This window comes from Bactrocera oleae, chromosome 4 (assembly GCF_042242935.1).
Source record: "Bactrocera oleae isolate idBacOlea1 chromosome 4, idBacOlea1, whole genome shotgun sequence".
NCBI lineage: Eukaryota > Metazoa > Arthropoda > Insecta > Diptera > Tephritidae > Bactrocera > Bactrocera oleae.
In genome coordinates this window covers 19,245,962-19,390,140 of record NC_091538.1, presented here as the reverse complement: position 1 = coordinate 19,390,140, position 144,179 = coordinate 19,245,962, and the positions used below count along the sequence as shown (strand labels likewise).

At 35.7% G+C, this 144,179-nt stretch overlaps 2 long non-coding RNA genes across 3 annotated transcripts; one reads left to right on the top strand and one right to left on the bottom strand.

Annotated features, from left to right (window-relative positions):
• The first annotated feature begins 52,724 nt into the window (after nt 1–52,724).
• LOC118683104 (uncharacterized) lies at nt 52,725–126,296 on the top strand. Of its 2 annotated transcripts, none has more exons than XR_004978934.2 (2): nt 52,725–53,922; nt 126,050–126,296. It is a non-coding gene; the product is annotated as an uncharacterized lncRNA (long non-coding RNA). The 2 variants fall into 2 exon arrangements; XR_004978933.2 differs by lacking the exon at nt 126,050–126,296 and adding an exon at nt 53,993–55,338.
• LOC138856975 (uncharacterized) lies at nt 111,993–112,546 on the bottom strand. The gene is made up of 2 exons (XR_011395948.1): nt 112,365–112,546; nt 111,993–112,309 (listed from the first exon to the last, which is right to left on the bottom strand). It is a non-coding gene; the product is annotated as an uncharacterized lncRNA (long non-coding RNA).
• Nucleotides 126,297–144,179: the final 17,883 nt, after the last annotated feature.

Genomic DNA, 144,179 nt, shown 5'->3' with positions numbered 1-144,179 from the left:
TCGACTAATGCAAAGCAGGTGAAATAAGAAGGCGCTGCAGCGGTTTAAATTTATACGGTATGTGTGTGTAGCCACATATACACACACTATAATCGCAGATACAAACACATATACAATTACATATGGACGTAGTATAAACTATATGAACGTGAGTGTGTGTTGAGTGTTAAAATGTGCACTTTTCATATGCATAATGATATTTTAGCATCATCTTCTGCTCACACAATGGTTTATGATATTTCGGTGTTGCCATTGCATGCTATTGCCGCATTCCTTTTGAACTTTTCATTTCTGTTAGCTTAATTTATGTGCCTTCTTTCCTCGCATGCGGTGCTAATGTCTTATGAATATGTGCATAGTAAATGTTCTTTGGTGTGATAAAAATTTTGAAACTGTGAATGGCAATCACGCAAATCGAATATTTATGTTGTGGAAACGCAGAGGTGTGTAGAGTTTTTGGGTCATATATTTGATATAAAATTTTCAGTTTTATTTCCATTAATCTCACTTGTAAATTTGTAAGTGCTGATATTCTAAAGGTGTGAGAGTCGCTTTAACAATAAATGTTTAGTGTTATGGAAGCGCTGCTCCACATATTCTCCTTCAACCTCTTGATTGATGAGATTGATTGGATCTGAAGTAGCTCCATTCCTGTCATAAGTGATCTGAAAATCTTTCGCTACTGCAATTCTTCCTATAACAGTTAATAGAACCATTAGACCACCAATCTTCGTTGGTTGGATAAGAATCCAGCAACGTTTCAAGAATGACTGGCACTCACATTGAGCTTATTAATTTTTAAAAGCTAAAAGAAGCGCAATTTCCATACTATGCTGTCGGCCAATGCCGCGGGTAGAACTAGAGCCTGTTTGTTGGTTCGAAATGAATTAAAGGTATTTACCTAATTTCAGCAATGCTGATGTGGTGACGTGAAACTGGAATGTAACGCCGCAGAATTCTAGCTTATCTCAGAATATATGCCACACGACGATGAGGTGGAACTACCTTTCTTATTGCCAAGGAAGACCTCGGTTGAGGCGTCACGAAGAAGAACCTGCGTAATAATTAGTGCCGACGCTAATGCACCACAGCCAATCTGGGGAAGCTGGGATATTAATCATAGAAGTGAATTCATTTTTAGCACAAACTAGAATTTCTCCTACTTTTGTAGGCTAGAGGGAAACCTCTCTGCATGTGCTCTGCGAAATGTGAATAGGGGCATTCTACAAGGTGGAGTTCTTTTTCCTCTTCTCTAGATCATTAACACAAAAAAAACTCAGATGGTATTATTTAATAGGAGATACAATATCAAGGAGACATAATTGCAGCGGATGGAAAGCAACCGTTTGCAGCCAGCTGATATGGTGAACTATTTATTGCTCATTTTATATGGGAAACTTTCATGTTTTTTGCTGCTGCAGATAAGTCATTGGCACAAGGTGGGATCTCTTACCGAAAGTACTTCTATGGCTTTACGACACTCTATTCAAACCCATTATCTACTATGGGGTCTTTGTGTGGTGCAGGGCTCTAAATAGAAAATACCACAATTGCAAGAAAGCATTCAACGGAAATCCCCGCACGCTTTGACTTCATACCGGAACTTTTTGATCATGAAGTCAACAAACCAAACTCTGGTTGCAGTTTCTCTACCTACATATCAGCGAGAGAGTTGTGGGTGCGTAGAAGCCGCTGAAAGAGGGTGAGAATGAGCTTCTTTACGAATGTAACAGCAACTCTTTATTAACTTCAGTTTCTGACTACTGTAGCGTTTTTCCAGCAAAGGTTGCTGTTATTACGGTAGCGGTAGATTTACTGCTTCGGAATGTAGTATTCTGTAGTATCCGTGCATGCGAGATAAAGGCTTAAACACTTGGGAGCTCACATTATCACACATCTCATTAAATTAATGGAAAAGAAGATTAATGCCAAACAAATTTGTATTGACCTCAAGGCACTTTTTTGACTTATATAAGTAAGATCGGATACAGGAGTTCTATTTTTATGGATTCATAAAGGACTACATATAATAACGCAAGGGCGATCCCGATCTTGAGGATCAGCCATCGAACCTAACCGAACCTGACCTAATACCGAATTCAGTCTTGGTAATGAAATATTTTCCTTTGTCCTTATGAAGCAAAAGCTTAACGAAAGAAGTCCTGCCCTATTTCTAATTAGACTGCTCAAGATTTCTTAAGATAGAGGTAAAAAAATTATATACGCTTTCTTTGAGCATAGGATTATACAGACCTACGTTTTTGGTCGAGTTATTATCACATACTTGTCCGTACTTGGTACAACTATTTCATTTTTAAGCAATCGTAGGATAGACGTGGATGTCTTATTTACTATTATATGCCCTGCCGAATTTATTGCCTTAAGAACTAATGGCTTGAAGCAAAGCGAAACCGGTTTAAAAACAAAAAGTAACAGTTTCATAAGAAAAAAATAGGTTATGGCAAGTTTAGAGAGTTTAAACTTTAGACACTTGCGATCAGGTACATCTTTCTACTCCGCTGTCTGATAAGAACAGAATTGCTACCTTGCTCAAATTCGTATGATATTGATTGATATGATTAATCTTCGGCATAATTTGGTCGTACTAAAAGTACAAAAGAGATTTTTTCATCTCATCTATCAGAAGTGTTTTTTCAATTTGCTAGGCATAACTTGCATTGATTCGGCAAGCACTTTTGAAGAGAAAAGTTGTCTGTTTTCTGACAATATTTTACTTTCTACGACCATTCGCAGAGCTACAGTTCTATTTTTCAGAGGAAAAGAGTACTTAAGTAGATATTTTTTTAAATAGGTTGCAAAGAGATCGTTTTCAAAATGATTTTTATAGTTAAAGTATCTTCAATCCGAATTAGTTTATCCAAGCCAAATCTAAATGATATAGAAGTAGTGATTTTTTTTAACCTATGTTTGTAAGTTTTTGACAATAAAACTTAAAATACAAATCCACCACCAGCACAAAGACCCTCATTGCCATACAGGCTATTATTGCATATTTATCTTTCTCCCCTCCAAAGCTTTCTCATAATACGCACATACATCACTACTTTTTTTTATTAATGCCGCCAATTAATTTATTTTCCCCTCGAGGCAGATTGACAACAACAAAAACGCTGAGAGTAACTTGCTGCTCTGATATGTTTATATGTATAAAAGTATTAATATATACGTATGTTTCAATGTGTATTATGTCCCTAGCTAAAATACATACTCAAGCAACCAGCGTTAGCCACTACCAAACTACTTTGTCACCAACTATATTACAGTGAATCCCGAACACGTGCCGGCAAGTTAAAACTACCCGCCATGAAGCACAACACGACAGGATATGCGGCCAGAAGCGGTGCAAAGCTTGAAAATGGAAGAATGACAACAAAAGGTTGATAGATGTTAAAGTAAGTAACACATAACAGCAATTCACCTGTAATAGACACGTTTCGAAGTGGAGCTGTAAAGGCGAGGAAGAATAAAATGTCCTGTCGGCGAACAACACACCCACACGCACACACACGCCGAGACAGACACTTGCTCAGACAATGTAATGGAGGAAAAACGTTGTGGGAAAATATACTTGCAATTCATTGAGTAAATCCGCTGCACAATGTGCAATATTGTGTAAATAAAGGAAGTTAGTGAAAAAAAAAACGAAAACGGCTTGTACAAGAGAGAAGTGAAGCAGGACAAAGGTCACAGGAAGCAGCAGCAAGGTGATAACAAGCGCTGAATGCCCTACAAACTAATACATACGCGTACATATTTGCAAATAAAATATAAAAAAATGGATAGGAGGCGGACAGTGTGATTGTTGATTATTTAGTTTGCTGTTAGGCGCAACTTTTTTGTCTGCGTACATTTATATGTGATTAAACAAGGTATTAAGGCATAAAGGGGTATTCTACGCAAGGCCGCTGGCTTAAGTGACATACATCAGTTCAAATATACGCATGTGTGCCAATATACACGCAAAAAAAAAACAACACAAATAGCAAACACCCCTAAAAGTATCTAACTAGAACATAATTTGAGCATAAGATAAGCTTATAGAAGTATAATAGGTATGTAAATATGTTGTAGAAAGGCAGAATGAAATTATTTTGTGTTACCACATACAAATCACTGCTACCCGCTAACTTCACCGCGCCATCAGGGGTCGAGCGGAAGCGCAGTTCAATTGCTTAAGATACACATATACAGATATAAGTATGTATGTATGTATTCAAAACTACTCTTGAACGCACTCACCGTCAATCAGTCGTCGTCTGACACGTGCCACACGGAGTGTTGTTTTTGTGCATCGTACCGTTATTTTCTTTGTCGCACACACACACGCGCTGTTCGTGCGAATTTCAAAAGTGAGTGACATGTAGTTAAGCAAAACTAAATGACTGTTGAAGCGTCCATTTATTGCATGTCAACAATAAGTGTGGGTGCATTTGTGTGCGTATGTGTGTGCCTGTGTACTCTAATGCTAGGTGTTAGTTTAATAGTGCGAACGCTGGCTATTTGATTTCATTACGATGTCGTTCCACAATATTTAGTGTATAAACACGGTATACACTTGTGGGTATACTAAATGTGGCTTCTTCTATGTTTTTGCCATAAAAGTAAATGAGTAAAACGGATATAAAGAAAAAAAATAAAATAATGAACTTAAGAGTTTAAAAATAAAATACAGTCGTTTCAAATTCACCACGCTATTATTTGGTTCCGCTTTTAACACTCTCATTCTCACTTGAAGGGCAGTATAACAGTTAGCAATGGCAATGCATACAACTAAAAGCTTATATATTGTTACAAAAGCTATGAGAAGCTATAATTTCATGGATATCTATCTGTTATACTGTTATAAAAACTGTTGTGCCACAGAAATACTGCATATTTTTTACGAAAAATTAGTTATAACACTTTGTATGATATTTTATTTGTCATATTGTCATTGTCAGAAACTGTTACACGATGAACATATTTATAAAAAATTTAATAATATTTTTAATATTATAACTATAGTTTTAGTTTAGTGTTCTACACATAAAAAATATGTAGTAAATTATTAATACCGGGTGTTTCTATGGACGAGTGGTTTTCCAATTTCGAAGTTAATCTTTTGACAGATGTAATTTGATGTGTGCTCGATTTGGTTTGAATATTTTTCGGAAGGATCTTAGTTAAGAGCTTATAAAATCCAACTCGTGTAAGAACTGAGGCCGAAAGACCATCAAGCGTGACGCACGGGCGGTGAATGGGCCCAAAACGAGATGACCACCGATCCTGATTTTCAAAAGAAAATTTTGTTCAGCGGTTAAGCTCACTTTTGGTTGAATGGGTACGTTAATATACAAAATTGTTGCATTTGGAGTCATGATAATCCACAAGCTATTGTTGAGACGCCCATACATTCTCAAAAAGTCACTGTTTGGTGTACTCCACAGGCAGAGGGAATCATTGGTCCATAATTATTGAAAAACGAAAGCAGTCAATTCTAAACGCTATAAAGCCATGAATTATGACTTTTTCATGCTTGAATTGGAGACTGATGGTGTGGACGACCTTTGGTCACAACGAAACGGCGCTACGGCGGAAACTTGAGACGAGCGCATTATCACGCGTGACCTCCATGATCGTGCAATTTAACACAGCAGTATATCAATAGAGCTTTTAGACATTTAGTTTTTGAGGAATGAATTGGAATGTTTTGTAACTGAGTTAGTTCAAGACTTATGAATTATGAAGAAGACACTGAATTAAAGCGACTGATTGAAACCGCTGTTATTTCCTTTCATAATTACAAATATACCTAAAGCAGAGGGACCTACTCTATTACTACATTACCCAGCAGGATAGTAATTTCCTTTTGCCAGAAAAATTCTGGGTTAATAATTGTTAATTTATTTACAAGTATACAGCGCGGACCTAGATTCCGATTTCTAAGATTTCCAAGGCGTATTTAATTATAAACACTGGTAATATAACAGTAAATATTAAAATATAATAGTAACATGTCGGAGAGTCAACTGATATAAAAACAGTCTCTGCATTGAATGTAAAGAAACACTGAGTGCCATAAAACGCACTATACACGGCTGCGCTCTCAGGAAAATTGAGTACTTCCGCATGCCGGTCAAATTCATTTCGCATAAGTGACAAGGCGTTCTATCATTTACTTAAAACAGTCAAAATATATGCAAGATATTCTTTAATATTTTATTTTTATGCAATCTGATAACTTTGTTTAGTCAGACAACTAATACTTTAAAAATTCATCTGTTTTTTAGTCGCAAAATAGGCTTGTATAATAATTTACCCTTTTACCACAATCCCATACCGGATAATTGCGTTGATGGCCTGCTCTCGCGAGTTTATGTCTCTTTCAGAGAGTTGGCGACAAAACTACAAGACGCTGAAGACCGCGAGAATAATGAGAGATCTGGAGAAATGTCGTGCTTAAGAATGCCAGTGAAAGAGTACGCGCCACAGCTGTTCTCGGTCATCGGCTATGGCTGGGTGTCGCCAACTTTCGAACAGTTTGCCAGCGCTGGTGGTGTGCAAAGGACACACAGGCGGAAGATTATGTAAATTTTTGTCGCTTCTATGTCGTCGTCATCCGCTCGTCGACGTTGGCGTCGCGCTTTTTGCATGTTTTTCTTGGCGTTTCTCAATTTTTTCCTTTGACTACATTCACTGTGCATTGGCATCTGCGGGCCAAGTGACCATAAATTATGCGAGTGGCATAACAGTATGTATGTTTGTATGTATGCGCGTGTGCGTGTTATAAAATATTTGTTGCATACTTTCAAGCGACAAATGAATTATAAAAACGTAGAAAAAATGCTACAACTTGTAGATATGAAAAAATAATCGCCTGACCCTCTCTATTCTGCCTTTTGCGTTTGTTTGAGTGTGCGTTGCCCATCTGTAGGCGGAAGTAATTTTAAAATATCCGGTAACTGACAGCTTGTTGCGTGTCGCTTGCACACCCTCGCCGCGAAAACCGACTATAGCAGCGGGCAGTATTAGTACAACAACAGCTACGCTCAGCTGTCCGCTAGTTTGCGCGCTTGATTGGCAGAAGGCTATTTGAGCGGTGTCAAAAATGAAAGAAATAATTGCTTGGGTGTCAATGCACACGAGGGAGCCTTTAATTTGTTGCCTCCTTGGCGGCTGCGTTTTATTGTGTGTGTGTTAAGCAGAATTTTTTCACGCTTTAATGTAATACCAGAAAAATAATGCCGGTAAGTGGAACAATTTTATTGGTTATCAGAATATTATGAGTCTTTCATTGTAATTTGATATTTTCTTTGCATAATTTTTGGCGCTAAAAATGAAGTGTTAAAGTATAAGGATTCAAACCTTACGTAAGGTTTTTTTGAAAGTAGATTTGTAACTTTATATTGATTTCCGAATATTTATTGAAAATGTTAAATGTTGCATACTTTCGGGATTTGTTAAATAAAGTACTAATTATTTTAAATAAAATACTAATTCAATACTTCACTAATAAGAGTGGTATCTGCGTTTCAAGCTTTAAGCTCGCTTATGAAAAGATTTTCGACGTCTATTTTATTAAAATATTATTTCGAGCTTACAGTAGATTAAGATACTGTCAATGCATACTTTTGGGGCTTGGGATTTTAATGAAAGAAGAAGCAATTTAATTCGTAAATAAAGTCGTGTGAGCTTTCAACTCGTTTTTGATATAACTTTCGAAATACAAGGTGATTCCTTTGTGCTTAGATTGGATGAAGATTATGTTAATCACCCAATCTATCAGCGAAAATTAATGTCACATCATGTATTTAAGTTAAGAATGTATAATGATATTCCACGTCTTCCATAAATCTTATACTCTACACTGAGGCACTTCTTCGAAACTCAAGCGAACATTAATTAAAAATTTTTGATTCGTAAATTACTGAATGGGTTAGTGGTCTCTTCTCAGTAGGTCTTGGAACTTTCATTATTCATAAAGAGCTTTCACAATTTTCATATTTCTCATCTTTTCCTCTATACTCGTACGTATATAAATAATACTTCATACCTTTTATACGGGCTCTAAAAGATCCACAAATATTGTCCAAGTACACAATCTAATCCAACCTTTGCTCATTTCTTACACCAAATATTCTGGAAAAGATACCGTTTCTGTGTTTTAGAAAATCAAAGAATTTGGTTTTCCCCATAAGATCTTTCAACGGAATCACTAGTTTTACATATGTGTTGTAGATGCCGGAATGTTAGACAACGCTGACTTCATTTGTCGAAAATGCAAACCATCAGCTTGCACTATGTTTCCTGCTTCCACTGAGAGCCTTACCACAAGTTCCGAAATCTTTAAAATAAGGCAAAAGCTTCTGAAAGCATAATAATCTTGTAATAATGGTTTGCAAAATAATTTTTCGAGCCCCTTATTGATTACAGCGATGTTCAAGAGAATCAGTAGTTTATTTATCAGTGGATGTTCTACAAGGATACAATTTGAGTTTTTATAAAAACAAAAATAATAGAGTATTGGCATGAAAAAGTATATTGTAAAAAAAATATGAGTTGTAGCGATGGTAAAGAACCTGTAAAAGTTTGAATATTGCTTTACTTTTACGAAAGTCGGAAGTGATTTCCTTTCACAGATATTGTTTTATCATTGACTTTACTCTCCTAAAAACAACTAGTCTTCTTGGTGTACTCTTAATAGCAAAGCACCTGCCTGCATTCACGTCCTCCGAAAGGCATATTAATTTACTCATCTAATATTATGAGCATACTTTTTGGCGCGCAAATTAAGATATTGCGCAATTAATACTTAATAATTAGCACAGGTATTGCTGCATATTTCCGAAGCTATGTGAAAGCTATTTTAAAGCATTCATTGAAATTAGCAGACATAAATATAAACAAAGTCAGCAAAGAGTTATTATTAAGGGAAAATGCGATTTTCATATAGTACACTTAACATTCAGGCAGCCGGTAAAGTGTTGGTTATTTAAAATGCGATTGGCACGCAGCGCGAAAGCTCATTAGCATTTCGTATAAACAAACAAGCGACAATGAACAAACGACGGCGTTGAGCCGCTCAAATTAATGCACACATACATAAATAAATGAACGGCGCGCGAAAGTATGCAACGCCGATGAGTTGGTAGGTGAGTGAGTGGATGAGAGCGTGAATGGGCGCGCTGAGTGTTTGGGTGTGTGAGAGAGGGAGAGCGTGAGTGGAGACTTGAAATTAATTGCATTTGAAGTATTTTTAAATACAATCAACACATTTTTGTCATTAAGCCAGTCAGGCAAATAGCAAACTGCAAACACGCAGTCAACGAGCCGCTTAACCGACAAAAGTCGACGAGATGAGCTGGCTGTTATATTATATATGCACGTGTGAATGTGTTGTGCTGATTGGATGACTGTATGATTTTTCAATAAGCATTTGCTTGGGTTGGTGTGTACGTGTTTGCTTCTGTGTGTGTGTGTGGGCTCAAGTAAATAGCGCACATTTATTTGCGGTTTTAATTGTATGCCAACAAAGCTATACAAACACACGCACACATTCATACCTAGTCACATGTATACAGGAAATCAAGCAATCATTGTCATTACATGGCGCACAGCAACAACAAAAAATATATAAAAATAAAATCGCAAAATTATTGAATGTTACAAAAGTTAAGAAAAAATGTCGGAAAATCAAATGAATTTAAATATAAAGTTTGCAATGTGAGTAAATAAAAAAATTAACGCCTGAAAAATAAATATAAATAGCAAATAAAAAATACTTTGAGTGAAAAATTAAATCAACTTAATTTTAATGCGCTTTTCAAGCGTTGTTTGTACATTTTAAGCGCGCAATGTATTTTTTTCCACAAATAACTTTGTAGAATATAAAAATAAGAACAGAAACTAAAGAAAGACGCTTAAAAATGGAATGTTAAATGCGGAATCTCTTAATTTACACAACACTCAAAGCGCAACTAGCAGCAGACTGGGCGAAAAAAATGACAAAAGGAAAAGTAACAAAATAAAAAGGGAAGCGCACTTAAATCAATACCTGTGTCCTTGCCCTGACGGTCTTTAATTAAAAATGCCGGCCGAAAAATGTAAAGAAGAACTCCAAAAAGCAAGTGTAAGCGCAAGGTGACAACATATAGCGACAGTCCACCAAAATGAATACAAGGGTACATAAGTAAAAAAGCATATAGGGATACGTATTTGTTGTCGCAGCGCGCAAAAGGGCACATATGTACTATACACAACGAAGCGCAGCCCAGATGGGCAAAGCGAGTGAACGCGCCAACCAACCAACTGCCGTTTTGCCCAATTTCTCGCTCTTTGAAGGGCAATTTCAGCCAAGGATATGACCGTTTAAGTCGCGAAGATAGGTTAGTCTTGTATTAAATGGCGTATATTGCACGAAGTCTGGCTGAGTGGCGCGTCCATACACATATACATACAAAGGCAGTACGGCATCTTAAAAGACCATTCAGGCGTTATATTGCAAAGCCAAAGTCAGACTGTTTTTTAAATATGTTTGTGTATACATGTGTGTGTGCTTTCTTTGCGCCAGAAAGAGTTAAACTTAAGGATTTAATAATATTGCATACTTTACTACAAACTTATTAACATCTAATCTAAATGTATACTAGATTTAGACTATCATATTGAACATATTAATTATACTCCTGCCAAATATTGAAACTTGGTATTATATGGTACATATGTATATTCCTTGGCACCCAAACCAGGTTGGTATTCATAGAAGCGGTATCAGACTATTGTTACGCCCACAAAAGCCGTTAATAGGAAACCGTTAAAATGCCATTACTAAGTCACAAACTATACACAAAACTATCATTTAGTACAGGCCACTGTAGTATGAATTTACATCTGCGACTTAAAGCTTATGAAAGAAGTGGGCATGGCCCCACCCTATAATGGTTTTAATGTGCACATCTTACAAACCACAAAAGCTACTTCAATCAAACTTGCTGAGAAGAAGTCTTCTAGTATTTCTTCAAAAACTGTGAAAATAGGTGAAATTAGATGCTAACCACGCCCACTAACCATAAAACGGTTATGTTTGAAAACTACTAAAAGAGCAATAACTCAACAAGTAAATACGTTAGACACGTTAAATTTTACACCCAGCAGTGTACGGACTGGCTTCATGGGAGCCAATGCAAAAATTGAAATATGGGTGTACCCCCGCCCACATTCGGCGGAAACCCTATATCTCTGGAGTTATTTGTTAAATTTGAACCAAATTTTGTGCATAACAGTTTATTTAAATTTTTACTGTCACAATTGTGAAGCAAATGTGCGAAGTCAAGTTGCTCTATTAAAATTCCAAATAAAACTTTTTACATAATGTGTATTTGGAGATAAAGCCGGTATGGGCGGATAGTGGATATTCTCCAGATTAAGAATATAATAAGAATAGCCGCAGGAGACTTAAAGTTTTCGAGATATTCACGCTTAAAGTCCGAAAATTCACAAATTAAAGTATGTAATTTTTCTATGTTTAATGAATTTTTCACTTATATCGTTTAATATTATATCCACTAACAAATCACTATATAGTTTTTACACATTTACTTAATCATAATTACTACACAAATAGTTTTAAATCGTAATTAAAGTTTTCTTGAATTTTACTTATTTACACAATATAGCAAGTGTTACCATACCCATATTTTGTAAATTTTCTTCTATCCGCCCATACCCATTCAATCCCCGAATTCGGGGGATGCTGTACTCAAGCTCAACCCTTTTCTAGTTTCCAGTGCCTACGGCTGACTTTTTACCAAAATACCAATCTCAACCTCAATGAAATCAGAGAACATCTTTTTCTAGTAAAAATGTGTCGTGATGCCAAAAATGGAAAACATCGGCAATATTGCAATGCAAGATAACTACAAAAAAAGTATTGCATAATTTTGGCATATTATCTAGAAAGAATACAATGTAGATCTAAAACATATCGATAGGCTTACATGCTTTTGTTAGATGCTTAAGTCAACCTCTTATAACAAATTGTGACTTTAGCTATTATAGAGTATACCGCTATTATAGAAAAAACCAAGCCATTGACAATTTAAACTATAAAAATGCCGGAGAGCTTGTGTTTATCAGAAAGCGGCCATCACTTTGTAAAAATATCGATAACTAATGTGATTCCTATCTATAGAGACAGCCAATACGATAGACCTTTGTACCACTGGAGAATGCTTCAAACGTACTAAATATCAATTCTTTTATAAAAAAGTTTCAGTTGTAAAAGAAATAACCAATATTTAAACAAAAACTTACTTATGTGTCATAAAAGCGAAAACACTTTAAGGCTGTAACGAAGTTTAAAAAAAATGTCGTAGCATACTTTTAGGGTCTGAAGTATTCTCGCTCTTTAGAAATCCTTTTAATGCACAGAAACGCTCATAAGCCGTTGCTATGTTGGCATATGAAGTTCTTTCCAAACTTATGCGAGCACGCCCAAGCACATACATATATAAGTAGTTGCATGCATCTTTGAGCCGTCAATGCACAAAAGTATGCAATAACTTTTTATTTAACTTGACTTGACGCTTGGCAAACGTCAGTTATTTAACGACCACTTTATTATTATGATTATTATTATTATTACAGTGCGCTTGCATTTCGCTCCACTGCATTGTTGAGCCATACATTTTGCATTCTTATCTCGGAAGACTCCACAATTTCGACGGTACTCACCCTGCACTCAACTCCACTCAGCTTCAGTGCTTTTTCAACATATTAAACGCGCTTTTTAACAACAGAATGCTTGTTTGTTTACGTTTGTAGTGGTACTAGTCAGTCACTCTGCTCATTCATGCAGTGAGTAAGTCAGCGTGTATGTGTCGTGCACCGCTTTGTATGCTATGTATGTCTTTATGAATGTATGATATTTGGCGCCTTTTAATTTTCTGTTGTGTGCGCTTTATATGCTTCCATTCGAGTTTCATTATATTTTCCCTTTTCTTTCGCACTTCTTGCATGTTTTTCGAAACCAGTGAGGTACTTACTTAACTACGTAAGGCATGTTTAGTGGCGCTTAAATGTATGTCGTACATATGTTTGGTTTATTTTACAATCGTTCGGCCTTTTTCAACTTCCTTTCCAAATTGGGCTGCAATAAATGTTAAGCGATGCGCCAAAAATTATGTAAAGTTTTCGGCACACAATTTTAGTGGCGAGACTTGTTAGTTATCCTACCTAGTAGTAGTGCCATTATAGAGTTGTAATCATGATATCACTGAATACAAAAAGTCTCGCTAAACGTTCTATTGCATTATGAACTGCTACTAAGAGCTGCATGCATTTAGACTCACCACTTTTTGTTGTAAATAATCTGCTTAAGCGCAATTGCTTTGCTTTTGGCTACGTTTTACTCTGTTGGAATTTGAATTTGCATGTTTTTTACGCGCAGAAGCTTCAACCACATATTACATACGTATATCTTTTATAAGACTGGCGTAAGTTTCCACATGCCCGCAGCACATTTTAATACGCTTTGCGGCCTCTAAAGTGTCTGCGCTTGACTGCTTCTTACTTAAACTAACTCAACTCAAACACTCACACGCTTCTTTATTTCTTTGGCAGGGCATGCATACATTTAGGCGCATTTGTTTCGCACTAAAGTTCCAGCTGAGTTTATAAGGTGGCAAAAATCCGCAGACAATTGGCAACACTCAAAAAACATGTGCGAAGAAATAAAAACAAAAAAAACATAACGCAACTGCCATTTAGTGCACCGTTTACACTTTTGTTTCTGTATAGTGCGCGCTCTTAGGCGCACAATGCTCGCTGTCTTTTGTAAGCCAGCCTATGTAACGGACTCTGCTGGTTTGTCTGCTGCCTTATATGCGCTTTTGTTGGCCAACATTCAGCAGCGCGCTTTTCTGTGCTGTTGCATACTTGCAGGCGTGCAGGTGTGTTTCTCTCGCTATACTTGTAGGCGTAAAATTTTAAGCACATCTGTATTCATATACCAAGAGATATGCTAGGCGTGTGCAGGTGTCCATGTGGAAGGTACAATTTAAATTCGTAGCATAATTCGTTGTGGAAGTAAAAGGGCTCTTGGTGGTTGCTTTATAACTGAAGAACTAGTTTTAAATTCTGAAGGGCTGATTTAAAGATATTATTACTTTAAGTTTGGCGCATTAATTACAATAGTTTTTAGTTTTTATATGTGGTATTTTTCAGATGCAAGATTATGATTACCACCACATCGGAGTTTCTAATGGTGTAAAAAGGGGGAGTACACATTAAATAACCGTGAAAAATGTTATTTTAGTTTTTTATATTTATAATATGTTTGGAACACTACGTCACATTTTTATTATACCTTGAATCGGGTATATTAAGTTTACCACGAAGTTTGTAATATCCAGAAGGAAATGTCCTTAACCTAAAAAATATATATGTATGTCGACTTTGCTTGGTCCGTCTGCCCATCTGTATATATGCGAACTAGTCGCTCAGTTTTTGAGATACCGATTTGCAATTTGGCATCCCTCGTTTTCTCACTAAGAATCTGCTCATTTGTCGGAATAGCCGATATCGTTACTATAGTCGATACTATATTTAATAGCTGCCATACGAACTGAACGATATGAAACAAGTGTATCTATGAAAAACTTTTTCATTTTTGAAGTTTATTATAGCTACGGGGCAACCGAAATGAACGTTTTACTTGTTTTTAATAATTTTATTTTATATTTTCTGTTTTATAATTTATATTTTATTTGTTTCCTTTTTTGTAGGTAAATATTATCCTGTAATGTTATTATTGCTTTTATACATTACTAAATATCTTGGCAGCATTTATTGGCTTTAATAAAACTTTCTCAAATTTCAAAACTATGCGTTATGCCTGACACTTACAAAAGGTCCCTTACCCAAACAAATTCCACCGTTAACTGTTGTGCCAAACACCTGCCGCTCGATGTCAGTGTAGTGATGTGTGAATACAGACCTATTACTATGCATGTATGTGTAAGTAACTCTTTATTTTGTTATTTAGCTTTGTTGTTGTTGTTGGTGAGGGTGCTGGGCACCTAGTTAGCAAAATTTCGGGTTAAAAGTCAACATGGCAACGGCCATGATTTGGCATAAATGTTTGCATAGACATGGTAACAGCCGAAGCAGACAATAAACATGACGTACAAACACATATAAACACAAACTTCACACAAACACATAATATATGCACATGTGTGTGGGTATGACCTTAGTTGATGTTTTTTCCAGGATTACTTGCGTATTTGTGCGCCTTATTGTAGGCAAATATTTTGACAATAACTTAATATTTTGTTTGGAAACAATGCTGGTGGCTTAGGAGAAGAGAGTAGGATTGTTAGAGAGAGAGAGATAGAGATCTATGCAGTATAAAGAAAAGTGGAAATTTTTCACTTCCACGCCAACACTTCGCTCAAAAGAAACGAAAATTTGATCTAGTTTGCCAAGAACCTTCGATGGCGGATATACATGTATATATATACATAATATATGTGTATGTGCTTGAGTAAATATATACATAAATGTGTTTCCTTTAGAATAAACGTCGGCTTCAAAGCAAACATATGCCATTGTTGTTGTTGTTATTTGAATTTATGTTTACAGGTATGCATTTGTCAGCAAATATTTACCGAAAATCATGTGTAGCGGTATATACATAAATTATATACCAGGCAACATGCATACATATTTATAACACATTATTTAGGTCGTGGGCTCTTGCATTAGATTCCCAGTTTGACGCAAGTGCAGATTTATTGTGTTGACTGTGATTTATAGCATTTTTGTAAATAGGCCAAGATTGTTTGCTGTAAAATATTTCGATTCAAGCAGCAAATTTGCATAAAATATAATACTTAAACATATATAGAATATAAAATAAGCTTATGTGTGTGTGTCGGTAAAAAGTTATATTTATGAGCATTCAGCTGTTGATTAAGTAAATTTTTAGGTGCATTAGTAATTAAAAGTTGACTAATTTATGCCTTAAATAAAAAATTAAGAACAATTTCGAAAATTTTTGTTCCCTACTGATTAACAAAATTTTTTCTCTCGGAGAGTAATCGTAATATTCCGTGATTTCGTAGAATAATGGTCTTCTTTTTATACTCTTGCAACATGTTGCTACAAAGTATAATAGTTTTGTTCATCTAACGGTTATTTATATCACATAAAATTAATCGAGTATGATATTTTTTTATGTATATATAAGTGATCAGGATGACGAAACGGTTTGAAATTCTGGTGACTGTCTGTCCATTCGATCGCCCGTCTGCCGTGTAGAGATAACTAAGCACTTAATTATGATATACCTATAACTGCGACACCTGTGGGTAAAATTTTTTTTTAAGTGAGTTTGGCCACGCCTCCTAAATGATTTAATGTACATATCTTCGAAACCGCCAGAGCTAAATTAACCAATTTGGCTGACAGGAAGTTATTTTAGTACCTATTCATATACCGTGAAAATGGGTAAAATCAGATTATAACCATGCCCACTTCCCATATAACAGTTATGTTAAAAAGTGCTAAAAGTGCGATAACTTACTGAATAAATGCGCCACAAGTCTTAGATTTTTCAAATAAGATAGCAGGAGAAGACTTTAGAGAAGCCGGTGTAAAAATTAGACATTTACAACACAGTTGCAATTTAGTGTCTTATAAGTTCAAGTATATGCGTTTGATTTTGACTTTTTAACGGATTTGAAACACGTTCATACGGTATTCAGATGCGGAAGTATTCCGACTTTCTAAAAATTGTCTATTTTATTTAAGTTAGATTTTTAAATTTAAGGATTTTTGAGCACAAGTTTTTTGCAAGCTACAAAAGAACGGCTGCATGATAATATCTGAGATAGAAAAGTCTAAATATAGAAAAGCTAAGTAAACGTTATATCACAATTTCTCGAACCGTAACTTTTAGCAGGTATGCCCAATAATAGTTTCAGCTCTTAATTTATTGAAGTAGTAAAGTTCGTCTGAATGACTTGCTTCAAACTCAAGAAAACTGCGACTGAACTAAAATGTATTGCGTGTTTCTTTGGGGGTAAATCTCTAATATACCTATGATCAAATCAAACATAATACATACATAAGTGACTCCTCCACTTTGGTTTTACTTCTGCTTTGCTCTTACTTTGATAATTCTTAAGATATCACAGAGCTCATATATGCAAAACTAAGACCAACTAGTTGTTAAACTTGCATAAGCTTATGGAAATTTTCTGAAAGAGCTCTAAGTTATAACTTTAAGAACCTCAACTGTTATACCCTCAAATTATTTAAAACCGGAAAAATACGATCTATTCTAGAGAGTCTAAACTATAGCTTATTGATATTTATGCGCCGTTTTGTTGTTATATTCATTTCTACTTTTCTGGATTGTTTAAAAAAATCCTGATTCCTACATTATACTTCTGTTTATATAATTCTCGCATTTTTAGTTTTTTTCACGAATTTACTCCTTGCTTGTTTTGTTTTGTGGAATTCAATTTATTTTAATTTTTATCACTAACACGTAGCGAACAACTTACGCACACACACATATATACAAACATATTAACAATTCAATTTTACGTCTTTATAAGCAAAGAATAAACGGTAAGCTCAACTACACTCATACACTGGGTAAACCAGCATTTTTGGCTAAAGAACTTTGCATCCACTTTAGAGCTAAATAAGACGCTGACAGAGTTCGAGAAGTTTACAACAGCGCGAAAAGAAGAAAAGCTAGCAATGAAAAAAACAGGAAAAACAAATAATAAACAAAAGAAAAAGTCACAGCAAAGAAGGTGTAAAGCAGTAGCACAATGCGGCTTATAAATGTACCAGAGCAGCAGTGAGAAAATATGTAAATAGCAAGGGAAAAATAAACAGAAATAGATTAAAAGCACGAAACAGGCGAGCGCTGAGAAGGCAGTGGCCAAAGGGGCGTATCGCAGTTGCTACACCACTTCAAATGCAAATTAGTTGAGCTGCTGCAATAACAGCTCGCAAGGGAATGTCTTTTTGCTAGCACAAAAGTCCAAAAATCGAAAAAAGTTGCAGAAAAACTACATAACCTTGTTGAGCGCCTAAAAATATGCTATCGAAGCAAACGCTACTGCAAGCAGCGGCATTGACATCTCATGTATATAATACCGAAGGAGCATAGCCACGCAACACAAAGCGTATTGAGTAGCCAGGCAATGTGTGTATGTGTGTGCGTAAGCGTGTATTTGCGAAAACCGATAAAGATGGCGTAGATAAACTTGAACAATGATTGAAACTGAAATTGAATGCTATTTTAACAGAGCTGCCTCTTCGACCAGAGGGAAGCATACTTTCAGGCACGTGGAGCTTTAGCGCCTTATGCTATTTGTTTATGTAGTGTGTATTGGTTTTTCGAGGCATCCTCTGCATGGTGTGACTTACGTAATACACGTACACCGCGAAAAAGCAAAGAATTATAGCTGAATGCGCGAAAAATTTACATTTGTTTTCTTTGCCCCAACAGCGTTGTCCGTCCGCAATATATAGCGACTACGTGTTGTTGACACATCGCTTTTACTATGCAAAATGGGTTCTACGTGAACAAAACAAAGATGTATATATGTATGTGTATAGTGCTCGTTGGATCGCAGTTGCTGATAAGAGTAGAGAGTTTGATGGGACAGCACGTATTTACAACACCTTGATGAAGCAATCTTAGTTTAAATTTTATTTTGTATTCGCATTCCTTCCTCTGTTGCAAATATGCATTTAAATTCTCTAGGTTTCATTCTTCACAAGCAAGCACTTCAGTGCGGTACTTAAATGCTGAGGATTAAATGCTCTTTGGAGATTGCTGATCTCGCAAATGAGATGAGTAAGCTCTAAACGCTTTTGTGTGGCTCAAACCCCTCGTGAGTGTGTGGGCGTTTGATTTTCGATTTACTTTAGGCAAATGTGTTCATTTTGAAAGACAAAATTAAATTGGATAGAAAATTAAGCGATTGAGCGATTGAAGTACACGTGTAGCTATTTTGTAGTATGTGATTGAAAAAAAGCTTAGCGTGTGTTCAGGCGCAAGCATATAACAAAAGAGACTGACATTTATTTTTGTTTAGTTTTATAAACGAAACCATTTTCGGAGATAAGGAGAAAGGGAATAGGTTCTTAAAGTGCAGGCTATTTAAAAAAGTTGTTCCTTGCGCTGAATTTCCCTGAAAAGCTTACAAAAGGCTGAAGTACTTTTAAACGAGATAAAGATTGCGAAAATAATTTAAAAATAAAAATAACTTGTGCGCTGGATACCATTAGAGGGTGCTGAATTACTCACCGATGCACTATTTAAGAAGTACAGAAAGCGAAAGTTTATTTCTTTAGCAAATATAATAAGTCAGTTCCGCTGAATTGTGCTGAATATAATGAAATTGCAATGAATTGCTTTTTGAGTTGATTATTCGTTAAGTAAAATGTAGTATCTAGGCAAATACCGAATTCAATTAAAAATCACTAAAAAAGAAAACTTTTACTACTTTTCTGATTAACTTTTAAATGACAGCGATTATTTCAAATAATAAAACAATTTTTACTGGATTTTATATTAGTTGTGTATTTTAAATATATATTAGCGAAATTACAATAAGCTGTATTAATACATAACTCACCGCAATAATGAAAAATTATTTATTACATTAGCAACAATTTTTTAAAAAGTTTATGTACAATTGTAAAAATCTGTTTAGCATAATTCAAAAGGAGTAAATTTCTAAATCAAGAAAAACCTGCTAGAAACTAGATTTGTGGTGTTCAACTAAATAAATGCTCATTCAACGCAATTTAGCACATATGAAAAGGCATTTAAAGTGCGATTATTAACAATAAAGATCTTAAAAATCTTAAGTTAATTACGAAACAAAACATTTTATTTTTATTAAGAGTCTAATAGTTTGTTTCAGTTTCAGAAGAGTTATTCTCTATTCTGCTGAAAGGAAACAATTTTTGATAATATTTATTAAATATCTGATATTAATGACAAGTAATAGAGTAAATTTTATTGATCCCAAAAATTTATTAATCAGCAGCTTTTTTATAGCACATTTTAAATAGTATTTAATATTACGTACATTTTTCTCTCTATTGGCCATTAACTACCATATATTAAGCTTGCCTAAAAGTATAATATACGTTTTTATGTCAGCATACTCATATTAATAATAATTTGGCACAAAAAGGAGTATTATAATTCAAACGAGGTTTGCGAAGTTCTCATATTCAAGGCCAAAGGCGTTAAGTTGCAAAATACCGTTACGTGCGAAAGCAGACGCACGTAAATGTGTTCTATTAAGTGCTAATATTGCCACGCGCTAAACAAATACGCATAACAACTAAGAGTGCATGTACGATAAGTAAGTGTATATGCATATGTGCGTGCAGGTGCATGTGTATGTATCTGAAATCCAACGTTGGCATCAAATGCTTCGAAAAGAAATATCATATAACACATACATATTTGAGCGAATGTATCGGTATGGTGAATTTTTAGGTTCACTTCACATATACATAGATATAGATATGCATCTACATATGCCATTTGGAGGCCTAAGCACGTCTGGCAAAAATGTGCTCCTTGAGCAGGACATGTACGCCACAGTACAAGCGCATGTGTTATTTCTGCGTTTGGGTGTCTTTAATTTTCAAGTGTCAAAAGGAGAGGTGGAGAAAAGTAATAAAAATGCTGACGCGCCGACAGTTTTGTAAATATGCAGGCAAATAAATGAGTTCAACAGAAACAGTGTTGGCTGTGTGTGTATGCGTGTGTATTGTTAGTGTCTATGCAACGACTTAAGTAGACGCACGAACGTCATGTGATAAACATTCAATGTCTTTTGTTTTTGTTTATAGCATGAAAGTCTCATGTGTGACAGACCTATGGCATTTTATTGTAGAGCAAACGCCTCTAAGTATGCTTCGTTATGTAATTTTTTGCACTCAGGCTTTTACATTTATTGCTAGCACTCATTTTTTGGCATACATTCACATGTATTTATATATACGTACGATATGTGTTTGTGTAGTATTTGCTCACACGCATGTTAACCTCTTGCTATCTGCGCCACTTTCTACTTTCCGCTTCTTTCTTACCAACACTTCCGATTTCCGTCTGGCGTTTTAGCATCCGTATGCGTTGACTTTCTTCCGTTTCATTCAGTTATACTTTCCAGCTAGACTTTTCGCTATGGTTAGCTATGAGTGTGTGCTTCATATTTTGGGTTAAATCCTACAAAAGATAAAATGAAATAAGTAAGGAAGGGCCAAGCTCGAATACACCGAACATTTCATATTCTTGCAACTCGCTAAAATCAAATCTGGTTAAATACTATCGGTTATTGGCAAACATTTATATTAAAAGATGCAGCCAAAGGATTCAGCTTCATTGTTTGAAGAAATCGCGAATGGATTACAATCAAATTTGGTATCGTATTAACTTATCTTGAAGGACATAGCCTCACTAAGGCTTATTACTATATTTTACTTCCCGTCAGCAAATATTATACTAAAATCATCCTCAAATGAGATATATGTGATATAAACTCAACCACCGAGACTAAATTTATTATATTTAGTTGATATAAAAACGTCAACCAAAGGATCGCAATTCATTATATTAGGGATATGAGGTTAGACCAAGATCAATTTTATTTATCTTGAGCGTCAAATTATTAACTTAATATAATAACTTAATTTTATTATAATATCGCACATTTTGACCAACCTAAAAGGTTTAAAGTCAGGTGGTAAGTCGGAAATCATTATATAGGATATATTGGTGGCAGAAGAGGTCTGGGTTGATTGCATTAATTTTTATCGTTACTCGGGTATACTTCTTTTCAAGCAATTTTATAAATACTTATATAAATATAAACCGAACATACAGGGTTGCTCACAAATCGTGCTACAAAAACGGCACCATGCTTTGCACACCATCATTTCCATCCAAAGAGAATTCAGACGGGATTTTGGCTGCACTCCCCCAAGTAGATGGACCATTATGAGGTTGGTAAACATGATTGCCGAAACTGGAAGTATCGCAAGAACACCGTACCATCGACATCCGTATGTTCGTGTTCAAGAAACAATCGCGGCTGTTGCATCGTCAACTCAGGAAAATTCAAGAGTTTCGACTCGCTTTTATGGAAGCAACGTGGAGTTAGCAGACGGTCATTACAACGGATTATTCATGATGACTTAAACTCGTTTCCATACAAAGTTCAAACAACAAGCCGGTTAAACTCTCTAGATTTGTCTATTCGCCTAGAATTTTGCCATAAAATGATTGAATTGGCCGAAGAAGACAATAACTTGATAAATTGCCTGATTATGTCTGACGAGGCCCATTTTGATCTAAGCGGAAACTTAAACAAGCAAAATTGCTGTATATGGAGTGAATCAAATCTAGAAATAAGCCACGAGTCACTACGTGGTGCGCAGTTTCATCAAGGTGTATTGTCGGGCCGTACTTATTTGAAGAAAACAGTGTAACAATAACTGTCAATGGACACCGTTATTTAAAACGAGAATTTTTAATTTTAAAATTGATTTCAAGAAACTACACTATCCACTGGCCCCCAAGGTCACCTGACCTGACTAAACCAGATTTTTTTTGTGGGCCTATGTCAAGCAAGGTGTATCACAAGAGAAAATACAGGTATCTGACTGAATTACATCAATTTTAATCCTTCAGGCGGCAATGAATAATTTCCATTTACAGTCAATAAATTTTAAAAGTAATTAATTATATAAAATAAAATAAAGTCTTCTAAAGAATAAAAAAAATAAATGTAATGCATTGATTAAAAAAAGTTATTACGGTTTGTTTTGGTAGCACGAATCGTGGGCCACCCTGTATATGAAGTACAGTCAGCCCGATGTTTCAAAAACGTGAATATCAGTTACATATCTGGGAGCTAAGGCGAAATTTCGCCCGATTTTATTAATTTTGATTAGAAAGATACACTACTATTAGAAAATCGCGATCTCTTAATTTCATTAACTCCCACATTGCCGAAATATGCGGTATTATGTCATCCGGAATACCAAAAAGCTTTATATTGGGTATATGGATGCCAAGGGAATTATTAACCCAAATCAATCCATTTTTGACCTAAGAATGTATTATTATCAACAAAATATTTTCCCTGAACTTCAATTACATATCTCACAGATTTACCTATATTTTCGGCAAAAAGTAAGCCATACCCGCTGGGGTCCACATATGCGGTATGTGGAGCTTGAACAGTTATGGTCCGATTTTGACAAATTTTTTCCTATATACCTAATGTAAGATTTTCAAATTTCCGGTTGGCCTTATACCGTAAACTACAGTCAATATGTAAGATATCTTCTATATAATACCTTAATAAATACGAATTTGATTGTAATCCATTGACGATTTCGTCGAATAATGAATGTTGAATTGTTTCGCAATATTTTTTATTTAAAGTTTTCCTAACACTTGAAGGTATTTCCCCGGCTTTGATCTTTGCATATTGCAAGAGTACCAAATGTTCGGTTGCACCCGAACTTAGCCCTTCCTTACATGTTTTATGATGAAAATGAAAGCTGAACTTCTATTGACTATCATTTTCACGTTTTGAAAGTTTATATATTTGGAAATAGAAATTTATAAAAGATGATAGCAAAACCAAATTCTTGGATATATTTTAATACAACAGCAGCTTATAGTGTAAAAGAAATATAATATAATAATTGTTAAAATTTTAAAACATTTTTATTTTAATTAAAATCGTAAAAGGCGATTTAGCCCTTCTTGGAATATACAAATTTTTCGTGAAATGTATGCAAAATGTCATAAAAAAGATTTAGATTTAAATATAACAACGTAATATAGGTTGGTTGAAAAGTTTCTGCACTCCAAATGAAAAAATACTGTTTTTGGTACGAAATATATCTAACGATCATCCAATAATAACAAAAATCTGACAGATAGAAATAAGTCTCATCCATAATTATAAAATGACGCAAGAAATGCTGAGAAATTTGTTTTCGATCCAGTTTTTGTTGAATTGCACAAGCTTTCCAAGCAGCTTTGTATATATAATTCTCTATGTAAAATATAAAGTACTCATTCTGGGCCTGAACTGCCTGTGGCTTTAGAAATTTAACGCTTATTCAAACTTGTATCTTCCCTAATAATATTATAAACTTGCTCAACGATTTCTGGTGTGGTTGCGATTATTGCTCGTACTTCATGTGGATCGTCTTCAAGCCTAGTGCGACCACGTATAAATTCACCAGCCCAAAATTCAACGGTGCGTTTTGAAGGTGCGGAGTCCTTATACACTTCTTACAATTATTCATCATTTTCCTTTGCCATATTAAAAAAATACTCTGACACGTCAACTTTATATTGCTTGTAAACAAAGAAATTATTGACAGACCAACCAACCTGTAAATTATAACTCTCTCGTTTCATTAAAATCACTGAGAGCCTTGTTATCGTAACTGACCTTTGAGGTATTTATTAAATCTTTTTTACAAGTTAGATCAAATTTTCTCTACATCCTTGGTGATCAGTCAATATTACTCAGTCTTGCCTTAAGTTCTGTTACAATGACCATAGCGAAGAAAAAATCGCAGAAAAAAGTCCCGTTAGCGGAAAGAGCGCTGTTGAAATTTTTGCTCTTCTCAAAACACTCAATATTTCGAGAATGTTTGTTTTCCACACTATTGTGAAGAAGAGGAAGTGGTCGCACTCGCGGGATTCGTCCTAATTCAATTTTCACTTCTGAATATATTTTTAATAAGCAAAAAATCTACATAGAAACTTCTAAAAACGTAAAAAATCTGTTAAGGCGACTTCTGCGAAAAAGGGGTTAAAACTGGGCCAAAAGTATAAAAAAACATGTTTAAAAAAGCGTAGTAAAGTAGATAAGCTGATTCTGCTGCTAAATAAAATAAGTTCTATCAAAATATGTATAATAGTTTAATTTTAAAACGGTCTGAACTTGGAACAGAACTGAGGACAGCACTAAGTTAATATGTCTCATAAGCTATGACCTTGAATAATGGTATGTGCAAGAGGATGGTCAGACCCATTTCAAACTAAAAAAATTTCAGATTCAGTGGCATTTTGTGTTTGTAAAATTTAGCTATTTATTCATATTATTGTGTGCTGCTAGAACAATCAGAGTACATAGTGTTAATAACTGTTCTCTATTGTTAATAACTGAAATATATTGAAGAGCAAACAGAATATGCCCTAAGAAGTAGAAATTTAATTTAATTCCACCAAAGTTTAAAATATTGATATACATTCTGAAATACCCAGAACTTCCTAGCGTAAAGAAATCACCAATATATTATTGCTCCCCTTTAAACGAACAGGTATTCCTTTTAAGTGTGTGCAAACCCAGTAGGAAATAAAACTGGAGTGCATATGAAACAATAGGACAAAGAGAGAGGACAAAAGCTTTACTTTCAGTAATAAACTACTTTCTGATAATAAGTCTCTACTCGGCAAAATAATTTTCTAATTTGTATACCATATATTTTGCCTTTTTTAATTTAGTTTTGTTATCCTTTTATAATTTTTTGCTTAGATTTTTGTTCATAAATTGTTTGAAGCTCTTCTTACATGAGATTATTATGTATTTATATTGACAGAAGAGTTAATTCATTCGATCCCGCAACATTATTTACCTAATGTTGTTGCATATTTTACCTTACTCCGTGCAAACTTTCGGGTATAGGACTAATGTGGACCTAATGTAAGCTTCAAAAGACCATAAACTGTCGAGCAATTTGATATAAGAAACGTGCTTTGAGATTCAAAAAGTGCCTTGTGTTCGTTTGCATAAGATATCTTCAAAATCTATCAGAATAAACTTGTTACTGACTCTTTAATTTGCGACTAGCTGCAAACTAGACCTTATTAAACCAGGTCTAGCATTTTTAGTCAAAAATTTGTGAGTGTATATATCAACGTATATATGTACATATATATCTATATATTTATAAGGTGGACTTGTTTATTATAATTTTTTTGTTTTTTTTTTGTTTTTGCTTTGCTGCTGCATTCATCTATCCAAAGTATATTTCATGTACTTCGTTAACTTTTTATTGTATTTTTCATGACACTTGCCAAAAGAAATCACCCGGCACATTTATCCAATGTAACAACAGCAAACATATAGTATAACAAAAATATATATCAACCTCACAACAACAATCACTACTACAACAAAAAGTAGGGTGTGGGCTGAAGGCGGCTAGAAGGTATATAGTGGACAGAAGAGTGAATAGAAAACTTTAAGCAACACTGTCATGGTCACTGTTATGTTTACGTGTGTAAATGTTTTGTATGTACATTTATATGTATGCATTTTACGATACTTTATATGAGCATAACTTCGTTTCGACGCGTTTGCCACCCACCAGCTCGGCTATTTGATTTGTTTTGTTTGCTATTGTGTTTGTATCCTGCTGTCTGCCTGTCGGCTTATGTACCAAATAAAATTAAATCAAAATAAAGAAACCCTACCGCGCAATCGATTTCACTCAATCTCCTCTCACCACTTTCGGCAATTTATATTTTGTTTTATTTTATTTTATTTGATTTGATTTGCTTTTTATGCGTGCTTCCCTCGAAAATTGATGATGATTGAGTGTATAATAAATAAATAAAATTCGTAAAAAATCGTTGCTTCAGCCCCACTTCACCTCCTTACTTACTTAAGACTACTTTTAGTTAGTTTGTTATGCCTTTCGTCTAAAAGAGCGCTTTAGTCGTCAACTATTGTGGGTCAGCAGCGGCGTATGCCTAGTTAACTCTTTTGAAGACCAATATTGTTTCTGTGTTTGTTTGTTTGTGTATTGTTCTTAAGTTTGTTGATATTATTCAACCTTGAAGCAGGCATAATGAAGCGAGTTGTAGTTTAAATAGGGAAGCGCCTGCTGCTATGCAATGTTTTTTAGTAAATGCAATTTTCTCCTTGCTGTGTACCAGAATGTTGTTAAGAATTGAAGGAATGCATATAAGAGTCACAGTTCAGGAGTTCCTTCGTGGGTACTTTTAAATAATTAATCTGTGGTTGAAAAACTAAGCCTAATTTTAATATCAGTTGCTTTCAATCGACATTATCAGCAAGATATATATTAATTGTCTTCGATTCGCCAAGCGTCGGAGTGTAGCGAATCGAATAAACTATAGCAAGTGTTCAAGTAAACGGGCTGCACTTGCAGAAATGCCTTTTTCCGCGCCTAAAAATGTCTTAGTTACCCCTTTCCTAGATATTATATATCGTCAAAAAAAGAGTTTTCCATACAAGCACGATTACGAACGTTCAGTTTGCATTGCAGCTACATATATGCTATAATGGTCTGATAACAGCGGTTTCGACAAATGTGAAAAATTTCTGTTTTAATGTAAATGTTTTTAACGCCTTTAAAGCAGTCTCCTTTTGAGCCAGTTTTGTTTACACTTGTCATAAGCCTCAGCTTTGTTGCCAATCATCTATTTTGTGATCTCCACTAGACGTCGTTTTTGGAAAAGATTCAGATCTTTGGCTAGCATTGACATAATTCACACCCAAAAAATTAACCAAAATATGTTGAGTCTATCCATAAGAGAATAAGTTGTGCCAATCTAGGATACATTTTTTTCGGTTTGATTTTAATGTGTCTCCTTATTGAAATGAGAGCGGTTCTCTGAAGCATATTATTTTTATCACTTGCAGAACATAGCTCCAAATTGCTGAGCCCTTCGTTTAAGAACTGTATATATTTTTAAAGTAACATTTTACATAATTCTATCTTTTAAATATATTTAAATTTGTTATCGTCCCTATATTGGGTTTTCCGTCTCTTTTCTGTCTATTTTGCCAAAGAGAAACTTAAGCTGCAACAACACTATTTTTGTTAAAAGAATATGCGGTTAATTCAGATTAGATCCATTACAGTTCACTCTCATGCTTGTGAAGGTCTTCTTATTCACAGAACCTTTTGAACCTTTCTCTGTGGTAATGCATCTATCTTTGTTCAACGTACATTTTTAGATGAACTTTGTAACTGTCAGTCAATACCTTAGACCTTATTATGTTTCTATGTTTCGCGTCTCACGCTTTCGCGTGGAGGTCCGCTATACTGAGCTTCAGAGCAAAATGCTTTCCATGGCTAGAATTTTACACGCAAAATGTAAGTATCTTTCGTGCCTTCAGCCAAAGTATGAACCTTCAGTCTTCATTACCTTCCGTTAGTACTTAAGGTCATTTAGAAGGATTCCGTTTGATTAGAGAAAAGCTTTCGTAGGCTTAAGTGTACAATTATCACAGGAAGGTTATGGACTCAGTTCAAGTGCTTTCAAGGTCCACATTTTTATACTCTCGCAACCTGTTGCTACAGAGTATAATAGTTTTGTTCTCATAACGGTTGTTTGTATCACCTAAAACTAATCGAGTTAGATATAGGGTTATGTATATATAAATGATCAGGATGAAGAGACGAGTTGAAATCCGGGTGACTGTCTGTCCGTCCGTCCGTCTGTCCGTCCGTGCAAGCTCTAACTTGAGTAAAAATTGATATATTTATGAAACTTGGTAGATATGTTTCTTGATACCGTGAGACGGTTGGTATTGCAGATGGGCGTAATCGGACCGCTGCCACGCCCACAAAACGCTATTATTCAAAAACAAATAAATTGCCATAACTAAGCTCCACAACAAGATACAAGACTCTTGTTTGGTATACAGGATTACAATAGGGAGGGGCATTTGCAGTTAAAATTTTTGTACCTAGAGTGTGAAAATGGGTGAAATGGGGTGGCAACTCCGCCCACTTTCCATATAACGGTACTGTTAAAAACTACTAAAAGCGCGATAAATCAAGCACTAAACACGCCAGAGACATTAAATTTTATCTGCTTAACCGATTTCAACCAAATTCGTTGCATGACGTTCTTTTCATATTTCTATGTCATAGTGCGAAAATGGGCGAAATCGGACTACAACCACGCCTATTTCCCATATAACACCATTTTCAATTCCATCTGATTCTTTCACTTTCCACTATGCAAATCAGGCAACAATGACTGTATCGGGATAAAACTTTGCGTGAATAATGCGATTAAAGTATGCCCCCTTGTGGCCAAAAATTGTCTAGATCGAACCAAAACTGTTCAAGCCCCTAAGTATGTATATATATATATCAGTCAATCCACAAAGAAATCTCAAACGAGTATACTATTTGACTTTGCGAGAGTATGAAATGTTCGGTTACATTCGAACTTAGCCCTTACTTACTTGTTATTATATAATTTAATGATAACAACCACATTTTACTAAGATATTAGAAATATATTTGTAAGCGGTCAATTTTCCCCGCTCCTTCAAGTATTTATGCGAGTAACTGTACATTGGCACGCAGCCGCAAATATATTTTACGCATACAATATTACAATATTTTGTTGGCGTTGTCATTTTTATCAGCGTTCTGGCAAATAATGACTGTGTCCTTGCTTCGGTGCTGCCATACCACATAAATTTGCCATTTTTGTTCTTAACACATATCACCGAGACGAAATTTATTGTATGCGATGCACTTAAGAGCAACAAGATAACAGCGGCAAGCATAGAAAAGGAACACAAAATTGTGGATACACTCGACTTGGCTGTGGCTCTATGACTTAAGCGTGCAAGTAATGCTTTGAATGTGGTTAGTGGCCAGTAATATGGTTGTGGTATATGTGTGTGTGTTTTATATGCGACGCATATAGTTGTTTACTGACATACTTATGTACTTGCAACCAACACTCCTATGTAATTGAGCATGCGTGTGTGAGCGGATGTGAGTGTTTGTATTTGTGTGAGCATTAGTAGTATTTGTGAAGGCCGGTAATTTGTACCACTTTTGTTTACATACTCGCCGACATTGCCTCATATTATAGCTTTAGAGCACAGGCACATATTTACCAACAAGGATAAACACACACATGCATATGTATATACATATATGTATGTATATATCCATGTAAAACGTCATTATTCCTAATTTTTTTTTTATAAATTTCGCTTTACAACATGACTGCTATTTGTTGTTAGTGCCCATTCTATTAATTTCTTTAAAATTTTTTCTCGCATGCAACATTTTTTTACTGCGCTTGCCATGCCTGAATTGCAGTTTTATGTTAATTTTAATACATTTTAGTTATTTATTGAGAAAAGTGTGTGCGAAAAATTGAACACAAAATTGTTATGCTGGAATTTATTGCAAATGCTCTCTTCTTCCCTCACGCTCTCGCCCCCGTAGCGCTGTCATGTAGGCGTATGTGTTATCCTGTGGGTTTCGCTCTCGGGTATTCTTATATCCAACAATGGTGATAGTCATTCATTTTGAGTTCATTGTATGCGTAGAAAATATACGCATTTATTAAGCAATATCTGTGAATTCATTGCCTTTACTGTGGAGAACAATAAATTTATTGGATATGCTTGAGCCGCCAGTGCTAGTTTCCCCCCTTACTTAATAAAGATTAAATGCATAAATTTCGTAAATTTATGACATAATTTGTTGTGTTAATATTTTTCGGTTATATTTGCATTTTTATAATAAAACTAAATTTGCCTGGGTTTTCTCTAACTGAGACTAGGAAATGCATGACATGAAATTTTTTGAAGTTTCTTTATATTTGCTTGGCTTTTCTGCTGAATTGCTGAAATTACTGAAATTGGAGAGAATAAAAAAATTTTAACATGGCAACCCTGCTAAGAAATAAATTTCAACATTGCACAACAATTTAATAGAAAATATAATGAAACGCATTGCAACATCTCTTTAAATATGTGTATGTAAACATTCAACTGGCAGCATTCTTTACTTTTTTAACTTAATAACAATTGCTTTCATTTGGTACATTTGACTAATTTGCGAAAATAAAAATTTCGATTATTTGGCAACTATTTTCGAGAACTACTTTAACAAAAGCTGTTTGTTAACCTGTTTATTTGTATGCCTCTTTTCTAATATTTTATTTCCTATATCAATTTAATTAAAAACATATTTTAACACACGGCAACTCTTTTCTTAATATTTTCAAGCAAGCCTTTTTAACCTTTCATGGCTTTGGTTTACCATACATGCATTTGATCTGGTTATATCTTTTTGTTTTGGTACTTTATATTGTTAATATTGTTTTTTTGTATTGTAATTGAGATCAGCATTTTTAGTGATGTTTGCATTAAGTATTTTGGTTTCGTACTGGTATTAATTGGCTTTATTACCGCTATGTGTATTGTCGTTTTAAAATATGACAGTTTAATATTTTATATTAGACTGCGTGGCAACTGTAAGGCACGCTAAAGTATACAATTTTAGCACACAAATTGTCTATTAAAATAATTTTTATGAATTACTATCTATTTGTAGTATAATTTAATAAAACAAAATCCATTAAAAGATTCACATGTGTGTCCAACATTTCCACATCTGAATTTACGTTATTTGCCTCATAAACAACTCAGAATCTTCAGTTATTTGCGACTTTATATATTTTGATATTTCTTTGTGTGCAAAATTACTGACGTTGAGCCATTTAAAACGAAATCTTCAATCACATTTAAGCCACTTAAGTACTTCTTCTTCTTCGTCTTCTAACACAACGAATGTTCCGAAAAAAATGGCAAAAGTACCGAAATTGTCTTAGATAAATACTATTACGTTTCTGCTACATGTACACACACAAATACACACACTTATATAAAGAAACAAAGGCGAATTGTAATCTAATTTTGTGGCTACTTTTGTTCGGAGCATTACATAGATGTGGGTCAGCAGTGACAAGCGAGGTATGGAAAAAATCGCAGAGCTTGCGTTGAATGTAGCTAATGCAAAATGCTCACATACACACGTGCAAAGGATTGTACTTATATAAAAAATGAGCATAGTTTATTCTAACTTATTTTAAAAGTGTATGAAACTATATACAGTAAGTATTCTGTCGGAGTTAGCACATTACATAGATATTTGTTTTTTGGACAAAAGTAAAATGTGCAATAAAAACAAAAGAAATTTTCGGCAGAAAATCCAACCAATTTGTTCGACAGACTTGTGTCCTTTCGGGCTTAACAAAAGATTGTATGCGTTTTTCCTGCTATGCGGATAGAAATGTGCGTGTGTGTGTGGGTATTTATTGTAAGGGATTTTTGTTTGCTTTCGGGAATGACCTCGAGTGTAGTATGACCTCCATTGAAAATAAATTACTTCAGTTATCTAAATACAATTTAGCGTTATGCACATTTACGTCCTTTTACTGCTTAAAGGATAGCTTTAAGTATATACATGAATACACAAATATATATATATAAATTTGATGAACTATTGATAATTAGATTCGACCCATCTGAAGTTTTATTATCAATCTTAATATTATTTTTTACCATGAACCACTTTTATACTCTTGTAACATGTTGCTACGAAGTATCACAGTTTTTTTCACCAAAACGTTCTTTGTTTCATATAAAACTGATCTAGATAGTTATGGATGTATATATGAATGTTACATATATTAGAGTAGGTCAAAAAACCGAATACATTTTGTTCGTTTGGTAGATTAATTGTAACGGGAAGGTCGTCCACCTTACGGTTTTCTATTTTATCTATTTTATTCAAATCTTGCTTCCAACTGCTTGTAAGAATATTTCGATCCAATGGAAATTTAATGCTCTACAAAACGGTCTCTTGCAATATTTTCGTAAACCCAACCATTTAAAAGATATTAACGGTTGAATTTTAATTATTTTCAGACAAATTTGTTTATTTTGTTCTTTTGATTTTTATAACTCAATGATAAAAAGTCATCATAAATCGAAAAGCTCATGGTTTTAAAGGAAATTAAATGCTCTACCAAAAATAGTTTCTTTTTCAAGCTGTTGCAAATTGTTTGGAAAGATATTCGCGAGTATACTTGAGTAATCCATTAACCACAAGTTAATGTAATCAGTCCAGATCTTCCCCTATTTAATAATTTACGTCCATTGTGAGTTTCTATCTGGCTTCAAACTGTTTATATTGATCGCCTTTTATTATGTACATAAGTTAATGAGATGACTTCAATACACTTTTTTTAAAAATAAAATTTGGCCAACGCCTGAAGGTATTTCCCCGACTTTTATCCTTGGGAATTGCATGAATATAAAATGCTCGGTTAAATACGACTGAGACATTTCTTATTTGTTTATTCTTTATTTTATATTTGACCTTGAATTTTTCTTTGAATTTTATCTCATTTTTAACCTACTTGGTAATGTTATTGTTATTAATAATTAATATTGGTATTGCAATTTATCTAGATTCTAACCCTGATTCTGATCTCGGCCTTCGCTTTTAGTATTAATGTTGGTTTTGTTACTGGTATATTTATATATATATATATTTTTTTTTTGCTTTTGATTTAGGGATTGTCTTGCTCTTTTTGCTATGGCAATAGCCCTTTAATTATTTTTTCTAATACTTCTATGATCGTGGCTTAGGTTGGAATAGTATTTTCGTTTTTTTTTTATTACAAGGTTTAGCGATACTGACAACGGTTTTAGTTTCGGGCACTGATTTAAAGTTTTGCATGAAATGTGGTAATGCATTCATTGAGCCATTTTTTGATTTTAATTGCGTATCAAGAAGGCAAGTAATTTTTTCCTACCCTTTCCGTGACTCAATTTCATTTTCAATTTAATGCAAAGTAGAGAGCTCTCTGATTTATATTACTTTTGGTTGTTGATATTTCCCTTTCGACGTTTGCTATTAAAGTTTAGCCGCTGAGTCAGTATTTAAATCCTTGTATTACAGTTTTTCAAGTTTCATTAAAAGATAAACTTCTCCAATCATTAATATCTCTCATATCAGATAACATAAAGGTTATTAATATAATGGAAATTATAATGGAATGGATTGAATGCGGGGCACAAAACTAAAGATAGGAAAACAAAAATTCATAACCAAAAGATGAGTTAAACAAAAACTACACTAAATATACTGAAAAATAAAATTTGAAAATATTCCAGAAATAATTCAAACAATCTCTGTCTGAGCTGCTTACAGTAGCTCAAATGTAAGGAAATTTGTATATATACCCACAGACATGAATACATGACATTTGGTAGATGTGATTCTACTCAACTGAGCACAGCTGAAATGAGGCGTACTGAAGCATACTTTATGTATGTAGTGTAATGCGAAAGGATGGTCTAATCTGAAAGAACTTCACTGATTTTGCTGGGTGCTGAAGTCTAAAGAATATGCAAGGTTGATTGCTGGCAGGATATATAAATTGTGGAAAAAATAATGGCAATGCATAGCAAAGTGTGATATTTTATTACTTGTTTGAAGAAATCAAACAAGCTTCTTTAGAGCATGAATACATATTGCTCTTTTTTCGGTGTAGTATAGATAACTTAGGACTGTATTTTCGGCTAATGATTCTAAATGTAGGCAGATGCTTAGCATCGAAATAATTTTCAAGCGAAGTTTTGTATCAAAAATGAGAGTTGTAATCAAAATTTGTATCCTATTTTCATTTGGCGGACTTCGAGAATCTATACTTCTTTTAAGGTGAACATATTCCAGTGAGTTGAGGTATTTTTTAGTACTTAGGTGTTTTAAGTACCAGCTCAGAGTACTAAAAAAAAGTGTCTTACATTGCGATTCGGTTATTTTAGTTGGAATTTCGGGATCGCGAAATAGGCGGATGATTATTTCGTTTTACTTCCATCCCGTGAATAACTAACCTTACGATAATCGTGTCAATAAAATATAGTTGCATATGTGTGACCTCTAAAACTATGCATTTCCTTAACAATCGCATGAAAAAGTGAATACAAAGTTATCATCCGTGTGTGATAATATGTGTGTAAAACGGTGTGACTTAAATTTTCGCTTCATTTGCCGGCAAATTCGCCGGGGCATATGTGTGCCTTGGCATGTGGTTATGCTGCAGCGCCGAAAAGTAGACTACTGCGCTAACAAAATATTGGTTATATTTTCATATTTTACATTGAAAGTAAGTGAGCAAGTATTGTAAGTGTGTGCGAGTGCACACTATTTTGTTTTCTTTCCACTTAATTTTCGTACTTTGCTACATATTGTTCAATATGCTTTTCGTTTTGTTGCCATACTAGCGAAGTTTGCACTGAATCAACACTTTATCGCCGTCGCCGCCGCCGCCAGCAGAGTGAAATCGATCGTACCAACGAAGAACTGGGTCGTTGCGGAAACTATTTGAGTAACAACAAAAACAAAAAAAAAACCGTAACAACAATAAAATACAAATCGCTGAAAATTACGATACGTGTAAAATGTTGCTGAGCATGCGGTGTGTGCTTTGTTGTTTTTGCTGTTGCAGATACCGCTGCCAGTGACACGCCACGGCGGGGCGCCAATGTGTTGATGTCATCGCAATGGGAAAAACGCTTTTGTTTCTAACAACAGCTGCATGCAGCAGGCGACAGGCGGCAGACGGGAGCAACAGCAGCTTCTGTAGCATATCCTGTGGCGCACAAGGCCACACAACAATACACAAAAGTGCTCACAATGCATTTTTCGTTTCCTGTGAAATTTGCGTCGAACAAGACGAAGATGTAAGAAATTGCAAGAACAATAAAAACACACCGAAAATTGCAGTCTATTGGCGGCGGGCTGCCGGCAAGCGTTGAGCGAAAGTTGCTGATAAAGCTGCCAACATCAGCAACATAAATTCGATTTTACCTTGATTTTCGCACAAACACAAACATACACCAACAAATTGCATATAAGTATTATATGAAACTCACACCCACAGGACACATACTAACAATCGCACTGCCTTTCATATTACTTGCATTGCCGCCTTTTAGGTGCTCATGGCTTATTGCAATTGTAATCGATTTGAGTTGTTGACAAGCGACAAAGCTCAATAGGGTTATGAAAGTGGAAAATTGTACAAATCCATTGGTATTGCGCCAGTGTCGCAGGCGTCTACTCCGTAAGCGTTTTGCCTCATTCAGCGCCGCTGGGGCCATAGGAAATGTGTTAAGAAAAATATTGTTGCAGCTTTCTAGGCGCTAGTGCTCTCTGTTGGGATATACTTCTTTATATACATGTGTATATACCCAAATATATATACATTCGTACATTATACATGACCTAGTGCGCAAATATTGAAGAATTTATGGGAAATGCCAGTTAATATGGCAGCTATATGCTATAGTCATCGGATCTAAGCAAGTTCGTCAAATATTGTTGATTTAGGAAATAACCCATGCCAAATTTCGTGAAGATATAAGTTAAATATAATATATATATAGTGATAAATAAGTTTCTCATACAATCACTTGATTCCGATCGTTCAGTTTGTAGGGCAGCTATACGCTATATTGATTCGATATCGGCCGTTCCGACAAATGATTTCAGATCGATAGCTTAAAAACTGAGGAACTAAATCAACTCAGCTTATCATGCTGACCATTTATGTATATATTTTATAGGGTCTCTGCCGTTTTCTGGGTGTTACAAACTTCGTGACAAACTTAATATACCCTGTTTATGGTAAAATAAAAAATAGTTAAAGCACACGAAAACTTTGTTTCAATAAGTAAATAAACTTTCACCATTTATAAAAAAAGTTAAAAAAAAAATATATTTTAAAAGTAACAAGAAGTACACATTATATTTATAGAAAATTCATTTGAAAACATGTTTTTATAAAATAGAACTATAGAAAGTATTGTAGAATTTTACTAACTGCTAATGAAAATATTGTTGTTTCTCTAAAAAATATAAAATAAAATTTAAAGTGTATTTAATATAAAGTACAAAAATAAAATCTATGATAAAACGAAATTATATAATCCATTCGAAAATATATTTTCCTAAGTTTTTTAAATATTTTTGCTCTAATAAGCATTTACAAAAATTAGCAGTAAATCCATTCAAATTCTTTCTAGGTTTTCAAAGCAATCAAAATATTAAATAAAAATAAAATATCAAGAATTATATGAGTCGTAATTCGCAAATTCCTGAAGTCGTGAAATCATTTTGTGCGAGGGAAATGTCAAATCGAAAATTGTTGCACAAGTATGTTGCTACGCAGCGTCAGCGAGCAATAAGAGAAATATGAAATGTGATTTCTGCCACTGCGAGGGCACAAATCGTATATGTATGTGTGTGTAGCGGCAACGCCAACAACAGCAATGTAGGGATGGTGACATTGTCAATTGTGTGGAAATATCAATTGCATGCTTTTGGGTATTTTACAAGTATTGCAACCTTGCCGTGCGATTTTTTCACGCAATTCCTCATTGCTATCTGTACACACACATTGTATATGAGAAGGTCCTGCCAAACAGTAACACGAGGTAATTGTCGTGTAGTGCCAGCTTTTGGTGCTGACAAGCTTTTTTAAATCGCGCTGACTTGTATTATATATCTTTGCTGTCGCACGCTGAATTGTGTTATTAAAGTAAATGGAATTTATATATGTGTGAGAGAGAAAATGGTTGGGAAGTTGAGTGGCTTAGTTGGGAGAAGGAAATTGTAGTTTAAAAGGTTAGAATCTAGTTTAGAGAAAATAAGTTATTAAATTTTTCTATAAGTTTTTTTTTATTTATATAAAAACTTAACCAAAGAATTTATTAAAGAAGTGGATATTTATTATAAAACATTGACATTTTTCAAACACTAATTTTTTTTTATTATTTTCGAAAAAAGTAAAAATTCTACCTTCTATGAATATTTAAGAATTTATAACAATTTATTATTAATTATTTTTATAACAGACGTTTTTCTCAAGTTAATTGAATTTTATGTATATGTGGTATAATTTCTTTAATTCAATTTAATAAAAAGTTCAAACCGGAGTCAGTGTTTTTAAAAAATATCCGTGCTATAATACTTCAACTCCCTTAGCTTAATACCCATATTATAATAATTAGTTTATCTGCTTCATACATTCCAAGTGCAGATATATTCCTATGCACTTGGTCTTTTCATTGAATGCCTGCGCGCTTTTGCTTCCGTTGCCCACCTATTTCGAATCGAAGAAGTTTTTCGCTGGAGCATCCTTCCGTGCGTTAGGCCATGTCCTAACCAGCGTATTCGTTGGATTTTTAAGAGTTTAACTATATCCATGACACTCTTGATCTCATTCAGTTATTGCTCTCTTCTTCGATATTCATCGCTCTCATTAATGGCTCCAAGAACCTTGCGAAAAACAGTTCTCTTTAATAGCCTAAGTGTTTTCTCATCTCTTTATAATTGAACGGGAATGATAAGAGCCTTATTGAGAGTAACTTTTGTTCATCGAGAGAAGGAGATCAATCTCTTCTTAAATGCCTTCCAATCCTAAAGTAACACCTGCAAGACTTATTCAGCAGTTGATCCCGAGGCTTGGATTATTGGTTCCGAGAGCTGATGGTTGTGCTCAACGACATTCTGCATAACCGTATGAGTTTCGCTGCGATACCAAATTTAGGCATGTTGTCGAATAGCAACTTCTTTCCGTGCTGTCGAAAGCGGATTTTCAATGAACCGAAATGCGATGATGTATATCGATCTGTTTGTCGAGGATCTTCTCTAATATTTGACATATTGAAAAATCTGGTTTATGGTGGATTTGTTAGCTCCAAAGCCTTATTGAAAATGTCCAATCGGTTTATTTACAATGGGCTTTAGGCTTCTACATAATACAGACGAAAGGATCTTATACGCAATGTTAAAAAGACTCATCCTGCAACAATTAGTAAAGACTGCGGGATCTCCATTCTTGTAGATAAGGAACAGTACACTCATATTCCAATCATTGGGCATGTATTCAAGCTTACCAGCTGGAACAAGCGCCTTTACAGCTCAGCCGGTAATTCATCGGCCCTTGGGGCTTTGTTTTTCTTAAGCCGCTTGAAAACAGTTTCACCTCGACTTGGTGGAGTGGTGGGACTATAAGTTTGGCGCTGTAAATTGTTGGTGATAGTTCTTCTTCATCTGTCTCTTGCTTTCGCGGCTTCGAAGTGTCGAAAAGTGATCCGTCTAAATTTCGAATGTACACTGGATGTGGGTTATCGGGTAGCGGGCTGGCTCCGGATATAAAACGAGTTAATTTCTGATAAAATTTTAGGATCGAATCTTTCTGCCTCTCTTTGTTTTTTTGTTCAAATTATTAATATTATTATCAAATCATTATATATAAATGAAAGAATGATGAAATCTTTTTCGGAGGGCTTTTTAAATCAGAAAAATTTGATTAAACATATAACGAGGATTTCTGACTGCTTCGGCAATTTTCGGCAGCACGAAAAGAGTTCATTTTACACCGTTATAGCTGAACTCGGTAACGTAATATCACCAGCACAATGAAGAAAAACTGCTATTTACAGACAAAACGTGTAATATATTTAAGCTGAATTACTAAATAATTAGTTTATGGAGTTGCAATCCGATTTATTGTAAGAACTATTAAATTATAAAAGATATTGAAGCAAGCTAAATTACTAAAATATTATTTTATCCATAATATTATTTTTGCCATTTGATTTTAAGTAGCAATCGATTAAATGTTTAAGGTGAAACTGCATGAGAATGAAACTTCAGGTGAATTAAATCACGAGTTTAAGCAAAAGTTAGTACAGGTTTGCCGTCCATAAAATTATGCTTACAATTCGCTACCTTCGCTGTCCAATATTCAATGCATTTCAAATGAATCCACACACTGTACGATTTTGGTTACTCATACGCCCCGGCAAACCAAATTTCTAACATCAAAATATGTTGAAATATCGGCATGTAGTCGATGTATAACAACAAAAATAAAATCAAAATCGCAAAATGTATGCTATCCTTGCTGCATTTTATGGATATGTACATTGTATTCATGCCGCTATTTGCATAACACAAAAATTGTGCCACAAAAGCTTTCGCAACTTTTTACTCTCCCAACTTACTGTTTGTCTATTTACTTTTAGCTTCAGTTCATTCAACAATTTTTAAGTACCATCACTTTGTTATACTCATATGTTCGGTAAAAAATTATCCATTAGTGCCATGAATATATGTGTGCGTTGAAGTTTTAGAAGAAGACAAATGCATAAAAAAGCAAAAAAAAAAAACCAGAAACAAAAAAAAATGTTAGTATGCTGGAGTTTATTTGCTGTCGAAGCGCATAAATTGCATACATATGCATGCATACATTGGCCAATCGCATTTATAGTCAACAACAAATGCGTAAAGCCAAATTTTTTCAAGTTGCACAAACTTACATATGGTATACTCATAAATATGTGCATAAAAAACAGACTTTCGTGCGATTGGCATGCCTCCACATTTTATTCATGGTGTTTTTTGTGCGCACGCATACATAAAACATATTTATATATGGGAATGTTCGTGTGCGACGCTCGCTCATCGCTCAACAATGTCGCACTAAAATATTTGCTTGCGATTTATCTTACTTCGACAAACTAATGGAAATTTTTTGTTCGCTATTTATTTTGCTGTTTGTCTGCTGCGACATGACATGTACACGGATATACTTATACGCATACGTACATACCACATATGTACTTACATACTCTCATATATGTATACACATACTTATTTACAGTATCAAATGGCTTGTTTTAAAAAATGTAGCATATTTTTAGGTCAGTAGCGTGTAATTTTAAAAATGGCTGCTAGAACATAGCAAAGCAAAGTTTAAGCAACGTAAATAGTTGATAAAAAAATCGAAAAGGGTTGGAAAGCAGTTTCGCGTATATAAATAATGATACAAAAGCAATTTGGACGCTTACACGCATAAATAAAGTTATAAATACATTTATATATTTATTTATATTGAATTTTTTCTCAAATTACTAATATGTATATAAGCTTTTAAATATAGCTCAGCAACGGCTGTATGACCAAAAACCAGTTTTGAATGGTCTCCGAAAATTTCTAGCGTATATTTAGGCTGCATTTTAATTCGGAGTATTCGACTCTTGCAAAAAGTTTTTTGGGAATGTTTTTTGGTGACATAAACAACGTTTTGTAATATTTATTAAATGATATATAATCGTGCATACCTGTTCTCTATATTGCATAACAAAACAATATAATATACAAACATGCACGGATACAGATACAATTTGTAAGATAAGATAAATTTAAAAGTTGTATATAAAAACAAGAAAAACCAAATAAAATATAAATGAATAAATTCACACTCAATGCAAGTCTTTACTTTCCCGCACCAGTGGTAAGATTTTACAGAAAATACATTGAGTTTAAACACTTAATGTTCAAAAGAATAATTTTCCAATTTTGAGATTTCCTACTCTATACAGTTAACGAGATTCCTTTACAGCCTTTGGTAGGTAATCTTTTTTGTTTTACAATTCCGCTCCAACTCTTGCCACACCTCTCCAGCTAAATCGCATAACTAGAAATTGTATATATAACTGTAGTTAGTATACACTAGTATGTTAATACCTATATGGTATATTACTTGTATACATACATACGTATACATACGTAAAATTTTGACTGCAATCGGGTAGTTAATGGGTTCAGTTGATTGCCACAATTCTGATTGCAAACGTATTATTATTGTTATTACTATTACTTGTTGTTGTTATTTGTATTTGAAAACTCACACACACACACATACACACGAACGCTGTGTGCAGTGCGCATATTTTGAGCGTAAAATCAAAATCAATTTAATTAGTTTTCTTGTTTATTTGCATGAAATATCGAAGTTGGCAATAACAGGCTTAAATAAATAAAATTTCGAAATTGCTTGTAACAACAGCAATAAAAACAAGACGTGCAAACATATGTGCTTACTAGAAGTTTCTATATAACTAGGTGTATGCGTGTATGTGTGTGGTCAATGCAATTTCGCTAAAACTTTTTACCAGTTACTTTTGGCATTGTTGTTGTTATTGTGCGCACAAATTCAGTTTGCTTAGATTTCATTTGCAATATTATGTTGCAAATAGCGGCGCATAAATAAATGCAACACACACACGCGCGCATTTGCAATAAGCATTTGCCTCACTTGCTATTATCACAGAGATTTTTATCAAATTTTGCCTTTAAATAAATTGCACACAAGCTTTGAATGCATTTTTATTATGCACAATCATGCAGAAACATGTAAATATGCAATGGCTTGCATACATTTGGGCGCTCAAGCTATGCAAAGTTATGCATTTAATGTTTATGCAATGCAAATTTTTCTATGTATTTGTGTGTGTGTGTATGCATTATTTATGGCGCCTTTTGGCAAATCAATTGAATTTGCACTCTCGCACTTGCTCTTTCCTATTGAATTTCTGTCGTTTTATTGGCATTAAATTGAGTTAAAATTGCCGTAGCATAATTTTAGGCGCCAGCTGCAGTTTATGGAACTTTTAATTGGCCTTTGCACGTTATGAATTGTTATTTGCATTCATTTTTTAGGCTGCCAACTTGTATGCTTTTAATATTTTTATTTAGAAATTATATAACGTTCACACTAAATCAAAATTTCACAATCACTCTCTCTTTTAAATGTCAGATTGTGTTTTTATCAACTTTTTTCTTTATCTCTTTTAGTTATTATAAAAAAATATCTGAATTTCAGTAAGTTTTAAGTGTTATCTATATCAATTCATAGTTTTGCGTTTTATCAATATTAAAATACTATGCATTTATAAATAAATAATTATTATAGGTTATACTGGCACGCCATACATAGATCCACTGGTCCTTAGTTATGTCAGACCGAGTCGAAGTATTCATCATACAGGACGTCAATGGTTTTTGCGAACTTAAATGAGCGACTTGATATCTAGTTCTGATACTTCATCTAGTTCCTTGACCTCGAAGCTCTAAGTTAGCTATATAAGATATCCTGCAGTTTCTGATTGTGTGAGTTCAAAGCATGAAAATTTTCACATGATCTGGGCAACATTGCATGTCCTCAATGCAAAATTTCATTGTGTATCGTTTTTAGTGACTTCCGTATTTCCTGTACTGGCTCGCTAGGCAGACGGACTTTTGGCAATCTCATCAGCTATTTTCCCGGAATTCATTTGTGACCTGTAACCCAGCATATATGTAGCCGCTTTCCGGCAGCCACTACATCTTCTGCCTTCCTGCTGCAAAGGAAATTCTCTGACGTAATACGACGTGAATTAAGTGTCTTGATTGTCACCTGGCTATAGACGTGTACCATATATTAATCTCCTTTATGTTATTTCCTGCGTAGATAGCCACTTTCCTCGTCGCAGAAAACGCCTATTTTATTCAAGAAGCCAGCATCTATGAAACCAGGAGCTGCATGGTGACCGCCTTGAACCCAACGGTCATGGCCGTTGATCGCGTGCCGCTGAAATAGCCACTTGCAACTGTTGAGCTGATTTTGCTTCAAGCTTCTCGAGCATTATTACGGATGAAGCAGTTCGAACCACGCCAGGACGGCCACTTTTCTTCATATCATGAACTGTAGATCTTTACACGATTTTTCTTCCTTTCATTTGGTGGTTAAAATGATTTCTACTCTATTTTTCAGAAAGCTTTGCTCTCTTGCCGTGCCTTTAACTCTATAGTGGGTATTTTGTATCAGAACTCCTACTCTCTGTCTTTCTCTGAAAAGGAGTGTGTCTGAGCACGGACTCTGTCATCGCTAGTTGAATCGATGTTGCTCACATATGTTTGTTAGATTGAACTGCTGCATTGAGGGTTACAGATGCCGCCTTTGTGGCTAAATCTACTCTCTCCCTCAATGAAAGTAAATAGAAAAGGAAATTCGCTGGTCCTATTATTTAGTAGGTGAAGGGTTCATAAAAAGTACGCGTTATAAGTTAGTGCTCAATATCGATGTTTAGCCTCTTATAAAGTTCACAGACAGGCAGCTCTAGCTCCTCACCCTTTTCACCCGAAATGTTCCTTATTAATAATAAATATTCAAGTACTTGCCATTAAATCTGCATTCTTAGCTTACCTTAGGGCGCACAAAATACTAAGGTGATTGAAATCAAATAATAATAACATTTTTTCTAGCATATTTAAGATGTAACGGGCTTGGCGCCTTAGGTACTAACTCTCTGCTTCACAACAACTTGGCAATATTTCCGCAATTTCCTTTCCATTCTTTTTCAATTTAAGTGGGTTTTTATTTGCTTTGGCTTGACTTTGATTTCGCACACTATTTATGTTTAGACTGGTTGGCCAATTTTTTACACCATTCATATGTTTGCGCTACACAAACATATATTTTCCCACCGTCTTTTCAATTGTTGTTGTGTTTTCTGTTTGGTTTTCGCTTGACACGCGAGCACTTTTCGGCCTGTTTCCGTTTATTTCGGCGTGTTTTTTTTCGCTCTACACAGTTTACTTACCTCTCACACACTTCCTAGCTGACCGTCTAGCCACCTTTTTAGCTGGCTGACTGACTGCTTTGCTCCTTGCTCTTTCGGAAGCTTGTTGCCTTTGTATTTTCCTGTTATTGCCGGTGTTTGCGTCGCCACAAGTGTATCGTTTTGAGGTTGCCTACTGTCGGCACTTATGTATATTGCTCTCTCTTTCCTCTTTTCCTTCTCCCTCTTTATAGCTCTTAAATCGAAAGTCATGTTTCCATTCCGTTTCGTGTTTCAAGCTCTGCTGGCCCTAAAATTGATTCGCACAACGTTTTCTGCCTTTGCGCCGGCTTTCTTAGCTGTTTGTCTTAAAGTTGACTTGCTTTTTTATTTTTGTGCCTTTCTTTGGCAACCTGCTGCTTGCTAACTTGGCTTAAAGCGTGTGTTGCCAACATAAATGCTCTGGTAAGCGAAATTTATTATGACACTGATTTTTATGATTATTTGGCATGTTCGCTGGAATGGAATGAAATGTTTTACTTGTGTAGGTGAAAATATGACTGAAGTGTGAGTTTTCAGTGGTTTGACCCAATTGAAATTGCACCTTTTGGCGCCAGTTAAGTGTTTAAATTGCATTTTATCGAATTTAGCGAATAATTTAAGGTCTACTCTTAGGCACCACAAAAAATTTAAAAAATTGCAAGCGTCGATTTCAGGTAATTAATGTCGCTATAGCTTATGTACAAGCATTTTTACTTTCACTTTCACTTAGTAATAGCGAAAATTTTGTCAATTTGTTTGGTGAAATTTAAATAAATGTAATTGTGGGGTTAAATATTTAGAGAAAACTAACTTATTCTTTCAATATATAAAATATATGGCATATTTTTAAGCGTTGGCATAATTTTTACATTGTAACATCTACAAACAGTTCCTAGTGTGTGCTTGGTGAGTACAGTCGCAGGTACTAAGCTTACTGAACCAAGTGTATATTTAACGCGTGTGAATTAAAACAGAAAAAAAAACGCAATACAATGATTTAATGATCGATGATATTGCAGTCAACGGATCAGCGAAGGCTGACAAACCACATACCAACCTAAAGCAACAAAGCGAATGGGCAGTGATTCTCCAGAAGCAACTTAAAAAAACGAAAGGATGAATAAAGCGCCAAACAACGCAAACTGGATTTCGTCACTAGATTTGGACGCGGAAAGTGAGGAACACAGCTCTAAGCAAAAAGTAGACTCAACATCAACTGCTGTAGTTTCTCACAAACCACCACCAATTTTTGTATTTCAAGTGGGTACTATTAATAAAATTTTTTTTGTTAATTATTATTGGCAGAAAAGATTTCACCTACAAATCAGGCAGGGACGGACAAGCGATAGTAATGACTTGAAAGAGTGAATGTTACAGACAACTTTCGAGCTATATTGATACCAATAACATTGTTTGCATTACATACCAATTAAAAAAAGATAAACCATATCGAATAGTTATAAAATTCATATTCATTTTTCAACTCCTATCGATGACAATGACCATACTATCGAAATATTGTGAATGCAAAAAGCAAAATTTCAAAGTTGCCGATGTTAATATTTTTTGTTGACCTTGAATCTGGAGTAAACAATAAAACAGTGTTCGACGTAACTCACTTATCTAATGCCATAGTATCGATTGAGCCATCTAGAATTTTTAATATATAAAAAATTTTTAATATATAAAAAAATATATAATTATTTTAAAATTTAACGATTTGGTACAATGCCATCTCTGTCAAGAGTTCGGCCATACCAAGCAATATTTTAAGAAAACATATAGATGGGTTAAAAAAATATAGAAATTACACCGAAATGTAGCCATTGCTTTCAAACTCACAATGCTAATTATAAAGATTGTGGAATTTATCAGGAGTTAGTATGTAAAAGAGACTGGGCTTATAGTTATAAGACTAGACCCTCCCTAGCCAATCGTACGAATGCAGAATAACAATTTCACAACAAAAACGATAGCTATGCGGATGTAGCAAGAGGACAACTTAATTCTATTACAATCAGCATAAGTCGCGGAAAAATTGAAAAACTCGAAGAATTGATTTCCGAGGTGAGTTAACCACAATATTAATAAATATGATGTCTTTTATTTTAACCAAGCAATGCAGTTAAGTCTTGAAATAGCGATTTGGCACACCAATGGACTAATTAGCTATAGACTGGAAGTTTAAACGGATTCGATATCATTACCTCAAACCATCCCGACGGTAAGCCACACGGTGGTTCGGCTATTCTTATAAAGTTCACACTAAAACACATTGTTTTAGAGTCAGTTTCAGTACCATCAATTCAAGCAGCTTCTTTGAAAATCCAGACCGACAGTTGTGCGGTTGTTATAACTTTTTTATATCTTCCTACTCGATTTAACGTAACCAAACAAACTTTTAAAATACTTTTCGACAAAATGCGTCCCAGATTTTTAGACGGAGGTGGTTTCTATGTCAAACATCCATGGTGGGGTTCACTCCTTACGAATTCCAAAGGTCGCGAATTATACAAGCGCGTATCTCAATATAACTTAAACGTTTTGTCCGCTGGTAGTGCCACATACTGGTTGACCGATCTTAACAAAACTCCGGTTCTAACTAATTTCGCAATTTATTCCGGCATAAACCCGAATCATCTACAAATTTCTAATAATGAAGATATGAGCCCAGATCACTCTGCTCTCGTTATCAATATGACAGTAATGGTCACATCTCGTAGTAGTTTCTCCAATCTTGGATATAGTCCTACGTTAACCTAAACATGGAAATAATGACAAACCGAGACTTAAATGACGCTGTGGAGAACTTCACCTATATAATATGGTACATCAAGCCACTTCGTTAGCTTCTCCTCTTGATTATTTCAAACCACACTGTACGAATAATGTGCCGTATTCAGATGAAGTAGCACAGATGTGCAAAATAAATGACGACTTCAAGGATTTGGGAGAATAGCAAAAATCCAGTTGACAAATCCAGACTGAATAAAGCAATCAAAGAATTAAAATATAAGTTGGCAGAGCTGAAAGAAGAATCTACAAGTATAGTAGAATTTCTGAAGAATGTCGATCCAAATAGAAATGATGATTGTAATCTACAAGTATGTTGTATGGCGAGCTACCAAATATCTAAAACGTAAAAGATGTAGACAACTCATGGTGTAGATCTAACAAAAGTGAAGACGACCCTTAACAATACTTTTAAGCTTTTCGCCCTTAAAAGTGACAATCAGCGTCAGAATGTTCAGTCTTTTCTCGACTGTCTATTTCAAGTGGATAAACCAATATCTTACGTAAAATTATCTGAAGTACTACGAGCAGAAGCGTCGCAGTTGAAAATTTCTATATCGTCGGATCCAAATTCTATTGATACATGGACAATCAAACAATTGCCTAAAAAATGTCTCCTATTTGTAGTGCTAATCTTTAATTGTAGTTTTAGACTAAGCCAATTTCCTACACAATGGAAATGCGCCGAAATTTTAATGATTCCGAAGCCCAGTAAGCTCGAAAACGAAATATCCTCTTACAGACCAGTTAGTTTGCTGACAATATTCTCCAAAATATTTGAAAGAATATTCCATCGATGATTACTGCTAATTCTGGAATCCCTAGCCTTCATCCCGAACCATCAAATTGGATTCAGACAACTACATGCAAACCCTGAACAGTGCCTCAGAATCGTTCAAACCATCGTAAAATACCTTGAAGAGGAACAGTACTGTTCGGCAATTTTTTTAGACATTCTAATAGCTTTTGACACAGTCCGGCACGCCGGGCTATTAATTAAAATAAAAATGATACTGCCAGCTCCACTCTCTCTAATTCTTAGGTCATACCTAGATTCTAGACATTTCTATGTTAGAATTAATGATGACACATCTGACATAAACGAAGTCAGAGCAGGTGTTTCTCATGGCAGTGTGCTTGACCAAACACTATATACGATTTTCACTGCCGACATGCCAATAATAAATGATTAAATACAGACGACACCGCCATTCTTACATCTGCCCATCCGCAAATGAAGCTTCTGAAACTATTCAAAAATAACTCCTAAGCTGCCACCCCAACATACACGCCATCAATCTACTGGACAACAGTGAAAATACTTGCCGGCTGGAAAGTCTGCATCACTTAGGCTTACCATTTAAAGTGATATTTTACTTATAACTTAAAGCAAATTGTGATATATAGTACAAGTCTTAAGCTACAAATGCCTAGTCAATGTATTTAATGGACAAATAGCAATTTCAGCATCAGTGCCAATCTTGAGATATAATTGTATTTGCTCATTGTCACACGAAAAAAAAAGATCTTCATCTACCGAAGAATACGTTTAGCCAATAAACTTTATCTAAGTCTTAACTTTATCTTTAAACTGTATTTACACAGTATATATATTTTTGGCAAGCATGATTAAAATTTCGACTTTTTAATGAACACCTGAGTCTGAACTCTCACAGCGGTTTTTTTGTATAATCAACCCACTCAGTCGCCATGCGCTTCGATTAAAAGCAATTTTCGCCATTCTACGCTGGCTTTGTGCGCATCTAAATTAAACCCCGAAACCCGCAAAGTGAATGCGTCACTTCATTCGAATGAATGACAGGGGTAAAAAAGTTCAACAAAAAGCAACAACAATAAACAATATTGGCCAAAAAATGCTAAACTAGAGCGCGCGTCATTCAAAACTCGCCATGTTTTGTGTGCTATGGTCACAACAACAACACACAATAGCGGCGACAACAACATGCGCGAAATATGCAAACAAATAAATCCGCAAAATCGGTCGAAAATGGCCACCGAAGCAACAATTACAACAACCATTGGCAATAGTGCATTGTTTTATGCGGAGGCATGCATAGCGCCGGACGGACAGACGTTCACGTCGCATGCCTCAATTGTCGCCTTCACTTTCATTCCGGACTAAGCTGTGAACGCCGCGTCGTGAAGCTCTACGGCGCTTACCACGCGCCTGACGGCCGGTGCTTCGGTCATTTTCATTACGAACTGGTTCAATGCGAAAAATTCGCTGAAATAACTGGGGACAGTCGAAACAAAAATCGAAATACATAACTGTAACAGTAGAGTGCAAAATATTTGCGACAAGTGTAGTTTCTATTCCCCGAAAAATGGTTTAATTTGCTCGCAGGCAGGCATTTGGCGGCCAGTAAGTGTTCGAAATGCCAGCAAATCTACTGCAATTCACTGATTGGGCACACTGCATGCCCGCCGGCACGTCGCTTGCATTAAGTTACTCTTCGCGCTTCATGGTGTTCCGCAAAAGCCTCAGTCACCCCATCGAGGTTTCCAATTTCGGCTGAAATGCTGGTTGTTGCCGGCTATTCTTTGTGGTTGTTGTTGCTGTAATTTTTGTTGTTTTTTAGTTGTCAACCGTTGTTGTGGCATTCGTTGGCTTTGTATTTGAATTGGTTTTCAACGGTGTGTCTGTGTGTGAATACTGCGTTTAGGTGAAAACTTGTCTGTGTGTGCCGAAATTTGTGTTTATGTGTATTCTCCTATTTCCAAGCACGCTTGAAAGTTGGTGGTAATGGAGTGACATCGAACTGAATGAAATTGCAAGCAATTTTACAAAAATTCCGTTTTTTCTGGTGTACATTTAGGCGCAACAGTTAGAATATGCTAAGAGCCCGATAACGTGGGAAGCAAAATTATTCGAAGCTTTACTAAGAGTTTTACTAAAAATCGATTATTAATTAAGTTCAGCTGCTGGTGGATAGCACTATCAAATATCTTACTTTATATTTGTCGTAGCAGTGTTTGAGTGCAAACTTGTGCGTCTAAAAGGCTGCAATGATTCGTATGAAGATTACTTTTGCAAGCTTTCTAGGGTTTACGGGGTTTAATTAATGGTTGAGCTTAAGATTTAAAGGTAAGCATTTTTTTCAAGGAAGCGGTTATGTTAGAAATAAACAGGTCGGTGAAGGCTAGTAAGGTTTTTAAATCGAAACGACAAAGGCAGGACTTCACATGTGAACGAGGTAGAGTCAGTATTCTTTTCAGCCTCAAATACATATTGAGGAATGTAGAACTTTTCTAAAATACACAGAGTTTCTTGTACAATAATTTACTGTATAAAACAATGCAGAATGATACTTGCAAGTAATTTCCAAATGAATGTTAGTATGTTTTCATTGCGAGGCTGTTCAGAGTGCATGATTTAAATTGAAGGATTAATGAGGTATACACCAACAATCTTGATGAAATAAATTTTTGGGCCATGAACTTATTTTATTTTTATTATTTAAATGAATGTACATGAGGACTAGATACATGACATTTAGTTTCGGCAGTCATGTGTGCTGAAATACGATGGTTTGTCTTCTTCCCTCGCATACTTTTAGGCAAATTATAATAAATTAGGTTTTTTCAGACTTCGTTATGAATTTGTGATCTGATTTTGGAATATTTTTTGGCTTTGTAAAAGTTTCTGCCGTGTTTCGTAATTGGTTCCTAAAAGTAGATACAAATATTGAGTTCGGGTAGATTGATGTAGATTTTATTACTTAAATTTGGCTATTAAGAAGTTAACTGGAAGCTTTATTGAGGAATAATACCATACAAGATTAATCCAGAAAAAAGATTAAACCAAAAAAAAGTTGCCTAAAATATACTAAAAGGAAAGTTGGACTAAGCCTCCGAATATATCCATATTTAGCAAATACAAACTTTAACCAGAAAGAGCTTGAAGATATGCGCAGAAAATAACTACAAAAACATTCAATGCTCACTCCTAAAATTTAAGCCAAACGAGAAACTTTTAAGTACATCGCATTCCATTTTTTACACGAGGTCTGTACGAAGTAGCCTAGTTTTTGTGTGAGCGCAGTATTATGTCTAAAAATATGACATGACGTTACGAAAAATGTGCGAAAAAATGCAAATAGGAAAAACAAAATAATACCAATTTTTCTGTCATGCCGTTAAGCTTTCAACGTGTGGCTTTAATATTTTTTTCGACTATGCTTTCTGCTTCCACACCGCAGCTTGCAATTTTGTTGCACTTTCAGCAGTGGCGACCACACAGGCGGTAAGGCCTAACTGTAGGCGCTAGGCGGGTTCGGTTAATCGCAATGCAATTTTCGTTGCTGCACGTGACATCAATAGACCGTGGTGTATGCAAATGCACCAATATCAAAAAATACGACCTTAAACGCAAGTAAAGTGCGCCTAAAAAGAGGCAAACAAGTATTAAATCAAATGCATGTCATGATAAATAAACGTCTGTTGACACGGTGTTATATCGAATTTTCGAGTGAAGTAATATTTTTTATTGCAAAAAATAAAAGTGTTGAGTACCATAATAGGCGCTGAAGAGTGTGCTGCAAGAAGCTGTTGATAAAAGTGCATTAAATGGCGTTTTTGTGGGCGCCGTAACAATAGTTCCACGAAAATGAAATAATTGCTTGACAAAAAGTGACATGCAATCCCATTAAATGGATTTTTTTATGAGTTATTGAAGTGGCGTTAAACCCACGCCGTGCAAATTTAACAATAAGGTGTGATAAAATGGACCACACAGTAACCAAAATTGAACAATGCATGAAAGTGTTTTTCGTTTTTCGGTATTTTCGCGATTAAACATTGGATTGTAATTTGTTTGTAACGTGAAAAGCATTTCCTATAGTATCTATATGTAATATGTAACTGGTGAAATATGTAGTGGTACATTTTTCGGTAGCCTTTTTTTGTCAGATCACGCATGATACTTCAAACAGTGACCGACACAAAGCCGTATACCAAATCAGCTGATACGCCCTATCTTATGAGAGCGCAATGTTAATGAACACTCACCCCCGCTTCTATCGTCTAAAGAAAGTAAAAAGTGAATACAAACTTACAATATTTTAAATAGAATAATACAAATTTATTTCAAAATATGGACGACGAAAAATGTATATATTTAGTAGAAGCTCAAAAGAAGGTTCATGACAAAAGTAGACCCTACTATAGATTTTGGTCAAAGAAGGATAGGTTGTGGGAACAAATTGGGAAGGAGATGCTCACAAGTAGTAAGTTTGGATTTGTTATTTATGGGTTGGCATAATATAAAAAATAAATAATAACATTATTATTATTATATAGGAGAGTTTGCCGTGGAAAATGGCTAGCGCTTTGCGATCGATTCAGCAGAGAAGTTAGGAAGGCTATAGCACCATCAGACAGCGGGGCGCAGTTTTATAAGCAGTGGCACTTAATGGAAGCGGGGCAGTTTTTAAAGCCGCATTTCGTAACGACCGTAAACTTTTTTAACTTACAAAATTTATATTTACAGAATAAGATGTTCGCAAAATATTTGCGCTAGCGTTTTTACATCGCGATCACCTGTGGAAGCAGTAAAAGTGCCAACACCGTCACCCCCTTTCACATTAAGCCCTGTTTTAGTATCATTTCCCTCACCATCGCCTGCTCTCACAGTGTCGCAACCCTTACAAAATAATTTTAACGAGTCACCACCTCCAGCCTCACTGACTTCGCCATCGGGTTCTGCGCTAGTGCCCTCACTAACCCAAACGGTTGGTAAATGTCGAGAAAACAACAGCGAAGTGGACAAAACAATTATTGAAGCAATCGAATAATTTAAAAATAGTTGGTCCAGAAATGAAGAAGAAATTTTGATGGTTTCCATACTATCAAAAATGAGTGGCGAAAACCATTGACGGGCTATGCAAAAAATATTTGAAGTAGCTGTCGAGGTCCAACAGGAGCCAGAGTAGAATGTAACACTTTTTTTAAAGTTAATTTTGATATTTTTTGTATTAGTATACACTTTTATGTAATAGTTGATGTGATATTTATGTTTTGTATTTATATCATGAGTGTTACTTTTTATGGAATAGTCAATGTGTTTGTTTTAAAGTTAATTAATTTAATTGATTGTTTTTAATATTTGTTAATAACGATTAAGTTAATTTAATTATTTATGTCTTCATTATTACTTTTTATTTAATAGTGTTTCTGTATACATGTGTGATATTTATGTTTTAAAATTAATTTAAAACAAAAAATTCAAGAAGTCATGAAAATTAGTAGTAATTTTTTAATAATATTATATGGTCCACCTATGACAATGCCTATGTTGTTCTGGTAAGTTAAACGCATTTGAAGGACCTCTACGCACTGAAGTTCGCGTTGGTTGTAAATAGTCGTAATTTTTATAGTCGCTACGGCAATCGCCGACATGATCTATTCTATCTCCTTCTAATCGATCTACATAGTTTGTGATCATTTAACATTATAAAATTATCTAAAGTTCTGCAAGCCAACACTATTTTTTTAGAATTTTCTGGATTACATTTAATCGTCGTTCTCAAATTCTCCATCGAGCAGTCAATATTTCAAACGAATTTTCTACATTTCAGAGCGCATTAAATTACTTCGTAGCGGGAATGCAGCATCTCGAACGAAAAATTGTGGAAAAGGTTCGGGTGACACGTCAGAAAATGGCATAGCAGGTGGCAAAGGCGACGAGTATTCCATTAACGCATGGCCAAATGTAGTAAGTTGAAAAATTCCTTTATAAATATTAATGGAACTTCATTATACTCATATATTACACAATTTTATAGACTTTCACTTTGACTTCCATAACTGCCACTACTAATACTGATGTGAACGTATATTTCGCATCACATGCAGCCATCAAAACGATTATAGAACTATATACGAGCTATAGAACTTTTTATAATAGTCAAACATCGCATTGGTCGGGCACTTAATAGCAACGTGCTTGCCATCAATTGCATCGACACAAATCGGAATGTTCAACATATATAAAAAAATCTTTAGCGATGTCTTTGCATTGAGACTAATGTAATAGACTGAGAAAAGCAATCGCCAGATTACCTCACACGTCTCTAATATGATTTTCCGCACTATTGTCTTCCCTAATTTATAACTCCATGCATTATTTTACAACGATACGCCTTGTGATAAAAAGCTAACAATTATAAGAAAAGCACATCTATGCATATACATATATACATACATATTAGTTTACAATACACTACCAATCAACTTACAGCAACACCAACGAAAGCTTTTCCTCGGGACCAATCCGCTGTATCGCCTCTGTAATGATTTCCTTACTAAGTTCATAAGCAAGTTAAATAAGTCGGACTGAGCAACGATTAAAAGTCGTTCAACTTTAATACGAAAATTTACGTTCTGTAAGAATGTGTTTCGGGCGCTTCACTCAACTTATGGTCACCATCACTCATCTTGAGACCCAGCTTTCATTATAGGATAATATTCGACCGAATAGACCACGTCCAGCATGCAGTGAAGAAAATATAGCTGTCGTAGCTGGGAGTGTATACACAATTTTGTTCAGCGATGAGGCCCATTTCTGCAGCAAGAGCTGCCATTTCATCTAGAAAAAAACGGTTTGGTGTGGTTTGTGAGCCGGTGGAATCATCGGTCCACATTTCTTCAAAAGGGATGCCGGTGAGAACCTAACCGTCAATGGCTGCCGTTATTGCGCCATGATAACCGAATATTGGATATCTCGGGGACATTTCGTTTCAAAAATACAGCGCCACTTCCCACACATCGCATCAATCAATGAATTTATTGAGAGAACACTTCGGTGAGCAGATAATTTCAAGTTATGGGCCGTTTGATTGGCCACCAAGATCGTGTGATATCACACCGTTAGACTCTTTCCTGTGGGAATATGTAAAGTCTAAAGTCTATGCGGACAATCTTACTTCGATTCAGGCCTTGGAGCAAAACATCACGCGTGTCATTCCCCAGTTACCAGTCGAAATGCTCGAACAAGTCATCGAAAATTGGATTCACCGAATGGACCATCTGAGATGTAGCCGCAACCAACATTTGAAAGAGATAATCTTCATAAAATAAATGCCAAAGAATGTTCTTCCAAATGATATTAAACATTCCTCATTAAATTTGAGTTTTCTGTATTTTTTTCTTTAAAAAATAGGGACCCTTAAAATGGATCACCCTATATAACTAAACCTAAATTTGAAGTCATAACCGGCTAACGGTTTACATTCAACGGAAAACATTTTGCTAGTTCTTTCCAGCGAGGTTTGTTGGTATACACAAGCTTCAAGTCGATTAAGGTCACTTAATGGGGAAAACAAATTCGTTTGGGAATATCTTTATGTAGAGACAGATAGATTGGCATGGCTAAATCGACTAAGTTCGTCATGCTGATCATTTAACTATTGTATATCTCCAAATTTTCCCTCTTGGTGTTACAAACTTCTTGGCAAACTTAGGGTATATTAAGCTCCGGGTGTAAAAATTATATGGTCGTCTAAAGCTAGGCTAAAGTTGATTGTGTAATGTGTGATTACATGTTGTATAATAATATATGCAAATTCTTCTTTTTTTTTCTGAGGAGGTTGAGAAAAATGTCTGCTGCATCATCATTTTGTTGTCACAGCGGCTTAAAAGTCACTAAAAAACTGTCCTTAGGGTGCCTGCGTCCAGGTCTCGGTGTTCTAACTGTAGCACATTTTATATAAATGAAATGATGTTTTCCATATCCAGGGGACCGATCAAAGATTTCAGCCTATTTCGCCCTATTTGCCAGCATAGGTAGCGGATAACAACTGTGTAGTGTAATAATCCACCTCACTATGTCCTGTTGGACCACTCTTCTATGTTTATGATTAGCACAACCGTCCCTGCTTCCAAAGAGTTGTTCATTGTTGCAAGGTATCGCTCTTTATTTCCTGTTGTTGTTGTTGTTGTAACGGTTACCTAATCCCCGTTTGGGTGATCAATTCTGGATTCGTTGTCGTCGAGGTCATCTAACGGAAGGCCCAGGAAACGAGCTGTTTCGACGGGGTCGGAAGATGGTCGCTGTGGATTTGGTGGGGGAGAGTGTAAGGTTCCTTGCAGAAAAGAAGCGAGAAAGATCGGAGAGGTAGCCGTTTACTTTTGAAGACATGCCATCGATTCCATTGCCCGACGTCAATATCGTACAGTCATCAGCGTATGAGGTCATTGAAATTCCCGCTGGTGGCTGGGGGAGTTTTGAAATATAGCAATTAAACAGTAGCGGGGAGAGGACACCGTCCTGCGGAACCCCCTGTTAAATTTTCCTGAGTTTGGAGTTTTGACCTCGAAACAGTACGGATGAATGCCGACCGCTCAGGTAGTTCATAGTCCACCGCTTCAGCCCTGGAGGTAGCGTTGATTGTTCCAGGTCCTCAAGTAGCGTTGCGTGGTTGACTGTGTCAAAAGCTTTTAACAAGTCCAACGCTACGAGGATCGTCCTCTCGCAGGGTGGCTTCTGGTTCAGGCCATGAACTATCTGGGCGTTTATGACGCTAAGTGCTGTGGTGGTACTGTGCACTTTACGGAAGCCATGCTGATGGTCTGCTAGGCTCAGGTGGTGGGTGAATGACGGGAGTAACAAGGCCTCAAGTGTCTTCACTACTGGAGAAAGGAGAGTTATCGGACGATAAGACTCCCCTTTGTTGGCGGGTTTCCCAGGTTTCAGCAGTGGGACCACTCTTCCGACTTTCCACACATCGGGTATTTGAAGAGTGGATATCGACAGGTTGAGGACCTTGGTGAGGTAGTTTACTCCCGTTGGGCCTAGGTGTTTTAACATCAGCATGCTTATTCCATCAGGGCCGATGGATTTAGACGATTTCGCCTTTTTGATGACACTCTGAACCTCCCCATCGGTGAAAGTAAGTGGTGCGCAGTCTTTTGGCATTTTGCGCAGCCGTCGGGTAACACATCGTTTGGCCTTGTCGGTCGAAGGGTGCAGTATAAACTGCCGGCTAAAGTAGCTCGCGCACTTCTTCGAGTTCGAGGAGGCATGTCCATCGAATTGAATTTCAACCCGATCGTCATGTCTCCTCGGATTTGACAGGGCTTTGACAGTAGTCCAAAGCTTACTCACACCGGTGGAGAGGTTGCAGGACTTCAGGTGCTCTATCCATTTTGTCCGCTTATGATGATTTACCATTTGCCGAATCTCCAAATTTAGATCCCTTATTCGGGGATCACAGGGATCGGCATGGCGTAAGGTGTCGCGCTCATTTGCTAATACAGCTGCTTCGGCTGGGAAATTGGGGCGGAGTTCCGCGATTCTTCCAGCCGGTATGAAGCGAGCAATAGCAGCAGCGATCACCTTGCGGAATTGACGCTCGCCAACGATGACGTTCGTAGAAATGGATAGTGCGTTGAAGGTGCTCTCAGTAAATTCTGTGAAGCCGACCCAGTTAGTTTTGTTAAAGTTAACATAAGTGCGGTTGTCCACAGAAATAAAGTCAGGAGGTTTCTCGATCGAGATAATTATGGGCAGATGGTCTGATGCAAGAGTTAGCATAGGTCGCCAGGTTATACTATTTATCAGACCACCGATAGCGATGGTAATATCTGGCGAGCTATTACAGGTGCCCATGATTCTGGTGGGGCCTTCGTCATTCATTGTGCAGAATGTCGAATCGTCTATCTGTTTCGCCAGCTCCATCCCCCTGCGATCGTTTGACAGGCAGGAATGCCAAAGATCGTGATGCGCGTTAAAGTCGCCTAGCACCAGACGGTTTTCACCACGAAGTAGCGCATCTATATTCGGGTGATATCCTGTTGGGCAACATGTAACTGGGAGGATGTATATATTGAATATTTCGAGCTCGACATCGCCTGACCGGACAGCTATACCCTGACATTCTAGGGTGGTGTCCCTGCGGTCGATGTCAACATCGATTAGACGATATTGCACGGTGTTGTGCAATATGAAGGCTAGGCCTCCACTATTATCCCGCTCGCGATCCTTACGTAAAACGTTGAAACCTGCACAACTCAGAAGATCTGAGTGGAGAAGATCAGATTGGGAGTTATGCTGTCTGTGTGAGCTCCTTGGGACCGTGGAGGTCCTATCTTGGCCACTCGACTGGAGTGGCAGCGCAGAGCGTGAACATGGTGCAGGTTGCACAGCCGTTGAGGCAGATGTCGCATTATTGCGTTGACAGCATGGGGCCACGTAACTCGTGGTCCACTCCCTGTGTGTCCTAAGGCCTGAGCAGGTCTTAAGATGGCTCCATCCATTGCATGTATTGCACCTAACCGAGGTGGAATTTGGATGGAGCCTTTTTGCGCATACGCAGCAGTAGAATTCCTCGGGGCCCGGGTTGGACTCGATGCTAGCACGGGTCAGGAGGATACCGTGCAACCCTGCTGCTAGGCGTTGCTCCAATGACGACAAACTTAATCTAAAATTTACCGATCCAAACAGGGTTAGATCGCCGAAATAACAGCCCTTGGCCGGATAAAATCCGGGTCAATTCCGGTATCGCAGAACCGGCTGTTGTGGGAATTGTCTTTATTATTGTCTCTTTATTTCTTCTTTTGTGACGGTGACATATGTCCCGGGCGTGCGGCGTACTAAGTTGGAAAGTTATTTTAGACGCCATTTCTTCAGAGTGGTGGCTTTGTATCAATTGTGTAAGCCTGGACCTTATGTTACACACAGGTAGTTGGCAACCTTGCAGTCTCTGTTGTTTTCCGCATGTCTATTATAGTCGGTTCTTTTTTATTATACCAGCTCGGTTTCAGCGGCAAGCCACATTTGGCTCTGGCCTCGTTTAACTTCCTGAGCGCATCTTCAATGGTAAAGGGCGATGCGTCGGTGAGGGATTCAATCGGTATTGTTTCCATGACTCTTGTGTAGGAAACAAAACATCAACAATTTTAGAATATATGAAATAATTTGTGTTGGAAAGATTTTATTATTTTTTAGCGAAGGTAATGTTTCACAATTCCTGGGAAGTTAGCAAGAAAAATTATAAAAAAATATTATATATATTCAAAGTCAAGTTCTGGAACGTTTAGTGCTGCTTAGTACTTACTACATTTAATCACATATTATTTAGTGCCCTGAAATTCATTCGACGCCATATGCCACTTTTTAAAATTTTTAACGTAGAAAAATTTTATATATACAACATCTGTCAAAAGGTATGACGTAGTTTTGACAGCTCATGGCGGCCATGTTTGTTTACAGATTTGTGTAAAATTTTGTCAGTGTGTTCAGTACGGCTAAATGGTATGCAAATCATGTCACTATTAATTTTGGTAGAACGCTTAGAAATTGCCTAAGATTATTACGCGAATTTACACTCTCTGGTGACTAGTGTAAGAGCTCTTCATCGAAAAATGAGGCCCATGTCTGGTTTACTGGCTTTGTCAACAAACAAAATTGTTACTATTGGGTTGGGCCAATCAACAGGCAACGCTTGAGACGCTCGCGGGCAACATTCAGCGCACTATAGCCGAAATGCTGCACCGGGTCATTGAAAATTGGCGTGAAAGGGTGGAAATATGCAAACCCAGCCGTGGTGGCCATTCCCGACATTTGGTGAAATCCATCCCATTTTGACATAATTTAAGTGTTTTATTACATTTTAACATGACGTCTTTTGGTTGGTAGACCCTTTACAATTTAAACTATATTTTGTTTTCATATAATATTAGTAATGCTTTCTTGCTTACCAAAAGTAAGTGATAAAGAATTTTTAATTTTCTTTATATAATATAAAAGGAAATTGCAATGGATTTAAAATAATCATTTAATATAACGTACTTTTCTTTCTATTCAAAACAATTACACACAAAAGTTTAAATATTTTTAGTTTGAAAATGGTTTAAAATCCAAAAATGTTAATGACGCTAAATTTCAAAGTAAAAAAGTTACCTGAAAGCATGCAAGCATATATTTAATTATTTAGCTAACATTTCTTCCAAAAAAATTAAATATTTTTCGGAGCCTAAAGTTATGCTGCCTCCATATATCTTGCAATTTTATAAAAAGGGTTTAAATACTAAACAATGCCTGTCTTAATGAAAATTTACTCCTACAACGTAGAAGCATACTATAATATATTCAGTTTTTAAATGTACGAGTGTTAGATTAGTATATTTATATGATGTGCAATTGCATCAACTAAGTCGAAGCATGTCGCCTATGCTACGAATAGGAACATACATTATAAGAAAACAATTTCAAGTAAATCATTGTTTTAGGCACTTGAAATGTTTTTATTGCAGCACTGGGCAACAATATATAAAATAAAACAATTTAAATGAAAGAAGTTTTTATTTTTCATTTATATATTTTCATAATTCTAACAATTTCAAAATATTTAGCTTCACAAATCAGTAAATATATTTCATTAGAAAACTGCCAAACCAAACTATTCGGTGTATATGTGAGAATTGAACAACAAAACTTGTACAGCAATGCGTCTCATTTAATGTTGTTATTTTATTTAGAGCTTTGAAAGTTTTAATATGTAGCAAATCACAGGTGTTTCGAAAATGTAGTTTGCAAAATATTAAATATAAAGTTCCACAAATATTAGAAAGAGACTTGGAGTTATTTTGAAAAAGTTGTATGATTTTAGGCGCAAATGCATAAAGTGGAAGATTTTAATTATTTCTATTGCAGCGCATGAGTTTGATTTGTTTTTATTGCTATTTGGAAAGCTAAGAGGCAAATTAGACATAAACTACAACGAATTTAACAATTTAATAATTGAGCATATAAAAGCATACTCTTAAAAGCAAAACGTTATTTGGAAACGTTTGATTAAAACAACCCTGTTTTTCAAAATGGAAATGAAAGAAGCTTTAGTAGCTAATGGCAAATATTAGCTACAGACATAGTTTAGTGTACAGTTTACGCTGTGGAGCTATTTGTATATTTTTTTAGCTAGAAAGCTATAATAAGGTGACAAACATATTTTGGTGAACTTATATTGTCCCACTACTTGCCTACAAATTACACTATAGTTAATTTAAAATAATAAAAACAAAATGAATTAGCAATTTTCCTGGAAAAAGTTCTAAATTTTTCAAGGCCAGTAACTTTATTAACTCATTTAATTTGCATACCAGCAGGCGCAAAACACTTAAATATTCATGCTTTCTCCACCCAAAATGCCTGCCTTGCACTAAAACTCAAATGACAGTGGTGAAACATACTGTAAGTCAAATGTTATGCATTCTTATTTCGCTTTTTACATATTTCTTGTTCCATTTATCGTTTTTTCACTCTTCAGCCTTAAGCAAAGTCATAAATTGTGAGTTAATTGCCCAGTGGGATAACGGTACTTCATTATTTAGCCATATTCACAGCACTACAAGCCATATATATGTACATATATATGCATATATGCCGTCGGCCCAGTGTAACAAGCTCCGATATCTGCTTTTGGTTTTTCGGTGCTTCTTTCATATACGTGTGTTTCATGTATTTTGCTGGCCTTTTGAAAAGTATTTATGTACATATGTATGTATAAGTATCGACCAATTTTTCATTGAGTCAAAGATATTGAGTGGTCGACGATAGACGCAAACGCAGTTGAAGAGCGCTTCTTTCTGTTGTATTCTTTATTTCCTGTTTCAACGCTAATACTGTTTTATAAGAGCAATGGCAATGCATGAATAATGATTCCACTCACACACACTCTTACATATGAGTATTTCGAGAGTGGTAGTCCAATATGTGAGTTCAGTTAACACAACGAACTTTTAATGCATGTATTTTTGATTAGACGTTTGTGGAAGAACATACAGTCTTTGTCATATATCTAGAGATAGATATTGAGATAGAAATTGCCCTTCCCCTCTCGTTCGGTTGGCGTGTTATAAAACATTCACTCTCGGAAACTTTTAGCGATTCTACGACTATCTTTATTTCTTTACAATTATGAGACCACTTTTAACTTCGAAATATACCAAATTGATTCTTTTTACCGAAGGAAGATTGATGAGGGCGAAGGTACCCCATCCGTATCATCTAATAGGACGAAGTATTTTTATCTCTTGCCGTTTACGAGACCTATTTTAGCTTCGAAGTAGACCGGGTAGGTTTTTTTAACCGAAGGCAGATTGATGGGAGCGAAGGTACCCTATCTGCATCGTCTATAGGCAGATTGACGAGAGCGGTATCTCCATCTACGGCAAGGGGACGAGTGTTAAGTTTTAGGGTTTGTTCGGAAAAGCTCTCTTATCGATATTGTTGTAATGGTGGGGAGTGCGTCAGTCCTGTCCTGAAGTTTGTTCCGAGTGGATTCCTCTCGATAATATTATCCCTTACAGATGTTTAAAAAATTTGTGATATCTGAAATTGGGGCGGATAGAAGCAAGATTTATAGCAACATTTCGAATTCCAGTATTAAAAGAGAGTTCAGGGCTAACTAAGGGTGTACTTAATTGCGTTGGTTTTGGAAGTAATTAGGTAGACTCTATTGATTCAACTTCATTTCGTACTGAGAAAAGGTATGAAGTTTTATAACCTGACGTATTTTAAAGAGCTTATGATTAAAGTTACTCTATTTATATCATATTACATTGAAGGAGGTCTTCTTATCACATGCTCTGACAAATTTTGAATTTTTTGAGGCAAGAGTTAGAAAATTACACTCTCGAGGCCGTCACGATCCTTGCGCTAATTTGGTTTAGACGTCTCAAAATCATTGATCAGGATCTCGAAACTATTAAGATATAATATAAAAGGTTTCTTCCTCTTAAGTGAAGTAAAGTAGATAAATTTAAACATTGAAAGAGGTCACCAAAACTATTGGATATTGGAAAGGAGCTCATGTTTTTGTTAGCTCGACGAATGTCTAAATTATTTTGGGAATATTAAGTAAATCTTTGGCTAATGGGAAGAATCTGTCATTATCCAGAAAGAGCAGCACCCATCAACTTTATACCAAGATTGTTATTCCTGTTTATATGACCACTGCTATATTTGAAGTCATACGTAGTATTTGTACTTATTCCATTGAGTTTTTTGGTTGTTTCTCGCTGCCATTTTCATGCCATCAAAATGCGATAAATTATGAGATTCACATACTGAAGACCACACGTGGGTGAGTATGTGTGTGTGTGATGTATTGAATAGGAGTAGCAAGAGCAAAGGTATAAATGACATATTTTATAGGCATATTCGCAAATCTGTGCATAGAATTAATGATATTGAATGTTTTTTTATTGTCCTGACGCATAGCTTCGCATTATGAGTTTTTGGCACATGTCGAAAAGTCTATTATATATATATATTTACAAACACATATATTATATCTACCGTCCCCCATTCGATTTTCTGCTGCACTCTTATCTTTCTAACACCCATGCCGGCTATTGTTCTTCCAGCTGTATTGCTGCTGTTGTTGTGGTTGAATAAATGTTTGTAGCGTGATAATATTTATTGCGTAGAACACATACTTTTAGGACAATTGATTTGAGATAAATTTCAGATAATTGATTGATTTTACAGCAACGCATCGATTTTGCTATAATAAATTGTATGGGAGTCAAAAATTCACTTATTGACAATAAATTTTGGTTGGCTTGGTCGGTGGGATGGCAGTAGCTGGGTATGTGAGGAGTCTAATCTTAACCTGCTTTAACGGCACTTTATTTTACCTCGCTTAAGCTGTTAATTGCTGCTTAAAGGAAAGCAAGCTGCTTAATTTTTTTTTTATTTCTCAAATTTTTTTTTTACAAATTTTCGAAAGTCCAAAGGGGCTTCAAAATATATGTTGATATTGTATCTGTAAGCTAAACGCTCTCTGTTATGTCAGAGGAACCTTAAGTTACGATAAGGAATCTCAATAACTCCATTGCTACAGTGAAAAGAACGTAAAACTAACCTGTAGATCTCTGTATCTTGTTTCGAGATTTCGAGAGGTTATGGTTGAAATTGGTAAATATAGTTTAACGTCTTTCCGAGATTCGTAGAACTTCGTTTTTTACGATTTTTACATCATTTGATCAAAAAATTAAAGACAATAGCTCTACACTCTAAGTTTTAGGGAAACGTATTTCATACATAGCCAGTGTGGGTTCTCTAAATGCAGCAGGACTACATTGGATCGACCTGTAGTGATCAGATTGATGAACACGTAGAAAAAGAACGATCGGTGGGATATGAATACCTTCGATTGATTATTGTTTGTATTTGGAGGCGCTCGAGAATACGAATTTCTCAGGATTTGCGCACGGAACTGCCTTTAGATAGCAGGTGCTAATACCAAAGATCTGACAACCTTAGAAGCTAGAATTAGAAACATTGAGAATTGGGCAAAATTTCCGCTTCTCTAAGCTTCAATGGAATATTTAAATCAGAAAATTCTGCAAATAAATTAAGCTTCTAGAGAACTTGAGAATGATTGAAGGGTATAGGTAGAGAAAAATATGAGGATATTGTGTCTGCTGAATAAAAATATGAGAAAAATTGGAAGAAGACATTGAGATTCAGACCACATTAACTTTGTTTTGGTTGGGAATGAAAGAAATTTCAGATCTTTAAATTGTGTAGTTATTTAGGGGAGACACGTGATATGGTTGTCTAAAAGTATGAAATTCGAATGGTTTTCGCCTTGATCAGAAAAAGGCTGGACATTCCAAGAGGAAATGTGGATATTATTCTATCTCATCTTCTTGCAACTGCACAGCTACGGGTAGTTGACCAACACTTGCTGACTTGGCCTGCGGCCCAACGGTCCAGTGGCAAACAACAAGAAGCCAACGAGGCTCTACCCGTTCCCATTTCGCAATTATGGAGACTGAATTACCTCTTATAGCGTTATTATATAGTATACTGCAATTCCGCTGTGGCCACGCAGCCAAGACAATCTAATCCTAAAATAGCTCGATGCTAGAGATAATCAGTCTAGACATCCCTTCACTAGTCTTGAGTCCATAATCAGAGAACTCAGAAGCTTGTCTCCCGTGCTGCCCTCGATGGTATTTGAGCAGAGAAACGACAGCCAGGGCTAGGCTCGGCGAACTGATAATCCAAGTATTTTGGAATGAAATGAAAGTGGGCGAGACTAGATCTAATTACTAAAACTACATTTTTAAATTAAAACGCTGACATGATATTTGTAAAATAAAAAGACAAAAAAGAAGACGAAGCTTATGACAACTGAAATGAGTTGGTACGCATGTAAAACTGAATGACAAAAAATTAAGAGAAAATGCAACTGCAATTGTGAGAGGGACGAAGTAGTGACTTCCAACCGGTAAGCGACGGGCAACAGGAGAAAGGCGTTAGCACGCAAATGACAAACTGAGCGGATGAAGAGAGTTTTGCAGAGGAACAATTGCGGTACAGGAAAGCGAAGTTATGCGGAAGGATAAGGAGTCCGCTGGTGAGACATGTGAAAGCAACGTGTGACAACGCAATAGACAGGTGGTCGTGGCCGAGTGACAAACAAGCGTCGAGATAACGGCAGAAACTTTCACACTTGCGGCACAGGCAGCTTTCAAGCGGGGTGTGAAGAATTTACCAGAAAGAGCCGTAGAAACTTTGGTTTCACCATTTTTTTGTATTTTTTCTTTGCTTTTTGCACAGACACACGTAGATAACGCGTAGCTGAATGACATGTCAAGCGATAAATGCACGGAAATGCAAATGCGCAAGAACGCGCAAGTCAAATGATAAAACTTCGAGGAAGACACTACCAAAAATATAATAAAATTAAATTAAAAGAATAGAGAGCAGAAGAGAACTGTATTTAAACCCACAAAAGCTATATATAGTGTGCCATAAAAGTATGCGCCACACATGCTGGATGTCGCATGAAGATGATGCGCCTTAAAGGCAATCAGCAGGCATCTTGTAGCGTGACTTGACGAGCAACAGCAGCGGCAGCAGCCGTATTTGCATGACAAATACCGGCACGTCGCAAGCGGAGAACGAAAGATAAGAAAGCAAAAAGAAGGTAAACATTTTTGTGACGCATTCAAAGGAAATGCTCACGCGGAAAAACTGTGAAATGCAGCAGAAATTTAAAACTTTGCATTTATTTTGTGGTCGCATTCCATGGCATACTGAAAACGCATAGCTCTACCTTCATTTATGGTATTATGTGTATGACCGCGTACCTTTGCTTGGTCACGATGTGGCATATTTCGCATGTCCTAGCGGCTCTTTTTAATAACGGAAATAAAATTAGAGAGGTTTGCTTTTTTAGGCTTCTGCAAACTGTTATTTTTGAATTCTTAGATTTTATATGTACTTATAATGTGACTTGTTCGAAGTAGCCCAACTAAAATGAGGCATACCTTCTCGGTGAGTAAGTAAATATTAATCACAGAACCATAATAGACGGCTCGAGTCCTAGACTAGGCAGACGATATATGATTATTGACACACACCTTTACCGACATGGTAAAAAAACTAGGTATGGCGCAAAGATTTGCGAAGAAAGTTGGTCTTCGAATAAATTCGGAAAAACCAAAGAAGAACCTTCCAGGACGTGGTGCACTCTCAAGATTGCAATTACCGGAACGAAATTTTGCAAACCAATTTTGGCCATGGGGTTCAGTCAACACATCTTCTCCGTATATACAAGGTGCGTTCTAAAGTAAACAGGACATTAAAAAAAAAGACAGAACAAATAGTTTTATCGGCAAAATCAATTAATTTTATTCAAAATAGTCTCCTTCTGCTTTAATACAGCTTTTTGCACGGTCCAAAAGCATGTCGAACGAGTGTTTTAGATCGTTGCCCGGTATGGCCGCCAGTATGCCGGTGCAAGCCTTTTGAATGGCCTACACGTCTGCATAACGCTTTCCTTTCATCGGCAAATGCATTTTTCCGAAAAGGTAGAAGTCGCACGGTGCCATATCAAGTGGTTGATTGTTAAAATGTGATTTATGGTCAAGTAATCGGCCACAAGCGTCGATCGATGAGACGGCGCATTATCGTGCAACAAACGCCAAGTTCCATCTTCGCGATATTCGGGCCGAATACGGCGCACCAAACGCTTCAAAACTCCAAGGTAGAATACCGCATTAACGTTTTGGCCGGGTGGCACAAATTCTTTGTGGACAATACCCTTGGAATCATAAAAACTAATCAGCATTGTCTTCACTTTTGACTTCTCCAGTCGCGATTTTTTGGGTTTCGGCTCATCCGGCGCCTTCTATTCAGCACTCTGGCGTTTCGTTTCGGGATCATATTGAAAACACCACGTTTCGTCACCAGTCACAATCTTGTAAAGGAAGTTCGGGTATATTTTTGTTTCTTTGATGATGTTCTTCGAATGTTGAATTCTGCGCAATTTTTAGTCGTCAATCAATTTGTGCTGAACAAACCGTGCACACACCTTTTGTAAGCCCAAATGTTCGTTCAAAATGCGATAAATCGATGTTTTGGAGATGTTCAATTCTATTTCCATGACTTTCAATGATGATTTCGGCTGGTTTTTTATGAATTCACGCACAGTTTCGATGGAATTTTCGGTGATCACGGATTTTGGTTGGCCCACATGTTCATCGTCATTTATGTCCTCACGACCACTTTGAAAACGTTGAGACCACTCGTGCACTCTGCTACGGGATAGGCAATCATCGCCATAAACTTGTTTCATCAATTGTAACGTTTCGGTAAAAGGTTTAACAATTTTAAAGCAAAATCTAATGTTGACTCTTTGTTCGAAGCTCATTTTCGCTCCGATGACAAAAACATACTGACACTTAAAATGCAATAACTTCACTTCCAATAGATGAAATGTCATGAAATTTTTACTGGAAGTCGATAAAGGATAGCAGATTCTAACGCACTGCTCGACATATAGATGGCGTCACTGGAGTTTACTTTATTACTGTTTACTTTAAAACGTTTTACTTTTTTACTGTTTACTTTGGAACGCACCTTGTATTACATAATTTTCGCCTTACTATATCTGCATTTTTACCCTTTTGATAGTAAAACAGTAAAATATGCTGGAAATGCTGTTCCTTCTTCCATCTTCGATAGGGCACCAAACAAAAAATGTAAGAAAATTTTTTAAAACCAAGCCTTACTGTTCAAGCTGTTTAAATATATAACGGTAAAGCGGTTAAGAATGAAATTGGCTGCAAAAAAATTCAATAGATCAGCTTTGGCATCAGACGAAATTACTTGGTGAACGACCCAATATCTGTAAATGGAGGATCAATCGATCCTTACGCGGCCAAATAATAAAAAATTTAACTAAATACAAAACTTGAAATTTAGAGAGCGTGTAAAATTGGGTGAAAACTTGATCTAGTCCCCATATAACATGTTCTGAAACGAGATTCAGACACAATAACCCGAAACGATATCGACTAGAATCTACAAGGGAGCAGAAGGAAAGACCGACCCTCTCTAACTTGGAGAAGGGACTTAAATATCGATATATCTAAAGTCTAAAAAAGGTCGAGTCACATCAAGAGGCGAGCACAAGACCGAAATAAAGGGAAGAGTCTCAATGTGGCTCTTTGCTCTCCGCGGAGCAAATATACATTGTATTCAGAACCATGATTATTGTATTCAGAACCATAAAGTGTTCATAGATTTTTTCAATGTGTGTTAGGTGACATGGAAAGCTGCTGAATCAATAATTCTGTCAAACTTGGACGGAGCAAAATCGGTTGAGCAAGTTAGGTTTCCGAAATACAGTAAATACTAGTATTAGAAATTAGGTGAGCTTGTAAGAAGTTTAAAATGAATACAAAAAAAGAGAGAGAGAGATAGAGAGGGGGAAAGGAGAGAGGAAGATAGAGGAGAAGAGGGATATAGAAGTAGAATATAGAGGTAAGAGTAAAACCGATATACAAGTATGTAGGTGGCAAAAATGGCGCGGTTGAGAGATTTATTATAAAATCGATAAAAAACTACATTTATTACTTAAACGCTCATGATATAGCAAACTCCTAAAACACATTTATTTTTTTAAGCTCATGTGCTGCTGTTGCTGTATGATCCTTCCATATTTGGTATTTTCAACGCAGTGCAGGCAGATATGTTTCTGGTTGCTTCTGGTATGATCTTCTGAGCATACTCTTGTTCTTGTTATTGTAAGGCTGTCAGATTTCTCCAAATTGAGTATTTTCAACGGGGGATCTCTCTTGTCCTCTGTTATCATGAGCAGTGGTTTCGTTTTAGTATTTGGTTTTTGAAAACTCATGAAACTGGATTCATAGGAAGTGAAATTATTTTTTCTGAGTAAATTATTACTGCAATACCAGTAAAAAATATTCTTTTAAAATCTTTTTGGTGCACTAAAATGTCAATCTTCCTGTCTTCCAACCGAATCACGCAAAATTAAAATGAAAAGCACAATTGTAAAACAACTTGAAGAAAAGTACAAAATAATACCAAATAAGCAACAACAACAACTAAAAAAAGCAACAAAAATAAAAACACTTTTGAGTAAAAAGTGGTAAACTTTTGCCACAAAAGTTTTCAGTTGTAAAATAAACTTTTGTAACTTGTGCTTTGCTTACGACAACTACACCTCTGCGTGGAAACACACACATACAAATGCAACTATTCGTACTCTTTACACACACACACAAGTAAACCTAGCAGGTTTGGGCGCCTGTCACGCCGGCAACGCAGACAATATAATGCATTGCAATGCAACTCTGCTGCAAGAGCAAAATAATAGAAAAAAAACTAAAAATAAATAACGGTGAAGCAACGAAAAGGTTATAAAAGTGAAAAATAAATAAAAATGTATAAAGTAGAATTATTGCTTTTTTAACACTGCTTACTATTTACAACCAGCGGCGACAAGTTGCTGGTTGCAGCCATATCAACACAACGTTGATTAACGGTAAAACTATTGCCCTGACAACGGTGCAACACTTGGAAGGAGAAGGAGGAGGGGGAAAATTTACAGCATCTACTAAACAAACAACAACAAATCTGTGGTAACTAGAGCCGGTTTAGGCTTTTGACTGCTTGTGGCAGCTGGTGAGATGACTGGCCGGTTAACAGTCAAGTGATGGACAGGTCGGCACTGAGGCATAGGTCAGGAATCCAAATGAGTGTAGAAAAATTTTAAGAAAAAGTAAAAAAGTCAGAATCAAAGAAGTAAAGCAAAGCCCTTGGGATGGCTAAGGCTTAGTTGCACTTAACCATACGTAACCACGCCCATTTGTTAACGCCATTCTGTTGGTTTGGAATAATTCTGAATTTAAACTAGACAAAAGTCCTCAGAGTTACAAAGGCTTAACTAAAAAGCCAAAGAGAGAAGCAGGCTTTACTTTCATACCTTAGGGAATGTGTTAGACAATGAATTTTTCGGCCGAAAGAAATTTAATTTCAGTGATCCTAAAACCCAACGGTCACAAACAATATATAAAGGGTTTTCCAATAAGAGTAAAATGATTAAAAAAAAAATACACTAATTGCTAAGGAAATTCAAATGTCTTTTATTTAATTGGAAGTACAATCGATACAATTAAGTTCTGAATATAACATCATTCAAATGGTCTCCACGACTACTTTTGCAAGAAAGAATTCGATGACCTCAAGTTTTGAGTACTTTTTCCACTAAATCAAGTCGTGCGTCATGAATAGCACGTTCAATATTTACTTATACAGTTGAAGAGAGTCTGGTTAATTGCTAAAGACCAATGACTTTAAATAACTCCATAAGAAGTAGTCTTATGGTGTTAAATCACAACATCTTGGAGGATATTCAATGGCACGACTTTTTTAAAATTAGCGAATCTCCAAACATTTCTCGCAATAATTCGGTTGTTGCACTTGCTGTGTGGCACGTAGCCACGTCTTGTTGGAACCAGATGTTATCAAGATCAACTCATCGATCTATATCGCTCTCCGTTGATAGTAACGGTGTTACCAAAAACCACACCAAACTGTCAATTTAGATTAATGTAACAGTTCTTCATGAATAATGTGTGGATTTTCTTCGCACCAGAATCGACAGTTTTGTTTATTTACCGCGTCACTCGGATGAGAGTGACCCTCAACGGAGAAGATTATTTTCTTAAAAAAATTGCAATTGGAGTACGATGGTTTTGACAATAAAATTGAATAATTTTTTCACGTTGTTCTTGCATATATCTTTCCATGATGAAATTGAAAACAATACTGAATCCAAAGAAAAAAAAAATACAGATTATGACACATTAAAAACAGCCGAAACATTCTAAGTGTCAAATCATCCATATCGGAAAACCGTAAAAGTGTAAAAGTGTTCTTTAGAGGTTGTTTTCCTAATTAGCAGGGATGTCGTTGTTGTTAATGTAGATTCAAATCGCGACATAAATCCTTCGGGTTTAAGAATGACGTTAAACTCTACATGGCAAAAATAATTTCACGTTAGCTCCCGAGGCTCCCCCTATGAGGAGCATAGGAGCAAGTTAGCTCCCGAGGTTAAAGACCTTAAGGGAGGAGTTGTTATGGAAACGGATATTTGTACTCCCAGGTACCTTTTTTGCGCTTGCTCGGACGTTAGAGAAGCTCAGAGCTGATATGACAGATGGGCTTAAATTTTTAGTTAACGATGGTTCGAGTTCGTCAAGAAGGTTCGATAATGAGCTTGAAGTGAAATCTGAAATCTTCTCTCGGAGCAAAGAAAAAATCTAATGAGTCCCAACGGGAACAACGAAACTTAAAGCTGACACAATTTAAAAGCCTTGAAAATTTTTTATTCATTGAACGCTATAAAGAAATAAGAACGAAAATTATAAAAAAAAAAACCAGAAAAAGCTATAACTTCGATCCCTTCGCAAACACAAAAGATTCCATACAACAACATGATTTTGATCGGTCAGTTTCTATGGTAGATATACAAGTATGCTGATCTGAATAATTTCTTTAAAGATTACACCATTGCTTCGGACAACATTACTTGCCAAATTTTGTGAAGATACTATTTCTTGTAAAAAAGATTCTCTTATAAGGACATGATTCCGATTGTTCAGTTCGAATGAGAGCTATATATATATACCTGTTCAGGGTATAAAAAACATTTTAATTGCTGAAAACTCTGTCCACATTCCCTTGAACTCGAACGTTTTGAATGTTACTTTAATTTTGGTTAAGTAAGCAGAGCTTAAGTGTGCTGATAGCTTACTCAGAGATCTTGGCCGTGTAGAGAGTAGCAATTTCGTGTGCAGTGCCAGAAAGAAGTAGTTGCAATAAGCCGCGTAAAGTAGAGTAAAGTGAAAGAAATGCCATGAGCAGCAGCCAAAGTCACTTTGAAGATGTGGTAATAAAATTTGTTAAAACTTTTTACTCTACTTCGGTAGTAATGCGCGCTCACAAGCGCTTATACAAGTGTATACGGAGGGTATTAATTTCATAGTGACGCTTTATTGCTCTACAAGCGGATTTGTTGGTGTCGACTCCTTGAAAAAATCATTTACTTTGACTGCATTCGACTTGCGAGTGTAAGTTTGGAGGAGCTAAAATCTTAAAGCTTAAGAAGTTGCTTCCGAAAAATCTTTTTGCCAGCAGGTAAGCTAGTTTATTGAATCCGATTGATAGATTATTGAATGTGATTACTTGATAGCAAATTAAATTGCCGTTTTGCTATATGAAGAGGGAGTTCTTGTTAATATGCCTTTGAGAGTTCGCAAAAGTTTGTAATATCAATCGAAGAAAATACACTGAGTCAAAAACTATTTTAGAGCTATGTTCCAAAAGTACAGAGTTTGTGACTTATATCCGATCAGATGTTCGCTCTTTTAGTCATATACTTTATAATAATTTAATTTATAAGTCGACATGGTGAGTATTTTCGAAACCAGATAGACTTTAGAGATAGAAGTGAGAGTCAAATTACTTTGAATTTATTTAAAAAAGACTGTCTGTATGTTTACTGCCACTTTAATGTCAGCTACCTCTGTTTGAAAAGTACCGCAGTGTTCTCGAAGCTTGAACCTATACTTAACGGAAAGTGCTTTGCAGAAAACTAGCCTCCTAACCTGAGCTTAGCTGCATCCGTGCGCTTTTTCTTAATCGTCTTCGCTCTGTCCACATCTCGTTAGTTAGTTGTCAAAGGGCCGCGAGGAGTACACTCCACGACGCAGTGGTCCAAGTTTTCTGGAATGCAGTCGGAAAAAAAGAGAATTTCCCAATGCCCCATTTGATCAATTTATGTAACCGCCCTCCACCAGACATATACTTCATAAAAGAAATAATTGGTTTGACTACGGATTCGTGTAGCAACCGATGCCTTCCTTACTCTCTCCTCGTTGTTTGGTCTCTATAAAATCTTTTCATAAAAGATAAGCCTTTAAAGCACCTATCCAGTTGTTGACGACGAGAACCACCTTGAGGTGAGCATGGCATCTCGGATTTATATCTCCTGGTAAATCAAACCATTTCTGTCTTACTTCTGTATAGAAATCTTGGGTTATGTTGTGCATCTAAGAGGTGCTTGATGTTCGATTCGACATAAAAATTCGCCTCGATATTGAAAAAAATCGTAAATGCTTCGTACATAAGTTCTCCTTTTAGCCATGCAGTAACAGCGTGCTAAGCGGTGTCGACCGACCTCTCTCTGCTGTAGCCATGCTGGGTCCCTATTAGTAATTTCTCGATATTCTTAGCAAAACGAGGACAGATAGATAAGTGAAGTAAAAATACGTCGTGTACGAGTATTATCCAGAGCCTCTCCTAAGCAGATGATTCTAGCCTCTTGCAAATTTTACTCGCTTTTAACTCGGATAGACAAAACATGTTCTAAAACAATTTATGTTTCGACACCTTTTATTTCCACATGCTTAGAGTTAGTACATAGTCAAATTAGATGTTTTGTCGGGAGTTTTCATCGTTTAGAAATACGAGGAGAGCTAAAAATGCTTTCGGTGGACACTAAATTTAATTTTAGTCCAAATCTTACTCTAAATTCCATTGGCTACTAAAATGTTTGCTTTGGTATCATAAATTGGTTTAAACTTAGATCTAGTTTAAGTCAGCCAAGCGGCATTTAAGGCTATCCGTAGCGCCTATACTAAGTCTCACTGCGTTAGGTTATACAAGCAGGCAAGAACTAGATTATCAGTAGGTAAATTGGTTAATATCATCTGTGTATCCAGTTAGATAGGAATATAATGAAGCAAAAATGGTTGCTCTAGACCATTCATTTCAGGGTTGTTTGAAACAATGTACGCCAGAAGAACACCTTATGTTTTGGAACACTAGCAACACATGGCATATCACAAAGTTACTTTAGGCCCTTTGAACAATCCAATCAATCAACTAAGTAAGTACAGAGTAAAGACAAAATTATAATATCTAATAAATAAATAAGAAGCCTAAAGTCTATTTGAATAAAAAATAAATATTTCGACTTAATTCCTCAATTTATACATTTATCTATTAACAGCTGCAGGATAAAGGATAACACTTAACACTAAAAACTCGAATAGCTCAAAAGCCTTTTGGGTATATTTCTCTTACATTTACCGTTATTGGCATATAGTCTCAGCTGTTAAAGGCGGCACATATGTTTATGCTCAACAAATAATATTTATGCCACGTCCCGACGGCATTTATATTTACCTATGTACATATTTAAGGCGCAATGAGCAGAAGAAATGGAAATGTAAGTGGTGAATCGTGATGACGGACGCATTTTTATTTTCTGCTCCCACTTGGTCACTTCCATTTTCTTTGCTGGAGAATATTCGTTCACACTTACTATTTTTTGCTTTATTTTTATATTGAACAGTTGTGGGTAGTTTTCGTGATTCGCCGATAAGTTTGCATAAAATTGAGGTGTATATGTAGGTATATGCATAACGGTAAATTGAAAGTGAAAGCATGTACAGATTTTGTTTGGACCTTCACTTATTCATATTTACCATACTTTAAATCCACACAATATCTAAACGACAACGTAAGCATCTAAATAAACTTAAAGACGTTCGGCTCAAAACGAGCTGTGCTTCGAGGAGTAGGCGTCGCATAGCTTAAATGTACACATATTAAGAGTGTCAAGGATATTAGTAAACATTGACAACCCATGCACATAAATAGTTTGGTAGATGGTGCGAGTGTATTTTCCGTCCTTTTACCAGGACAATTTAAGAACACTTAACAAGAGAATGAGAGGCACAATAAAAACATTTCGATACCAATATACGAGGGGAGTTCGGAGAGTTGGCAACCGTTGGAATTTCTCACCTTCTTAATTGAAGCAAATAGCTTTTCTACGGACCCACTCCTTTGAAAAATATAGAGTAAGGTTTAAGGCATGGATTGCCCGAAGGTCAACGTTCTTTTTATTACATTTTTAGACTACTAAATCCCTTGCACTGATTCCATCCTGTAACAACATATATTCAAGAATCGAAGCGATGAATCCATAAGCGATCTCAGTAAAAGAAAAATTTTAACCAATCAACTATCACAAGTTATAGTTGTACCAACCCGCTTCAGTGGTACGAAGTTAAGTGATGTATTTTCGTATTCTATAGGAACATATAAGAACCGATTTTTTTTGGGTCGGAACTAGAAGAGGACTGTTATATGAATAAGTATAAAAAAAGTGCCAAGGTTTAGTTATATAAAAGTAGTGTGTGATATTCGACTGGAACTCGGAGGAAAAAGAAACAGAACCTTTCTCTGCGAGCAACTAAAAAATGTGTTCCTTTGACAATTTTCGCTAATCTTCTTTTCGATTGGTTGCGATTCGATGATCTTCTTTTAAAATAGCGAAATTTGTAGGAGTTACACAAGACACCAAAAAAATAGAGCTCTTTCCGGAGAATGATTTACCAATACAGTCAAAAGATGGTACGTTTTCGACTAGATCTCCCGTTGGAATATCTCAAATTATCAATATCGGACCACTATAGCATATAGCTGCCATACAAACGGAACGATTGGAATTAATTAAATTTGGCAGGGAAATGATCGTTCAAAATCAAAATCTTATAAGAAATCTTTTTTATTTGTGAAGGATATTGTAGTTTCAGTGCAACAGAAGTTAACGTTTTTTCTTGTATATATGAATTAGCCCAGTGGCAAGAGTTTGCTATAGAATGAGCAGATCGCCGTTTGAAAAACTTAACTCGACTAACTACCCTCGTATATTGAATATCTTGAAATTAAACTAATAAACAAATAAAAATGAAAGCTGGCCTTGTCCTTATAGCTTGGGTGGGTCAAAACGCTTTTGAGATATTTTACGCTTGCTAGACACGTCGCCCGGCAACAATACAACAACATTGTATATGTAGATAAAGGATGTTCACGGGCACGCACAAAGCCGGAGAAGAATGAAAAAATAAATATATAAACCGGTAACATCCTTCAGTATGTGTGCAAAGCACACCACTTTCTTTAATATGTGAAGTAAAAAAAATAAACTTTGGGGCCACTGCGCGCACTTACGAGTTTGAAAGGACATTGATGACGATGATAAGATGTCCTTGCGTTAAGAAAGACGAATACAAATGTGCTGAAATAAATAGTTCTAATGTTTTGTATATACAGTTATGTTGGTTTGCTTGTCTGGGCACGGGTCTTTAAACGTTTTAGTTTTATTATCGCTATGTATATTTCCCTCTTTTTATTTATTTTTTTATTCTACTACTTTGCCTGACTGGGATGCAGATTTTTGTGCACTCCACACATCCGGCATGCGAAATTCTTTTAATGCCTTGGGTTCTTTTCATTTTCATTACCCTCACGTTCGCATATATCAACAACACGAAGGACTGGAACAGCTGTGTCCTTACCCTATCCCAAGCGACTGCTTCGGTGGGCAAGTTGACTGTGACCACATTTTATCTATTCACCTTTTATGTAGTTTGAGGCATATGTATATGTACGATTATATGTATATTAGATGCCAGAATGCTAGTTTGGCGTCTGAACCGATACTTAAAACCTTGAAAGAAACGTTAGTGGGTGAAGCGGTAACACAGTTAAACCAAAATAAACGAGGATTTCCATAGTGAGGAAGTTGAAAAGTAACCAGAAACTATGAACATGGATCTAGTAATAAACTACTAATATCTAAACCCAACTTTGTACGAATTATACACTCACAACAGTTGTGCCCGTCATATACCAGGCTCAGAACAACTTTGTTTTAATAAGTGTCTCACAGAGGTTCAGTCTGTATGAAAGTATTAAAAAGAACTTTTTATGCAAATCTGAGATCGATGAGATAGATATTACTCTCTGTTTGGAAAATATTGAGTAAAGAAAGATTAAGGAAAATCCTGATTCGTTCTTGGTACTTAGTTTGAGTTCGATAGGACTTCGATGAACGGCCGAAGTGCTGAGATGATTACATCTTGTCATCATCCACAAAATTTCGTTAGTGGCGCTCAGGCAATATTTTAAGCTTCCCCTATCTGTTCCAATCGAACAATGACTCAGTTACTAATTATTAAATAATTATAAATCTTACAGATCGAAACAATAAGGTCTTTAGATCTGTTATGACCAAGAAAGGCTTTCATACAACTGTTTTCGATTAGGTTGGAGAGTTTTGGCCACAGCAAGGTCTTAACTAATTTTAGACTCCAAGTAAATATCAAGACTTATACCTAACTATTTTTCCTAATTTAAAGTCTGGGGATAAATGACAAAGACTTGGGGAAGCGTGACTTATTTATGTTTAGTGAAGAAAGGTTTCTAGAGACAAGTACCTGAGCTAGAAAGAATTTTTGGATAATTTTGTGTACCCAACTTTTTTTTCATAGTATAATACAAAATCTTATCATCACTTTAACCCAAATATGTTCGCCAATTGCCACATCCGCAAAGCAAATATTTTACCGTCATTCACATACCGACATTCGTACTAGCAGAAATTCGGCTACACGGCCGACTGAGCACTTTCATCTTAACAACCGTGACTGTTGGACTTGCCGCTGGCCGAAATCTATTTCTTTTTTTGTTGCTGCTCCTTTTTCTGGTTACCAGTAGGTCGGCAACCCTGGGGCACTCAACACTTCCTTTAAATTTCCTTAAAGGAAATTAATAAAATCAGCTTACAAACGCCGACAAGCCAAGCAAGTAGAGCACCTCTTTCGCACACAACTAGGCCAAAGAAATATTAGTCCTTCATGCAACTAAGGGAATCGCCGGCGACCGTTAAAAATGAAAGAAGAAGAGCAAAAAATTTTAAAAATTCGTAAAATCAAAAAAGCGCACAGAGTTCGCATCCGTTTGCTTGCTGTTGTTGCTTTTGTACACAGCAAATGGTTTAACCCATTCGACCATAACGCGACCATTGACCAAAAGTGCTTGCATCATCGCCCAAGCAATTCAAGCGAACACAAAACGTTTTTCTTCATCTGCTACCACTGCTTAACCATTAGTCGGTTCGAGCGCCCGTAGTCTGGAGAAGAAAGTCAGCAGAAGACGTCAGAGCGCGTTGCAATGAAATTAATGTAGGTAACGGTAAAACAAGCAACAAATACAACAGAAGTAAGTAGTTTTTTATTGCTGCGGCCGCTGGCGTGCTAACGGGCCACCACCAGACAATTCGAACGTCCAAACATTCTGACCAACGCAAATAATAGCGTTGCGGTAGCAAAGCTCTTAAACGCCCGTCATCTAGGCGGTATTGACCCATGGCATTGCGGCCTACTCGCACTACGCTCTTGTTCAACAACTTCTCACTCACTCTCTGTTTTCAACCCTACGGCCAGTTTCTTTGCACCCGCTTGCTCTTTCTCTCCCTTCTTCTTCGAGACTGTGGCTGCCGCTTGGTCGACTGGCGTGTTGCGGCAATCTGCTGCTCACCGGGTTATGTACTAAATTACACACCTGAGAATTAATGTTTTGGTACTTGAAAATCGTTAAGAAAAATGTTGGCTTGCGGAATTCGCCATTCCCTTCCGGTTGTTTGTACTTTGTATATTCGCTCAGTCCACCTACGACCATTTGGTTATTCGAATATTTGCTTTATTATTGTTTTCCTTATTATTATTTGTTCTTTCATTCGCCAGTCGTTTCATTCGTCGCTTCCTTGTCCGTTGCCACTTTCGGTTGGTTGATTGTTTATTTGTTTGCTGGTATCTTTTATGGTTTGTTTACTTTTTTGTGGCTTGTGCCGGTCATTTATTCCTTTCTGACGGTTGAATTTTTATTTTATGGCCCTTGGGTAACCAAACCAGAAGAAGGACAAGAAGAAAGTGAAAAAGAATAATAAGAAGGACATACATCTCCATTTATCCTTAATAATGAGCGGGTGGTAAAAAAGTGAAGAAACACCAAGAATAATAAAAGACCTTTTCAAGAGGGCAATGCATACGAAGCCTAAAGATTAAGACATGGAAGTAAGCAATAAGAGCAATCAGACAGACGACGAATGGAAGAAGTATAGTTGATATATGAATTTACGATATATATTTGAAATTGTCTACCAATTTCGATTCTTAAGAATTTTTTTTCAGTGATCAGTTTATTGATTTAACGACTAAAAGTCCATATCTTTACATAACCATAACAGCTAGACTTTCGGATGGCTGAGGCTTCGTCCAACTTCGTATTTGATTATTTCTGAGTGCATTGTGCCTAATGCCAAAGTGTTTTTGAAATTAGAAAAAAAATTTTGTTTAATGCCACAATTTTGATAACAATTTCTTTGCGTGGCCAAGTTTAATTAAAATTTAGCCAAATTTGCTTAGTTTTTCCTAAATGTGGATGCCCTTGAATCTTTTTTAGACCACCATAGTTCTTTTATGACTGTTTAGAATGAATGCAGTATTTCTGTAGTATGAGTTTTTATTAGAGAGAAAAGCAGTGTGTTATGAAAAACAATGTATACTCTCAAAGACATAAACGGAAGAGGAAAAAGATGGTTGTAGGACGTAAGCCCTTTTTAGTTGCATTAAGATGTAATCGCTAACTCTAATCTAATCAAGCTTTCAAATATTTGGCAGAATCTCGTGGGCACGCGTAATAGCGTTCTCATATTTATAAACTCGTATGACAACGAGAAGAAAAATCGACTTTAATCGACGAGATGGCACGTCAGACACATCCCAAGGTTTTACCATTCAAAGGGTTACTATTCATTAGAGATCAACGTGTGCTTTTGGCGAGCAGCTAAATTTATCAACATAAGGAGAACTTGCTCTCTGCTGAATAGTAAATAATGGAACAGTCGGCGGCTTCGAGATGGGTTAGATTGGTGAGTTAAAGCTGGATAGATAGGTAAGCATAGCAATAGCATTACAAGTATATGCAACTAGTAATATAATTTTAGCGCTATTAAATTATTTTTGTAAACTGTTTGGAAATCGAGCAACATAACACAATGTTTAATTCATAGCAGTATTTAGTTTACTAAATTTTACTTCGCTCCAGACCCATCCATTGATGAAGTCATTAAGAGTAACAGATAATAGATTAGATAAATGATGAAGAGACGTGAAAACAGGAAGTTAAAGTGCGGAAAGCAAGTACAAAAATTCTTACGCGTCTACCTCTCCTTCACCAAGACGTCACTCACGACCTGCCTTAAAACGGTTCCCCCAACCCCCAGCCTCCGCACAATAATGACGGACTCTGTTGTTTGCTAACGTGACTTTTGGCCTATTTAAGTACAAAATAAAAACAATGGCGCTTACACGAAGATAGTAGGTTGGCGAAAATGTGTATATACATACAACAACGATGAGCGAGTGCGCAAGTAACTTGAAAGCTTTCCGCGCCAGTGCCGTTGCCATCAATGGGCTTCCTGCGATATTTGTACCACGTTCCAGTTGATGTTCTTTCACTTTTATGCTATCCTCAGGCTTGCTTTTTTATTTTTTGGGTTAAAGTAGTTTGTTGTTGTAGTTCTAAAGCTTCACTTACAGCTCCGACGCGGTTACTCTTGATGCGATTGCTGCTGCTGCTGCCTGTCTACGAGCACACAAAACGTCGTCATGAAAGGTTAATGACGGCAGTGCATGCCTGCTGACAGGTAGTCATCATAAGCCAACGGAGCGCAAGTGTAACAACAATGCCAAAAACAACGTAGAACGTTGTGATGAGCACCAGTAAAGAAGAAAAATTAACAGACGGTAAGGAGCGTAGAAGAAGAACAAGCAGAAAAAACAAAGGCATACTGAGGCTCTTGCAAAGAGTGAAAGTGAGTTGAGGTTATATGTGTGCTGAGTACTTTGTGGACGAAACGTCAAATATGATGAGTCGGCAATGGCAAAACAGCTTGACTGTAGCAAAGTTTTGCCTTTGTTGTGCGCAGTCAACTGTAACTCTTCGGCCATGCCTTGTATTGGCAGGTGTGTTGGCGTAAAAAGCATCAATGTAGTGGGGAAAATATTTCTGTAGGGAAAAACTTTGGCCGTAGTGAAGCTAAGACGCCGTACAGTTAAAATCGGAGGAGGCTGGTATTCCTTCAGATATCGGAGCAAATATCAATGTTTTTAGCCAACAGAGGTGATACCCCATTCCGTTAATTAAATGGGCAATTCGATATGTAAGATTTGACAGTGTATCCGCTAAGAGGTGTGAAGCTTGTCCAGAAATAGCCGAGTCTCACATCCTAAACCAAAACTTTGATTATCTTTAATGACGTCAGCTGTAATTAACATAAGAACTCATATTCTTTGATATGGATGGGAAAAGGGCTTTCGCTCAGAGGCAGCAACATTGGTAAGAAACGGTAAGAAGAGCTCCATATGAATCCATATATCAAACATTCACATATTTGTTCTCTTTAGCATATCCAATTACAATATTTGTTCGACAGACGTTATCAGCTTCAAAGGTCAGTATATTCTTTAAACGAACTTGAAACAGGAGTTCGTAAATGCTTGTTGTTGGTAGCGAGAAAAAAAATTCCGAGTATAAATCGGGGTTCGATCCCGTTATGTATACCAGACTGTTGAGGAATTGAGCTCTTAACAAAATTCAGCTTTTTCGTTTGTAACCCAAGCCTTGTAAGAAATCTCATGTCCGCCGGCAGTGGCACCTTTTGCAACGTTTTCGGTTGTTCGGGTTCCTCACTGCACTGATTCCTTAACACAATTCGTATTGTGATCGTGAGCTTTATACTCGTATTGTACAATCTGCAATCTTAATATACCTTAACCGCTTAGAGGTAGGGTACTCAAAAGATGCTCAATACTAAAGGGCTGCTTTGCAAGCACGCCAGTGATTGCAGTAAAGGCGAAAGTAAATGCTAAAAGTTAAATGAAACGAAACACGTTAAGGAAATGACCCAGCGGTGGTGTTGCCGGACAGAAAAAACAGCAATCGAGTGACGCAGCAAAGTCTGCTATAATAACATAAAAGTACTTTCACCGAAAGTGGGCTATACTCTCGAATCAGCCACGACCAGAGTACACAATACACATTACTCACAAAAGCAGCCACGACCCTGGCAACGAAAAATATGGGTGAAGATGGTTATTACACCTGCCGCGCTATGAAAGTGAAATTTCAGCAACAAAGCTGACGAAAATCAACGTGGGAGTCGCCAGAGTGACAAGTTAGCTGGTTATTTGAGACGGGCGAACGGATGGTCTGCGGTGGGTTGTGTGCTTCTGTGTATGTCAAGTCATTTTTTGCTGTTGCTCATTAACTCCTCTTGTTGTTTCGTCCTTCCCTTTCAATGGTTTGCTTTTATGTGCTTGCTGGTCTTTAATGTTGCGCCGGTTTTTGCAGCTCTTTTATGAATTTGCAATTTAGCCACGAGAAGTTTGAGTCGCTTACCCACCTACCCAAAATCTGAACGTTTGACTGAACGTGTTAGACTGTGCATTAGCCATTAAGAAACGTTAATGAAACGATATCACCTCGAATGGCTCGTCGTCTCCTACACCAACACTACCTCATGCTCATTAAACGACACAGGACCGACGGCTTGTGTAAGCTAATAGCAGATATCGACTTTCTACAGCACAAACACACACAACCACCCACGTGTATATTTGTTGTATTAAGTTATTTTGTTGCATTTAAGCGCAAATGGCTAAATGTGCGCTGCTGAAGTGAAGTGGTCGCCTGATTACCTGGCTGGGTGATTAAAAGGCAACAAAATGTGCTGTTTTAATGCCGAAAGTTAAAAGCCGTTGTGTTTGATTGCTTGTATGTCTGGCGTTGGCTAATGGCCAAACTGGTGCTTTAAGGCTTAAATTTTAAGTGTTTTTTCGAAAGAAGTAACTATAATCACGGTATCGAAAATCTTTGCAAAGCGGAGTAAATCCAAGCTGCGCTCATCCAATTGTCGAGAAGGTTTGTTGTGTGTGAAGATCAAGAAAATATTAAATAGATCTGATGTATTCACTGATAGCCACGCAATCTGGTATTCCGCATGTCTTAGAAAGAAAATCACTTGTGCCTGTCTATCGTGAAATTATATAAAGGGGTTTTTTAGAAATTTTCAAGAAGAAATAAAACGCATATAATTTAATGTTGTGACCAAGAGACAACCGAATTTACATAACCTCACAAACACCACAGGCCCACGACGCGAGATAATGCGCTCACTAAAAGGTGCCTTTAATGAACTGATTGTTTCATAGGCCACGACCAGTATATATATGGTATGTAGCGCCGTCTTCTTGGAACCAAAGATCGTCCACATGATCCTCCTCCAATTCAGCAACACAAAAGTCATTAACCATGGTTTTATAGGGAACGCTTGACTGTAACCGCTTCAGTGTAGCATCATTTTTGAAGATTTATGGACCTCTCTCTATCCCTAGAGCACACCAAACAGTGACTTTTTGAAGATGTTATGGCGTCTCAACAATGGCTTGTGGAACATCATCAATCTAAATGCGACAGTTTTGTTTATTAATGTACCCATTCAACCAAAAGTCATCGCTGAATACAATTTTCTTATGCTGGCTCTTATGAAAACTAAAATCTTCAAGGGGTAGTGCTTCAGGAGTTCAAAAATGTATTAAAAATTATTTCAATATATTTTATAATTTACTTCCGTAAAGATAGAGTTTTCCAAGTATTCAGATTTGTCAACCCTATATATGATGAAACCAGAAATAATGCCAATTTTATAAAGGTTGAAAAGGTGTTCAAAAACAATTTCTGTATAGATTTAGTTTAGAAATTTTCCATCTCCGATCCAAAATCCGATCCACCGAATGAAGTTAAGTACATTTGGTACAGACAGTGTTGTATTAGGTTCACGTTTTTTCTAGGCAGTTAAGAAACTACATAATATTCTCTCGGCATAAATATAATATATGGTACATGAAGGTTGGAATAAATATTATTTTGCATCTCGAGAAGCACAGTATATAGAGGAAAACTATAAAAAGTGTAATAGTTTCTACATTTGTAAAGGATATTCGTTTTTATTGCTTTTTTCATAAACTACAATATATGTTTTGAAAGATTATTAGGTTTGGTGATTTTTCGTGAGGCCACAAATAATCCCACTTCGGCAGCTAGAAATGCAAGTAAGTTATTATGGCCAGAACTCTTAGGTATGCCTGCCACAAATTTACTGAGGCGGCTAATATCAATTCCAGAGAACTCGCTGGTTTGCTTCAACCTTATTCTGGCAAAAGCTAGACAGTTGAAGCGAAAGTGATATTGCTAAGAGTTAGCAGTTTAAGGAGTCTTTTAGATTTCACTCTTGGCCAGAATACTTTCGAAACCCCACTAGTGCTGGTTGCTGATCAACGCTTGCCAACAAGACAGACCTGTTCATTTCCATCCTGATCATGAAGGAATTGGGGTAAGGGTGGGTGCCATTTCTCACTGTCAGCGAGCTCAAGGCTTGTATAGCTGCTCTGATATCGGAGTGAGTGCATACCTCTCTAAAAAAGCCGCACTTCGATAAAGTGTATCTGCCGCCACCTTGATTGCTCTCACTTCTACTTGAAAGACACTACAGTGGTCTGGCCGTCTGAAACAAGAATGGATTGAGAGCTCCTAACAGAATACTCCTCCTCCAACAATCCTCCATGAGCTTCGATCTTTCCGTGATAAAGTTCACTGCGTCTCTTTCCACTTAAATATCTCTCGGAGGTGTGTACGCGGAGTAGATGTCCCTATCAGGGATGCAGTCAAATTGAGAGAGGATTTCGGAATGTCCCTCTCTATGTCTCAATTACCGGAGTCTGATAGCAATCTTCGCAGCAATGCACTTGCTGGTTATATCCACGGGTGCTATTTAATATGTTACTAACAGTCAATTAAAGCCTTTAAAATCTACATGATTCGGTTATACAGAAAGGCTTACGCTGTAAGGTAACGAGATACATTTCCCCTATCTCTGCAAACTAGTACCGAAAGTTTGGAAGACTAATTATTCTTTTGCAAAAACTCAAGAATATACACCGAGGGCAAAAGTCAGAGACCAGAATTATTGCAATGCTGCGACATCAGAATGCTTTTAGACATTTAGCTGTGTTAGTCTGTTTTTACAGGAGTTCAAGAGCCTACTTTGAATAAGAGCTTTGAATTTCGTAAGCTTTATTTTTGTAGAATCATAAAACACCAAACTTAAAGGGCAATTTTCAAAATCATCACTGGAATCGCAAGTGTATGTAGAGCACGACATGAGCCACAAGAAGCTCTGCTAGATTAAAATCAATATCGCAGCCTACGCATTGAAGCCGTTTACATACACGTTCCCCATACATAGTCACTGGCTCTACTCTTTGTGGTACCACAAAATGAAACTCATAAATCTTTCAACGTCATTGTTTGAGTACTACTATAACATTTCACTCCCCCTTCCACGCCACACTCCGACCACTTGCTGTTGGCCCAACAATGTCTACTTGTCTGTCTGTTGCAGCATCGTTACAAACATTTCATTAACACAATTGACACACTGACATCGTTTAACATTTCGTGAGTGAGCATGCACACATGCATAAAAAGGTATCCTTTTGTGTAGAGAGGCACACACATACATACGCATATTTCCCTAGAACAATGCATTTTTGCCAAAGTTGTAGTCTACGTCAATGCAAAAATGTTTAGCTCCGTTCTGATTTTACATCACTATGAGTGCGTGCAGACAATAAGCCGTTATAAGTGGTACTTCAACGCAGATCTCTGTCATTTGCGGGGACGTCGCCCATCATTTAATCGAAACCAAACCGTGTGCGGTAATAGTAACATTTTTGAAAACAAGGAAAAATGTGTGAGTCTAAGTATATAAAGTACATAAACACATAAAAGCGTGTGTGGAGTAAACAAAGATATATGTATATATATGTTATATTGTATTATATTTAAGAGAGAGCGATAACAAGAAACCTTTTGCGATATTCCAAGGGGTCAACATTTTCTATGCATTTTAAATCTTCGTACTTGCAATTAGTAAGCAATTTTTGAGATGCGAATTTTCGGTATAAATTTGTCGGTATCTCGACATTTTTGTATCCCAAATCACTTTTCATAACTTTTTTCTAATGCAATTTTATATATTTTTCGGGATTCCATAGCTCAATTAATTTCTGTTACCATTACTTTCAACATAAATTCAAAATTTAGATAATATTATGTTTAGTTTTTGTAACCTGATTTTTCGAGGCTCACATGTTTCTCCTTTCGCGATATTCCATGGGGTCCAAAGTTTGATATGCAGCTTAAAACTTTGTACTTACAATTAATCAGCAAATTTTGAGTCGCGAATTTTCGGTGTAAATTTTTTGGGATCCCACAATTTTTGAATTTTAAATAATTTTTCTAAAGCAAGTTTATAGAAGATTATTAATTCGTTTAAATCCCGAATTGTATAAATTAAAAATTTAGATATTATTAATATACTTTAATTTTTAAATCTCGATTTTCGGTACTCACATATTCCTCCATGGTACACTTTTGTTTTGTGTTATATATTTACATGAGTATGTATCTGAGTAGATTTTAGAAAGTGACTGAAGACATTAGCAGCTCTTAGTATGTCAGAAACTATCAATAACAGTTGGGTTGATCCGCTCTGCTTCCCCTCTGTTTTGTACTTAACTACATACATACAAGTAAATATGCCTTAATTGTGTTGACTGCAAATAGAAAAGTATTATTTAAGTCTTTCAAAGAACATTGGAAACTCTGCTGTTATTGTTGTGTTTATCTGAGAAAGTAGGTCAGCAAGGAGTTATGCGTCAGGAAACAATAAAGAATTCCAGAAGCTTAAGAGGTAGCATGAAAATGCGCTGAAGTTTCTTATTCTCATAATTTTATTAATGTATTAGTTGATATTAAGAAATAGTGAAGTAGTAAACGTCTATGGTACTTTTTTTTTGCTGTAGATTTGAAATTTGTTCTACTAGAACTCCTTGAAGACCTTGGAGAGCTTAATTATTTTAACCACTTGGTCGAAGGATAAAGATGTTAACTGGATACATAAATTATATTGAGAAAGTTTTAAAAAAATTATAAGTCTCTAGATATGTATATTTCTTCTATCATATAAAACCCAGTTTGTCTGATCGAAAAATCTCATTTAGTAAGTATATTATTAGAAAATCTATATCGTATCAAATTGTCACTCACTACTATGAATTTTATTGGGTGGTATAAGTAGACGGTCGGAGAGAGTTTAGAGAGTTTTCTTCACTTTAAGCACTCTCTTTTTCTGAACATATTCAATCAGGGTCAGAATTTCAAAACTGTGAAGAAGCCAACCCTAAAACACTGTCTCAAATGCATCTTATAAAATTACGTCTAAATGGAAGGGGTGAGAAATAGATTCCAGCCTTGGAAGCATTGCGTCAGGTAATCGTTCTTAGAAACAGTGCATCGACGTCAATATGAGAAAGAAAGAAAGAAACGATTTCGGCGCCACTATATAATACTTAAATATGTTAAAAGCTCAACCGGAGTATCGTTAACTTACAGAATAGGTTGACAGATTTTGAGTAACTTTAGCTAAACCTTGGCAGAAGGTAATTCGGGGGAATCGCTCCGTCATTTATGGATAATAACATATTGATCAGAAATATTCACCAAATGTTGTTATTGCAAACGTTCGCCAAATCACAAATTCAGTGTTAAGATATGAAATGATTTTAAAGCGTCCGCGCTTTGGGCGATGGGCCTTGAATGTCTAGTTTGCAAAGGGCATGTAAAGAGATGGCTGACCTTATCGGGAGGCTCATAAAAGGGACATTGTTCGATATGTCAGTTTCATGCCGAAATATGCAGGTGTTAAAGATGCAGAATGCAGACCGTAATTGTGCTGGAGGTTCTAGACTCTTGTGAGCTACACCATCTCGTGGCCGGAGCGATTGGATGATTTTGTTCGATGTTTGGTCCTCTGGCCACAATAGCGGTGGTACTTGGAATGAAGAAGTACAAAGTATACATCGAAATCGCGTTTACACTTCTTCTTTGAGAGTGTGATTAGGGTGGCCCTGGATTTAATAAGGTTGATTTGTAAGATCAGATTTTTTGGTTTAAGTTTTCATAGATCAGTAGTATTTGGCACTGTTATTTGGATTGATACTGTTTCCTATATGTCGAAAAAGTTGTTTAGTATTATTTTTTAAACCGTTCCTTAATCTCGTTCTGAAATAATATTTTTGGGTGATGCTGATCTGATTATTTTCTGTTATTCCAAATGTATTCATTTATTTAACTTTGCTGAGGAATTTTAATTTCAACACTTCGCTGACATTTCCGCTTTAAAACATCGTATGTAACATTGTACGTAACACGTGAAATACATATTTGTGGCTATATTCATTTACTTTCTGGGAAAACGCGTTTGCGTGCCGATAGTGTTACACAAATATTTCGCGGAAACCTCTGACACATCTGCTTCCGCCACTTCGCGCTGTTAATATACACATTCTGCCGTCTCTTCTGAGCGCAACCCTTTACTTACTTTGTTTGACGGCGCGTCAGTAAGTCGCCAGATATTTTAGGTTACGCGTAATGTCAGTCTGCGTAATTAAATGCTTCCGTGTGTAGGCCTTTATTAATTTCCGTTTTTGAAAAAGTGTTCGCGGTTGAGGAAGCAAAGAATGTTACATTTAAAGACGAACAAATCGAAAGGAATTTAGAAGGAAAATGAATGCTGTTAAACTGGATTTTTGAGGCAGAGCGGAATTCATAGGCTGTGAAATATTAATGAATGAATTTGAAGTGAGGTTTGCTTCTGTGAAATGCTCAAAGTGATATTCTGAGTGAAAATTCCCTAAGTTCCCTCAAAAGTCGACGATTAGATGGCCAGGAATGATAATTGAAGAACTGGACGTTCCGCTGGAATTACAAGTATGTGATAATTTTGAAGTTGAATATATTATATAAGGATTAAGCTGAGAGACCAAAATTAAAAACATATGACGAAATACTGCTTAAGTTCGTGTATTGGCTCTGGCTAGATAACTTTTCGACAGTTAGATTAAGGAGCTTCAAAGATGAAAATGTTGAATAAGGGACTAAACACTCTTATAATTTCCCAACCATTAGATGATGGAATCAGTGATTAAAAGTCGAATCGAACTAGTAAGTACTCAAAACTCAGGAGAACTCAAGACGGAGGCAGCGTTTCATAATATAAAGTTGTACATTAAATTAAATAAATAAAATGAATGGATTTTGAAGTATACCTACTTGTATATTCTACAATGCCTAAAATATGCGTATAAATGTTAGCTGACCATCATTCGAACACCGTCAGTAAACAGCAGATAATTCTTAGTGACGAAATGAGTTTGTGATCATCTTTGAAATACTGGGCAGTTTTGATATTGCGCGACTGTTGTAGAGTCCGTATTACAAATTCGAGCACTGCTTTAGGGATTGGATAGAAATTTTATAGAGAAAGGTTGATCAATTATAACTCATCATTACTTCACAGCTTAGGAAGCAAGTAAGTAAGTTTAGAATTAAAAGACCATAAGGTCTTCGAGTAATGTACCATATTCGTACAAGTATAAGTCTCCTTAGGTAGTTTGCTAAACACTTAACTGATATCCGCCACATCTTCCAGAATAAACAGAGTAAATAGACTCATCAAAAAACTATTACTTTCACTTTGACTTTTCGTTTATCCTTGAGATAGACTCACAGAGTTTGTTGAAATGGATAAATGAATGTTCTATGATAGTACAAGCCACTGGCCGTTTTTTCGAAAATCAAATATTCATAAATAATTTGATTAACCAGCTCTCTTAAATTCGGAAAGCTTGAGACGTTTTAAAGGCTTTTTTGATGGGATTATGAATTAATTTATTATAGATATCTGAAGTAGTCTAATTCTTCGTTAAAATGCTACTCAGTATTCTGATTTTCAAGCATTTAAGCATTCAGCAGTTATTCAGGAAAAGAGATTGAAAGCTGGTTTGAAAACTTAAAATTTCAGTAGTCAAAGCCGAAGTTTGCTAGGAAGTTTGTAACACCCAGAAGGAAATGACGAAGATCGTCTAAAATGTATATACGATCAGCAAGACAGGCTGAGTTGATTTAAGCCTGCATGGTGTAATCTCCGAGGAAATTGTTTAGATCGGATTGCTATAACATTTAGCTGCCATACAAACTAAACAATCTTACTCAAATGCTTGTATGGAAATTTTTTCATTTAAAGAGTTATCTTTGAAAACTTTGTCATAAATTATTGTCCAAGGCAACGGTACAAGTTCTGAACAATTTGTTCAGATCGGACCACTATATTATATAGTTATCTCAAGCTATTGTGAGGTAACTTTTGTATTTGTGAAGCGCGCTGTAGTTTCGGTGTAGCCAAAGTTAACTTTTTACTTGTTTTGTGTATATTTTGTGTTTTTTGTAATATTAAAAGCCACATTACTGCATATTCTAAAGCCTCAGCTTTCAGTTGGCAATATGTCTTCATTCACGTTTGTATCTACAAATATAACCTCAAAACTATGCGCTATGTACATTCCCACATTTAAAACAAATATGTACAACTTAATTAAATGTTAAATGCTGACGCCAAGGGAACAACAAAAACAATAACAAAGCAACAACAAGCACATCTTAAATAGAATTCATTACAATGGTGGTGAGGAAACCAAGGAAACAACAAATACAACATAAGCTTCAACAACAAACACAAAAGTGCGAACATGCTCTGCATAGATATTGTATAAACGCCTGTATGTTTGTATATATGTATGTATGTGGGTGTGTTACTCCATCTAAATGTATCTTGGCAAGCGCAAATGGGTGCTGGAATGTTTCAAGGAAATTAGCGTATCTGTCAGCTGTCATTTAATTTTACCACCGAGGCAGGTGTGCGAGTATGCACATATCTATGCGTAGATATGTGTCCGTGTGTGTGTGTGTGTGACTAGTTGTACCATTTGGCATTCCATTGAATGCTTCAACACCTTTACAGCGTGCGCTGCGGGTGTCTTTCACACCTTCATTAGTTGGCCTTGCAAATAACGAACTAACACATATGCACATATACGCCCACATGTACACACGTACACATATGAATATGGTTGCATGGAAATGTACGTAAATAACTTCTCACATGCGAAGGTGAAAATTCATATGCAGCTTGGGTGTGTGACTGACAAATTGCTCTTGCTCGCTGTCACTCACACTCTTACACTTGTATAAGAGCACATACACTCTCTCACTGTTAGACTGTGATCCGCTTGTTTTTGTTGTTATACATAACTGCCACTGACATTTAACATTTGTTGTCGACGTCGGGATGCGAGAACCGTTGTGAGCGCGTTTGCTAATATGTGTATATACATATTTAATTGTAAGTAAGAGTGTATGAAGTTAAGGGCAGGTTAAAGTAAATAAATTTTATTTTTTGCGGACTGAAACATTGAAAAAAAAAATTATATATGAAAAAAATCAAAAATAAAATACATTTAAGGACTCCCAAATGTATGCAATTATATGAATATGTTGACTACCTTAAGGTACCTTAGTTTTTTTAATCAAAGATATACACTTTATAATTGGATCATTCAAAAATGGGACTTATGGGTGGTTTAGAAAGCAATTATATTTTAATATTTATACGAAATGTATAGAATTTTTTTTTTTTATAATTTTTAGTAATGATTGAGGTCGCCTCATTGAAAGTCATAAATATTTAGTCAGCCAGCACTAAAATTTGTATTTTTAACTCTTATACGGTTACGAGTCCTGATCTGGTATTTATGAAAAGTCTTAAGGATCTGGGGGTCTCGTATCATCTCCAAACTAGATTTATTGGAAAAAACCAACGAACTAACTATCGAGCAAACCATTAAACGTAAATGATTGGGCTGGCTAGGTCACACACTATGCAAAATTATTGATGAGCTGGTTTTATGGAAAACCATAAGGTTGCGAAAATTGCGGACATCAGAAAAGTTCCTGGCGACGTATGGTAGTTGCCTGCTTAAAATACTCTCCTACTAGATGAAATAGTCTATCGCAACTCGCAAAAAATCGGAACGACTTCAAAGCTTTCATTTTGGCCTTCACGCCACTTGAGTTGAAGGAAATATTAGGTATAGATGTGTTAAAAGGAAACGGTGAATTTTGGTTTTTCGAGGGCTGTGTACATTCGATTATCGATATTTTGTTTTTGTTATGATCGGTCATATATGTCTATGATGTGCTTGCATTAGGAGCCAATTTCGATTAGTAGTTTGGTTTTGACAATAGAAAAGCTTAGTCACGTTTTTGTATGTTTGTCGGTTTTTGACTTTCGAAAGAAATGGATAAACGAATATTTATTAAATTTTGAAAAAAGTTTTATGAGTGGTACATACACTTTACAGAAGGCCGAGGATATGTTGATGACAATTAGCATCCTAAAGGTGCGATCATGTCAACAAGCGAAGAAAACATCGAAACAGTGAAAAAATTGTTCTTGAAAGTCGTCGAATAACTATTAGGGAAGTTGCGGAGGATGTTGGAACAACAATCGGCTCATCCGAAAGCGCATTTCAGAAGTGCTTCGAGGATTGAAAAAAGCTTGAGCACAAGTGTATTAAATCAGAGGTGGATTGATTTGATTGATAAGATTGAGACAAAATAGATATTGATGAATAAATAAGTACTTTTCAAAAAAATTCAAAATTCACCTTTTCCTTTAAACACACCTCGTTTATGTGTATAGAATATAAAGATTTAGTAGAAAAACTTAGGTTAAACCAATATATTGAGATACTTCGAAGTTTATAGTCGATTTTTTAGTAGAAACAGAAATATTTTTTCTTTTATGTATGAATCTCATACAGGTTGTGCCTTGAAGGTTTGTGTCAACATTTTTTGAACTGTATCAATAATTTCTACATTAATTCTAGGAAATTGAAGAAGCATAGACGCAAGTATATATTTTCCGCCCCAATGTCTCACTCTTTTCGCTTGGATTCTACTATAATTTGGATACTTTTGAAAAGCCTTCAAAAATAGTAACACTGATCTTCAACAACCATAGGGATATCTTAAATTAAAATGCTTGAAATGATCCAGATTAACCTAGTTCCACATCAAAAACTTAAAGCCCATTTTTAGGTAGCCACATATAGCACTGTACCTTTGCATTTTTGAAATCTCGTTTCAAATCCGTCAGGCTTTGTTGTCTTCTGGCTTTCATATAGTTTGTATGAATATTGTGCGTTATCTATAGAAACACTAACCTTGTTTCTGACATCACAAGACTAGATTTTCTAGTCTCATATATATCCGTTATCACTGTAGGCTCATTTGATATTCCGTTTTTGTCTCTAGAATATCGATAATTCCTTTTTCTTTAAAGAGTGTATTAATCTTGGCAACTTCTCTAGATCAGAGCCAATTTTATTCACTAAAGAAGTGTTTATTTTCAGTTTCTCTTTTGAGTAATTTGTTTATGACTTCAATTCAACTGCTAAGCATAGCTCCGTGGGCAAAGTTACTCATCTTGGACTGTTTTCTTTTAGATCTCAATTTTCTCAAAAATGTAAGGCCACATATTCGCTGTATGTATATATATATATATATATATCCTCTCATATATTAACATATACATGTCGCTGCCACAATCTCCATTTATTAGTTAATTTGTTTATTTCCTGCATTTGCAAATTTAATTTTGGTCTGACTTCCTGCAATTCGCTGGCCTTATAATTCTGGGTTCACTGCCTTTTAACCTACGATTTGAATGTGTGGCAATATTTCTGTTTTTTGAAAGGTTTTGTTGTTTAAAAAGACTTCGGCGTAATTCCAGGTTTTTGCAGGTTGTGAGGTAGTTTGTCAGCTCTCATATGGATTTATTTCTACCTGGTTGTGTAAGTATTTGTTTATAAATATAATGGCCATTTCAGGTGCAAAGCTTAAATTTTATATCTAATTTCCGCTTAAGAACTGGCACTGCTTGAAATTACTCTCGCGATTCGTGAAAATTCTATCAAATATAAAATGTTAATGATTTATAGGTTTATACTCACACAAGTTGCATATTTTCAGAAAAGTTCAAAATAGGGCAGAAATAGGCTTTGACTTAGTCTGATGCTGACACTAGTGGTTGCTTCAAAGATCTAAAGAAAAAATAATGTCAGAGCTCTGACAGAGCAAGGAAGAGCCAAACTTTAAAATGCCAAATTTATTGGACGTTCGAAGTCACAATCTTTTACGAGGTTACTTCCTCATTATTGTTAAAGTTAAAAATGGTGATAATCACTTCCCGATTCCTATAAAGGTTCAAAAGCTTCTTTTATAGGGTTATGCGCGATTTTTGTTTAAAAAACAACTTTTCATCGCTCTGAGAATTATGGGAGCTTCTTTGAGGTGGTGTGTGGTTGGAGGAAATTTGTAATTACTTTCATGTAAGCAATAGCTGAGCTGCGAGCGGCGTACTCTTAATTAAACAGGATGTTGTTGGCATTGAGGCCGCTGGGCATTCCATCACGTAGCAGTTAGGCTAAAGATGAAAAGACGCGTGAAAACATGCCCACAACTTAACACAAATACGAATAACACAATTTTATGAGTATCGCTTTATAAACGCTTCGATAAGTGTGCAAGTGTATTTGTAAGAATAATTTCCGTTTGTTGTTGAAATCCTTTATCTTGCAAAAAGTTGTTTACTGCTTGTTGATTTCATAGCTCCGGGTCAGTGTTGACTTGCACTGATAAAAGGCGGCATAAATAGGAACAAATTGAAGAGGAAGGAATAAGCAGAGGAGTGGGGGGATAATGTGTAAATTGTAAAAGTGGTAAACAAATAATTTTATGAAAATACAATTTTAAGACCAGAATAAATATCGGTATCAAAGACTTTCTAATTTTTTTCTAAATCATGTCAGTGTGAACATAAGTTTACTATTGTTTATATAATCTGCCACCAAAGAAGCTTGAAACTGCAAAGGCTTCAAAGTTCTGGTTAATCAGTTATTAATTCAACCATGGCCCTACTCTGGATTAATTCTTCACCATGTGTGCGACATTTATCAAGAAAATTATCGGGAAGAGTAAGCATAATCACTGGAAGAATGATAAAGATCACATTATAGTGTATTAGGTGATCAAGACTAACGTCTGCTTTTTCGAGGAAAACTGAAGATATTAAATATTTCGGTCTAACTTCAAAAGTCGTCTTGGTTAACGTATATTTTTTCGATGAATGGGAAGAGTGTAATATGTTTCCCTGACCCCTCTCATTTACGTCTTGCATAAGTCATGGCGTTTATAAGACATTTATTTATAGGGAGTGTTTCAAAAAACTTAGTTTATTATCTCTCTTGCAACATGCTACTACAGACTATAATTGTTTTGTTTACCTTACGGTTGCTTGCATCACCTAAAAACAATCGAGATATAAATAATAAGATATATATAAATGATCAGGATGACGAGAGTAGTTGAAATCCGGGTAACTGTCTGTTCGTCCGCCCGTCCGTCTTGATGAAATTTGGCACATATGTTCCTTGGCATCATAAGAAGTTTGGTGTTGTAATAGTTGGGCGTAATCGGATTACTGCCATACCCACAAAACTCCATTCAGTGAAGATTTGGTATAAAGTGCCATAGCTAAGCACTAAATTAACATATATAACTGTAATTTGGTACGGAATATCACTGTAACAAGGCACATTTGTTGCTTAAATTGTTTTTAAAAGTGGGAATGGCCCCGCCCCCTAAGTAATACAATGTTTATTTCTTCCAATCCGCTGGAGCAAAATCAACCAAGTTTGCTGAAAGAAAGTATTTGTAGCACTTCTTCATATGCTGTGAAAACGAGTAAAATCAGATAATATCCTCGCCCACTCTCCATAGTCACAGTCATGTTGAAAACTACTAAATGTCCGAAAACTCACTGAATAAATGCGTCACAAGATTTAAATTTCATAACCAAGATGACGGGGAAGAGTTTTATAATAATCGGTGAAAAAATTGAACAATGGTCATGGCACCGACTAGTATTGAAATTCGGGGAGAATATTTTTGTAATGATAGCATGCTCTTGTGCCAAAAATTGATAAAATCGGGTCAATATCTCCCTTAACGCCCATATACCTAATATAAATATTTTCAAACTTCCGGTTGACTTCTATCGGTCAATATGTAAGAAATCTCAACGAAATTTAGAAAGAATCTCTACCCGTGTAATTGTAAATAATGGATGCAATACTTCCTAATTTGAATTGAAATATATACGAAAATCCCGTGTATCACTTGATCTTGCGAGAGTATAAGAGCTTGCCGAATTTAGCCTTTCCTTATTTGTTTTTAAGTAAACTCACCTACTTGTTTTTGCTTTGAAGTAGTAGAGCAAAGTGTACTAATATTATCAGGTTCGACTCTTCTTAAGTTAGTTGAGTCAGAGTCCTATAAAATTGAATAAATTACAAAGATCTTTTTCAGAAGACAGCTTAGTTGCCGTGAGCACTGATAAATACAAATGAAAGAAGTTTGGATATGTGATCTCACAACAGCATTGACTCATTTAGATCACATTTTTAGATATTTAATTTCATAATCGAAGTAACAAATCCGACACGGCTCGCTTACTTCCTCAGTATCTCTGAAATGCGATGGCTTTTAATTCGTTTTCAAGGCAAACAATAAATATTGGTTTTTTTCCTCGAAGAAACCAATATTAAGTAAGCAAAACATGAAAATGAATGAGAATTGTGTGCCAAATTATTTACTATTGTTCGCTAATCCATCGCTTCCGCACGAGTGCGACGATCAAGGAGCGACGAGTCAACATATTTCATTCAAGGACATGAGAGCAACACACTGCACATTTATGGCGTTAAAAGTGGGCGTTGGCTGTCATATGCAGCCAGTGAAGCGGGAAGAGCGGCAGCTTTCACAACAGCCTTAGCATTAAAGCGCCACTACAAAATATTTATCATTGTCCTTAGAGTCGCGAGACTTCATAAAACATTGCAACAAAGCAAAGCGTAAGCGGGAAAAGAAGCGACAACTAAAGCATAAGTAGAAGAACAGCGCTGCCTGTGACAATGGCAGACGCGCATCAGCTTTCATCAACAATATCAACGCGGCTTTATGTGGGGCTCATATGCTTTGGGTGCTTTGGCGAGAGCATCCGCGGCTCAACTTCTCTTGCACTTGTATTTGTTGCTATTATTTTATTTTTTTTATACCATTTCCCTCTTGCTTGCTTCGCCCATATCATTGAAAGATTAAAATTCCACAGTTGTTGACAATGACGTTGATGATGACGTGCGAGTTGAGAGCTCTGCCTCAGCGAATGAGTTGTGCTGTATTGCAGCTGCCGCCGGTGCTGGTAGTCTGAGTAGTAAGTAGAGGCGCCGCAATTTATATAGAACAATATAAAGAAATACAATAAGTGCTTAAGCAGGAAAAAAGTGAGTCAAGGAAGCAAGCGAGCGTACAAAAGTAGGAAATTGTTGTGTCCTAGTCGTTGTCATTGTCATCCGCTTTCGCGGTCTCACACTCAACCGCATGTGAGGAGTACCGGTACTCGGCTCATCCACAAGCAAGTCCAAAAGCACTAACTCATCGCGAAGCTATAGTTGTGTATATTTTGTCTTAGTTTCTTACTTCTGCTTCTTTGTCGCCTTATTTGCCGAAGCGCCGAAGAATAATCACAACAATCTCAGGCGCAACGTCATTGTCATTGTCGTGCTGGCATCATCAATGTCAACAACAGCAATATAGCAATAGCAATCACAACAACAGCAACACAATATAAAATCTAATAATACGTTTTCTTGTGGGTGAGGCGGCGCTAAGTTTGGGGGATAAGAGGTGCACGACTGTTGAACTCCTCGCTAGTTAGCTGTAAAATCCGTAAATTGTATTAGATATGAGGAGCATAGGAGAGGAATTCGTTTAAGCTGAGCAGATAGTGTAGGAGATATTGAAAAAAAAATTCATAATGGTCACTAAAGTCACTAAATGCGTAAAGTTGTATTAAATCATCAAGTGGAAAATAAAAGAGAGTATTGGAATACAATTAGGCTGAGCACATTGTGGAATAGAGAACTCAATGAGTGATGGAAGCACGCTAAGTGTAACAAGTAACGAAGGGCTAAGTTAACCGAACATTTTATATTCTTGCAACTTGCAAGGAACAAAGTCGGAGAAATACTTTTAGATGTTGGCAAAACTTTTGTTAAAAAAATGTTGCGAAAGAAGTCAATATTCATTATACGAGTCGTGAGTGGATTGCGATCAAATTTGGTTATTTATTAAGTTTTGTTATAGGTCATAGACTCATCTTATTTCTATATTTTACATATTGGCCAATATATTGGGTATAAAGTCAGATCAGAGTTCGAAAATCTTTCCATTAGGTATATGGGGGCTAACGGAATTATTGATCCGATTAAACCCATTTTTGACATAGTGCTGACAATAAAAGATTCCCTCCAAATTTCTAGTATATATCTCACATATTGAAAGATATTTTTGATTAAAAGTTTGCAATAAGAACTGGCGTCCACATATTCGGTTTCTGCGGGCTTGAACATTTTTGGTCCGATTTTGACTATTTTTGACTATTCGTGCAATGTTTTATTCAGATACATTGATTGGTCCTTGATTTGTACACTGGAAAGTGACAGGATCAGACGTATGTGCTGAGATATGGGGTTTCACCTAATTCTTTACGGTGCCACGCCCGCCGTCTAAATTTGACAGTCATTATAAATAAAACCGTTATACGGAGAGTGCAAAGCGTTATAATCTAAATTCGCTCATTTCCACTAGGTTGGCAGGGATGTCAAAAAGATTTAGCCTCAGCGAATTTGGTTATTTTAGCGTGAAGTGTATGGAAAATATTTATAATAGACTTATTTGAAGGAGCGCCATGTCCATTCTTTATAAATTGTTTCAACCATAAACGCCCATCTCTAATGCAATTCGTTGTAGTAAATAACAGCCCTTGGTCAGATTCCCATTTGAAATACCCACCCTCCATGTGTGACAATTTTTACTCACTCTATCGTTTGCCCGGACGGACGGACAGACAAACAGTTACTCGGAATTCGACTCATCTCTTAATCCTGATCATTTATATCTATATAACTCCTTAACTAACCCGATTAGTTTTAGGTGATACAACTCTGTAGTACAATAAAATGTTGCAAGAGTATAATAAAATTTCTAGTAAAACCAGAGAAAACAGGACTCTGAGTAAATTTAAGAACTCAAAAAGATAAAACGTTAACTTCGGCTCCACCGAAGATATGAAACGCTTCACAAATACAAACATTCCTCACAAGAACTTTAATCGGTCAGTTTGTAAGTCATCTATAATGTATGCTATTGTAACTCGATCAGAACAATTTCTTCAGAGATTGCAGTGTTATCTTCATCCATGTCAAATGGCATGAAGATATCTCGCCAAATGAAAAAGTTATACATTATATATAGCGCTTGATTCAGATCGTTCAATTCATATGGCAGCTATAGGTATGCTATAGTGATCCGATATCGCTATCATTTATATATATATGTACTTTGTAGGGTGTTATAAAAATCGTGGTAAACATTATCTGTTTAGGGTGAAAGAAATTGGCTAGAATAAATCTTAACCCATAGCAAATTGCAGTTGATTTTGCGACTTTAACATATTTTTCTTTATTTGCATTATTGTTATCTTAACTTGATCATCGTATGCAGATCCAGGGCGAAAAAAAAAGTAACCGTTCCATAAGTTCATAAAAATCATAGAAAGCATGTTTTTGACTTATACGAATGTATCGAAATGAGGAAGGAAATAGTAGTAAAAAACGAATCTAAAGGATTCCAGGATCGTGAAAAAAATGTGAAAATACAAAATTCCAGTTTGCAAGCGAGTTCCAGTTCGCATTCGACAACTTGAATTTATAAGTGGTAATCAATAAATAAGGTGCTTTGAAACATAAGTATATTTCTTCAAAACAGTATTTATTTTATGTTCCAAGTGGAGATCATCAGTTGAAATAAATTTTGCGCGCTTACACAAAAAATGAAAACATTTGAACGATTGCTTACAAAATGCTTTTGGTTTAGTAACTGAGTTTTCTGCTTTCAATAATTTCTGCTGTAGCAATTCATTAATACTTCGAATTACGCAAGAGGCGGTAAAAAAATGGCTGCCAATAATCGAGAAGACCGCGAAAAAGACGAAGAGAAAATTAATATGCAAAAAACGCCGCCAGCAAAAGTTACGGATTTTGCGCCTTTGGGTATACTTTGAAAACTTTATGTATTATGCAAGCCAGCCAAAAATCAAAGGGTTTGCTGGAAGATGTATATATAAATGAGTGTGTAGAATTGAATCTGCGCATACAAATTCAAGTTTAAAGCGCTCAACCACTTTGACAGCCACTTCAGGCTCTGGGGGTGTTGCGTCGGCCGCATATCATAATCAGAGTCTGAGGTTAGTCAGACGAACTCCCTTTCTTTCCTTTACATATTTATTTATTTTAGCAAAAATATGTTTGTGTGCGTGCTCGACTGAGACTGAGACTGAGTGTGTGCCGCCCGAGTTGGCGCTTTTTCTTTGCTTGGCACTGCACTCCGCCGAGGTTATCGGCCCCTACAAGTATGCAATACACAATTTTAATTAGTTTTAAAAGTATTTTCATTTTGTGGAATCTTTTTTCTCTGCTGCAAAATTATTTATCAGCAATAACGTAAACCCCTTCAATGTGGCGATACAAGAATTTTTGAGTTTTGCATTTTAGTCTTTCATTCCGCCTTCAAGTGAATAAATGTAATGTAGCTAAGCAGCGAAAGCGCGCAGAAATGTATGCAAGTCAATATGAATTTTGCGGTGAAAGGGGAAAATATGCAATTACAATTGCGTCACAGTTTCTACCCTATTTCATTCCTCCGCCTATTTGAAAGTACATTCTCGGGTTTTTTATTGAAATTGTTAAGCTCTATTCTCACTCTCTTTCTTTCTTTCCTCATACTATTAATAAGCGCTTAAGCAATAATTCGCTTTCCTACAAAACTATTTTCTTTTGCGTGCTTGTATTTCAAGTTTGAAATAATTATTAAAAGTATGTGGTGTTAATGCCTTGAAAATATTTGAATAAAACGGTTTATAAATTCGTTGCGAGTGTTTTGAGTACCTTTCTGCTTGGAATCTAAGATAATAGATGGTCTTAATGATTCAATAATCCCCTGCCTCAGTAAATATGTCATCAAATGTTAGTTATCCAGTTTATCCGGTCGAGTAAGCATTCGAATTGATTATGACTTTTAAGCTTTGTGTGAAATTTTGTGATTATTTTTGAGCAAAGTGCGTTTTCCGGGCTTATTCATTAGGAAAATACTGCAAATTACAGCGCTCGTTATATAAGTGGGATGATATATAGTCTTCTTGCTTTAATACTCACCTACCATAGTAAATATTTATGTTATCAAATATTAATTGTCCAACTTTCCCGTTTAAGTAAGCATTCAAATTGGTTATGATTTTTAAGATTTAACATTTGAAAAAACATGTCTATTGATGTGGTTTCTCAATATTAAGTATAATATAATATTACTTAACATAATTTAATTCTTTTGAACCGATTTTTTTGAATGAGAGGTAGTTTTGAAAAATAAAGATACCAGTTATTACTAACATGCATTAATATGTTAGCATATACTCAATTACTTTTTACACAATTAAATTTCTCCGTCTTCTAAATAAAGTCTTGCATAAAAAACTTCGGAAACCGCAAGAAGTGGCTAACAAGAGGTGCTTGCTTAGGCACTGACGGGCTCTGCATATAATCAATGCCACTAATTGGAATTGTGGCTAGCCCAATGCAAGTGCATACTTAATACATATAATGTATGTCTGCATGTGTACATGTAATGAGACAAAAATGTTGCATGGATGTATAGTATCTGGCTCAGCTAATGTTTGCATGCAAACCTACCACAGCCGAGGCGGTTAATGCCTGAGGTTAAGGTGACCACATTGTATAGCATAAATAATTGTAAAGCCACTAAATGTGTATGTATGTGTGTATGGCATGCAATGTGTATATATAAGTCATTCAATTACCAATACTAATGCGCTCATTTGGCTTAATCAATTTCATTAAGTGATTGCAATTAGTGTGTACACTACATAATTGTTCATTTGTGCATAAGTGCGCGCATGGATTGCGTATTCTTGTGTTTAGTTAATTGATGAATGCATGAATGCGTTTTCGTTGTTTGCTTGGTTTGGATGTGAAAAAATCATTAGGATATGCATAGCAGCGTGGAAGTATGAGTAAAGCTGACGTAAATAATTTTCAATTGATTGCTAAAAATTCTAGATACGACGATACATCATAATTGATAAAAACGTGAAAATAAACTAGTTTCAGCAATAAAGCAAAAAAGTCTGGTTTTTTTTATTAGAAGTTTATCTGCGTTGGAAAATCTTGTTTTTTATTTTAGAATTAACTATACCCTGAACAGGATATATTAAGTTTTCCACGAAATTTGTAATACCCCGAAGGAAACTTCGGAGACCTCATGAAATATTGATTTAGCCATTACTGTCACTGTTCAAATCAATCTTGTATGTGAATTTGTTTGTGAAGGGTATTCTAGAACTTGATTTGTGGAGGGTATACGGTACAACCGAAGTACCCAGAACAAAGTTTATTCTTGTTCTAATTATAGCAGAGCGCTCAATTGCTTTAAAGCTAAAGCCTTTACGCTTTAGCCATATTATCCGCATTAAAATGTGGTAAGTCGCTATGCTAAATATAAATTTAATTTAATGTTCTATTTTATTAATTTTCTTTATGTATACGTTTATCAGCGATAAAAAAAACATATTAATTCAGAATTAATTGAATTTATATCAAAGCTGCTTAGTTACGTATATTTCATGTTTGTTAGGTTTTATAAGTTTGTCCTGAGAAAAATTTAAAAAAGTTAATTTCTTAAATTTTACCTACAGGTAAAATTTAGTGTAAAAAGTTAAGAATTTTTTTTTAATAATAATAAAAATAATAACCCAATGATTACCCTCTTCCCGCCCAACCGACGCTAGGGGCGCAATCCGCATACGTGCGGAATTAGCCGAGTCAGAAAAGGCAAGAGAGTTTTTTAAGTGTTGAGATCTAAAACTGCTCAGCTACAGAAACAAAAATTTCAACAGCTAAGATCTAAAGTTACAATATAATAAATTGTTACATTTTCATTTATTAAGAGAAAACAATAAAGTCTTTTTAATTTTGAGAAGTGAGTCAGATAAGTCAAATGTGCTGGAATGAGAATTAAAATCATGACATATACGGCGGAATGGCTCGTTTAGTTCAAAATTTGATCTACAGGATTTTAACAGTTAAGGTCTAAACTGCCCCGAAAAGCGAATCGGGATATTAAATTTAATTTCAGACAGGAGAAAAGAACTGCAAACAGTTCCATTCAAAAGTTTCACTAAGAATATTATGCCAAGCATTTCCCTACGACTAGAAAGTGTAGGTAGATTAATAAGTTTTAAACGACTAGTGTATGGAGGTAGACTTACCCTAGCATCCCATCGGAAATGCGCTAAGGCGAAAAGTAAAAATTGTTTTTGAACCGACTCTAACTTGTCAGAATGGATTTAGGCTAGGGTTCCATACCACAGAGCCATATCCCAATATAGGTCTAACCAAAGTTGTATAAAGTGTTTTAGTAATATACGGATCTCTAAATTCTTTAGACCAACGTTTAACAAAACTGAGGACAGCTTTTGCTTTCAAGATCATGGTATCAATATGAAGACTGAAATTAAGCTTAGGGTCCATATTAACTTCCAAATCAACATAGTTTAAAACTTGCTCTAGAATATGGTGTTTTATTACGTAACAAGAGGGGTGCACAGATCTACGGGAAAAGCACATCGTCTTACACATATTGAGATTCAATGGCAAATCATTTCTATCACACCATGCAACCAAATTGTTTAAGTCTGTTTGCAACAGACACCTTTCCTCAGTTGAAGTGTATGATTTAAAAAGCTTTACATCGTCAGCGTATAATAAAATTTTTGAGAATTCTATTACTGAAGAGATATCGTTAATAAACAACAAGAACAGAATCGGGCCAAGATGACTACCTTGCGGAACACTTTAGTTTTAAAAATTGAAGAACAACTTATATAAGCAGAAACTTGGAAGCCCAAATGACACATTTTTTACTATCCGTTATTCGTGATGAAAAAATGCTTCTTATTTTGGAATTAATTAACATTATAACAGAGCATTTAATTCCGTAATTCTGTAAATGCCTAATATGTTTCTACAAGTGTGTATGTATGACCAAAGCTTTCCCGATTCCGATGTTTTGAAATTCATTATCCGAATTTGTAGAGAATTATTGAAAATAAGCAGTAATTTCAAATTTTTTGCATTAACCACTTCGAATAAAATTGTTCAATGTTAGCTTTCGGGTTTTTAATTATAAAACAACTTCTTTATTGTTAAAAATTAATTAAATGTGGTTTGAGGAAAGAATTGTAATTGGAAAGAAATAAGCTGTGGAGAACACTACAGGTTTAACAACTAGAGTTTCAGTTAATAGTGCAAATGATTCATTTCTATTATCCATTTCATTTGTTATTTAAATATTTAAAGAGTAAATTTTTGTCTTAATATGTCTAAAATATATACAAATATACATACTTATATAGAATTACAACATGCTTTATAAAAGTTTTATTATTGTTTATAGTCAACTGCAATCTAAAATATTTTAGTATTGATTTATATATGAAATAGGTCCAATTTTACATTATCCGGCTTTATCCACAGTTATGGCAATTCATTTGTTTTTGATTAAGAGTGTTTTGTGGGCGTGGCAGTGGTTCGATTACGCCCATCTGCAATACCAACCGTCTTACGGTACCAAGAAACATGTGTACAAAGTTTCGAAAAGATATTTAAATTTTTGCTCAAGTTACAGCTTGCACAGACGGACGGACAGACGGGCGGACAGACAGTCACCCGGATTTCAACTCGTCTCCTCTCCTGATCATTTATATATACATAACCCTATATCTAACTCGATTAGTTTTAGGTGATACAAACAACCGTTAGGTGAACAAAATTATTATACTCTGTAGCAACAAGTTGCGAGGGTATAAAGACTACTAAACAAGCCAGAGACATTAAATTTTATCTCTGGAATGGGATAAGATGATTTTATAGGAACAACGTTCAAAATTAGATAGTGGGAATGGCACCGCCCACTTTTAGGTGAAAACCCATATCTTGGGATCTGCTTAACTGATTTCAACCAAATTCGGTACATAATATTCTTCTCGTATTTCTATGTTATAGTCCGAAAATGGGCGAAATCGGATTACAACCACGCATATTTCCCATATAACATCATTTTCAATTCCATTTGATTCTTTCACTTTCCAGTATGTAAATCAAGCAACAATGGTTATATCGGCGTAAAACTTTGCGTGAATAATGCGTTTAAAGTATGCCACCTTATGACCAAAAATTATCTAAATTGAATCAAAACTGTTCAAGCCCCTAAGTACTAAATATGTGAGCCCCAGTGCCTATAGTTGACCTTCTACCGAAAATATCAGTCAATCCACAAAGAAATCTCAAACGAGTATACCATTTGACTTTGCGAGAGTATAAAATGTTCGGTTACATCCGAACTTAGCCCTTCCTTACTTGTTATGCATAAGCTTATAAATTGGACAATACAAACGCAAACAGTAAATATTTAGAACTTCAATAGTTGCTTTCTTGCTTTATCCGATTTTGTCAAAAAATACCATGCATTTTAATGGCAATACCGACAGACGTACATATGTACATACAAGATTGTTTATTTTTTTCGAGTATTGGAAAATGTGCAATATATTTTTGTTAAAATCTTCTTATATCGCTTTTTCCAAATTTATCCGTTTATAATTATTGCTTTAACTTATAGACTTGGCAATTTGCACTGCATTCTGGTGCATAGTTACTCATTTTGCTTTATTTAGTTGGTATGTGGTGTTACCCAAATTTTTCCAAACAAGCCTTTTCATAATTTAAATGCAGAAACTTATAAGTTGCACAATTTACATAGTGTTTTTCAACTGTTTGTGCTATCCACTACTATACAACTGTTTAAAATTATATAATATATACATAATTAGTATGTAGAAACAATACTGTTGATAGCGGCATACAGTTAACAAGGCATGTAGATACTTTATCTTTACTTGTGTGCACATGTAAAGGCATTAATTGCTGCACAATTCGTCACAATTAAATGGAATATAAAAATTGCATCTGCCTTGCATGTACACTGCAATTACAGTATTGAATTATGACACTCGCTACAAAAATAAAATCGCATAAAAACTCAATAAAAACATTTCAAATGAATGAACATAAAGTTTTTGGTTTATTAAGTACATGCGAAATGTGTATAAAAAGCATTTGCACGTCTATAAGTATGCAACGCAGCGGTGCAATTGGCAGCAACGAGCACTGGATAGTGTAAAGCAACTGCCGTAACCTGGTCAGTACACAGATTCAGAGCATTGCAATGGGCCAGCCCATTGTAGCCCATGCGAGCCAAGCCAATCCAGTGCGCACTGGAATAGTGCAAGCGGAAGTGCCAAAGTACAAGTGGAAGTTGTAAATTTACAACATTTTTTTATTATTATAGCTGTTTTTCACTTTTCTCGTAATTTTTGTTGCTGTTGCTTGCGCACTCGTTTGCTGTTGATGTTGTTAAATATTGTTTAATTTATGCGACTTTCATGTGCTTCATAGGCGGAAGCGTCAGCACAGGTAACCTAGCGGGCGAAGTGGTGCAGCGAACAGCAGCAAGAGCGGGTGAGAGAGCGACGGTGGCAGGTAGTGGCAGGTAATTCCGCACTCGTTGCTTAATGAGCAGTAAATAAATTGTTTGAGTGTTGTAAATTATTTGTATGTAAGCCGCTGCTGAAATAGTATGTGCATGATATATGTACCATGCATAAAATTTGTGTATGTATTTGTGCGCTGACATTCCATTATTATTGCACTGATAAGTTGTAAATTTTTGAAAATTAACAGCTATTTGCCGACGGAGGTTGAGGAAATAAAATTGGTGAATATTGGGAAGTAACCAGAACGAGCAGAGATGTCACGGTGTTGATATGGTATGAAGCTGTAAATGTTTGTGAATATGGTGAATATATGTAGTGTCATAAAAATGGTGTGAGTGAGTGTGAGAACTTATGGTCCTTATTTGATTCTACAGATGAACTTTGATTTAACCAGATGCAGGAAGAAGAGAGTCAGATAAATAAGCCGTTCAAAAAATTTTAGTAGTGATAAGTTCGCGTCTCGTCTCTACGTAAGTCGCTTAGCTGATCCACTATGAGATAGGTTGGTATAGAAAGGATGCTCCAGACTTTCATATTTTTCAAGTACGTATAGCAGAGAGTGTTGTTTGGTCTATGTTCCTTGTGGTTTATTGAGAGTCGTACGGCCTGACTCCTATACAAATGTGATTACGATAAAATTATTCATAAAACCGTCTAGAGTTTCGCTTGCCTTCCCTGCTAGGGGTTGCTACACAGAGAGTGAGAAAATCATTCCTGATATATTATTTAAAGACTTATGCCTTCTGCTCATGCTATGCTATGATTCAAATGCGAAAATACTTTGGGGATGAAATCAATTTTTTCGTAATTTAAAAATTTATACTAAAGTAAATATACGAAAACTCTTTCGCAAGCCGAGAAAATTTAGTTTAAAATGTATAACCTTGGGTCAGAGTACTAGGTTGGTGTATGAGTATAACCTTAGTATAGATCGCGTGAATTACAGAATATGCTAAGTGATATTCCTCTCTATTTGAAAAGTTAATCAGCATCCTAATATACTACCAATCGTTTAAGTTTAGAAGTTGCTTTCATACTCCACGAATAGAGTCAGAAGAAAGGAGTCCTCTAGAGCGATAAAAGACTTTGCAGAGTATCCTTCCATAATATTTTCAACTATACTCTGCTCCGGTTTAACGATGGATCTATATTAAACATCTTCTAATGGGTAATCTGTAGTGTCTTGGAAAAACTTCGATTACTCGGTAGAGACATTCACGGAGTGGCGACGATACCAAAAATTAAGTAGAAGAAATACATAAAAAAGGGCTTGAAAAGACAAGAGAAGTATACCGATACCAGACAGCTTCAAAGATAGCAATTCTTAGTCTCTTGGAAAACATTTATCTGGGCTTGTGAATATAGTGCCTTACAGCATTAAAAATTGATATCGATGCTAGAATAAGAACCCTCGTTGATTGCTGTGGTCCTATTATTGGCTGTAAACGGCTCAGAACTTGACAGGGCAGAAATGTCGATATAGTTTTCGTCTTTCACTGGATATGATTTAAGTTTTTTTTGCTTTCGGATCCATCTCTTTATGTATACCATCTGATCAATTTGGCTTGGGTCGATAGAAAAAACTAAATGTTCACGTATTTTAGTACAAATCTATACTAATGACATTAATATAGGCTCCTGAACCAATAAAAGCATGCCAACTCTTAATATAATTTTCCATACATTTGTTACAAAATCGTCTCGTCTAGGATGGCTTTGGGTGTTCAGCGAATTTTATGTTTTACAGTTTCGGCTCATTTTTGAAGCGTCATTCTCCAGATTGTTAAACGGGACTCCGAACCGATGACCAAATGTGGTCAGCTGTTAATTAATTCAGTTTCTCTTTAAATTTCGAAACCTTGCTTCATTGCATATTCAAGCAATACTTTCAATGATACCGTATTTTAAACTAAAACTCTTAATGACTGCACTGTATTCATTAATACTCAAACAACCAGCCAGACTCACTTGGTACACGTCGCTTCCACTTTTATGGTCGCTACTTACTGGCCAAAAGTTTGCTTGTAGTACATCATATGTATGTTTACATTTCCATGAGGCAACCCAATTGTCCACGCATTCAACCACGCGCGGCTTACAGCTTGTACCGCCGTCTGTCGCGCAACCGACGACTGCTTGTCTGCCACAGACACTTCAAGTGGACGCTTCCTGCTTTGTATCCTGCGCCACCGTCGTCGTCGTTGTTGTAGTTGATGCTGTAATTGTCCTTGACTGCAAAGCGTTGTCTCTCTGCATATTCAAGGCGCTAAAGCGCAGCCAGCTACAGTGCGGGTGTCGCTCAGTGGTGGGTGTGGATCGCTCGGTTTGCCAGCGCATTACAACCCTTTCAGGCGCATTTATGCGCACATCCGCTGGCGCGTCGGCACCGCTTGGCTGGTCATTAAGGCAAACAACTGGCAAACAAGCGCCCGAAAGTAGTCAGACAAGCAGTCAACTGGCCAACGTGCGAATGAATTGATGAACAGCCGTCGCCGGGGACACTTCAGACTCGGCCTTCAACTTCAGTCAGCGCTCCAAATGTTGAAAAGCCGAAATGCAATTGCACTGGACGGAGGCGGTCAACAACTTGAATGCCGGCGGTGTTGCATATTAAAAACGTACGAAAAGTTGTTAATAAAACAAAAACTAATAAATAAAAGAGAGGATAAAAAGTGGAAAACTGTAAAAATCACGGTAAAAAGCCTCTGACCAAATGCTGTCGGCAACGGGGCGTGGCTGCTGAAGGCTTTGTGGCCTGGCGGTCTACAAGGCTATACAATGTTTTTAATTTTTGCGGTGTTTCATTTTATTTTATTTTTCATTAAATATTCCATATTTTTCATTTTGCATAATTTCTCTTCTGCTATCGGCTTGCGACTTCCTGATGCTGGGTGTCTGCCGTCGACGCGTAAAATTCACCGGCAGCAGCGGGATTATGTATCCCCCCCTTTTTTAAATAACAAATTGTATTTGCAAAAACTCATAAATCACGATGGAGAGGGTCTGTGTGATAAAAAAAGAAAAAACGTGCATACGTTTTTGAGTCGTTGAGATTGAAGGAAGGTACAGTGTTGTAAGCAATTTAAAGATATTGACTGCAAGAGATTAAAAAATAATTATTATTTGATTATAAAAGGTTTGAAAGTTTTATGATTCAGCACCAGCTGAATACCGACTTAAGCCGCTGAGTATAAATGTAAAAGTGTTAAAAATATTTTTTGTATAGACTGATACCATTTTATTCAGCTACTGCTGAATTGAAGTCCAAGTTAAGTCAAGGGAATTGAATAAATCTAATTTAGTAATTTCATGTTGTATAAATACTGACTGTGCTGAAAGTCGATTTGATGTCAAATATGTGTACAAAGCACCAAAATTCAGCTGCTGAATAGCATTTTTTGTTCTTGATAAATATTGAATATAGCGAAAACAAAATATTTGTAGCAAATTAAAAACAACTACTACAACTGTCTATGATTTTATATCAAAAAATCTTCTTATCTATAATTATGATCTTATATAACACTATATTATAATTCAGCAGACATTAAGTTTTATTCAGCTAAATTTTCTTTATTTCTATTAAATAATCACATATATTGGCTTATTTGTTATGAAATATGTGCTGAATTGCTGCTATTAAATATTTTTGTGCTTCATAACGGCTTCCATGTGCAGAACCAAATTCAGCTTCCAGAAACCAGAACCAAATTCAGCGTACACTGCTTAATCTTTAGCGCATGAAATTCAATTTGTTTCACTGTACTTATTTATTTCCAAGCATAGTTTTACAATCAAAGTCTGTTATCAGCGGAAAACTATAAGCACGAACTTGTTTTTGTTAAAGTTGCAACTTAATATTGTTGTACTGGGGATTAGTGCTATTTTTTTCAGTGCGGAAATGCGCAGAATGCTTTCATATACATATGAACATAAAAATACTTTGCAATAGTATCCAGTGGAAGACAATTTTGAATAAAGAAAAAAATAAAATAAGCGGAATAATACATAATTTTTCTAAAACAAATATCCACTTGTTTATAAGTTTAAGTTATACCTTACGTATGGTGAGTCAAAGGCAGGCATTTTAAAAGTAATGTTATGTCTGATATTTCTTGAGTATCACTGGAGTGAATGAAAGATGTCAGGACTTGGAAGCTTTGGAAAGTAGCTATAGTTAAATAAAAACTGAAAATATTGACTGTGAAATAACTTAATTGAATTCTATATAGTAGCGGATAACTCGGGATACTGCTATAGAAAGTCGGATAATACCGGATATCCCATATAATGAAAACATTTTTGTGCATTCTTTGTTTTAATATGTTATGGAAAGTAACGTATAACTCTGGATAAAATCGTATTATTGTTATAGTGAAATTGAAAGTGCCATGGGCTTAAGGAAGGCCTATACTGAAAACAATGAGAATTTTAACGCCGCCATTCATTTGCCTGAGTTTATAAGTCATAAAATGACAAGAATTTATGGCTGCTGAAGCCTCAAAGTCCAATAAAATGAAAATATCGAGATAGTTGTTATTAGCCTCACTTGACAGCGAGAAGAGGTTGAAAGAAACTTAGGCCCATCAGGTAAAATCTAAAGGAGGTTAAGCCACACTTCTACCGCCTTTGTTTTTATAGATATAAGTTTAGTACGCCCGGCTGAACAGTCACGGTGATGCCTGCCGAGGAGTTATAATTGAAGACTTTATTGTCACATACAATTTGATTAACACTTAACAAAATATAATTTTAATTAATTTTAAATCCATCTTTATCCCATTTAGGATGTGTAACGGGTTCCGGTATGGGTGTTGAACTTGATGTTGTTTTGAGACCTTCATCCGTTAGCTCATGCTCGAAGGTAGGATCGAGCTCATAGTAAAGGACCCATTCATCCCAACGGTAGTCAACAAAATATCGATTCACATTCCACTCAATGACGCAGAGCAATAAATGGAAAAGCTAGCAGAAGGAAGATTGAATAATAAACAAAATCCGAGAATTTTAACTAACTCACCAAAATATATTTCATTTTCCGTCACTAGTCGGCAAAAATCGAGTACTTATTTGGGAAAAATTGAAGTGACTTGAGTAAACTGCGCAGAGAAAATCTAAAATGACTAGTACATATTCTATAGAATTATGTTACCGCTAATCATAACTAATTTGAAACTAATTGTAATTTCACACAGACAGTTACATACGCTAACTTGACAAGTATTAGTTACGGTTATGAATAACGACCACGCTCATTAGTTTTTAGTTCTGAATTCGTATATAATCTGGCTTCAAGACTTGAAGCGTCGAAAGTTGCATGCTGCTCTTCGCAGAAAACCAAATCGGTATGAATGCTGCCATCTTGGAGCGTTATTTTTGCCTAGAATGATGATTGAGGGCTAGTCAATAAAAGTGATTGAACAAGGTTGAAACTCTTAAAACCTTCGCTTAAATATTTCAAAAACTTTAACGTGTTCCAAATTTTCAAATTTAATATGTTTGTCTAGGAAAATTTTCAAAAATTTCCAAAATTTGGAGTTTCCTGAAATTCGTGTTTTTAGTATTTGTTCAGTGCTATGAACATAGGTACAGAGGCATGTGATTGCTTGATCAAGCTTGAAACGTGTAGCTTAAAATAAACATTATTTTGTTTTTGAACTTTAGTTTCAATATCAAAAAATTTTTGGAATTTCAATAAAAAATATGTTTAGCTCAATGATTGTGTATGCTTGAAGTGAAAAATTATTTACAAAATTGTATAACTATATACAAAAAGTTTCGTTTCAGCAAATAAGTAAAGGGTTTTTTTTAGACATTTGATTTTCAAGAACAATTAAATCGAATATAGTTTATTGTTATGGCCAAGAATTTCAAATTTTCGCTTCGAAGCCGTCGGTCGTCTCGGCTGTAGATTTTCATCACTCCATCTTGTTTATGTTTTTTAATGTACCCAATCAAAAAGAGGTGAGCTTCAACGCTGAAAAAAAATTTTCTTGTGAAAAGCGGGATCGGTGACCATCTCGCCCATTCACCAAACGTGCCAAGCACTTAATGCTCATTCGACTACGCACGAGTTAAGTTTTGTAAGCCCGCAAACCAAAAGCCTTCCGAAAATCGTGTAAAAAGTGGATGGCACAGCTCCAATTGTTGCGAGCGATCACGGATGGACTCACTCGGGTCTTATACACAGTACATAACAGCTTAAATTCCTTATACAATAATTTTGATGATTTAGGATGCTTGAAGAGCATACTGAAAGTGTTACGCTGTGTACCTTTAATTCAAACTGTCTACACAGCCCATTTAAACTTAATAAGGAACGACATTATATGAACTATGTTTTTCTATATTTGAACATGCTGGAGTCTAAAGACAAATACCGTGTGATGAAACTATTTATTTCTCGTAGTAAATTAATTAAATAATATAATTTAGCAACTTGAACGCGAGAAATACGAATCATCATTGGAAAATGCATTCTTGATATGAATGTGACGTATGAGTAATTTCTTACAATCTGCTTGAATTTAATGACGGCTGCCATGATTGCAACATATAACTATAGAAAAAATAAAACTGCGGTGAACTTGTTGAAGGCAAAGACGGGAAGAGATAGGGAGTCAAGAAACAGTTTTTCGGCCTGCAAGTAGCTCAATCATCTTGTTCTCGTATTGGCTTGCTTGCAGCAGAAACAGGAAAATGTCAATTAATATCAAAATGCTTTGATGGATATTTTAATGAGCCTTAATTACAACTGACAAGCTTTGAGTGAGCGAAGGCCTGCAAATATGAGTGGTGATGACTAAGCGGTTTGCCAAGACACAACGCCACAACTCACAGAAATACTCGTATCTATACATGCAAGTATGTGTGTGTGTATGGGTAATGTAATGAATGCGAGTTGACTTCAGTTTGTTGGACTGTCCGTGCATGAAATAGTGACTGAATGATGGACAAAGTGGTACAAGTGATTGAAATGTGTTGCAACAGGCACAAGCAAGCTCAGCAACGTGTATACACGAATGTGTGTGGTGAGCCTGGCAGCTGACGTGAAAGTCATCAAGCAATGTTTGTATGTATGTTTACGAATGCAAACTCGATTCGCATGCATTAACTATGTATTAACGTAAACGGTCATCGTACATGTATGGGAAACATGCCCCCAGAATTACCCTGTTCTCTCCGCTTTCAAGCGATTTTACAAATTCCCTCAAATTAATTGCCATTACTTGGTATTTCATGTGTTATCCTGTGTGAAGCGCATAAGAACAAGTGCGGGTTGGACGGACAATGACGACTGTTATTTGAAGGTAGCGATTCTACTTGCGGAAATCGGCCATTTAAAGTTGAATTTCATTTAAGTGGAAAGTAATAGCGGAAATGTGTTGAGAGTGGGAAATTAAGGTTAACTGTAAATAGAGTGTTAATTGCAACATGACAAGGAAAGTTAGAAAAGAATAAGTAAGAGTGAGCTAAGTTCGGGTGCAACCAAACATTTTCTATTTTCGCAACTTGCAAAGACCAAAGCCGGGGAAATACATTCTGGTGTTGGCAAAACTTTATATAAAAAATGTTTCAAAAGAATTCAACATTCATTGTCCAACGAAATCGTGAATGAATTACAATAAATTTTGGTATATTATCAACTTATATTGAAGGTTAGACTCACTTAGTTTTATGACTACATTTTACTTCTCGTCAACGAAAATTATATTAAAATCATTCTTAAATAAGAAATATATGATATAAACTCACCTAAAGAAGCCAAGTTTAATATAATGAGTTGATGTGAAAATGTCAACCAGAGGATCGCAATTTATTATATTAAGCATATAAAATTTAGACCAAAGTCCAGACCAATTTCGTTCATATTCAGCATTCATTTAATTTTATTAAAGTATACCACATTTTTCAGGTGGAAAGTTGGAAATTTTTATACTGGTTATATTGGGGCCAGATAAATAAATGCGCTGATTGAATTAATTTTGACACGCCTGAGGTATACATGATATCATATTTTCAAGCAATTTTATAGATATATAACTTACACACTTCACGACATATTAGCCATAAAACTTGTTAGAATAATAAAAATCAATATATCTATGTATGTAGTCTTTGGGAGTCGGGTTAAATTCACTTTTTTTCGGCATTAAAGTATTGTATATCCAATATTATACATTCGTTTCTTATGTATATATTGACAGTTATTGGTAATATAAAGCCAACTGGAAGTTTAAAAATCTTGCATTAGGTATATGGGAGATAGGGGTGATTTTGACTCGATTTAATCTATTTTTGGAAATATAACATACTACTAACAGAATAAAATGTTCCCTGAGTTTCATTAAGGTATCTCAGATATCATCACCAATAATAATGGAGTAAATCCAACCAGATGTTTGAAAACTCTGTGTGAAACTGTGTTTCGTTATAAGGGGGCTAGGCCAAGTTTTCACCCGATTTTACTCGGGTATAAAATAAACTAAAAGTATATTGACAAAATTCAATCCGTTTTTGAAAAACGGGTATACTATTATCATAAAGTAACTATTTCCGAATTGCAATAATATTTCTCACAGATTGTTCGTTATTTCTGGTAACAAGTTAGCACAAGGCACCAGGGCCTCCATACCCACCATTCAAATGTTACAATCAGAGCACGTTAATTATAGAGAAGATCCAGAGAACGTAGATTTATAGAGAAGGTTCAACTGCGGGCCAGCGTGGGAATTGTCAAAATCTAACAAAACACGATGGGGGATATCACCACAGCTAGCTTGGAAACGGTGGCGCGTGAAGAGCGCTGAGCATTGAATGAAAATGAGACTTGCTTTGATATTAATCATGTTTATAGATATGAATATCATTATGCGAATTTTTATGAATGCATGCAGAACTGATAACATTCTTCATAAATTATGTAATTTTCAAAGCAATATTTATAGTCAATGTGCAAATAAGACCTACTCCAACGTGTTGCTCCAGAGTATAATTATTTTGTTCACTTAAAGGTTGTTTGTATCACCTAAAAATAATCGAGTTAGATATAGGGTTATATATATATATAAAAGATCAGGATGACCAGACGAGTTGAAATCCAGATGAGTCTCTGTCCGTCTGTCTGTGTAAGCTCAAATCCTGATATGATAAAAAAAAGTGCCGCCTTATTCTTGTTTGTCATTTTCAGTTGAGCGCTAAGGAGTGCTATTTTAACTTAGTGTATGGTACCTGGAGAACGACCTATGGATTTTAGATTTTTATCTCTTCCTAAAAATACCACTGAGATCTCAATTAGTTCTCGATCGTCATCGAAACAGCCTTTGTCTGTTCTCTTTCGCTTTGTCCTTTTCTGTACGAATTCTTTGAATTGATTCCTATAAGGAAATTCATCAGTGTTGTATATATATGTCTCAATAGTAGCTGCAAGAATATATACGGTATCCATCATAAATTGGTGACATATGTCTAGCGCCGCTAATATTTTTGGATGAAGTCTTTCCACATTGATTTTTTGTTTTTTTTTTTGGCTTGCAAGCTCTCGACCTGAGTTGCTCAATCTTCTTGCAACAATATTATATCTGCGTTCGATTCAGATGACTTGTATAGAATAAAATGATGATGTCGATGGAGTTGCTTTGGGATATATTTATATCGCCGTTTCTCTTGTTAAATAATTCTCATGCGCGACTTTTTCTTTTTATCGATCATCTTTTTTGTTAACTCCATCTAAGTGATCCGGTTCACCAGGGTTTTCATTGCGAAAAATGCTTATCTTCATTTGTTTTCATTAATTGAAGCGTATCGGCGTGGGAAATATTAAAAAAAATTTCTGACAAGCTCTTATCTCTGCTGTCTTGAGTTTTTTATGCATTTTTAATTGCGGATTTCACTCATAGATGGCTTCAGTTAAATTTTTAGGTTTGCTGGCGTAGTCCAAATGTAAAACACATTTTGTTATTTTATAGTTGGCAATTCAGCTATCAATCAGTAAAAAAAAATTTTTTGATGGGTTGCGTAGTTTTCGTTTGACGTTAATTGGAGCTTGGTTGGGATGTTTTGCCACATCCACCATATAGTCCTGACCTTGCACCATCGGCACGCATACAAATAATGCATACACAAACTTACATACATATATGCGTACACATGTAAATATGGCACCAGCAAAAACTACAAAAATTTTTTTTTCAAAACCAATAATCGTCTCAAATAGCATCACAAGTCAATATGGCAGCAAAATAGCCGAAGCCCAAACTTGTAGAAAACACACAAGAACAACATTTTCATTCATGAACGCAAGCGCACTTTCAACAAGAAAAGTTGATTCATTCATAAAAGCAGACATCACATTTTCCCGTGCATGCGTTTGCCTACGAGCGTCGATGGCAAAAGCTAAAAATCATAAATTGAACCACTTTCGGACGTTCCTTCTGAAAGAAAGAAGTGACAACCCCGCAAAACAACAAAGCACAGAAAAAAGTGACAAAAGCGGCAACAAAGCTTTTGTCGATTTAAAGCATTTTACAATTGTAAAATAATTTTCCATTGCTCGCAAAAATCTTTGTCAATATGTATGCATGCTCTACATAAACATACACATTTACGACGGTTTGTGGGCAAAGCTGTAAGAGCGGCAAGGGAACCGGTAACAATCGAGGATCATTAGTTTATTTTCATTCGGTTCAGTCGTCGCGTCAGTCCTTCCACACATTGACTCTTTGACATGAAAGCAAAAAACATGAGCTTCGGCCATTGGTTGTCCATGCCTATGATATATGAGAAATGAGTGTACATATTTACATATATATGTTACATATAGACAAATTTACAAACATTATGCGTTATTTCATATTTGTTTACATGCACACATAATAATATACTTGTATGTATGTACTTGTATGAGCATATGTATATGTTATCAAAACTTTTAATGACCAGAGCAAATAAATACATATATAAATATATATAAACTGCATATTTAGGTAATAATATAAACCAAACTTAATTATACTAAATATTTTATGAAATTCATCATGAAATAGGTAAATTTGTAAATATTTACATAAACATTTATATACCTATATTAGGTAAAGTAAAAAGTTCGTTCGGTTTTTTATATATTTTTTAAAAGATGATAACTTTGTGTACATTTGTCCGATTTAAGTCAAATATGCGCCGTTCGTAAACTTGTTGCCAACAAGATGCTAACTTCAGGTTACCCCTCTCGTAAAAGACTGCGTCCCTATTGAAAAAAAACTCGGAGAGCCAATTTTCACAGGCCTCTCTTGAGGCCAACTTCTCACCATTAAGCGCGTTCGCCATGGACAGGAAAAGATGGTGATCACTTGGTGCCAGGTCCGGACTATAAGGTGGGTGCATTAGAACCTCCTTTTCGAGCTCCTGAAGCTTCTGGCGCGTCATCAAAGACGTGTGTTGCCTGGCGTTTTCCTGATGGAACATACTTCGGCCTCTGTTGATCAAAGATGTCCTCTTCTGGATGAGTGCTGCCTTCAAGCGGTCCAGTTGTTGGCATTAGAGTGCCGAATTGAGTGTTTGGCCATGTGGGAGCAGCTCGTAGTAGATGATTCCTTGCCAATCCCACCAAACACACAGCAAAACCTTCCTGGCCGTCAATTCGGTATTGGCCACCGTCTGGGCCACTTCCCCGAGCTTTGACCACGACCGTTTGCGCTCGATGTTGTCGTAAGTGACCCATTTTTCATCGCCAGTCACAATCCGCTTCAGAAACGGGTCGATTTGGTTGCGATTCAGCAGGAAATTCGGTCCATCATGTTTTTTGCGTTAGTTCGTGTGGCAATCAAACATCGAGCTTATTTTTGAATCCAAGGTTATGCAAATGGTTCCAAACGGTTTTCTGGCTTATCTTTAGTTCCTCAGCAATTAAATAAGTGCCCACGTGACGGTCTGTTTCCACTATTTCCATGATTTCATCGCAATTTTCGACGACAGGCCTCCCGACGCGTGGTGCATCTTTGACATCGAAATTTCCGGAACGAAAGCTAGCAAATCACTTTTGTGCTACACGTTCGTTTACAGTATCGGGCCCATAAACTAAATTAATTTTTTCAGCCGCTTTGGCTGCTTTTTCGCATTGATCGCAGAAAAATTGTAAAATATAGCGAATTTTCTCTTTGCTAGTGTCCGTTTTTGACGAGCGCTCATAACGTACTGAGTCAATCAATCGAAAAACAGTCAAAAACAAACTTTTAGCGCGAGTAAACACGTTTTCAGCGCCGTATAGTATAACATGATGTGACACGTAACACTAGTATTATGGACAATAACGCCATCTCTTATATATATATATGTACTTATGTGCTTTAATACCAAATATATACAGAATATCTATAAATTATAATCAAAGTCGTTTGCGCATTGTAAATAAACGAATTTCTAACCGTACATTTCTTAACATTGAAATTGTGCATATGAAAATGCTCAATACTTTTCATGTCTCCTGATGTTAAGATTTGGTGAAATCAGCTAATAATTTTTTGTGGTGAATTCCTCTCATCATATACGAGTACCTCTCCGAAAAGTTGAACATTTTGGCAATCGGCACACCATGAACCTTCTCTATTCTGCACCGAATTTGGTTGTGTTCCGGAGATATGTGATTGCCTCTAAATGTGGGCGGTGTCACGTACACCGCCAAATTTTGAGATTGGATAATATAAAAACACCTTGTACCATCCGTCTCTGACGAACTTAGTTATTGATTTATTGCGATTTTAGTAGTTTTTAACAAAACCGTTATATAGAGAGTGGACGGGGTTAACATCCGTGGTTGCGTGGCAGTGCTCCGATTTCGCCCTTTACAATAACAAACTTCTTATGGTGCCAAGGAACACGTATACTAAGTTTCACCACTATCAGTACACCGGATTTCAACTCGTCACGTCATTCTGATCATTTATATATGTATATATAATGCTAAATCTATCTCGATTAGTTTTAGGTGATACATGCAACCGTTAGGTCAACAAAACTATTATACTTTATAGCAAGATGTTGCAAAACTATAAAAATGTAGTAAATATATTATTTTTGCTTTGAAGGCTTTGAAACCTCGGAATTTAATTGAGGAAAATAGTTTCGCGAAATTACATAACTCTGGCCGAAATAAGAACCGGAAGAGAGAGAAAGAGAGAGAGACAAAGGGAGAGGAAAAGCGACTTTTATTTAACGATAAATGGCTGGGATGATCCGAGGGTATGTCTGTTACTCTAACTTCCAAATAAAACAATAGGGCAACGAGTATCGATTTACCCATATTGTCTATCTCGACAAGTGGTTTTGAGTAAATTTTCCTTTTTGTAACTCTTTCTCTGTTAAGCAAGGTAATATAATTAAAACAAGTGTTAAGAGTTAACAAAATTGCTTAAAATTATATTTGAAAAAGGGTCAAATCAATATTTTGACATTCGAAATAATTTACATGCATGTTTACATATTCTCTATTACTTTAAATGCACACGACTCTCTATTTTCTTGCCCCAACTATGCAAATGGACTCACTAAAAATACCAACCAGCTTTGTTTGAAAGCAAAGATGGAACGTCGACAGTCCAGTTGAACAAAAACAAAAAAGTAAAAAGAAAACATGAATTGATTCAGCAAATTTGTGCATATCACTGAATACTTGAATAACTTGCACCACCAATACCAACAACCCACATTGCTTCAAAATACACACAGAGTTGCATGGAACGCATTTTTGGTTATGAATTGTAGCTATATATAAATTTCATACAAAATAACTGGGTTTATATAAGTGTACGAACATTGGGATGGTGTTTAAATAAAAGTGTTAACTTGTTACATTCCGAACCTCGATTGCTGGGAGTCAGAATAAGTGTACTAACAGCTTCAGTGTGGACGCTGGCATTTCGTATGGTCCAGATTTAGAGATATATATTGAAAATACTACTTTGAAGAGCCTACTCTTTTAGTTTAGGCTTTTCTTCTACACACTTTAATCGTTTGTAATCGGAAACACATTTAAACGGGATATACTAAAACTTAGTGATGTCATTTGATGGCGTGAAACTATGAAAAAACGTACACCCTAATGCAAAACCCAACTAGTGGTCGATGGACATTGCCATTCAATTCAATGAAATTGAAAAAGGAATATTCCGCTGTATCCTTGCCTTCATAGCTGAGGAGCTGTGGGAGAAGGGTGCCTTAAACTGGTGTGAGTATATAGTGAGCATATATAGTGCTGTAACGGTAGTTGCTGCTGAATTTATTGCATACAGCCTGCGGACAGTGTCATAGCCAAAACTGAAGCAAAGTCAAAGCAAACTAGTCGATACTGCGCCTGCAAGGCAGAGAGAAAGAGAGAGCATGACAGTGTGTGAAGCGAAAACGAAAAACAATACAAATTTAGCTCTGGACTGCAGCTGACATTGGCTTCGTGGCTTTGGCGTTTGCAATTGTCAATTTACCATGGGCTACTGCTCAGTTGCAGTTATATGCGAACAAGTGCACTTGCCTTTACCTCTGCACCATAATAACCATAGGCACTTTTGCCTGTCGCATCTCTTTCGCCAGTTTAAGTGACCGCAGCCAACTTAGGCTTAAATAAGGCAAACATTTGAATTGTTTTCTCACTGTGTTTGTTCCGATCGGCATTTCATACAGTGAGTCCTGCTAGCAAGATTCATTCATGATCGATTGTAAATCTTCACAGCTTAAGAAAGAAAACCCTTCTTAAAAATTTCAAAGTCGTGCCTGCTGAAAGAGGGCTACATCAACTAGATTAGATCAAAAAACTTATGTCTTGACTTACTTTTTTAGTTTTCCTGTGAACTGATGCTCAAAGCGTAGTTTTATCCAGACAAATACGTTCGAAGATATCTGAGTTGTTTCAGGTACTTTTGTATCTGATTTCTAATATTTAGACCAAGTACGCTTTAAAAATTTTTCCCCTTCGCTATATGTTTTATGTCTAATCATCTATATCAGTCTCAATATGTTTTCGGTCCATGCAGTAAAAATTCGAATAAAAATGTAGACGGTGATGGCGGAAAGTACAAGGTTCTGGAAATGAAACACTCTGTTAAGAGAAGAAAATTGAACTTATCAAGACGACTCCTATACCTATCAATCTTAACATACCTCTAGTTTATATTTGGATGAGTGTTTCATCTCATTTGTAAATGGTTCTTATGTAATTCGACGAATATAGTGTCCCTGAAGTTCAAAGACGAGTCCTGAGTGTCGGATTTTAATAAGAAACCTTTTTATGGCCTTTAGAGAAATAATCGCAATTATTGTTTGTGTTGATGTCGGTCCCTAGATGTGCTTAATATCTCTTGTTAACATCACAAACTCATTATATGTCGTCATCTTCTACAATTGACCTCACAAAAAATGACACAGCGTGCGTAAAGGTAAACGTAAAGAAGAACGTGGCTAATTCCTCGGACCAAAAGGAGGAGACAAAAACGCGCTGCACATTGGTGAACAGAAAACAATGCGCAGATATGAAGAACATGCCTTCACAAATGTAAGCATTAGAGTCGTTTTGAAAAAAATATGGTGGCTGGGTACCACCCCTAGAATGGAATGCACATAAAATGGAAAAAAATGTTAATGCCTGATTTCCTACACATGAAATAAAAGTCGAGGAAACAAGACCGATGGAACTCCCCAACGAAGCAGCGCTCTTTACTAGCAAAAAGCTACAACTGGTTGAAAGAAAACATTAACGAAACAAATCGTTAGGACAAGAAGGTATACCAGCAGATGTACTAAGGTACCTAGATACTAGATAATAGCCGAAAACCGCCCAAGCGTGCTTCTAGGAATATTTAATACCTGCCTAAAGCCAGAAATTTGGAAAAGATAATAAATAGCTCATGTTAATTAGTGAAGGAAAGGGAGAACCAGACAGCCCAGAAGCATACCGGCCACTCTGGGTGCTTGACACAGCCTTGGTAGGCTTGTAGGTTTTTCGAAAGATTGCTGAAACCAAGGATAGATTATAACCCAAACAATGTGGTTTCAGACCTGGTAAATCAACAATGAGTGCAATTGATCATAAGGAATGTAGAAGAAGCGCTCAGGGGATGCAACAAACTCAGATGAGTTGCACTTACGGAACGTCTTCAACAGCACTCATTGGAAAACCAAGGTTAAGACATTAGAGGAAAATTTTAAAATACTCACATATCTCAACCTAATGGTGAGGAGCTATTTGCAAGACAGAATTCTGTTGTATAAAATTTCTGACCACTTAAAGGTCACGTCAGGAGCTGCGCAGGGATCAATTCCGGGCCCAGAACTCTGGAACGTCAGATACGATGACATATTAAGCCTCGATATGTCCGACGATAGTTACCTAGTTGACTGCGCAGATGACATCGCCGCGATAACCACTGCGAGAGACACTGAAGATGAGCGCAGGAGTGTAAACTAGGTAATGATCAGAGCAAAAACGTGGATTGACGAGTGACAAAGCCTTAAACTTGCTACTGAAAAAGCCGAACAAAGGATAATATTTCGACTATAATAGGCATGCGGACAAAAACTGAAACTCTAAGTAAAAAATGTTGCCAACTATCTTGGTGTAAGATTAGACTCTAGGCTTATCTACTGGAGCCAAATCCTACACGCTGCAGAAAGAATAGGGAAAGAGATAATGTGATGTTACTGAATGTCTGCTCTAAGAAGCAGAGTTATGCACAGATTCTTTGAGGAAAAATAACTGACGTAAAGCCATAGAAAAAGTGTATCGCACCGCTCTTGTAATATAGAGTGGTCCAAGATGTTCACAGATGTTATCCGGGCACGGATATGTTTGAAAATATCTATATAGATTGGAAAAATTCGAAAAGTCGTTTTGTATTAACAACGCTGCGACCGAGAACGATGCGACGGGTCACAGGGGGAGGTTCCTAGAGGAGATTTTTTTAGTGACCTGCAACTGGCACATTTTATTGCTGTGACGACGGAATGATGATGCGGCTGGCAATTTTCTCAACCTCCCCCTAAAGAAAATCTTCTTCAGATACCATTTCGAAGTAGATCTTTCATGGTGGTAGACGATGCTTCGCTCTAAGTTAAGTGAATCAGCCGTGTCAAAAGTATTTTTTACGCGACTGAGTTTTATTTTAATAGAAGAGGGGATTGGGTAAATTAAATAAGTAAATGGAAATTTGTTTTGTGCCTAAATAAGGTCTACATATGTTAAATAAAATCCAACGACAAGCAACTTAAATTAAATTTTCGGAGAAAACGCTAAATAATATCAACTAAATGTATGATCAGCCACACTCTCGAAAAATTAAATACATATAAACACACATAGATGCCGTACGGGTGGGAAATTTTGAAAAAAAAAAAACTGTAAAAGTTTTCTTCGCAATTCACTGCACACGACGCAATCTCGTCAGCGTGAAAGCGTCGCGAATCCATTGCGACATTGATGCGTTTTTACGCCAAGTTCCATTTCTTTTAGTGCAATTTTTCAATTTTTCATATTCTCAATATGTGCGTGTGTGTGTGTGCGTAGTGTGATTTTATTTGACTTTTTTTCGATGTGTGCAGTTTTTTCAGTTATTTTACTTATCAAAATCTGTGCAACACCACCTAGTTGCACACTCCTTCGTCCACACATACCATCATACGCGTTCCCCCTTCTCCTGCTTCTGTCATACTTTTTGCCTGTCGGTTGCATTTTCGGTTTGTGTCTTTCAGCGCATTGCCATTCGCCAAATGAAAATGTGCATTCACATCGCATAATTTCCGCTTCGTTTGATTTCATTTCACTTTTTTACACTTTTTTTGTTTTCAAAAATTTGCAGCCTCTTCACTTCCCAATTTTTATTATATGGCATTCCCACGCAGCTGACGACAGCAACCGAGTTTAGCTCACCACTCTTTCGCCGTTTTTTAATGCTATGCCGGATTTGCTTTTCTTTGCATGTATTTAGGGGCACTTGATAATTTCTAATTTATAGGCGAGTGTTGCTACTGTTGTTGAATGTGAGTGTTAAAATGAGATTTTGTGCTGAAATTTGGAGGCTGGTGATAGTTGAAAGCGGACGTTGGCTATTTGCAATGTCTAGTCTAATTTAAAGCTCATGTCAAAAATAATATTACTTTTATCAAAATTATTTTATTGCGAATATAAAACGAAAGAAGAAGCAAGGTTAGGTAAAGTTCGAGATAATGAAAAAAAGGCTATAGTAAAAAATAAAAAATAATAATTTTTATGAAACAAACAACCATATTTACTCAACTTGAAAATAAATTTGGCTTATATGGCTCAAATTTTAGGTAAGAAATTTAAAAATTCTACCCTTGTTGAAGCGGCAGAAAATATTCCTCAAATAATTTAGTCACCGAATTATGAATTATTAAGGCATATAAATCTTGTATCTCATCTTCAGCTCATATATTTACTTTTCTAACGTTATTCTTTTCGATAGTCACGGACTTGGCTACAATTTTGAACCGCATCGTTATTTGCAGAGTGGGCTGGGTAATTTCCCCTTATTTCACATATTCTCAAAATTTTAATATTTCTATTGTTTATATTGTATGAAAACATACGACGTAATTTAAATAAATTTGTTAGCAAATTTATTATTAAGAATAATTTTTACGCCAAAATGTATGCAAAAGAGCACAGTATTTTAATATTTTTTAAATATTCTTCCCTATTTACAGGACAACGCGTTTGATACCGACGTCATCACAAAATTGAAGGCTAGAAACTAGCTCCACACACCAATTTAACCACAAATACGTGAGGAGTGTAAATATGTGGAGATGTGAGTGAAGAAATGCTACTACAACTGGACAGACGAGAGCTTCAACATTGAATTATATTGAAAAATTATAATATTTTCTCTCTATTATTTCTTACCAAATATTCGAATAGCAAGTGTTTTAACTCAGAGCACCTCATTAAAAAGCTGCCCCTTTCTACATTGCTGATTTCAATAAAAATATATTAGATCAGTAAGTTGTTATAAACCAATTAGGTAAGTACATGCATTACATATTGCTCTGCATTTAAAGAAGAAACGCTCATGCTTGATAGCTTAAGTGAGGTGAAAGAATTTCATCGATTTTTGAGTAAAGATGAGAGCATAAACTCAACAAAATGATAAAATTTGTTCTCACTCCCAAAAATATTTTTATCAAATTTCGATGAAATTTTTAATATTGGAAGTGTTTTTATATCGGCTATTAAAAACTCAAACTCTATTAAACAAGTAAGTATCTATTACAGAAGGTACATTATTCAGATAAACAAAATTGTTTTTATTTATGATACTAAGTCTACACGCGGCTGTAAATGAACTGAAAAGTGGAACAAATCCAAAATGATCTGTACTGGCGACATTAAAATTTAAGTATACGCAAAATTACTGTCGGAGTTTTTTTTAAGAAATATGCGAAGACTAGGTCTATAAAACTCAAGGATGGTTCCGGACGTCCGAAAAAGACTACTGCTGATTCAAAACAGCTAAAGACATCAGTAGCGATGCTCAAGAACTAAATGGAGTACGCGAATTGTATTGTACACCGGTGCCTCCAAGAAGACGGACTAACTGCCCGTTGACCTGTCAAAAAACCACTCTAGACGGTAATAATGCGACAAAATCGCCTCCAATGGGCTAAACTGGATGAAAGCTGGACGAAGAAGGATTGGGGAAAAGTATATAGAGCAACTTGAAACCTAAGGTAAATAAGAAGACTAAATCGAAGTCCTTAGATATGGTAGTAGTTTTACGCGTAGGACCTTTGTGAAAAAGTACAGTTTTTTTTTAATCTCTGCCTACATCATATACCTACACCAACACCCCATATAACGGTGTAGCGGATAACTTAATGATTAAATACGCCAGAAGCATTTAATTTCACATCCGATGTGGCACACAAAACTTTCATAGGGACAAAATTGGACAAAGGGCATGGAACCGCCACATTACGCAGCACTTAGTAGACCAATTTCAACTAAATTCGAAACATAATACTATATATACACATAATAATGATATTTCTATGTTATAGTATGAAAATGAACGCCTACTTCTCATATACAGAATTCTAAATTTCATCTCATTCTTTCACTTTCCAGTACAAAAATCGAGATGCAATGAATATATCGGGATACAACTTTGTACATACAGTGCTTTTATAGTTTGACTTCTCATGATCAAAAATGTTTAAAATCGGACTAAAACTGTTCAAGTACACAAAACCGAATATAAGGAGCCAACTGCTTAATGTTAACTTTTTACCGGAAATATCGGTCAATCTCTGAGATCTAATCGGTTGAATCAGCTCGATACTTCCCTCAGCCTCTGTATACGTACAAGATTTTCGAACTGTCGGCTGACTTTATTCCACATATATCGACCAATATATGCGTTATCTTAATAAGATTGAGTGGGCGATTTTTTCTTATAACGGTACATCTTTGTACCGAAAATGGATGGAATCGGGTAAAAACTCGTCCCAGCCCCAATAAAAGTAATAACAGTATTTTCAAACATCCGGTTGACTTAACTCTTTATATAGTGGTGAATGAAAATGAGAGCATTTTGTCCATTAGCAATATGTAGTACAAGTACTTGGAATGCCAAAAATAGATAAAATTGGTTCAATACTACATCTTCACCCATATACCCAACAAAAGATTTTCAAACTTTCGGTTGGCTTTATACCGTATATAGCGGTAAATATGTAAGATATCTTAGTAAAATCAACTTTGCTATACATAGTTGAATGCCAAAAATATGTGAATTTAGTATATGAATTATCTCAATTTACAAATACTACAAAAAATGATTATCGTTATTTTAACATAATGCCGAACATGCCGAACATGGCGGTCAGTGTGTGAGTTATTTGTTTCTAAAATTGCTTGAAAATACGTTCTCGAGTATACCTGAGTAATGCCAAAAGTTAACGCAACAAGCTTGTACCTTTCTCTGCCCCAATATATCCAGTATTATGATTTCTGACTTTCTAGCTGATTTGAAACCTTTTAGGTTTTATAATTTAATGAAATTAAGGAGTTGCTCATTTGTCGGGACCGCCTATATCGGATCCCTATAGTATATAGCTGCCATAAAAACAGAACAATTGGAATCAAGTAGAAAATGTATGGAAAATATTTCCATATGACAAGGTATCTTGACGGTAGTTGGCCCTTATTATTACCATGAAAACTCTAAAGAAACTGTTCAGATCGAATCTCTATAGCATAATAAACATTCAAAATAAAGTTCCTCTAAGGAGTATTTTGTATTTATGAAGGATATTATAGCTTATTTAAGAGAAAGATAAAAAGAAAAAAGTTTAAAATTGGTTTTTCAAATATTTAAGAAAAAGATAAAAAGAAAAAGGTTTCAAGTTGGTTTTTCAAATGTGAAATTGTCTTAGTTATAACACATTTTATCTATACACTGTTATCTCTATTGCCAAACGTTATAACTAAAATGTTGTCTCTACTAAAATTACTAAGCGGTGATCATATTTGATTTGGACCAAACCTTGAAAACTGAACTCAGTAACTACATGCATGAAAAATGTGTGTGGGGAGTGATATATATGTATATATGTATATACATGTATGTGTGTGAATTTTTAAAATATATTTTATGTATGTGTGCGAATTAATATATTTATATATGTCTATGTGTGTAAAGCATATAAGAATGCTTATTTCTCTAAGCTGACCACTACTCAATTTTCAATTTGCACTGAGGTCACGTATACGCAGTGCTGCACATATGAGTTGACGTACAAATACATGGAAAGTAAGTATGTGCTTTGGGCATCCTTGGCACTTAGGTAAGTACATGTGATATTTTTCACATATCTTCTTGTTAGCTGAGAATTGATACGTTTACTCTGCCTTTACACACTTGCGTACACCGTCCAATGCCAGCACAAGTGTAGGAAATTGCTTGAGCGACAAAATAAATATAAAATGAAATGACAACCTAAAGTACTTGCCTACGTACTTTTGTGACTTTAACGAATTTGTTAGATTTGCAAAAATTGCAAAAATTGAATTGATATCATCAGCAGGCCAAGGCAGCCGATATGTAAGCGCTTGTGTAAAAGTATGTAGGTGGAGAGCAAGAATATAGCGCAAGTACGCAGAGCAGCTTAAACACACCGAAAATTGGCAAAAGTTTGAAAAAGCTGCAAGTATTTGGTGAAAGTGAATGGAGTAAGAGCATCGAGGCATACATAGATATAGCTTTGTGCCTCAAATGTATGCATGTGTGTAGGTTAAATTCTTAGTATACTTGTTGGTGGTGCCACTTCGTTATCTAAATCGCATTGCGCAAACTTTTAACGAAATTTAGAAATTTGTTTTCAGCCAAAATATTGTACATTCACACACACATAAGCGGGGTGGTTCGCCCCTTTGAACGTGCTCATTGCACTACCCTAATGCGCTAGCTCACTCTCTATCATTTGGTTGCGTGCTACGTGTCGTATGAGTAACCTTAAACCACAATCATGCGAAACTTTGCTAGCAGCGTACACATACACACACTCTCCCACATATCTACATGGATAGATAGTTGAAATTAAATATTTAACTTAAGGCGTCAAGCTTAAGTGTAATATATTTCAGACAAAAATAATAGCACCCTCTCACTCTCTTGCAGGCTAGCTATCTCTATCTCCTCTTCTCGCTTTCTCTCGGTTGCGATTAACAGTTGCAGATAGCGTTGCAGCAGATTTGTGTTACTGATTAAATGTTTTCGGTTGACACAGTAGCTTAGTGAGATATAACTGTAAACTTATAATCAAGTGCGTCTATATATTTATATAAGTGCATGTGGTTATATATATGTGTGTGTATGCGTACACTTGGTAGTAAAAGCAGGGCGTAGCGCTTTTAAAACTTTTAATGCCAACTCTAATCGCCAAAGATTTCAATGAGCGCCCAACTTTAATGGTTGCGTAATAATTTACTTAAGGTCAGTGGGATGAGTGAGATATATACGTGTGTGTGTGTGTGTTTAGTGGCGGTAAAAGTGTATTAAAGAGATTTACGTAGTATGGCATTGCTAGTTGGAACATTTTCTTAATAAAAACTTAAGTGGCCATTTGAAATTTCCGATTTAGTGTGCATATTTGTGCTTAATACGCCTTGAAATGCTCGCACTCACACTTTTACACCTATTTAACTTTAAATAGCCGTTTTTATAATTTAACGATAAGTTTGTGTAATTTAAAAGTTTATTGCGACACCATTTTAGAAATTTTATTGTTACTTTTGTTTTAATTTTTATATTTTTTTAGTTTTATAGCTAAATATAGTTGATTATTTTGAGTTAACCACTCAGGTATACAAGTATATCTATTTCTATGTAAATATATGTATTTAAAGGGTAGCCATCTAGCATTTTAAAAATAATACTTATGTATATTAATTTGTGTAAGCATAAGTATGTAAGTATATGAAATAAACTGTCAAAAAGCGAAAATAAAAATTTCGAAAATATGTTTTTTTTTGAACTACAACGTAGCCTAAAACAAAACCAAAAATTAATAAAAAAACAATTATATTATATACCTTTCATTTCTTATTTGATTTCATTCGATCAATTGTATGGCAGCTATATGCTATATATGCAGATTTAACCCTAACACTTAAAACTATAATTTTAAAATACTTTAGCCCTTGATGGAATTTATTATGATTTGGTCGACAATATCTGAAGAAAATTCAATGAAAAGAAGAAACTATACAAGAATTTGTGGGGCTCAAAATTAAAAAGGGCTTTGTATCTATTAAATATAAAACAAAAAATTAAGAGACTTTGTTAAATTAGCACTAAACTTCAAAGCCGGGATATTTACATTTTAAAGCGTTGCCAAATAATTTGAAGGCAAATTTCTTTATTTCAGCGAAGAAAAGAGGAAAGTGGCGAACAAGCTAATATAAAAGAAAACTTGGAGTGGAAGAGGCAGAAAACAATAACAATATTAACTATCAAAGCTAACAATAAAATGCAACGCTGTGTATTTGAAATTTAACTGTACATGTACATGTGTGACATCCACTCACCAAATTGATAAAACGCTTTGTAGCCAATATTCAATTTCTAAAAATTACCAAAGAGACGCGCAATCACACAAGTGAGTGAAAATCTAGAAATAAAAAATTCAATCAAAGCAAAAATGGAAAAAGGACATGTGTGGCTGTTAAAGACAAATCGCAACACAAAAAAAAATAAATAAAGCTGATATATATTTATATATAATAAAACCAATAAACGCGCGCATATCTGAAAATACTAGACACATACATATGGTATATATACATACATATACTTGTACACAAGTGAGCATATCTGCTTGACTACTGTATGTCAACTCATTGTCATGTCGGTTTCTCCCGCTTTATACGCCATGTGACACGTCTATAAATGCAAATTGAATAAAGTTTGTTGAGCATGGCAAAAAAAAAAAAACTCATGCGTAGGCGACTACATGCACACACACACATACTATATATATGTATGTATAAACATAAAATTTCATTGCATTTGCTGCGTTTTTCTATTAAACATTTTGCTTATGTCAGTTGAACCAAATCCGAAATGAAAACAAGAGAAAGTTTAATGGACACGTGCTGAGGAGAAAACATAAATTGCAAGGATACAGGATGTTACTGAGAGAAATGTTTTGCTGAAAAAAAATCACATTGCAAATTTAAATAAACACATAGATAAAAATATAATTAAGTTCATTGGATATGGCAGAACTAATTAGTGGCTGGTATATATCGGGTAAAACTAAAAAAATTAAGTTATGAAAACTTAATGTCGTATAGCAACTCTAGTTGATGTCATTAAATCAAATTTCAGAAATTATACTTTGAGTACGACTTGTTGTCATAACTTTAGCATATATGGAATTTTTTTTAATTATATTAAATATTTTACTCTTAAGAAATATACCAAAGTTATTTCAAATTTCTGCGTAAATTGAAGAAAAATTTTTATTTTTGTGTGCAAAACTAAGCGAACAGTTATGTAACTTCGAAAGAACTAAATTCGTTTTCTACTTACCTTTTAGGTTAGAGTTTAAAAATGTACGGAAATTTGGTTTTTTAATGGACTAATTTTGGAAATGTTATGTTTTAGAAGCAAGTGGCAATGCTTTTCTAGAAAAATTAGAATATAACCTCTCCATTTGCTTAGTGTATGGGGTCATGTTTTATAGAACCCCGTATATTTTTTCAAAACGGCGGTTCCGTCCTAGACGTGTGCGGAATTTCAGATCAATATTTGAAGAAGTAGTTTTATATATACAGACAGACGGACATGGCTAAATCGACTCAGATCCTAATGCTGATCAAATATATATGTACAACTTTTATAGGGTCTTCGACGTATATCTTTAGGTGTATAGCTACTGATATCTAGCCGGCTGATTTTTTTTATCTACCTTTTTTTATCTGAAACGCCAAGATACAGATCTGAGTATCAATTTCAACCACTGAGAAAAAATTCATAGAAAAAGATCCGTTATTAATTTTTATTTGTTTCAACTATTAGTTTCTAGTACTACTTAGTCAGGCTTAACGACACTCTTCCTAGCCGCCATTCATTTAGTTTGCCATCCTAACTGTATCGTCTATTTAATTACATAAAATGACAACTGGTAGTTTTGATTTTATGGAGCTACCATACAATTTTATGAGTCATCGTAGGTCGTTGACAGAAGTTGCGGGCAGTACATATGTATATATTCTCCCTTTCATATGAGTACAGCATATTAAATCCACTGTGTATGTAAAAACAGATAAACAAACTACCCTAAAATAGAACCCAGTTAACACGAGCTTGCGTAGTAAGAATAAAAAATATGCAGATGGTATAGGAAGTAGCACAATATTACCAAAAGTTTGACCTAATATAATATTCAGCCATACGGATTAGAAGGGAGCTTTTTTCAACAAAATCTGATCTAATCTTCCATTTCCTAATCTAACTGCCTTACTGTTCCTCTTAAACCAAATATAACCTAACTAAACTTAATCTAGTATCCAACTAATGATTCATTATACTAAACTAACCCTTTTCTAAATAACTCAACCTATTCTCACATTTCCGAACGTAATCTAACGAAACTTAATCTAATCCCCGAAATTAGTCCATTAACAAACAAAATTTTCGAGAATTTTTAAATTCTAACCTATATTATTTGCTGGGCGGTCCGCATACTCGTATCCCCTAGGAGTTACGAATGACTCAGAGGGAAAACTTTTACTGATTTTATTGTGTTATGTTGAACGGTAGGGGCACGGCTGTAAAATAACCCACATATAGTATGTACATACATCCCCAAGCGTATCCAGTATAACACACAATCGACAATAACACTTTATGTTTATATATTTTCTCTATTTAGTTTTTATCATGCTCCTCACTGTGTTGATTTTATTACCCACTTTCGTTTGGCTCGCATTGATTTAATTTTGCTAACTTTGCAGTTTCACGAGCTCAACTGGCTTTGACTTTAGCAGCGACTGTGTGCTCCCTCGTTATGTTCTGTATGTGATGTGTTACATATACATATTTTTTTATCTACAACTAATAATAATTTTCTTTTCTTAAACCCTATTCAAACGTTCTCTCTCCCTCATTGGCATTTTATATCTTTATTGTCACTGTTTTTGTGTTCAGGGGGTTCGATAACCTTTCCTTCGGCCAATACTTTGCTCCTTCCCTTCTAAAGTTGTCCATTCCTTAATTTTCTTTCTTTATTTTTATTTCTTTCCGCTTCTTATTGATTTCTTATTGCTTTCTTATGTGTTATTATCTCTTATTACTTAAGCGAAGCCGCAAAAGCTACATGGTTTGCCTCATAAAGCTTCAGTAAATGCTTGAAAAGCAATCAGCATATAAATTAAACTACCGCCACAGAAGAATCTCGTTCTCTTTTTGCATTATTCGCTTTCGCTTGAAACTATTTGTGTTTAAATGTTTTTTTCTCAGCCTCACTTGAGTTAATAATTAACCACATTTTAATATAAGAATAAGGATTCAATAAAGATAAGTTAGGACCACAATCGAACTCATTTTTCCTTCGCAAATATAGTTTTGTCCATCGGTTTTTGGCCTAAAGTTATTTGTGTCATCATTTTGGGCTTATCGGGTTAAACATTTTTCACAAGACTTTTAAAATACAAATTTACACCCATTTGGCCAGCATTTGCCTTAAACCAAATTTGATTAATGGGTCTAAAGTCAGACTGAACTATAAACAAGTAAGCATCATTGCATTAAAATTCTGGGGTCAAACATTTGTTTACCAATTTATAAAGTTATAGATATAAGTATATTACCATATATATGCACATATCATGCAAAATTAGACAATGGGCGTGGCACCGCCCACTGGTATTATAGGGTGCAACTGACAACTTTGAAGGTAAACAACTAGTCGCCAGCTGGTTGTCGGGAATAATTGCAGTTGAGTTAAGAGTTGTTTGAAAAAATTGAATCTCTTACTTAAACGCAACTCGTCAGTAATTTATTTTGCTGTTATTGTAGTAGATTTATTTATTGAATTAGGGTATTGTAAATGATCTGAAGACCTTATTGTGAGTTTTAGTAACGTGTGGACATGACCAGTTGAAAACTATTCATGCGGAAGCAAGCCCTAGTTGGAGATTGATTGTTCTTTGATAACAACTTTTCTTGCTTGGCTAATGGATCCGATTTAATAGACTTAAGGAATAGTTTAATATAAGAATTTAGATGTTGTGGATCAACCACCATTCCTGTTCATCTTGAAGTGAGTTTTCTTCGAGGAGGAGCTTGCAGTAACATAACGAATACATTTTACTTCTGCATACGTTTTTTCATATCGCCAACGTATATATTAAAGTTTGACCAAATAGGGCAAACCTTATATTATATTAGCCTAAACGTTGACCAAAGTGCCATCTGTCGTTCAATTTATTTGCCATGTTCTTCAAAATGTAAATCATTGAGGTTATGGTTTTGTTAAGTAACTGCCAGAGGTGCGGGGACTACGTTGACCACACTGCAAATACTTTTGTTCCGTTTGCACAAAAGCAGTTATAAATAATGAAAAATATCCGTTAAATTGGACACTCATAATATGTAAATTTAAGCCTATTGCGGTGCAAATAGTTTCTAATTCGTAGCAATTTTTAAGCTTCCCTTAAAATTATGAGTTGAGTTCCGTCAAATTAACATACCGTTATTAATGCACAAACATATGCTTAAATACACTCACTTACTTACATATAACTAGTTATTCGTGCATGTCCATATGTGCTTCTTTGTGTTCATTTTGTTGTTTGTCTATTTGGCTTGGCTCCCTCCACCAATTGTCCATAGGGTATAACTCATTTGCATCAAAATTGAAATCAATGCGCCTGCATTTGCTGCACACACCCCTATATTTGTTGTTACAAAAACACAATTACAGTACATATGTGCGTCTGTGTGTGTATACTTTACACTGTTTGCCAATACAATTAAAATGATAAATCATACAGTGTTTGCACTTTGTCCGACACATTGCACTCTCATTTGCAACCTAACTCACAGTCACACTTGCGACGTCATGTTGCACAGTGGGTAGCACAAGTTATAAAATCGAAAGTTACATTTGCCGTTTTTGTTTTATATTTACTAAAATTACTTCTTATATGAAACATCCAAGGTTATGAATTTAGTCCTAAATATCTTTTCATGCACATTTCTACGATAATTTTTTGATTCCCTCATAAAGGTCTACTTGATAACGTCTAATTTTACATTGCAACAATGTTTCGTGTTAGGAATTTGTCTAAGATAATATTTGATATATGAAAAGCTATCAATGAATTATTTACAATTGGTTCTTAGAAGACTCAAATACAATTGAATTTTATGTAAAAGATTTCTAGCCGATTGATCACCTAACCAGATATGAAACCAGCATTTCTAAAGGAGCTAGGAGCAAAATTGACGATGTTTTGAGTATTTTCATGCCTGTCTTATGAAAAATTTATGTAAGAAAATGTGCTACAGAGTATAATAGCTTTGTTCATCTAACAGTTGTTTGTATGAGCTACGACTAATCGAGATCTAGATATAGGGTTATATAAATGAACAGGATGACAAGACGGCTGTCCGTCTGGTTTGTGCAAGCCCTAACTTGAGTCAAAATAGAGATATCTAATATGTTCCGTGGCACCAAGGTTGGTGCCAATGATGATAGGCGTAAATAGAAGACTTTTGGACTAAAAATTGTTTAAATGTAGGCATGGTTACGCTCAGAAATGATTTAATGTTCATATCTTCCAAATCACTGAATTTAAACCAGCCAAACTTGCTGAGACAAAGCTCTTTTGATACTTCTTCATACACTGACTGACACATAACCACGCCCACTTCCCATATACCGGTTAGGTTGAAAACTACTAAAAATAGGATAACCCACTCAATAAATGCGCCACAAGCATTAAATTTCACATGGAAGATAGTCGGGAAGGGCTTTTTAGGGGAAAGTGCAAATATTGGACAAGGAGCGTGACAAAACAACATTTTGGTGAAAATCTATATTTTAGGAACTACTTGACTAATTTCAAATTTGGTGTGTAAAATTACTTAAATATTCCTATCATACAGTGTGAAAATGGGCGAAATGGAATGAAACTACGCCTTCTTTCCCTATAACACAATTTCAAATTCGCCCTGATTCTTTCACTTTGCAGTATGCAACCTTTCATGAAGTTATCAGAATAAGCCCTTGCACAAAGAATTTCTTTCAAATATTTCATCTTACGGCCAAAAATTGTCGAAATTGGATTTTGACTTTCTAAGGAGCCAAACACCAAATATGTGAACCCAGTGCATTTGTCTGATTGTTTACCGAAGATATCGGTCAATCTTTGTGGTCTATTATTGAAATTCAGGGAGAATATTTTTGTGATGACAGCCTGCTCTTGTGCCAAAACTGGGTCAAGTTCCAAAAGAAAATAGAGAGTTATTGCCACGTTCCTTGAACTTAGTTTTAATAATCTTCTAATGCATCTTATGATTGTGGATATAGGTTATCAAAGCCAATGGCCTTTGGTATTGACGGGAGAAAATTTCTGCTTAAACTAAATGGATCACCATTCTCATAAATGAAAATCCTAGCCGACCATTTAACTATTTTTGGCGCATTGTTTCTTTTCTAGAGCTTATTTTTATTATAAGATCTAGTGATCGGTTTGTGGTCGACTATTGAGACTGTGGCTTTAAAAATGTTGTCGCGGGTGGTGAGTATTGACGTTATCTTTTAACATTCATTTTGGTTTTGCCAGAGTTTGTGCAATATCAAAAAACAAAAATGTTTTTGATTGTCTTATTTAATTCTATAACATCTCTGGAATATTGTCCTAAACATTCAAGGTGATCCCAGTAATAGTTTTGGAGGTACAGCTTTGAAAAGTTGCGCGCTCGAGGTCAGGTATATAGTTACTTAAAGTGCGTTTTTCTGGAAACTGTGTTTTCAAAGTCGGTTGTCAAGATTTCTCGCGAAATCTTTATCAAGTATGTATCTTCGGAATAATAAATAGTTTGAAAAAAATATTTTTGAAACCAGGGCGTTTTTTGCTCGACGAAACCCATATAACCCCTTAACCCACTGTGCGTTAACCAAATTCCTGTGTCATTAAGAAACATGTGTGCGTGCTCACAGATATACGCTGGCATATATGCATGCAGTTGTCCTTCAACACTTGTGCAGTTGTGCTTTTGCTGATTGGAAATGTCTACAGGCATTTCTTATACTGTTAACACACAATGCAATGCTCACATACATATGTATATGGTATATGTAAGTACATTGCTATCAATATTTGTCTGTGTGTATGAATGTGCAAATGTCAATTCTATCGGTTTATTTGTTTTCTCAATGTCAGTTATGATTGCATATTTGCATATACATATCGATTTAAGTGCTTCTATGTATATGTGTGTACATAAGCACTCATAAATATATACCCACATATCTAGATATATACATACACATATGTACATATTACAAATGTAATTGCATTGTCGTCAGTGTCGTCGTTTCATTCATTTCGGACACTTGTTCATTTACTTGTTTGTCTTACATGAACTAGCGTTGTTGGAAATGTTCCTACGTGTGTATATATGTGTGTGTGTATGTGAATTTTCGTGCACACTTGCATATAAATTACTTTTAACGGTGAAAAAATATACGAAATTTCATGTAACCATATTTCTCAATGACTTTGTGCAAACATATTCATATACCGCTACATACACACAAACACACATGTATGTATGTGGAAGTGTGCTAAATTGAAAAATTTATTTCATTTTGTACGTTTGTAAGCATATTTGACTGGTGCATACTCACTGCTCGCCACTCTCATTCTCTCTCTCTCACTGTGTGTTCTTTTCGCACATTCACAGAACAAAAATATCTGTTATTTACAGCTGTCCTTAAATGTGTCCACTCAATAATATCATAATTTTCACACTCAAACGACTCTAGGCGACTTCACATACAAACGAGCATTGCTGAATATATATATGTAGACACCGTTAAAGAACGACTTTAAGAAGCCAAGTAAAATTGCTTTTTCATACTCTTGCAACATGTGGTTATATACTACAATAGTTTTGTTAGGTAAGGTTGTTTGTATCACCCAAAACTAATCGAGTTAGATATAGGGTTATGTACATATAAATGATCAGGATGAAGAGACGAGTTGAAATCTGGGTAACTGTCCATTCGTCTGTGTAAGCCGTAACTTGAGTGAAAATGGAGATATCTGGATGAAATATGTTACAGGTGTTCCTGGGCACCGGTAGAAGGTTGGTATTGTAGATGGACGTAATTGGACCATTCTTCCTTCCACAAAATACCATTAATCGAAAATCTATGAATTGTCGTAACTAAATTCCACAATAAGATAAGCCTGTTCTTTTGTATAAGAAATCGCATTTGGGAGGGGCATCTGCAGTTTAAAAATTTTGAAAAAGTTAGCTTGGCCCCGCCCTTTTGTAAAGAGCTAAAGCTCTAACAACTAAATTCACTCTGGAGAAATTCTTTTAGCGCCCCTACCGATATTGTGAAGATGGATGAATAACTCCGTCCCCTCCCTTTATAACGGTTTTGTTAAAGAATACAGAAAGTGCGATTATTCTGTAAATAAATTCGTCAGAGGCATAAAATTTTACACCCGAAATGATAGGAGAAAACTTTATAGGCTGACAAAATTAGATAATGGGCGTGGCACCGCCCACATTTAGGTGAACACCTATAACTCGGGACTTGCTCCACCGATTTCAACCAAATTTAGCAAGTAACATTGTACTGACATTTCTATGTTACATTAAAAAATGGGACAAATTGGACTACAAACACGCCTTCTTTCCCAATAAAACAGTTTTACAAATATCATACGAATCATTAAGCAATTAATATAACGGGATGAAACTTTTCACGAATAGTGCCTTTGAAGTGTGCCATCTTGTGACCAATATTGTCCAAATCGAACCAAAGCCCTTAGGTGTGGATCTAGTTCCTATTGCGAACTTTTTATCGAAAATATTAGTAAAGTTCTGAGATATGTAGAAGTTCGGAGATAATCCTTTCCTGATAAAAGTATGCTTGATGTCGAAATCTTTAGTCCTTTAGTCCTCATATTCTAACAGACACATTTTCGAGTTTCCGGCTGACTTTTTACCGCAAATATCGGTTAATATGTGAGTGATCTTATAGAAATTGAAAAAGCGTGTTTCTCTAATAAAAATGTATTTTTGTATTTAAATTGGATAAAATGGATATAATTGGGTGAAAACTTGTCCTAACCCCCAAATAACTAATAACAAAATTTTAAAACATATACTTGACTTCACTCCACATATGTTGGTGATGGTATGTAAGGTACCTTAATGAATGTAAGTTAATAAGATAAAAACTTGTTTGTAAACTATTCAGTTTCGTCGAATAACGATATTGAATTCTTTTGCAATATTTTTAATTATGTATAAGGGTTTGCCAACACCTGAAGGTATTTTGCCGGCTTTGATCCTTGCAAGTTGCAAGACTATAAAATGTTCGGTTACACCCGATCTTAGCTCCTTCTTATTTGTGTTCTTTTTGCAATGCAATTTGAAGGGAAAATGCTTTTCAATAGTATACCCTTTATGGAGGAGGAGGATCGAACTTGGACCACTGCGAGTATATGCCGTCCTTTGCTTACGTTTTGCTCAGGCGCTTAATTCCTATCCCCAACAGCTCGTAGGGATATCTGAAAGTCTGAGCTCTCAAGTACTTAAGCCTCATTGCTCACTGGTTCGCTACGTTCAATCTTGGGCCGAAAGAATCTTGCGACAGCGCATGAACCGATAGTAGCCCAGCACTGGCCAAGCTCCCGCGAAGTCCAGCCTGTAGTAAGACACATGAGAAGAGGGGAGCATCAACCAGTTCCCATTCTACTGATAGTGGAGCTAGGGTACCTTTGCTTGCCAGCTCGTTGGATTTACAGTTAGCTGCGATTCCGCTCTGGCCTGGCACCCATACTAGTCTAATGACTGAATGCTATTGATAACGGTGTTAGGCATTCCTTAACCAGCTCTGAATGCACGGTTAGTGAGCTCAAGGTTATTACCGCCCTGCTATGAGAGTGGATAGTCACTGCTCTCAAGAAGGCTGAACTCCGAACTAGTCAATCTACCGCTATCTTAAACGCAGCAGCCTCGGCTTGAAAAATACTGCAATAGTTAGGTTAAAGTTATTGCACGTTGTCATACCGACGTTAAAAATGTTATGACAATTTGAAATTTGAAATTTTTTTTTTGAGACAGATATTTGTACGTAAAATTGGGTAGTGCCAATTCCATATCAAAAAATTTTCATTTATCTAGTTTTGGAATTGCACTTAAATATCTTTGTTCTTTATTCCATTAAGACATTAATTCAAAATAATTAAACAGGGAGTTGCACAGGGTGATGCCCTTTCCCATTGCTACTATATTTCGAACCCCTTCAACCACCAGAGTAAATTTCCGTGACTTTATATGCTGAATGAAATTCATACGGAGCAATCAACACCTTCATTGATTTGCTTCCAGAATGGCGCGCTTGGAGTACAGTCATCACCCATCGTACAACACGAGCTAAACGCCTACTTATCCTACATCTTGCATGAAAATCGACCCCGCTTACTACTAACTATGTTATTTCTTTGCATATTCTATTAAATCAATACACTTACAATACACCTTCTCCAAAACCTCACTTCATTGAGAAAGCTCATTTGCTGGATCTTACATTAGTGCCTCACTTTATCTTTTCAGTTTTTGAAAAATTAGTGTAATTTCTAGTTAGACTTATCAATATCGAATTCATCATCACTAATTCGTATAATGATGAAGTTGTCTAGCGCGTCATACAGTGATTTTATTTTCTGCACCTCGGAAAAATTATGGTACTAAATACGGCTGCTCCCTGAGAATATATTCTAAAATAGATTTGAGGATTTAAGGGTTATGTGTTTCAATTGTGATTTAGTCATTTCATAAACTGACAAAAACTGGGCCTTGACCGCAAAACAGCCCCTTTTGACATATTCTGCAGAGAATATGCTGCGAATTGTTTCGTACAAAAGAATTTACTGAGTACTGAGAAGTAGAAGAGGTCTGATTGTTAATTTGGCAGTACCTTTCAGCCATTAAATTAAGTTATTTGGCGTTTTTATCTTCTATCTTAGTATGTCAAATTATTTGAAATTTATACCGAAGCGATCTTTCGGGGCTTTGTTTACTCCACTCTGGTTTCAAACATTTGGAAGAATATATACTAAGAAGCTTAGGTCGTACCTATAAAGTAAACCCATATCAATTTTTTCTAGGTTTCTCTCCGCCTAAATGTTAAAAAATAATTAAAGAAATGTATACTTTTACAACTTAAAGTTGAATTAGCCTTAAGCAACAGTTACTTTTCTTTCTATGGATATGGATATTGTATCTTTTTTCGGTTTTTTCATTAATATGAAATATGAGAGCGAAGACATGTGAAGAAAAAACAAATAGCAAAATCTATTAGCAATGAAATAAATGCCCAGAAAGAAGCACAAACAATGGTCAGCAAGCGTGAATAATCGCACCTTCGCAAAGGAGATATATAAATAAGATTATTGGAAAAGTAAATGATGTGTAAGTTTTGTATTGGTAGGAAAATTTTGTGATGTGAATAAAAATTGCCCACAATGTGGATAATAAATAGTTAGACGATGGGGCGCATATCGAAGGATGTAGTCGGAGCAAACCTGATCTCAATTATCAACAATTTGTGGGTGTATTTGAATTTCCTACCAGTGACTTGACTATTATTAACTATTTGCTTGATTTTTGGCTCAGCCGGCTCAGAAGACTAAAGTCAACCAACGACGAAGTCAGATCTGGGAATTGTCAGTACTACCGAACGGTGGATGCAACCAAGCAGTTTGAGCAGATTGCTGGAAGATACCAATAAGAAGTCAAGATATAAAAAAGATCGCGGAAATTATGGTCCGATGTCATAACTCCAATTGAACCGGAAAAATGTAGTAAGTTAAGTACGAACAAGATGACCGGATATGGTTAATAATGAGAAGTTATAACATACATATACTTCTATAAGTTTATAAGTCAAGGGTAACGGAATTTGAGACGATCTTTTAGTAGCACTGACAACTTTTGGACCGTGCCAAAATTATAACTGTGGGGACTGCAATCGAACGCTCGTTATTACTTACTCGATGCTTTCATATGCCTACTTTCGATCTTTTGCTAAGTAATTTAAAGCTCATCTCTTGTCAAGCGATTGCTGAACTTGACAAGCACCAACTTTCTCACATGGCACGCGCCGTGAAACCAGACTGCGGCGCCAGCCTTAATGGTAAATCAACTGGTATTAATACGAATCAACACAATACAGATAGGCTGAAAACCCCCCAAAGGAACGCAGACATAATATGGTAGATAGGAAATGGTGGTAAGGCAGACTACTAGAGAAGTGGGTGAAAAGCGGACCAAATTGAAATTTTTTGTTTGTATGCATTCATTGGGCTATATTTATATCAATTGTGTGCAGAAGAAGTAAAAAAATATGAAACCGTGTGTACGAATATAGCCAAAAATATTCCACAATAACAGTCAGTGTCAGCGCCACACACTTAACTATAGGTCTGCTAAAATGATGATATACTGCTATATTAAATAATCATTTGTTCGGACAACGGCAGAAAAACAAAAAGATTTAGTGGATATGTACACTACATGCACGTACAGGGGTGTGCAATAATATTGAGACTAACAAATGGTATATTTTACATAATTTTGTATTCAAATACAAATCGATAAAAAGTTATCGATTGCATTAACTTCGATAATACCAAAAATGCTAATTTACTATGTCATATCAGTTGTTTACATTATTACTTTTTAATTGGTTATGATAAATATAAGTTTGTTTTATAAATTGAATCGATTTTAAATATCGCTAAGAAAACATCGAAAATAGAGATTAGTCGATGATGATAACTAAAATGTTATTTATATATTAAACCATTTGTAATCAAAAAAATTTTAAAACATCGATAAGAAAAAATTTAATTTTTAATTTAATTGATCGATTAGTATAAATAAAAGTTAGATTAAATCGATATATTATCAAAAAAAATTTATTTCGGGAGCGCGGCTATTAATTTTCTTGATAAACTGATAACTGAAGAACAGGTGGTAAAACCTAAAATACGACTTCGAGTTGTACTTGA